The sequence below is a fragment of the Aedes aegypti genome, chromosome 2 (assembly GCF_002204515.2).
Source record: "Aedes aegypti strain LVP_AGWG chromosome 2, AaegL5.0 Primary Assembly, whole genome shotgun sequence".
NCBI lineage: Eukaryota > Metazoa > Arthropoda > Insecta > Diptera > Culicidae > Aedes > Aedes aegypti.
Genome location: NC_035108.1, coordinates 299,188,034 through 299,332,212, shown reverse-complemented (window position 1 = coordinate 299,332,212; position 144,179 = coordinate 299,188,034). Strand labels below are relative to the sequence as shown.

Below are 144,179 nucleotides of genomic sequence, written 5' to 3'. Positions count from 1 at the left end.
GCGACATCTTATTCTGCGCTGCAGGAAATTTGAACACGAAAGAAGAAGATACGGCATCGATACGCTAAGCCTGAAAGAAGCCCTCGATCTAGAGCAGGCCTGTTCAACCTTTTTGGCTCTTTTTCGACATAAATGATCGAGGCGTTCGCAAGAATATACCGATATGAGCAAAATTAGTCTCAAATGAAATATCTGTCTAATCCACACTGAAAATTTTAAATTTCTATCATACTCTTTGCTACCGATGCAATTAAGTCGAAAAAATGATCCGGCCCGCGGCCGAACTGATTTTTACCTTTGCTTGCATTGCTAGCGACGAGTTTGATATGAATTTAAAATGTCCGGTATTGATTAGCCATATATGCTACAAAGCTTTCATTTAAGACTAATTTTGTTCATCTTGGTATATTCTTGCCCCCGCCAACCATTTATGTCGAAAAAGTGCCAATAAGGTTGGGCAGGCCTGATCTAGAGAGAACAACGAGACTGTTGAAGTACTTACATGAAACAGGATTGCACAAGACATTGTGAAAATCAAAAAATGAATTGCGTAATGTAAATTAGATTGCACATTTTTCACCGACACGAATGCACCATTCTGGTATAAAGTGTCATTAATAAACACAAAATACATATCATTAATTAAAATAGACACATCTAGAAGTGCAAGTTTTTGTTTAATATATAAATAAACCTGTATGTTGAAAATAGAGGAAACTTACATTATTAAAATTCTCCTGTACAAAGTATCACGCACGTACATGTACTGTTATATTACAGTCGACTCTCCACATCTCGATGTTCTACATCTCGATATCTCTCCCTATGTCGATGATTTCATAGGTCCCTTCAGTCTGCATACATTTTCTCTCCGCATATCTCGATATCCTCCTTATCTCGATATCTCCATATCTCGATGTGTTTCTGTTGATTGTTTGTTCTCAATTTTCTCTCCGTATGTCGATATGAACAATATCGAAGGTTACTAGACCAAACTTTTAGGATTTAAAACAAATTAGGAGCGCAAAATGACGTCTGTTTGTGTATTACTTTCTTGGCAACGGAGTGTTTTTCAATCTAGTATTCTTCAAAAATTTATTCTTTGTCTCGATCTCTCCCTATCTCGATGGTCCCTTCGAAATCGAGATGTGGAGAGGCGACTGTAGTAGAAGGTTAAAAGTCTTTCCAATACACTGCACTCATATTTTCCGGAATCCATTCGATGTTTAAAAAGAAAATCAATATTTTCGGTACGGTGTCTTAATCAACCCTCTAATACCCAATCCCGCCTTTAGACGGGGTACACTTTAGAATTTTGCGTATTTTTTTTTTGTAGCTCGGAAATCAAAATGATTTTATTTTTGGCTTAAACCTTGACTCAAAACACGCATATAAGGAAAGTTTTTTTTGTGACTTTTGAAACTTTTTTTGTATATTTGAAAATGTTTGAAAAATTGTATTCTTATATAACCTACAAATGCCTGGAGTTCATTTAACGTGTAATATAAAAAACCACCATCGAATAGAATATCGAATTCTAGGATATACCGACTCAAAGGAACAAGTTTTTGTTTTTCCAACAGTTTCATAATTATGCATATGAGAAAAAAAATTGTTGATAGCAACTTGAAAAAAAAAATCAAAATTTCAAAATGCTTGAAAAGTTATATTATGAATTAAATAACATTTTTATTTTTATTTTATATTTTGTCTGCTTTCCTAACAACTAGCAAGTATTTAGTACCTACGAACAATAGTAAGCACAAATTTCCATGAATAAGAAGGTTTTTTTTTCTAGATATCGAGTTATGGAGAAGAGAAATTCACCTCTTACGCGACATCGACTAGTGAAAATATCGAGTTATGGAAATATCGACTTATGGAGAGCAAGTTGTATGGAAATTTGAAGGAATAAAAAAATCCATAGGTTTGTAGAACATATCGAGTTATAGAATATCGAGTTGTAGTGAGTCGACTGTAGTTTTCTTGTATCCTTGAAGTATTCCTTAGTAAACTCATAGGATGTTTTTTTTGAGGTGAGGTACATCGGGGAAAGTGTACTTTTAAAGTAAGTGGATCATTTATCCATTATAAATATTTAAATTATTTTGCTTCGTTTTAAGTAATATTTCCACGTTCGCACTAATATTTACTACAAAAAAGTTTGTATTATGCGTCTACTATCACAATCAAACATGTAAACAGTTAAAATAAATTTGTTTCAAATTTCAGTCAAAGATTTTAGTTTGTCGAACAAAATTACATGTAATAAATATTGTTAACTACGAAATTAACACTTTTGAAATGATTTTCAGAAATGGTCGGCGTTAAGTCAGAGTAGACAAAGCTAAATTTTCCATATTCTGAGAATAATGGGCTTTAAGTCTAACTTTGCAATTTTGTAACTCGTGAAATTTTCGGTTCAATACGTCCACACATCTTTGTGTTACTTTCAAACAATATATGTAATGTTGAGTGATGATCATGGCAAACCATAATCCAAAGAAAGAAAGATTTTTTGATGGACAAAGTACACTTGGTACACTCTGACTGAACCAAAGAACATCATTTAGTGGTTTGGTTCACTATGACTGAACAATTTCTTGCTGAATATCAATTATTTAATGTTTGCATGGTCAAACTGGGTTCATATCTCCAAGATAAAGAGATTATGAACATCAGTATCGTAAATTCTTAAAAATACATTCCTCTAATTCTAGAAACCAGTGCCATTACGATAGTATGAAAACTAAGGATTCGATGGGTAGGGCATTAAAGACTAGAAATATTCAAATATGGCTTCAATCAGAGTGGATCAAGTGAAAATCGTGAGTACCGTAAAAATATACTGGTCAAAATAGCGCGTTCTAGGATATTCCATTAAGACACCAAACTACTATCGGACTCTGGAATTGATATAAAAAATGCAATAATCAATCAATTGGTTTGCACACAATTTTTTGTATTTTCTGACCACCTATCAAAATATGGTAAATGAACAGAAATCAAAATTCAATGCATCTAATTATGCATCTTTTTTTTTGGAATTTCTATTGATGGAAGAGAAGAAGAATCATTCCATGCCGAAAAATTTGAGAAATCACTTGAAATGTCTTGTATTTTCTTGAATTTCTCAGGGCGCTGATCATTTTCGTTGTTATGGCAAAAAGCACTTGGTCCACTTTGGCTGCATACTTTTACTGATTTTCATTGATCATCCAAAGTAAATTTGTTGCATATCTCTCGCAGTTTACAACATTCGACAAATCTGATCAAAGTTAAATGGAGGTAATTTTTCATCCAACTTTCCCAAGATTTGTTGATTTTTGTTGAACTTGTGTGTAAAAATTATGATTTTTTCCCAAAATATTCCAGTTAAAATGTTTTGTTTTTCGTTCCTATCAATGTACATTAACACTTGAAGTAATATTTTTGAAAATCTAAGATTTATTATTTAAAAACCAGCTCCAACAACAAGGAAAAGAGAGTTATCAGTCCTGATATACATTATTTCAATACATTTGTTTTGATCCAGTGATCCACTCCACCATGGTAGAGCAAGTGGACTATTTGGAGCACTTTTTCTTGTTCAAGTTTAAGTATGTTGGTATCTCATTTGTCATCCATCGATAAAAGCTTCATTTACATTATTAACATGAGTTGAACAGTAAAATGAAGTTATGTATCGATTTTTCCGTATCCACTTACTCCGTCGTACCTTAATGATATTTTGAGAGAAAATCGTGAAAAGAATAATAAAAGATAATAAAATCTTGTACTAGGAAAGTAAAAAGAAATATTTAATTTATTTTTGTTGAACTTATCAAATTTCAGGTCTGAATTTTTTTGAGTAATCAACTGGAAAGTCAAAGAATCATTTTTTGAAAGTTTAGACGACAGAGTTTTTTTTGCCTACCCCACGTGGTTAGAGGATCGATGGTGTTTCAAATCAGCTTTTTTGAGATCCACATCGAATTATTTAATAACTTTGTTTTCAGTTTGTAATTATACGAGAGGGCAATTTAGAAGTAGAGAAAAAAATTGTTTTCCGTAACATTTTATCCATAAAAAAATATCAAAATGAAGGCACATGTTATCATCTTGTTACGATGTCAAAGTTTACACGTAGGTAAGCCATGTTTCTCTTAATTATACAACAGTGGTTGAAAATCTCATAAATTTCTGATCTGTCATAATGTTACACATATATTCACTAAAAATACAAGTTGTTTTCACTTACCCTATTAACCAAGTTGCCCCGCGGTAACTTACCTAAGATTTATTAAAAAAATGGCTGGGTGGTTTGCTGGCTAACCACCAATTTGAGTAAATCAAAACGCTACTTTTCTAGTTATAAAATAAGAACAACATAAATATTGAATTCTGGCTCCAGCACGAGTTACACATATCTTATCTCATATCTATCTTCAATAGATTCATGTGTTGTAAGATAGAAAATTTTAATTACATAAAATCTAACAAATAAAAAATCGTAATCCGGGGAAACATTGATCAGCGGGGTAACATCGATCGGAACGACCCGCCTCGTATAAAGTTTGAATGTACCTACATTTTTCGTTGAAACATTTTCAATGCACCTTCAGCTTACGTTGATACGCCTTGTAAAAATGAAGTTTTAGTGAAAATATGATTATGTTCTTTCGCAAATTTTTCAACTTTTTGAAAAATTGATTTATATGAAAATTGATTTATATGATTTTGGATGACACTACCAAAGATTCGTGTATCACATGAGTTCTACAAGAAAAATGCTTTTGGTACTAAAAACGGCATCGCCGAAACGACTCAAAACTTTCATAAGTATGTTCAATTAAGCAAAACTAACAAATTACTTAATATAAAGCAGAACTTCCTTAAAAAATTGCCTACATTAGGCATACCGCGGTTCGAGATGTTTTTAATTTCAAAATATCTCAAAAAGTAGATGACTTGTAAGAATTTGGCCTTCTTTTTCGGCTTCAGAGATCATGATTTTAGTAAGGAACGACATTTCCTATATTACCGAACGTTTTTTACATAGGTGATCAATGTTACCCCAAATCAGCTAAATAAAAAATATTAAAACTTAAACATATTTTTAAACATGGTTAAATATTTCAGAAAACAAAATCTAGTACAGTTAAACCTCCATGAGTCGATGTTCCATTACTCGATATCGACTTATGGAACCATTGGTCCATGCATGATTTCACTATCTGACGTTTGAGCGGTGCCGTGTTATTTATGTGGCCATGGTAACAAGTGAATTTGGCACCGCTCAAACTTCAAATTCATGAACTCGTGCATCGGTCCATACTAAAAACCTAATTTCATGGTTACTATGATGGTCCCCTCAAACAGCTTTCCATAGCAATGCTGTTCCATGGCTCGATATTTCCATGAGTCGATGGTCCCTTCAATATCGACTCATGGAGGGATGACTATATAGTCACGAGGGATGGGTGCCAGTACTTTTTTTTTAAATGTAAAGCTTGCCAACATTCAATGACAGATTCAGCATATCACACAACATTCACGCAATGATCGATCGTTATGGTGAAACAACGGTCAGTACAAAATCATGCTTATGCGTATGACCGTTGACTATTCGCGTATTGAAAAGAAAACCCAACTCATCACTCACTACTATCCGTCACCACCAGCGGTACACACATAGAAGCCAGGGATGTAACGGCCCTATGCGGTTTCCTAGTGCCACTCTGTTCACCTTTAACAAGGTCGTAGCGGCTTTTAAGTGTGTCGTCGGTCGACCAACGCAACCTCGCTTCGGCTTCTGGTGCTGTGCAGCGAACAAACCGCTAGGGTAAACGCTCCATAGTAGAGGTAGCTCCAAAAGTGGAGGTAGTGTGTTTTGACATGTTTCGCACTGTGATATTATTCTATGATGTACGATGCAAAAATGATAAAATCAATCGAAAAATATCCGGAAAATTTAATAGTATGGCTATATTAAACAAATATTTTCCTTAAAAAAATGGCTCTGCACCTCAAGTGGTGCATCAGTACCAAGAGTGAAGGTCCCATAAGAAATCAATGGTTTGCGCCATTAAATGGACCATGCTAAAACGAACTTCCACTAAAGGAAGCTAAACTTCTTATTGGTGCAAGGATTTTTGTAGAGGAAGTTTAAATGAATCGAGATACTCATACATTTGAATGATAGAAAAGATTTGAAATCTGTCACATTAAAATCACATATTTGTGATTTTATCATCACATTTAAGCTGTTTTCCCTAAGGTGCACCACTAATGGTACATCTGTCTATCATACAAACCAAAGGGGATTCCGCGCATCTACAAACGCAAACGAAGCGACCAAGCGACCGCTATTCGGCATCGGGCAGAAAAATTCACCCATCAGTTTATCCAGAGAGCTTGTACTGTACAGTGTGGTGCATTCGGTCTAAGTCAGTGATATTCCAAAGTGTAAGTTTTTTTTCTTGGTTCATTCATTCTATGTATCACTTCTGCGTTAATCTTGAAGTAAAAGTTTCTTATCAGTAACGATCGGCTGTGAAAAGTGATTGTAGACAGATTTTTTACTAACCGGCGCGTGATAAGCACGTCCTGTAGAATATAGGTGAAATTGCACCCAAGGTGCATGCGGTGTGTCATTTCGGTCAGGCAAAGTGGTCAATGTCAAGGATTTCAAAAGAATTGAAAGTGAAAAATTGGTGCGAGCCAGACAGAACAAATATGTCGTGATTTGAAGAGGAAAATATTTTTTCGTTCAAATGCATGCGCCTATCTCGTGATAAAATAGGACACCCCCCGCAAGAGAGAGGAATTTTCCATTGCATTTGGGCCCTCGCGGTGAACGGAAAAGATGGAGGATCCCTTCTGGAAATGGCTGACTGTACTCGTTATACTAAGATGTCCCTTGTCCAATTGATTTCCACCGATTTGACAAGAATTCATTTTTAGAAGTGTTTCAATAGTTTAGTATCATCCATTACGATGGTGTGATAACTGCAGCAATTGACTCGTTTCACTGAGGTGACTGTTCCATCGTGGATGTGACCTTTCGGTGTGGATAGAGGTCGAATGAAAAATCGTTTTTGTAGAAGCTACGATATACCGGCTTTAATGAGCGACATCTTCAAAATTGACTTAAAGATTGACCTTGAATTCGGAGTAATTCAAGTGAGATTTAACATATGTCAAACGAATTCTATTGCTAGTATACTTATTAAAAGGGAAATAATCAATACATACCGAATTTTACAATTAATTTGCTCCATTCTAATAAGTAGAGACAATGATGAACAGCTTGGATTGATTTGAGATGAAGTTACAGTTAATATTTAATGGCATTATTAAAATTGAAGTGATAGATTTAATTTTATGCATACTGAACACTTCATTATACTCTCGAATCTGAAAAGAAAACGAGTCAACATGTAATTTCTGAAGATTACTGAATATTTAAGTATGCTGAAACCTGAAGGAAAAATATAACAGTTGTTGATTGTAACCATAGAGATAGAAGTATTATCATTACAAGTCATTATTAGATCAAGGTGAAAATGAATCGTAGCCACACCTCAAATTTTCAAGGGCATAAATCTGAAGAAAAAACAAGAGTTCAGCTGAAAATTTTATTTGACCAAATTTTTGGCTCAGATTGTTATCTGGTTCTCTATATTCGTGATCAAGAAATATTTCAGGTTTGGCTTCAATTCCATCTTCACCTTATATTTAGATATCACATCACTTTGAGTTATTGCTGTGATCATTTATCAGATCTTTGAACTTCCTCCTCATTATTAGAGTGATACATAAAACCAAAATTTGTTCGATTCGTGATATGATTTCGATATTTCTCATTTGGTTCTGCGTTATAAATGAACAATCGCATTACAACAATATATTTTCCAGCCCAGTTTAAGATTGACTGCACATATCTATGATTGCTACTCCGTGATGGACCGGAGTCAGTGGAAAATGCAAGAGAAACAATAAGAAAGTTCGTCTGGGAATGGACATAATCTTCCTTCAGTATGCATGGTTTAACCTTCTTAGGACATTGAGGTCAGTCCCGAAAATTATACATGGGAAAGCATTACAATAATTTTTAAAGCATTGGGAATGCTAAGAAGGTTTAACAACGCTACCCGGCCACGTCCTTATAATTAAGTTGGCAGTGATCTTTGCTGTTTGAAGACCGTGTTTACCCCTGCATCTTGCAGTCCTTTTTAAAAAAACATGTCAATGTTACAGCTATTCTCGACTATTCTATAAAAACAATTCCTTCGTTAGTTGTTTTTAAAAAGCTTAAGTTGAAAAAGATATAATTTGCACAGACTGAACGATCGCTAACATTATACAGTCAACCCTCCATGAGTCGATATTGAAGGACCATCGACTCATGGAAATATCGAGTCAAGGAACAGCAATGCTATGGAAAGCCGTTTGAGGATCATAGTAATCATGAAATTTGATTTTTAATATGGTTCCATGAGTCGATATCGAGTAATGGAACATCGATTCATGGAGGTTTAACTGTACAACGGATAACACAGATATATAGTAGCCCAGTGATGAATTTTTTGTTCGAACACACGCTTCATGCTACTCACTAAAAATACGCCTAAAACGACTGACGCCGCGAACCTCATGGCCACGAAGCCCAAATTATGTTACTCGAAATACTCGACTGAACCCATGTTAAAACGGCGTTTTAGGATGACCTACCCTGGTATTGGAAAAAGCCAAATTTAAAGTTCAAACTGTGTATGATCAAAAAGTGCCAAATTACACTACCCATCAAAAAATGAAATTGCTTCACCGAGTTGTGCTCCATCCGTTTTAAATATTGCAACGGTTCTATCCCGTAAGGCGCGAATGCAGTTCGGCTGAATGTCCTTCAGGCGAAAAAGTTGACCTGTTGGAGTTGGAGTCTTAAGGGACGAATTTTTCTAGGCCGAATGGGTTGTAAGGGGTCGTCCATATACCATATGCATTACCTAGAAGCCCACAGTTTCCGATGTGAAATAAAAAAAAAAACACTATTTGTTTAACCCTCTAATACCCAAATTTTTATTTTCGATCTAAATATCATTTTTAGTTATCTAAAATCGTTCTAAACACGTTTTGGGCAATGATTTATTTTTATTCGCAAATCTATGAATTTTGGTTTTTTTTTATATAATTTTTATTTTTGAACATCCCTATTCTTTTTCATTTTTTTCTTGAAGCTTCTTCTAGCTACTGATTTTTGGCAATAATAAAAATTCTAGTTTTTATTGTACTTTTAAAAATATTAAATTTTTCATATTTTTCTGGAAATATTTTTGTTTTCCGTGTAAATAACGGAAAAACAGGTATGGAATTATTTCAATACCACCAAGCTGTTCTTCTGTGACAGGTTGATAGTTGAAAAATATAAAAAGTACGATTTTTATATTACACGTTAAATGAACCCCATGCATTTTTAGGTTATATAAGAATACATTTTTTCAAACAATTTTCAAAAATACAAAAAAGTTCCAAAGGTCATAAAAAACTTTTCTTATATGCGTGTTATGAGTGAAGGTTTAAGCCAATAATAAATTCATTTTGTTTTCCGAGCTACGAAAAAATACACAAAATTCCAAAGTGTACCCCGTCTAAAGGCGGGGTTGGGTATTAGAGGGTTAAAAGAAGGAAAATCCACTGATAAATGTGTTGGCTAGTTTGTATTATTCTCCTTAAAAGATCAAATGTTATTTCGGCCCAACGATCCTTACGTCCTAACAACCTTTTCGACCTTAATGGGTTCCGGCATAACGGCCGCTAGAGTATAATGAATTCATGATATTTTCAAGATGTGCTCATTTAGCCCTATTGGCGGAACCATCCTGAATATTCCTACATTGGTCCTAATCGACATTTTAACCAGAAAAAAAGTGTATGCTCCGTTCTCGTAGATCTTAGACGTATGATGTCTTCAGGGAAGTTGTTCATAATTGAGTTTTGCATCTTCTAAGAAAAAAATGGAATAGGATGGCCCTTATTTACGATTTGATTTTGATTTAAAGTTCTTTAATTGGGGAAATTTGTAGTTACGCTCTTCTGCGAGTTCTTAGAAAACGTTTTTTTTAACATCTTTGTTGAAGATACTTTTGATCCAACTCTTTGAGCGAATGTGTATGAAAAGTTGCAGCAAAATGTGTATGAAAAGTGGGTACATATATTTAGAATTAGCTTTGTATAAAAAATACCAAAAATCACTTTCGTACTCATGCTGCGTGCACTAGAACGAGCTCGATTTAGCACACGGGGTCATCAATGCCTAATACAATCAGGGCCGTTGGGGGACCACTTAGCGTCCACGTACGGACTTTTTTACCTGATTTTTTCTTACCAAAATGAGCACTATAACATTTTGCATTTTCGAAAAATAAAGGATGGCCTATTGAGCATTGGATAAAGTTGCTTGGTATAACAACTTCTTATCAAGTTCTAAATGCTTTAAACATTTTCTATTGCATAAAATAGGAAGAAAAATGCTGCATAAATTTGTCCATTTTTTATACAAGTGGATATCGATAAAAAATTTCCGAGTCACTTCTGGTGACCAAACCAATAAATCCAGGGATGAAATTCTGATTTTTTGGTTTTGGCATTTTTCATACAAAGGTGAACCATTTTATGCATCATATATTGGAATTTTGTTCGTTTATAAGATTTTTATACAAAATAGCGAATTGAAAGTTAAAAATATGATGCTGGTTATACATTTTAAAGGTATGACTAAGGAATTTTTAATAAGTTGCATACGTAAAATGGTTTGTTTTTGTACCTAAAAAGATGAAAACTTTTTTTGCAAGTTGAATGAGTACATATCCCTGACCCGTTTCTGCCGACAGGACAAAATTTTGAATTACATATCTCACAAATATTCGTATAAAATCGAAAAACCAGCGGCATTATTCCTACCGTCATCTGGAATCTTTTTAAAGACTGGACTCGGAAAAAAATGAGACACACAAAAATGATCAGCCAAAAAATCATTTTAAATCGGATACTTCTAAAATGTTCAGGGATTAAATAACTATATTAGCTATGTTTTGGCATAATTTAATTATTGAATTTCCTTCCTTAAACCGAATGCTAGTGCATTTCTCTTAACACTGCTCATGAGATCTTGGGCGAGGCTTTGCCCATCTTTCTTACACATTTTCTCCCAGTTTTTCTTCAATGCTTCATCGGTTTTGAATGTTTTTCCGCTTTTCTTCAATTTCTTTTTCATTATCGCCTAACACTTTTCGATCGGACGAAGTTCTGGTGTAATTGGCGGGTTCGCCTCCTTCGCTATCCATTACAGGCTTGGCGTAATGGCACGAAGCGAGATCCGGCCAGAACAGCGTGAAACCACGGTGAGAGCGGAGGAAGGGCAGCAAGCGCTTCTGCAAGCATTGATCTCGATAAATGTGCCTCTTTATAGTGCCAATTGTAACGAACGGCTTGCTGTACCACCCGCACTCGCAGATCGCCTGCCACAACAGGTACATCTTCGCAAATTTGTTCTTCTTTCTCTTCCGGAACTTTACCGAAACCTCAATGCGAACCGTACCGAAAAATAAACTCGAGGCTGGGGATTTGTTTGGTGCCCGCCTTGATGTATGTCTCGTCGTCCATGACGAGACAGCCAGGCTTGACCAGCCACTCACGGTACAGCTTCCGTGCACGCAATTTGGCCATTGTGTTTTGCTTAACTGTCCGGGTTGACGCCTTCTTGACCTTAAAAACACGTAGCCCAGCCCGCTTCATGGTCTGCTGGACGAACAACTTCGATGAATTAACCCTTTGACCATGTTTCGGGTGGAAAAGGTTCGGATTATTCTCAGTACTGCCTTATCGAGCGCCGTCTCTGGATATTCCGTTTTCGGTTTCGTCCGCTTCCGGTGCGCCGCTCGATGGTCTTCGTCTCCTGGAACATCTTAACAACGCGAGACACGGTGGAATGGTGGATTCCAAGCCTTTTGCCGATCCATCTGTGCGACTGACCAGGATTATCGATCACCGCGCCCAAGATTTGCTGACGTAGCTCTTTTTGTTTCAAATGCATCTTGAAAACTTTGTCTTGGTTTAATGGAAACAATATAAGAACTACGAATACTCATATTTTTGTATTTAATATCGCTTGTACCACTATATGATCACATGTGCCTATAGTAGCACTAGATTCACGGCGTACGCAAAACACAAATCAAAATCGTATTTTTGCCAAACTTTGATAATTTTCATTTAAAACATGCATTTCAAATGATGTAAAAAAGTTCTTAATTCATTCTTTATTTTGTTTTATGAAAATAGTTTCTCTTGGTAGTGCTTATAGGTGCAAGGAAGCTTAAAATTTAATCGGAACTATTTATTCCGATCACTATTGAGCTGTAAATCAATGGTAATTAGATAAATAGCTCCGGATTTCATGCCGATTTTTAGCAAATCAACCGTAAAAAGTGTCGAAGAGCTAGTCCGCTAAGATCACGCAGATCCTAGCGAGGCTAACCCGTCCATATCCGATTGCAAATCATAAAGAAATACAATACAGTAGATTTTTCCTTCAACTGGGCAGCTACTGACTGATACCTCAATCAGCAGCTGCAACTCTCTTTATTGTTTAGTGATGTTGAATTACTTATCCAAATATCATACCTCTCGACAAATCTTCCACACTTTTACCTACGACGAGGCATGCTTCTCAACCGACGATTCTTCTACCTGAGGTGCGACACTACCTCTACACTCAAAATAATCCAAACGTCATTGTTACGTGAAAACATACGTGGTTTTTTTCCATCGCACTTTTCACGTAGCTCTTACGTTAATCATAGGTAGCCCAGAATGAACGCATGAACTTTTGAACTTCGTTCATTCCACCGGCGCTACATGTAAGAGCTACGTGGATTTTCCGGTAGCCTTTACGAAGCGTTTCAATAAGACCTAGATGGTTTTGCATTAAATTAACTAGAATAAAGACCAACCTTATCTCTAATAGGCTTTGGAAGAAAACTAATTCCCAATTGGAAAATGTAAATAAAACTAAAAGATTGTGATATTTTCGATATTTTTATATTCAATCTGAGCATTGTCAATCTTGTTTCCCGAATGTAGTGAGTTTGTTCTGTTTTGTTGCAGCCTTCGCGTGCTATAATTGATAGAGGTTATAAATCAGGTGTAAAATATGAAGTAATGCAGGGGTTCTTCGGTATTCAAAGCATATTTACCTTACAATCAATCTTACACAGGATTTAAAGTTCAGCAGCTTCTGAAGTTCTGCAAAAATCAAGCGGGCGCCATCTTAGGATTTGCGCTCAACACCGAATGTACGTACAATATGCAGATGTCAAAATGAACTTAGGCACCTACGTGAATTTCACGTAAGTGCGATAGGTAACCTCAGTAACAATAACCGATTCATTATTTGATGGTTATGAACGGCTTAGTGATCTTTATGTTAGTCAGGTGAAGTGGAGGCAAAATGAATTTGGAATGATCTACGTGATTTTTCACGTAGCCATGACGTATGGATTTTTTTGAGTGTATGCGAACAAAAAGCCACTAATGCGACTATATGGGACTGTCTACTGAAGGTACACTGGCCCTGAACAGTTTAAAACACAGATGGTGGTAAGCTCCATCGGAGTTAATACGCCAATCGCGTATTATCCTCGATTTTACTATAGTAAAATCGAAGATAATACGCGATTGGCGTATTAACTTCGATGGAGCTTACCACCAAGAGAGTTATAAACAGGGCAGGCAAACGTCAGATTCGTCACAGTGCGATGACGAAACAAAAAAAGACATCGTCATCCAGTATAATAACTCTAGCAGGTCGTCGTCTCGTCATCGACGAAAGAATGCAGAACTAACTTCAATCCAAAATCGTCAACGAGCAAATTTTTCTTCATTCCGCTTGCTACCCTTACAGACAAGAAGTAGGCGTTTACTGTTTATTCGCTTGCTTCTCACCAACCAACGAATTCCATTACATGATTGATTGTATTTGCAAATGAACTCGCTCTACTCATGACTCTAGAATAGCTCTGTTGGTAAGCGCGTGGAGTTGACGATACAGAGGTCGCTTGTTCGATTCCAGTCGTGTTTTGTTTTTTGTACTTGTTTTATTTTTTCAAAGATTAAAAGCGTAATCTGTCGAAGACACGATTCATATTTTTAGTCGGCTCAGTGCTCCCGAACAAAGATTCGCCCGTAACGAAGTAATCGTATTTGTTCGTCATGACGCCGAGTCATGTAATCGGATCTCTGCGGCAAATCGTCATCCGACGCTGGTTCAGTGACGATGACGATGCTTCTTTTAGTTTCGTCGCCGACTTTTTCCATTTGACGGTGACGATTGTCTGCCCTGGTTATAAATATCAATATTTTTTTGAATTAAAATGGTCATACTTGAGACATTTAATCACTGGCAAGTGAATAAATTGATCATCTTTTTCAATTCAATACTTCGTTTAAATATTAACTTGACGCCCTATTATACGCAATAATACATCACGAATTCTTTCTAAAACCACTTAAAAGGATTGATTAAAAATAGTGAGTAAAATTTCAATGTCCTACAACTCCAGCTAGAAACGGTAGTGATTGAATTTGACCACGAAATAGTCCACCCTAGAAGTGAGAGTAGCCCGTTATGATACGAGGAATTATGTAAGCAACGTTCAATTTCTTTTTACGTAGTTTAGAGGCGGTTAACAATAACAATATACAGCTCGAAAACAACCTATCGTCACTGATAAGAGAAAATTATGACGGTTGCTGCTGGAACGGTCATCTTGCGATCACCTTTCATTCAGTCGCAATCCATCCAATTGGGGCGGTAGACTTGTTCTCACAAGCGCTCTTTCCTATTCCATCAATTCCAGATCCAAAATGCCATTCAAGAGTATTAAGGCCCGTCAGATCTTCGACTCTCGCGGTAACCCAACCGTCGAGGTCGATCTGGTGACCGACCTGGGACTGTTCCGTGCCGCCGTTCCATCTGGTGCGTCGACCGGTGTCCATGAGGCCCTGGAACTGCGCGACAACGTCAAGGCCGACTGGCACGGCAAGGGCGTCCTGAAGGCCGTCGAAAACATCAACAAGACCATCGCTCCGGCTGTGCTGAACTCGGGACTGTGCGTCACTCAACAGAAGGAGGTATGTATCTATCGTAATATGGAACATGTAATTGGATGCTCTGATGAAGTGCTTCTTTTCAATTGATTGGCTTCTGTTCCGTCGAATAAGACATCTAATAATAGTCTATCTATTTGTCGCCACGTTGGCTGGCGGCTCCCTAACTGAACAGACGCTATTTTTATTTCAACTTTGAATTCTACCGCTACTCGGAAACAAGACTTAGCGCTTGATTACGCAATATGGGGATTCGTTGACTTCTTCTGATTCATGCTATTTAGAGATTTTATAATATGTATGATGCGATTTTCATCAAAATGAACTTCCTTAAATATCGACTGCTATTGGTTATCTTTTCTAACCCTCTACCCCGTGTGCCCCCTCATTCCAGCTCGATGAACTGATGCTGAAGTTGGACGGTACCGAGAACAAGTCGAAGCTGGGAGCCAACGCCATCCTCGGAGTTTCGCTGGCCGTCTGCAAGGCCGGTGCCGCCAAGAAGGGAATTCCTCTGTACAAGCACATCGCCGAGTTGTCCGGAAACGGAAACATCATCCTGCCAGTGCCGGCATTCAACGTCATCAACGGTGGTAGCCTGCCGGTAACGTCAAAACTGGCCATGCAGGAGTTCATGATCCTGCAACTGGTGCTTCGTCCTTCACTGAGGCCATGAAGATCGGTTCGGAGGTGTACCACCACTGAAGAACGTCATCGAAGGCCAAGTTCGGTCTGGACGCTACAGCCGTCGGTGATGAGGGTGGTTTCGCTCCCAACATTCTGGAAAACAAGGAAGCCCTGAACCTGATCCAGGATGCTATTGCCAAGGCTGGCTATCCGGCAAGGTCGAAATCGGTATGGATGTTGCTGCCTCCAGAATTCCACAAGGATGGCAAGTCACGATCTGGACTTCAAGAACCCCAACTCGGACAAGAGCGCCTGGTTGACCCTGATGCGCTGGAAGGCATGTACCAGGGCTTCATCAAGGACTTCCCAATTGTCCAGTATTGAGGATCCTTCGACCAGGATCACTGGGATGCCTGGGCAAAGATGACGCCAACACTAGCATTCGAGATCGTCGGTGACGATTTGACTGTGACCAACCCGAAGCGTATTGCCACTGCGTCGGAGAAGAAGGCTTGTAACTGCTTGTTGCTGAAGGTCAACCAGATCGGTACCGTAACCGAGTCGATCAACGCCCACTCTGCTGGGCCAAGAAGAACGGATGGGGCACCATGGTGTCGCATCGCTCTGGTGAAACCGAGGATACCTTCATTGCCGATTTGGTCGTTGGTCTGAGCACTGGACAGATCAAGACTGGTGCCCCATGCCGATCGGAACGTTTGGCCAAGTACAACCAATCCTCCGTATCGAGGAGGACTCGGCTCAGACGCCAAGTTTGCTGGCAAGAACTTCCGCCACCCGCAGTAAATGTTCCAAACTTGTGTCGATTAAACTTAGCACATACCATTTGAGCGCGTAGTTCATAGTCTGTCCACTCTCTAACCCTCATAAAAGCAACAAAAACACTAACCTGTGGAATACTACCTGTAATAATCACCTAAGTAGTGTGTGTGGTACACGCTCCGCACGTTATCAGGAGCTTTTGCAATTGGCTTTCATGTTTATTGGAAATCAGGTTTTTATTCATAGTTGAGAGGATCGAAAATCCCATCACAATCCGAATACCTCCATATTTAGTCAGAACCGTGTAGGAGGATTTATCAAAATTTACTATGATTGTTACTGTTAAATTAACAAAATGATACTGAGTAAGAAGTAAGAATGAAATACATGATTAATTGAATAAATACACAACAGACAAAAACCAATTGTGTTCATTTTATCACAATCCATGATGCGTGTAGGGAAAGTGTATCAGTTTATGGCTATAGTGATTTCCTATGATTCATGTGACGCTGCCAAATGCAATGTTCTTGTTTACCGCCGAGTATGGTTCACAGCACTTTACGCCCAAAAACTTCAAACGCTTTCCGGTCGACTTTTAGTTTGATGTTCATACAGTCAAACCTCTACGAGTCGATATCTGAAGGGACCATCGACTCATGGAAATATCGAGTATTGGAACAGAAATGACTTGGAATGCTGCTTGAGGGGACCATCATAGTATCCATGAAATTTTGAATTTAGTATGGTTCCACGAGTCGATATCGAGTAATGGAACATCGACTCATGCAGGTTTAACTGTATTAACTTTTGGAGTAGACCAGCAAACAAAAAAAATGGAAATTATCAAATTTAGAACTTCCTAGAGAGTATAGTAGAATGGTTCAAAAAATCGTTTTTGCTCCACACCGCTCCGCACAGATCAAATTCTGAGTGTCCTCTCAAAATTTGAGCTTATTTGGATGAAAACTGAGACTGTACAAGCCCTTCAAAGTTTATATGGGAATTACTATGTGAAAAGCACCTATTCATTCAATCGGTCACAGTGTTGTCCATGTGCTCTTGGGGCTACGTTGATACTGTGAGATACATTTCTCAGCTACAGCTTTGCCGAAGACCGTTTTCAATTCGGACGCCTCAGTAATTAGTTATTGATTTATATCCAGTCACAAATTCTTCAGCAGTGCTCATTTAACATCTGAACAGGCAACATTGTTGCACCTGGCGTGAAAGATAGCACGCACAAATCATGCTACTATGTTTTACTGCATATATCCAGTGATGCTGCAGAACAGTTCAATAATTACAGCCAAAGTTTTACACTCATTCAAAATCCATAACTAATTACTGGGGCGTCTGATTTAAAAACGGTCTTCGGCAAAGTTGTAGCTGCTTATTGTATCTTATAACAGTATCAACGTAGTTCTTATCCCTTTTATATCCTGCAAATAAAGATAAAATAATATGTTAATCTGTCCACAGTTCAGGAGGTCCCTTCTGCGCCTACGTAGCCAGTATTTATAGCTCAGAAATCCCGTAGGTACTAACAAGTAAAAGGTACCAGAGTCATAAGAATATCACTTGAGATAGGTAGACATGACAATCCCCAAGAGCACATGGGCAAACACTATGACCGATTGAATGAATTGCTTGCGTTTCCATAGTAACTCCCATATAAACTTTAAAGGGCTTGTGCAGTCTCAGTTTTCATCCAAATGAGCTCAAGCTTTGGGAGGACACACAAAATTCGATCTAGAATCGAATGAGCGGTGTGGAGCAAAAACGATTTTTTGAACCACTCTAGAGTATAGTGATGGTTAAACGACTCGCAGTTAATTAGTTTGAAGTGCTCATAAGAACAATAAGCTGAAGAGCACTCTCTAACGCAGTGGAGACGTAACGCCAAAAAAGAAGAGTTCGCAGAATTATTTACGACTTTTTTATGTGTTGCTGGTTGAACTTCATCGATAATTTCACCAAAAAACTCATATAATGGATTTTCAAAGAAATATTGAGTTGCTCATTAACTACTTATTTTGTAATTGTTTTTGTTCTTCAGAAATAAAATCTGATTTCCTAGAGCAATTAATGGAATGACTTTACAAAGAAAACAGTAGATGAACTTAAAGAACTTTTCAAGAGGTCTTGAGGATATAAGAAATCTCAAGAAAAATCATATTAAATCACTTCGAAGACGCGCACAAAGCGAACTCGATTGCTTGGAAAAATGCTATGCTCAGCAAAACGGGTGAAAAAAAAACAAAAACTACTCCACCGACTCTAAAGCGAATAACTGCGCATATATAGCTATATTACCTAGGGAGCCGGATCCTATTCTTGGCACTTCTGATTCACTTCGGCAGTGTTTTTTTTTTAAAGCTACTGAGCTTATATTTAGCCACCATATGCGTCGTATTGTAAAGCTTCTTATTGTAAAGTTTCAGTCAATTCGGCCGAGAAAAACCCCATGCTAAAGTGAATCATGGAAGTGTCCAAGTAGCTGTGCACCCTACATACAATCGGGTGCGCCTTTTATAGGTGCACAGTACGAATACACAAGTAAATTCATTTAAAGCGCGTTGCATTCAACCGTTTGCACAGTGGTTTAAAACTCAAAAACACCGATCATCAGCTTTTTCAGTATCAAAGAGTGAAAATATTGCCATACTATATTCGGCAAAGTTAATGCATATGTTAAGCAGCAACTTTTGACATTTACAAATTTTTGACTAATTTACTCATAAGTCATATAAAATTTTTATTTACTCTGTTTGTCGTTAAAAACATTTGGTGTCGTCGACAAAGTTGTTGGAATTGTTAAATGAAGAAAAGTTGTCGAAGACACTTTAACTCTATCTATTAAAATAAACGATGTATAGCGATTTTCATATAAAAACCACTTCAAAAGTACAAATACTCACTTAACTTTTTTCGTAGCGATATTCATGGCTCACAATGTTTTAGGACTATGTTTATATTTCAAATACAAAAATTTGCTGATTATACCAAGACAATATCTTTATTTTTTCTATGAGTTATAAGCATTTTATTGTGGGAAATTCACCTTTTTTACACTAATATATCTCGAAAAGTTGCAAAAAGTTGCAAACAAAATTACATGCGTTAGAAAGGCCAACATCTGTACTATGTTTTCCAAGTGGACTCATCCGTGTCTTCGCGTGTCTTTTCCACTTTTCTACAGTTGAAAATTTGAATATTTGTATTTATAAGTATTGATTATGTGTATCTGAGCACTATTTATAACTAGCGCTTAATTACGCATAATTGAGATAACCATCATTCAAAGCTTTAACTCGTCATACAGTTCGAGGGTTCCGAACAAAAAGTTATTATTTTGTTCATCTTTGGTAGTTTATTTGTTACATATGTACACGGGAAAAAAATGTTTGGTAAATATTACTATTATAGCTGACTATGCCCATTCTTTAAACGACCATGGTATTTCAGAACAATATACTACGTAAATAGTAAATGGTATATTTGACAGGAATAAATTTCATCAATCTGATTTCGACTACAGACATGGTAAAATCAAGCGCTTTTCTAGTCTGGAAAATTGCTGGTGCGAGAGCTCAAGTGATCCCCCTCTAATGGTAGTTCTTACCGCACAATTTCTTTACGTGTCGATGTGTACTATGCAATCGCCGAAACAAATTCATATTATTCAATTAATTATTCTTACTCAAGTGTACTAAATATAAACATCCAAATTTGGTTCACTCAGCTCCCTCCTCACCTGAATAATCAAGTTTCTTCATGTACACTTTATTCGATACTAAATGCTAAGAAAACTTCAATGTCACTTTTCTTAAGCTCGTCACCATCACCAGATCCGACGACTCTAGCATGCGATTGAGAAGATAAACTCTTGCATTTCCTACTATTTGTCTGTTTTTTTTTAATATAAAATAGGGTTTTAGAACTTCCCAACGACCATGTACGCTATGCCAATTCTTACAAACTTCTAAATTGAAGGAAGTATGGAGTCAACGGGGTATGTGTTTTGCAGAATTAGTAAGCATTGTTGTAGCACACGTCACCAGAAGTTTTTGTGGTTGGTTTTACTGAAGTTATGTGGTTGGTTCTGATCGATGTCTTATATGAGCATTAAAAGACAGTTCAATGCACTGAAATACGTCATTTTTCAATATCTGAAACCTGATCAAAGGATATTAATTGTGTCCGTTTAAAGCTTGCTGAAGTTTAATTTATACATTTTTAAAAAGTAGATGCAAATAAGCGGACTTGTTTAATTGAAAAAGATGTAGTGAACAACTCCAAATACTAAATGGTGAGATAATTTCAAATCGTAACGAAATATAATAGACAATAGATAACTTTTTGGAATTTTATGGTATATTTCAGTAATGACATCATGTGCCAGCAGAAATATGTCCTTTAGATAGCATTTTATTGCTTTTCAAGATTGTCGAAATCACCTTGTCAAATAGCTCCTGAGCAATCAAAGCAGGCTGTAGTTCATTAATTACAATGATAAACAGCGGTTCAGATTGCAGCAAATATAAAGCAATACAACCCACTTTAGTTGACTCATAGGTGACAAAGACACGCGAAGACACGGGTGAGTCCACCTGGAAAACAAAGTACAGATGTTGGCCTTTCTAATGCATGTAATTTTGTTTGCAACTTTTTGCAACTTTTCGAGATATATTAGTATAAAAAAGGTGAATTTTCCCCAATAAAATGCTTATAATTCAAAAAAAAATAAAGATATTGTCTTGGTATGTTCAGCAAAGTTTTGTATTTTGAAAATATAAACATAGTCCTAGAACATTGTGAGCCATGAAAATCGCTACGAAAAAAGTTAAGTGAGTATTTGTACTTTTGAAGTGGTTTTTATATGAAAATTGCTATACATCGTTTATTTTAATAGATAGAGTTAAAATGTCTTCGACAACTTTTCTTCATTTAACAATTCCAACAACTTTGTCGACGACACCAAATGCTTTTAATGACAAACAGCGAAAATATAAATTTTATATAACTTATGAGTAAATAAGTCAAAAATTTGTAAATGTCAAAAGTTGCTGCTTAACATATGCAGTAACTTTGCCGAATATAGTATGGCAATATTTTCACTCTTTGATACTGAAAAAGCTGATGATCGTGTTTTTTGGGTTTTAAACCACTGTGGTTTGGCGCGCTCTCCTGTTGGCGCCAAAGCAGTAGTATCACGCTGGGAGAACGAACAATAGATAGCATGTGAATGGTGATATTCATACACGCTTGGCGGTAAAGCAGCCGGTGTTGTGTGAGCGCAAACAAGCGCTTATATATTACTCTATACATCTTCAATTAAGCGTGAATATATCGTGAAACGTATCAACAGGTATTTATTTATTTATTTATATTTATTGTATATGGTCTTCGATAAAATCGTACAGACTAACCTAATCTGAAAAATTGAAGTCAAAGTTCTCACTTTCAGTATTAAAAGCTTAATGCATGATCTAAGTGGACTGTTGAACCCGTAGTTTGTTCTATGCCCAGGAATTATAATAAATGCGTGATTTCTTAACGAGCGCTGAGGTACATTGAATGAAATCTGCTGCAATAATTCAGCACAGTCAATGTTTTGGCATAGGATGTCGAATATTGTCAACTGTTGCAACTTCTTCCTTCTTTCCGAGAGTAGCTCTAAATTTATAAGGCGACAGCGTGCTTGGTCATGTGGAAGATGCAAAGGATCATTCCAAGGATGATTTCTAAGCGCAAAACGAATAAACTGTTTTTGTACACGTTCTATGCGAATAACCTCCGATGCGTAATATGGCGACCAAACAGGGGATGCGTACTTCAGGATGCTTCGCACCAGGGCACAATATAGTGATTTTAGTGCATATATATATCTGTTAGTTGTGCAGCATTACGTCGGACGAAGCCGAGTACGGAAAAAGCCTTGGCAGTCATTGTGGCAACATGCTCATTAAAGCGAAGTTTGTTATCTATAGTCACACCGAGGTCCACTATAGATTCAACTCGTTCTAACTGAACGGAGTTGATACGGTAGTTATGCACAATAGGATTTCTGCATCGACTTAAAGAGATCGATTTGCATTTTTTAATGTTGATACGCATGCCATTCTCATTGCTCCACCGCAAAAGCTCATCGATGTCGTTCTGGAGAACGTTGCAATCAAGAGCCGACGCGATCACTCTGAATATTTTTAGATCATCAGCAAAAAGTAACTTTCCGGAGGAAATTCGAGAACAGAGATCGTTTACGAACATTACGAAGATGAGAGGACCTAACACACTGCCTTGTGGTACTCCAGACGGTATTTCGAATTCATCGGAGCGTGCTGAGTTGACCCGGACAAATGCTTTTCGCTCAGACAAGTATGAAAAAATCCAGTCCATAATCCAATCCGGTAGTCCTATGTGATTCAGCTTTTCTACTGCATACGCATGCGGAACGGTGTCGAACGCTTTTGAAAAGTCAATATATATTGAATCGACTTGATTTCGGACTGCTTCAATCATCTCGGAAACAGTAACGGTCGTGTAACATAGCAAGGTTAGATGTGTCGAACGATTGTGGAACGAAACCAGTGTTTGGTTATCGGAGACGAGCGGTTTCACAAGCGTTAAGCAAAAACTTTCGCTGCACTAGCGTCTCAAAGACTTTTGGCCTATACAACAGAGAACTTGATACACCCCGATTAGTTCTCCACGTGGTTATAATGCTGGCCTGATTATGTGCACTGGGGTCCATGCAAGCAGTTTTCCACAAACTTGGGAATTTTTTTTTCCTTCAAGGAACGGTTGAAGAGCAGCGTAAGAAGGTGTGCCAAAGATTATGGCGCCAGTTTTTCACAAAGGCGGGTTGGCCAAACCGAATCCAACTCCAGCTCCTTTCGAAGGCATCGGATACCTTCGGCTAGTGCTCTTAGTATATCATCGTTGGTAAATGTTGAGACGTGGAGGTGCACCTTGTGGGACGGCCAGCATTTCTGAAAGCATCCCAGGATGTGTTGCGGGGACGTTGAGCTGTAAACACTTTTGAAAAAACTATCAACAACCAAAGGTGACTCCCAGATGTTTATTTTATCCCACTACCCTAAAAAATTGTTATTGGGGAAGAAAAAAAAACTAAATTTTGAGTTAACTTCACCCCAAAACTAAGTACATATATATGTACAGTAGACTCTCCACATCGCGATGGTCTACATCTCGATATCTCTCCCTATGTTGATGATTTCATAAGTCCCTTCAGTCTGCATACATTTTCACTCTCCATATCTCGATATCCTCCTTATCTCGATATCACCTAACCTCAATGTGTTTCTGTTGATTTTTCCTTCTCAATTTTCTCTCCGTATGTCGATATGACCATTATCGAAGGTTACTAGATAAAAGTTTTGGGATTCAAAACAAATTAGGAGCGCAAAATGATGTTTGTTTGTGTACTACTTTCTTGGCAACGGAGTGTTTTTCAATCTAGTATTTATCAAAAATTTGTTCTTTTTCTCGATTTTTCCCTATCTCGATGGCCTCTTCGATATCGAGATGTGGAGAGGCGACTGTATATCGATTATACTTTCAACCCAAAATCTCTCGGGATTCTCTTTCTCCCACACGAATGTTGTCAAAAATAGAGAGTGCTGCATCTACCCAATAGAGGTACTTTGGCTCAATAAGCCATATTTGGGTAAATGCAAAATTTTGCGTTAAATCAACCCAAAATTGAGTATACTTTTCTAATGGAAATAAAGACAAAGTACCTAATGGAGACATTCAAAATTTAGCCAGAATCCAGTAATTGGGTTCAACTACAGATTAGCGCTGAAACAACCCAAAGTTGAGTTGAATCCCGTCTCCGTGTAGTATTAATTCCGACCAGTGGATTACAGGGTGTCCAGAAAGTATGGACACGACTTTACCATACTGCCATTTCAAGACTACCCGACCAGTGGATTACAACAAAGTTGTAGCACAATTATATCAAGATTAAAAAAAAAAAAAACATTTTTTTTGTTGGAAGCACTTTGAGTTGATGGAGGAAATTATAACATAATTTAAAAAATCAGTTATAATAGAAAAGGCTGTTTCAAATTTGTTTCGGTTTAAAACATAATTATAACACAATTTGCTTTAAAAACTTTGAGAGCAAGTGCTTATAATAAATTATGTTATAATTCAGTTATATCACATAATAAAAATAGTCATATTTTTTTTGATTTTAAAATTGCTGCCACAACTCTGTTGTAATCCACTGGTCCAGTAGTGCAGATAAAATCTGATTTTCACACACTTATCAACCCAGATTTTTCATTTTGAGCGTTTTTTTGCGCTACATATTTATTGATGGTGATGTATTTCTGGAAGCTCCTCTCTAAAGTTTTGCTCAAATCGCGTTGAAACTGAGCAACTTTGTTGTACCGTCAAACGGGGTGACTTGCAACACCAAGGATGGAAAAAAATCACCTCTAGCGACTAACAATATAGTATTTGAATGATCTAAGACCCAGTAAACACAAACTCGCATACGATAGCGCATAAGAGGACACAAGTGGAGGCGATATACGTACATACGCCATTAGGCTGCATGCAATATGTACGTATATCGCCTCCACATTTGTACTCTTATACCCTATTCTATACGATCGTGTGTTTACTGGGGAGGGCCGTCGCTCTTGCAGAAGCATGATCTGAACAGCTCACTACGCGCGCATAGTAAGGATATATGGAGCATCAGATGCACTGTTTGTCGGATGCTGTAACAAGTTGCGATTAGCATGAATCAGAACGCGTTCACGGCATAATTTTTCGCCAAAACCATGCCCGATTGACTTTCGGATCATAAATGGCATACCCGAAGGCAGATCGCGGAATAAAAGTTAAAAAATCCTCCAAAAGTTATGACTTTGGTTTGCAAACAATTGATCGTTAGCACACATGCTGAGCGATTCATTTTTCGCGGAGCGAGTTTGTTGTTAGGACTTGACGACTAATTGTTTATCGTTGTTACTATGATCGCACGATAAAGAACAACCGCGATTCATCATTTATTTTGCCATGATTACTAGATTTCCATCCCTGTGCAACACATTGCAATTATAAACAAAATTTCACTATAAATACAAATATTGAAAGAAAATTGGCTATAAATCGGTTTTACAATACGTGTGACTTACAATTCAAATAGTGGCAACAATGAAAGCAGTTCTTAGACTTATGTTTACAAATTATATATTATTGGTTTAAATGTCTTGAAAACTGATACTTGCTGGAGGTTCAAAATCGTGAAAAATGAGGTAGATTTAATTTACAAAACTAATAAGGTACCGTGGGGCAAGTTGGTAATGGAATTCGCATAGTTGATATTCTTCAAATTCTAGAGTTTAAATTGAAACAAATGAGGTCGTGTATATTTTTTAGCTTGACTCCCACCAATATAAGCAGTATGCTAAAATTGATTTTTATGAAAAATTGAAGAAAAAATACAGAAAAAGTTTTTGAAAAATGTCTCCTTACTTTTCACTTGCCCCACTTTCAGTTTATCAGTTTATCGTTGTGAACAATAAATTCAAAAACAAACAGTTATTTTCACGATTTCTATTAGCTTTAACATTTGTTAAGGCGTCCTAATGAACAATAATATAAGTAACATGTAAAGGAAGAAAATTTTATCCCTTTCACTTGAATTTTCTTCTGTTTTGAAATGATTCGATAACATTATAACTGCAACATTTCCAATGTTAGTTCTTACATTATAGGACAGCAATTACATTTCTGCTCTGTAGAATTTCGACCGCTCGTTATTTGTTTTCAAGAAAGTCGGATATGACGTCGGATAACTCTTCGGGAGAAATCAAACGGAATCCTTCAATAACGTATTTATAATCTTTTTTATGTGGACCTAGACCTATACCTCATTTTTATGTTTTTAACCTAACATTACATAGACATTCCACGAGATTTCGTGCGTTCTCTAATATTGCAACTTTTCAGTCAACGTATTCCTTTTAATCGGCTGCCCGAAGTAGACAATATCAACGTAATGTATGGCAAACTCTTTTGGAGAAGTTCCATGATTTCCAATAACTTTTAACGCTTTGAGTATGTGTTTCTTGAATTATCAGCACGTTGTGTTTTTCTATGATAATTGCGAACCATGTTTACTTATAGCTACTTAAAGAGAAAACACAAATTCAATCTCTAATGATCAACTTTTCACTTGCCCCACCTGATAATAAAATTAACTGTGTTTCAATTTAGTTATTATTAGGTCTATGTCGAATTAATTATAAAACTTTTTTCATTGCAGTTTGAAACTGTCAGAGGGGACAACTAAGAAGTGCTTCATAAAATAGTTTTCCGCAACTTTTTTCCACTGAATGTATTAAAATAAGATTGCAAGCTGCCAACTTGTTACGGAGTGATAGTTGACAGGTTAACAATCTTTCGCTCTTTTATTCAATAATAGTTAAAAAATCTCAGGAATCTTTTACCTTTCGTAATGTTCTGAATGGCCTCGAAGATTTACGCATGAGTTTAAAACTTTAATTCACATATTTAGTAAAATATACCAATTATTTTCACTTACCCCATTTACCCACTTGCCCCGCGGTACCTTACTCTACACAGTGTTCCTATAACAAATAAGTGATAATACAACGCATTTAATTTTTCAAAATTGCAGCAACAACTTTTTAATTTCAAAATATTTAAAAGTGCGGGGTGACTTGCAACACTTAATTTGCAAGCAATTTAGAGTTTTATAAAAGTGGAAAAGTTTTGTTTTAGACTAATAATTCATCAATCAACTACAAACACTCGTTTAAAATATTGTTTGGCTAAAATATTGGACCTTGATTAACACCTCATTTTCTAATACAAAAATATTTCAATTATTTTCTTACAAATAAGTGATTCAAATGTTCTTTACTGGTTTGAATGCTTTAAATACATGAAGAAAAAAAGGGTCAAAACCAAGTCCTTCTTCATCCGTTAAAACATTTAAAAATCTAAAATATTTGTTGCCCATTCAACAGTATAGGTATTTGATATAAGTAAGTTTTGAAATGAATAATTTTTATTTATATTTAAAATATCTGGTTTCGAGAAGTTATTTTATATAGATAGAGAGAAAAACTTGCGAGTTTTTAGAATTTTACCATATTGTCAAATATTTCCTAGCAAAGCCAATGTGGAACACCTTAGATACAATGTACTTGAAATCTCCACATCGAAGGATTTTGACAATATGTAGAATATCGTTTTTCATAATTGTGACATGGTTTTCGATGCCCCACAGTTGTGAAACAATGCTTAGTGTGGGCTTCGTGGCCTGCGGTTAGTGTTACCAAGCATTTAGCCGCATCGAGTCAAGGGGTGTGGGGTTCGATTCCCGCTCAGCCCGGAAAACTTTTCGTCCGAAATGTATTTATACTGTGCCACTGGGCGTTGCATGCTAGTCCGTTGTGTGTTGCTTCCTTGAAAGGGCATATCGTCCACTGGAAGCAATAACGTGTCGGTGTCTTTTAACGCTTCCAGGAATATGGTTTACATTTTAACTACAGAAAAAATGTGCTTGATAATATAACTCAATGCGATGCTCTAAAGTTTTATGGTTCACTTTGGTAATTTTTTTTCTGCGTAATTGTGATTCAATTTCATGAGATGTTTTCCAATTGATCCAACTCTAAAATAATTCTCTGATGTTTTGTGACAAGTTTGATAATAATTTTTGTCTTTTGGAATCAGCTGATTCATAAATTGTGGGTGATTCAACTGCGTGGGGTCACTGTAACTAATTATTGTGAAAGACCGTAAAACGTGCAGCCTAATGCCACGGTCCCACGGGCCAGGGGTGTGGTCCTGAATAATAAAAAATTTGAAACAATCTAGGGCCCTTCTACATCGCCGATCTAGCTGAATCGAATTTTTATGATTGTGGGAAATTTTCACCACGAGTTTGGACCCCCCTCAGCGGACCGCACCCATCGTTTCCCCTTAGCAACGCTACTGTGTGCAATTTTTATCACAGTCGCCTCTCCACATCTCGATATCGAAGGGACCATCGAGATAGGGATTAGATCGGAGAACATAATAACAAATTTTTATGAATTAAAGGTACCGCGGGGCAAGTGGGAACTAAAAAACGAAGGTCCGTAGTTCAATCAAATGGTTCAATTAAATTTTCAAATGTTAATATTTTTCAAATCCAACAGCACAATCACATTTTGGCAACATATTTGCTTGGTGTGTGCATGAAACCGATCGATAAATTTCGAAATTGTGGAAACCTTGGAGGAATGTTTTAGAATGAGCCATTTGACGCAGTTACCTCGCTAAACGGGGCAAGTGGGACACATCCCGTTTCATGCGTCATCCACATCAGTAAGTCAACCATTACAATAAAAGGATTATAAATCATATTTTATTTTTTAATTTCGAGTACATTTGATTACATAAGGGATCAACATAAAATACGTAAAGCTTTTAGGAAGAAAACGTTATTTAATAGTATGTCACCTCGCATTAATATTAACTTCAAATACCTCAATAAAAGCGTAAAGAGGAATTAAACATGTTAAAAATATATCATTCATAAGTTATTAACTACAAATTAGCACATAAACCTTCAATAATTGCCGAAATTATAAATATGTTTTGTTATAACTTATATGCATAGTAGAAAACCGCTTAATAGGGTGGAATTGTTTTCCTTGTCACTCTCTCTCGTAGAAATAAACAAATAAAGTTCAAATAGATAGAAAAATGATTCTTTCTCATGATGCATTTCAAATTTCATCTCTGTGTTTGTTCAATTTTAAAGTCGTATTCCAAAAATAAAAAATCAATAAAAAAAATATTTAGAAGAATTATACATTTTCTTCCTCCCTCTTATGCAATTAAGTAATTTTAGATTTATCTTTTTTGATAAAAATCATTTGTTTGAATGTTTTAGTGCTACTCTCTAGGAACATGTATGAAACGTCTACGAAAAGTTTTGATTCTGGTTTTTGTTTTGATAGTTCCCATTTACCCGGGTACAAAGATATTTTGGGGTATGTTAGACCATCGAAAATTTCATATGAAATGAAAAACAAAATACTGATTTATCGTAAGCAGCTTGTAATAATTAATTGAAGATGTATCATTGCTGATGGAAATTCGATTTTATAACACATTTATTTTTTGTGAGACAATGCAAGACGTGAAACGTGTCAAAATTATCATGCAAGTTGAAAATGGCGCTGAATTGACAACTGTTACATGAACCCTATGGTAATAAAATAACCAATATGTTTTATACTTAACACATTCCTTGTCATTGTATCTTCAACTTTCTAGAAGAATACCCCCATGAAAAACTTTTCTATCTTCTAAGTGAGCTATGACGAAACGTCCCACTTACCCCAGATTCTCACTTGCCCCGGGTACCTTACTAGAATTGAAAATCACTCCGTTACCAGGTAAATTAAAAAGTAAACAGACGTCATTTCGTCTTACAAATTGTTTTGAGTCCCCAAAATCTAGTCTATGACCCTTTGAAAATGAGCATATCGGCCATACGAAGAGGTATGCATCCGGGAATGAAAATCAACTATCAGTATGGGGAGATTATCGAGATAAGTCATGTTCTCTGGTCATGATCAACAAATATTTTTAAATTTCAGAAACCCAAACGTCAATTTGATTTGATCGAAGTTCCACTTGGTAAATGAATGGTGGTGTCTTGGAAATGTGCTGATTTGAAAATTAATCAATATGTTTACTTCACAGTACCAATAAAAAAATCGATAAAACTTTTTTCTTCAACTTTGCAATAACTTAGTCAATTTTAAAACTAAATTTTTGATTCCATTACGGTTAGATCAAGAATAAACTTATAAACTTATATATGAATTATTTTGTAACACTGACGTTACAGCTATTATTTTTTAACCTGAGATCCGAGCACAGCCGAGTAGTTGGCAACATGATATCTCAGTTAATTAAAGCCGAGTATCAGTTAAAATTGTGCTTCGTTGCTAAGCAACCGGACAATTTTGTTAGCTGGTCTCAGTTAAATAGGAAAACTGAGATTCGCACAGCCGAGCTCGTGAAAAAAAATCTAAGTGTGTAGTTTTAAAAGAGGGCCAAAGCAAAGACAAATTAAAGACTCCATGTCCCTTGCAGTTGCCCAAAATTTTATGGCTCATATGGTAATCTAGAGATGCCGTTCAAAGTGTACTGCGATCTGTCAAACTTGGGTACCTTTTGCACTACCGAGGGACCAAATGCAGTACTAGAAGTGGTACCCAATCTGAGCCCGAGTGGGACGGACCTGGCCAAAGTTTAAGTAGAGGGGTACCTACGGATACTCAATAATAAATACATTGCATCACTCTAAAACATCGGTTAAATCATTATATGATGCACACTTAGATATAAACACGAAGAACAAAATATAATGTTCGTGATCATATTGCCGGTCAAGTTAACTATATTTTAAGGTTAATTTAGAGATAACAAAAAATATAGTTGATTTGACATTATATTGTTTAAAATAACTATGTCACTATCATTGCTTAAATTTATATTTTAAATTGTTTTTCAAACATCAAACGTCAAAATTCAGCTATATTTTAGTTGATTCAAAGTAAATTTGATTGAGTTTACAATATATTGCAATGTTTACTCAACATTTTGTTCTGCTTTATCATCACATCTGAAGAGATTCGTTGCTGCTTTATCTATCTAAAAAACCATTGCAAAAATCAAAGTGCGCGTCGGTAAACTTGAAACGTGGTCTCCTGCGTGCAAGGTGGTCATCTTAGCACTTACAATGTTCCTTGCAAGTTGAAAGTAAGTAGATTTGTGAGCATGACTTGGAGTCTAGGGATGTGAATGTTTTCGGATAGTAATATTTATCCAAACTATAATTTATATAAGTGCAAGTGGATAGCTGAATCGATGAAGTGTGTGTATTTGATTTGATGTTAATTTAGTGTTGGCGTAAGTTAATTTTACTTCGAAAGAAATATTTGTGCGCAAGCAAAAGTAATTAACAGTATTGTAAGCTCAACATCAAGAAATTCTTCTGCGTGAAGCTACTATCCTGAGCAGCTTGGGATAATGTTGGACTATTGTGGCCACATGGTCATCTGGTACAGGTTCCGATAGGGAACCCAAGGAGACACTTAGGGAATTTTACATATTGGTAGCGTTTGACGCCAGAGTTGATTATTTTTCATTTGTTAGTAAATAGACATGGTGCTATCAATAATCAAGACATGACCCTATCTGGATGTTCAGATATCGCACCCGGTAGGCCTCAAATGGGACACTTATTAGCTTTTCGGTTCTGTATATTGGCTGCTTCTCAGCTTAGTATTCTTGTGAGCTTCTCCACATTTATAAACTCAAAGCTTTTTTTACCATTTCGCCTCTTTTTGCGTATGTATACCGTGCGGCAAGCAATTTTTGGGCAAATACATAAATATGATATCATATTTATTTAAAACATGCCTTAAAATAAATATGATATCATATTTAAAGACCCTGTAATATTCCTTCTGCAGAATGTGGCCCGGATAATTTATTTTCCAAAGAGAAAACCCTATATTAGATTCCTGAATTCATAATCGTTGGGGGATACAATTACCAATACATAAAAGGGGAAGGCACAAAATAACTTTTTCGGGGCTATTTGATAAACGCTCACCAAAAACTCATGTGCTTTCCTGTGGAGCATTCCAATTTGTCCAGCTAGTATACCTTTGTAAGGTTTCCAGTCAACTTGGCTTAGGCCTTATTTTACAGTATGGGCCCAATAAAAAAAATATACGATCAAATTGTTCGATTTGAACGATGAATATAGCATTCCACAATGCGTTCATTTCGAGTTGTTTTGCCAGTGAAGGGTTATTTCTGACTTATTTGTAGTAATGTTCTGACATAACTTCGCTATTCCAAGAACGAATTTTCGCCATATTTTTGCCTTCACCTGTTCTCTAAATAATGTAATAAAGTAAAGAAGTTCAAAGGTTTATGTCCGCCCAAAGCTCAGAATCAGCGTCTGACTTGTCCGGTACACTCTGGTTGATAACACTATCCACTCCTTTACAAAGAAATCACACTTTATTGTTGAAAATTTTAGTTTGTTCGGTATCGAGTGATGGAGGAGATTCTTAGAGAACGTGTTTATTCATAGTCACAATAAAATATATGCCAGGCGGTCATAGTTTTGAGGGCATTTGCGTCTTATAGGTTTGATATTGCCTTTATGTTTTTGTTAAAGTTGAATAAAACATAAAAAATACGGAGGCATATTACAGATTTTTTGAGGATGAAATTTGTTCTTTTGGTTAGAGACAACTTGATAGCAATTACTAAGTCATAGGTTTTGAGCAAACTGAGCCGCTTATCACACTTATATGAAGGTTCAATCGAAGCTCTTCAAAGTGAGCCGTTTTTTCGAAATTATGTTTAAGTCTCCAATTACCCAGGTTATGGACCAATTCTATCATTTGATATGGGCGTATGCTGGAGACAAGGCCTGTGAAGAATCTCACGCCATCGTTGATGTTTTAAGAAGCTTTCATCACACAGATATTAAACTTGACGTTCGCATGATACAATTTGAAGGTAATGCTTAAAATTCCTCTCTGGTAAGGTGTAAAGTAACAGATGAAAATCATGTCCAAAGCAAAAAACTGAGTCTAAATAGATTAAACATACAAGTAATGAGTAATATATATGTTTCATTCACATTTTCTATGTAAAAACTACCATTAAACATGATATGACGATTTTTCGCATTTTTTATGGGCCATACTGTTACACATGATTTAGTGATTTAACGCAAATGGACCAAGATTCAATAATTAACATTTATTGTAACAAAAAAATTGTAACACCTTCAGATTTTTATATTTACACCTTTATATTTTAGATTTTAGATAAACATCTACTACATATTATGTTATGTTTTTGGTCAGATTTGGGTGTATATATTTCGTGTAACTTTCAAAAGGACTTATCTAACATTGTGAGGCTCTCTTTGTTTATTTTTTATTTAATCAATAACCGAGCCACATTGACCTCTACTGTTGCGTTTTTTTGTATGAAACACTATTCAAGGACATTGTCTTTTGATCTGCTCCTTTAGTATTGCACTTTTATAATCGAAAGAGAGTGATAGAGGAGAGAATATCTCATTGTTACATAGGTCCATATAGTAAAGTTCAGTGAGATATACGCCGTGTAAAAATAAAACCGTATGTGAATTGGTACAATTATCAATCCGCACATTGCATTACCACTATGGTTTTACCGGTCGTTTTGAATTTAATATGTCCACCTAATGCTCATATCTGCTCATATTGTTGAGCATACCTTATAGAATGACGTTCTCACCATAGCGCCGTGCTCAGATGTATTAGACGGTGTCTTTTCCATCTCCATCGTCTATATCAGTACGCCTGAGTTTGTACGCGTGGACGCTTTACGATTGCAACAGCTGCACGCTGCACCCTGCTCAATAATAAACTCTCATTGACATTTAGCACCATCTATATACTTGTATAGGATAGTCGGGTGGGTTCCAAGTGATTGAATGGTTTGTTTATACATTTCTTGGATGTAGATATCAAATAGTTGCCGAAAAGAGATAATTTGTGCATGTTTGTACATCGGGCAGCTATCAAAAGTCTTAATTGATGACGAACCTCGCTGTGTAAAGTATGTCGTTCTATTTTTGGGACACAAGGGCAAAATGGCTAGGATATCACTTTCCAGAATGAGAAAGAAATTTATTGCGGTGAGTTTGCATGAATGTGGCAAAGTAAGATGTCCTATGAGCTAAAGCTTCGATTTATTTCAGGCTTCATCCTATTTGGCGTGTGTACAGTATTTTGATAGTGCTACTTACTTTGTACAATGAAGTTTTTATTTATGTTCTACAGAAGTTTAAATGGTCCAACATAAGTGCCAAGAAGGTAGAATTACATCATATCATCACATTAACATACAATACTAAGGCCTTTACTGTTTTGTAGACCATTGCTTGCGAATGCTACTGGTGGGAGACCCGCAGATTTTGGGCAAACATACGACTCCAGCTATTACTCTCCGCTGGCTAATTTCGACTCGGATCGATATCTGGCGTGGTATTACGAGAAGGCCGTGGAACACGTGAGGCCCGACGTGATATGTTTCCTTGGGGACTTGATGGATGAGGGAACCACTGCCAATGAGCAACATTTTGAAGAATACTATGAACGATTCGGGCAAATTTTCCCAACTCATCCGACTGCGAAGGTATTATTAAACATTAAATTGGTTGTTTACTGGGGTTTCCTCCGACAGTCGGTTCCCAAGTGGCAGTTCTTCAAATACCCCGTTTCCCTGAAAGCTCAATCTCCTGAAAAGTTTTTTTTGCACTCATAATTGTCTTAATTACTGTCATAATAACATCTGTATATTCTGTATTAGATTCGGTGATTCGGTTGAGGAGAATGATCAATAATATCTTTTTCCAAAATTCCTTTATAGTTCGCCATCGCCGCGTTATCGCTGGAGACTTCTTGTACCTTATGAATTTCATAATGTGTCAATTGGGGACATGGCATTTGGGGGAAAAACGGTCATTCATGAAACTGACGTGCGCGGAGATAACATTTTGAAAAAAGTAGGACAATCGTCTATTGAATATTGATCATTAAAATTACTTTCTAGATAGTTTACATACCCGGTGATAACGACATTGGGGGTGACGATGGCGAAGAGCTCAAACCTTCTAAGGTTCGCCGATTTCGTCAGTATTTCAGCGAAAAACCAGCGTGGATCATAAACGACAATGTAACCATCTACAACATCAATAAAATTACCTTGGAAAGGCCCTTGAACGATCCCCGTTTGGATATCAAAGACGGTGAAGACAGTTCCGATCGCTACATCCGCATCTTCCTGAGTCACTTGCCATTCTTGAGCAATCCGGGAAGCTTTACTTACGAGGCAATAGACAAACTTAAACCCAATGTGATATTTTCCGGGCATTTGCATGCATCGCGTTACGTTAGAATCCATAGGAAACATTTGAGGGCGGCAACCTACAAACCACTTAGCGGCGATAAGAAGACGGCGTACAAAGTGCACACTTTCGATTTGAGCTACCACAAGGACACCGAGGAATTGCTGGAGATTGTGATTCCCACCTGTTCATACCGGATGGGGGTTCCGGAGATCGGCTATGGATTTGCTGTTATAGGTAAAAAAAATCCGTCTAATTCATCTGAACATATTCGATTAACTTTTTTCCTGTACAGATGGCACCAACCTCAAGTACACGGTACTGTGGACTACCAAACGCTTCCATCAGCTGATCTCGTACGTGATTGTAGTGGCCATACCGTTGGCATTCCTGCTGCTGACAGTACTGTTCAAAATCTTGAGAAACATTTGCGTGTGCAAACGGAACCCGCGGACGAAACTTCCCCTCTACAATCAGATGTTGTGAGGTGTGTTTTCAAGCTGTGGGTGTATGCAAACCAGATGAGCAGTCTCCATCGAACACATGTGGACAGGATAAACAATTTACTCAAATTAGTGATTTTAAAGGTTTTGAAAAAAGTCTGCAATTATTTGAAGCGATGGCAATTTGTTGTTTATATCAAAATGTGATTTTAGAGTTCGATTCTTATGTAATAAAATGTGTAAGCTACAGCACTTTGTAGAGAATAGATGTAATAGAGTAAAAAAAAAAATTAAAATAAAAAAAAGCTTTTTGGAATTACGAGGTTTTAAATGCGCACAAGGCCCGAAAAGGGTTCGAATGCACACAAGGCTTGTGAAGGGTTTGAGCACGCTTGAATTCTCGTAAACAAATCAGTTTTTAAAACGGATTTATGCGACATCGGACGTAAAGTCACGACAATGACACAGTTGGTAGGGAACTAAAGCTCCCAATCGGCTCGGCCACTGTTGTTTTGTTCTTCGACGCGAGTTTTCATTTTTTGCAGTGCAGTGTAGTGTTTTACTGTTTTCGTCGGACAGGGAAGAAACAGGATAAGGCGATTATGCAGACGGCTGGATTTTTTGTGATTGGACGTGAGGTGAGTGATTGTTTGCGTGGGTTCATCGAGAAACTTGCGACGATCGACACGCCTCCATCCTTCATATAACGGTGGGTATTAGAAATACATAAGTTGATTTCGCACCCCCAAACATATGCGATTTTGCGGTGGAATGATGACGTTCGGAGGCACAGCAAGAGCTTCTCAATTAAATCATATTATTAGTTAGTTTAGCCTTCCGGAACAAAGTGCATCTGAAAGAGGACATTTATTATTTCAGATTATGGGTCGTTCAGTCCTGCACAAAACACTTATTTAGATCCAAAGTAAAAAAATGTGTGCGCATCCTATTTTGCGCTATGCAGTTTCGGCTCGGAATTCTCCGCGATTTTGAACACTTTTTTTGTTCTCATACTCGCCACCAGATGTCTAAGTTTTAGTCATATAAGCCTAATGCAGTGAGGGTGGTATTGACTGTTTAACGATAAACTTGCGACGATCGACGCGCCACCATATTTCATGTAACGGAGGTTATTAGAACTAACTTGGAGGTGATGTTTTGGAGGTTATTTGGCAATTTGGAGGTTAAAATCACCTCCAAACACTAGCGATTTTGCGGTGGGATGTTGACGTTTGATCACGAATGGCGAAGAAGAAATTCGCATTACAGTCTGGTCTTTTTTTACGTGTTCCTGGCTGTACTAGAGGTATGATTTGTTTGCATAGAGTACCTACTGCCTGTTAGTAATGGCATAGTGTATTGCTGTGTGCGTTTGAAATGCAAATATCAAATGCGGGAACACCAAACGCCGGTAAGATTTTTAACAAGGAAGGCGATGTCAAAGATTTATTTTCTTTGCTAGGTTGGCGGTGATATGTATCATGGTTGCTAAGTATCCTTTGGTTACTTTGTGTTACCGCATTTGAAGCTTAGTTAGACTGGATTTGCACGTCAAATGCAAACAGCAATATTTATCGTCTTATTATTTTTAAGAGTTCGGTCGTGTTCGTACGCTCGCAGCCGTTATTAAGAGAACTGACTTCCGCAGAGTGATACGAATGAAATTTTTTTCTGCTAACTTAACGAGATAATAATTATTTCATTAATAGAGTCGAACTCGAATAGAGGAATGAGTAAAATGATTAATAGTTTAATATCCATCCTAAGGACTTGAAGTTATTTATGATATGCCTGAAAAATTTGTCAAGTTGTCAACAATGACGTAGACCAGGTTGTTTTTTCGCGGAACTTTGTAATAAAGTAGACTACGGTTGTTGAAAAATTGTTAACAATTACGAATGTTTTATTCCAATGGGAACGTGACCTGGTTGGTTCAGACAAGGTTCAATTTTATAGTGAGTTGTTCGGTGAAGTGGAGAGGCCATCGAATCTAATTGAGTCTGCGGAATGTCGAAATCCATCTCTGGAGTGAGTTGGTCGATGGGTCGGAGAAGCCATCGGACCTAGTTGGGTCAAAGGAATTTCGAAATCCAACTCTGGAGTGGGTTGGTCGATGGGTCGGAGAAGCCATCGGGCCTAGTTGGGTCAAAGGAATTTCGAAATCCAACTCTGGAGTGGATTGGTCGATGGGTCGGAGAAGCCATCGGACCTAGTTGGGTCAAAGGAATTTCGAAATCCAACTCTGGAGTGAGTTGGTCGATGGGTCGGAGAAGCCATCGGACCTAGTTGGGTCAAAGGAATTTCGAAATCCAACTCTGGAGTGGGTTGGTCGATGGGTCGGAGAAGCCATCGGGCCTAGTTGGGTCAAAGGAATTTCGAAATCCAACTCTGGAGTGAGTTGGTCGATGGGTCGGAGAAGCCATCGGGCCTAGTTGGGTCAAAGGAATTTCGAAATCCAACTCTGGAGTGAGTTGGTCGATGGGTCGGAGAAGCCATCGGACCTAGTTTGGTCAAAGGAATTTCGAAATCCAACTCTGGAGTGAGTTGGTCGATGGGTCCGAGAAGCCATCGGGCCTAGTTGGGTCAAAGAAATTGCGAAATCTAACTCTGGAGTGAGTTGGTCGATGGGTCGGAGAAGCCATCGGACCTAGTTAGGTCAAAGGAATTTCGAAATCCAACTCTGGAGTGAGTTGGTCGATGGGTCGGAGAAGCCATCGGGCCTAGTTGGGTCAAAGGAATTTCGAAATCCAACTCTGGAGTGAGTTGGTCGATGGGTCGGAGAAGCCATCGGACCTAGTTGGGTCAAAGGGATTTCGAAATCCAACTCTGGAATGGGTTGGTCGATGGGTCGAAGAAGCCATCGGACCTAGTTGGGTCAAAAGAATTTCGAAATCCAACTCTGGAGTGGGTTGGTCGATGGGTCGGAGATGCCATCGGACCCAAATAGAATTAATATGTATTAGATTATATGAATTGAGTTTGGTAAGCTTGATCCAGAATAGGGATATAACGATAAGATAGATTGTGCATGAAATACGTAATCAATGGAAACAAAATCGTTGACATTTCCTGATTTTGCTGCTAAAGGGATGCTTCGAGCCTGGTAAGCTCAATCCGAAATAGCATGATTGAAATCAGAGTGAGCTAATTGTAGTGCGTTAAAACATGTAGGATGAGATGATTTTTGGATATCATGAAACATTTTCTGATTTTGCTGCTAAAGAGATGCTTCGAGCCTGATAAGCTCAATCCGAAATAGCATGATTGAAATCAGAGTGAGCTATTTGTAGTGCGTTAGAACATGTCAAATGAGATTATTTTAGGAAATTGATGAACATTTTCTGATTTTACTGCTAAAGCGATGCTTCGAGCCTGATAAGCTCAATCCGAAATAGCATGATTGAAATCAGAGTGAGCTATTTGTAGTGCGTTAGAACATGTCAAATGAGATTATTTTAGGAAATTGATGAACATTTTCTGATTTCACTGCTAAAAGGATGCTTCGAGCCTGGTAAGCTTAATCCGAAATAGCATGATTGAAATCAGAGTGAGCTATTTGTAGTGCGTTAGAACATGTCAAATGAGATAATTTAAGGATATTGATGAACATTTTTTGATTTTGCTGCTTAAGGGATGCTTCGAACCTGATAAGCTCAATCCGAAATAGCATGATTTAAATCAGAGTGAGCTATTTGTAGTGCGTTAGAACATGTCAAATGAGATTATTTTAGGAAATTGATGAACATTTTCTGATTTTACTGCTAAAGCGATGCTTCGAGCCTGATAAGCTCAATCCGAAATAGCATGATTGAAATCAGAGTGAGTTAATTGCAGTGCGTTAGAACATGTCAAATGAGATGATTTAAGGATATTGATGAACATTTTCTGATTTTGCTGCTAAAGGGATGCTTCGAGCCTGATAAGCTCAATCCGAAATAGCATGATTGAAATCAGAGTGAGCTATTTGTAGTGCGTTAGAACATGTCAAATGAGATTATTTTAGGAAATTGATGAACATTTTCTGATTTTACTGCTAAAGCGATGCTTCGAGCCTGATAAGCTCAATCCGAAATAGCATGATTGAAATCAGAGTGAGTTAATTGCAGTGCGTTAGAACATGTCAAATGAGATGATTTAAGGATATTGATGAACATTTTCTGATTTTGCTGCGAGCCTGATAAGCTCAATCCGAAATAGCATGATTGAAATCAGAGTGAGCTATTTGTAGTGCGTTAGAACATGTCAAATGAGATTATTTTAGGAAATTGATGAACATTTTCTGATTTTACTGCTAAAGCGATGCTTCGAGCCTGATAAGCTCAATCCGAAATAGCATGATTGAAATCAGAGTGAGTTAATTGCAGTGCGTTAGAACATGTCAAATGAGATGATTTAAGGATATTGATGAAAATTTTCTGATTTTGCTGCTAAAGGGATGCTTCGAGCCTGGTAAGCTCAATCCGAAATAGCATGATTGAAATCAGAGTGAGTTAATTGTAGTGCGTTAGAACATGTCAAATGAGATGATTTAAGGATATTGATGAACATTTTCTGATTTCGCTGCTAAAGGGATGCTTCGAGCCTGATAAGCTCAATCCGAAATAGCATGATTGAAATCAGAGGGAGCTAATTGTAGTGCGTTTAAACATGTAGGATGAGATGATTTTTGGATATCATGAAACATTTTCTGATTTTGCTGCTAAAGGGATGCTTCGAGCCTGATAAGCTCAATTCGAATTAGCATGATTGAAATCAGAGTGAGTTAATTGCAGTGCGTTAGAACCAGAGGCGTCGCGTCCACATGTGCAACATGTGCACTGCACAGGTGGCTACTCCTTCATCATAACCACCTACAATATGTACTACTTTTGAAGTACAATTCATTAGTTCTCTTAATAACATTAAATTTAGTCCATTTCGTTGTCTCTATTATTGATAGCTTGCAACGCAATTTTCATCTAGCAAAATATATGTCGATAAATTTTTGCTTGCATTTAATTGCAAAAGCTATTTGGTGCGACGCGCGATCTTTGACCAAATTATCTCTTTGCGGCCAGCGCGATGCATGCTACGCAACCTTTGTTCCACGCTACACTCCGCTGCTGTGACGATGAAGACCAACGCGTGCACTCTCATCGGAAAACGCGTTGTCTTGTATCGTACACGCAATTCTGTATATGTGGTAGAAAGCTTTTTGAACTATAAATGCGAGTGTGTAAGTAGCCAAAGCGCCAACTCTGCCTGGTGCACAGTTTTGCTACATTATCAATTGGACCAGTGCGAGCGTGCGGATGGGAGAATTAAGAGCGAAATCAATCTACGGGAGATATTTTGCTTGCTCTCTTTTGACTTGGCGCCTTCAGCATCACCACGCTTGTGGTGTGAAGGCATAGGAAGGTGGATTTTTCAGGCGGCTGACGGTAGGAAGTTTCTTCAAGTTTGGCACTGGCGCTGCTGTTTTTGTACAATACTGGTTAAAAATCTCGCTTTTAACATACAGCGTGGGGGTACTTGCAATAGTCAGTTAGATGAAAATCAGAAAATAAATTCAAGAGCGGTCGTTTTCTCCGTCATCGTCAGCATCTTGACGCTTGTGGTGTGTTTTAATGCTCAACGCTCCGTAATCGTAATCATCGTCATTATCGAAACTTCAAAAGCAGTTTTTCTGTTCAAAACTAAAAATTATTCGATTAAAATGAGTTCACGAAAAAACTGCTTTTGAAAATTCCGAAATCAATTACGGATTTTGCCCCCTTAAGGCGCAAGAGAAAATGGCACAAAAGTAAAAACTGAAAAAGCAGTTTTCTCCTTTTTAAACAACAATTTGATGAAAATAAAAAAAAACCGATCTTGATTTAATTCTATGTACAGATATGTAAGCAATGATTGTAGTACAGGTCGGACTTGATTATCCGAAGTATCGATTTTTTTCACTCCGGATAATCGAATCACTAAAAGAAAAATTAAAATCTGCAATAAAATAACTTAAATATTAAATTTTGTTGTTGTTTTATTTATATGATGCAGTGGCGTAGCCAGAAATTATTTCTAGAAACATTAGGGGAAGAAAAAAAAAATTACCAGCATACACAAACAACCTTTTTTACACCCCCCTTTTCTTCCCTACCTTTAAAACTGTTAAACCATTCATTGTATATTGCAATACTGTTTATTATCTCAAATGTATGTATAAAAACTGAAAAACAAGAGCATCAAAAAACATACTTCGGATAATCGAGTCTAAAATTCCGGATAATCGATCCCGGAGTCCGACCTGTATTGCAATATTAGCTAGAATCCAGTACTTTATAAATTGTCACTGATAACCCGCATAGTTAGAATTATTTTCATATTCAATTTTACAATTTACTTATAATGATGACTAATAATTAAAATTGAGAAAGTGTTGGTTGAGCTGATAAATCAAACTAAGCAACCCGATTAGCTCATGAAATTTAAAAAAAATTTGAATCAATTGAAAGATCAGAAGAAAATTATATTTGAAAACGAAGGCTAGTAGCCACTGGTTAAACATTTTCATTTACTTTAAAAAATGGTTTGAACGTAATAATGAGAAAAATAAAATGACACAAAATTTGAAGTGCTTCTTTTTCTTCTTAGCAATACAACCTTACTGGGACAGAGCTTACTTCTCAGCTTAGTGTTCTTATGAGCACTTCCACAGTTATTAACTGAGAGCTTTCTTTGAAGTGCACAGGTTGATAATTAGATCACGCGACGCCTCTGGTTAGAACATGTCAAATGAGATGATTTAAGGATATTGATGAAAATTTTCTGATTTTGCTGCTAAAGGGATGCTTCGAGCCTGGTAAGCTCAATCCGAAATAGCATGATTGAAATCAGAGTGAGTTAATTGTAGTGCGTTAGAACATGTCAAATGAGATGATTTAAGGATATTGATGAACATTTTCTGATTTCGCTGCTAAAGGGATGCTTCGAGCCTGGTAAGCTCAATCCGAAATAGCATGATTGAAATCAGAGTGAGCTAATTGTAGTGCGTTTAAACATGTAGGATGAGATGATTTTTGGATATCATGAAACATTTTCTGATTTTGCTGCTAAAGGGATGCTTCGAGCCTGATAAGCTCAATTCGAATTAGCATGATTGAAATCAGAGTGAGTTAATTGCAGTGCGTTAGAACATGTCGAATGAGATGATTTAAGGATATTGATGAAAATTTTCTGATTTTGCTGCTAAAGGGATGCTTCGAGCCTGGTAAGCTCAATCCGAAATAGCATGATTGAAATCAGAGTGAGTTAATTGTAGTGCGTTAGAACATGTCAAATGAGATGATTTAAGGATATTGATGAAAATTTTCTGATTTTGCTGCTAAAGGGATGCTTCGAGCCTGGTAAGCTCAATCCGAAATAGCATGATTGAAATCAGAGTGAGTTAATTGTAGTGCGTTAGAACATGTCAAATGAGATGATTTAAGGATATTGATGAACATTTTCTGATTTTGCTGCTAAAGGGATGCTTCGAGCCTGGTAAGCTCAATCCGAAATAGCATGATTGAAATCAGAATGAGTTAATTGTAGTGCGTTAGAACATGTCAAATGAGATGATTTAAGGATATTGATGAACATTTTCTGATTTTGCTGCTAAAGGGATGCTTCGAGCCTGATATGCTCAATCCGAAATAGCATGATTGAAATCAGAGTGAGCTATTTGTAGTGCGTTAGAACATGTCAAATGAGATTATTTCAGGAAATTGATGAACATTTTCTGATTTTACTGCTTAAGGGATGCTTCGAGCCTGATAAGCTCAATTCGAATTAGCATGATTGAAATCAGAGTGAGTTAATTGCAGTGCGTTAGAACATGTCAAATGAGATGATTTAAGGATATTGATGAAAATTTTCTGATTTTGCTGCTAAAGGGATGCTTCGAGCCTGGTAAGCTCAATCCGAAATAGCATGATTGAAATCAGAGTGAGTTAATTGTAGTGCGTTAGAACATGTCAAATGAGATGATTTAAGGATATTGATGAACATTTTCTGATTTCGCTGCTAAAGGGATGCTTCGAGCCTGATAAGCTCAATCCGAAATAGCATGATTGAAATCAGAGTGAGCTATTTGTAGTGCGTTAGAACATGTCAAATGATATTATTTCAGGAAATTGATGAACATTTTCTGATTTTACTGCTTAAGGGATGCTTCGAGCCTGATAAGCTCAATCCGAATTAGCATGATTGAAATCAGAGTGAGTTAATTGTAGTGCGTTAGAACATGTCAAATGAGATGATTTAAGGATATTGATGAACATTTTCTGATTTTGCTGCTAAAGGGATGCTTCGAGCCTGATATGCTCAATCCGAAATAGCATGATTGAAATCAGAGTGAGCTAATTGTAGTGCGTTAGAACATGTAGGATGAGATGATTTTTGGATATCATGAAACATTTTCTGATTTTGCTGCTAAAGGGATGCTTCGAGCCTGATAAGCTCAATCCGAAATAGCATGATTGAAATCAGAGTGAGCTATTTGTAGTGCGTTAGAACATGTCAAATGAGATTATTTCAGGAAATTGATGAACATTTTCTGATTTTACTGCTTAAGGGATGCTTCGAGCCTGATAAGCTCAATCCGAAATAGCATGATTGAAATCAGAGTGAGCTATTTGTAGTGCGTTAGAACATGTCAAATGAGATGATTTAAGGATATTGATGAAAATTTTCTGATTTTGCTGCTAAAGGGATGCTTCGAGCCTGGTAAGCTCAATCCGAAATAGCATGATTGAAATCAGAGTGAGTTAATTGTAGTGCGTTAGAACATGTCAAATGAGATGATTTAAGGATATTGATGAACATTTTCTGATTTCGCTGCTAAAGGGATGCTTCGAGCCTGGTAAGCTCAATCCGAAATAGCATGATTGAAATCAGAGTGAGCTAATTGTAGTGCGTTTAAACATGTAGGATGAGATGATTTTTGGATATCATGAAACATTTTCTGATTTTGCTGCTAAAGGGATGCTTCGAGCCTGATAAGCTCAATTCGAATTAGCATGATTGAAATCAGAGTGAGTTAATTGCAGTGCGTTAGAACATGTCAAATGAGATGATTTAAGGATATTGATGAAAATTTTCTGATTTTGCTGCTAAAGGGATGCTTCGAGCCTGGTAAGCTCAATCCGAAATAGCATGATTGAAATCAGAGTGAGTTAATTGTAGTGCGTTAGAACATGTCAAATGAGATGATTTAAGGATATTGATGAAAATTTTCTGATTTTGCTGCTAAAGGGATGCTTCGAGCCTGGTAAGCTCAATCCGAAATAGCATGATTGAAATCAGAGTGAGTTAATTGTAGTGCGTTAGAACATGTCAAATGAGATGATTTAAGGATATTGATGAACATTTTCTGATTTTGCTGCTAAAGGGATGCTTCGAGCCTGGTAAGCTCAATCCGAAATAGCATGATTGAAATCAGAATGAGTTAATTGTAGTGCGTTAGAACATGTCAAATGAGATGATTTAAGGATATTGATGAACATTTTCTGATTTTGCTGCTAAAGGGATGCTTCGAGCCTGATATGCTCAATCCGAAATAGCATGATTGAAATCAGAGTGAGCTATTTGTAGTGCGTTAGAACATGTCAAATGAGATTATTTCAGGAAATTGATGAACATTTTCTGATTTTACTGCTTAAGGGATGCTTCGAGCCTGATAAGCTCAATTCGAATTAGCATGATTGAAATCAGAGTGAGTTAATTGCAGTGCGTTAGAACATGTCAAATGAGATGATTTAAGGATATTGATGAAAATTTTCTGATTTTGCTGCTAAAGGGATGCTTCGAGCCTGGTAAGCTCAATCCGAAATAGCATGATTGAAATCAGAGTGAGTTAATTGTAGTGCGTTAGAACATGTCAAATGAGATGATTTAAGGATATTGATGAACATTTTCTGATTTCGCTGCTAAAGGGATGCTTCGAGCCTGATAAGCTCAATCCGAAATAGCATGATTGAAATCAGAGTGAGCTATTTGTAGTGCGTTAGAACATGTCAAATGATATTATTTCAGGAAATTGATGAACATTTTCTGATTTTACTGCTTAAGGGATGCTTCGAGCCTGATAAGCTCAATCCGAATTAGCATGATTGAAATCAGAGTGAGTTAATTGTAGTGCGTTAGAACATGTCAAATGAGATGATTTAAGGATATTGATGAACATTTTCTGATTTTGCTGCTAAAGGGATGCTTCGAGCCTGATATGCTCAATCCGAAATAGCATGATTGAAATCAGAGTGAGCTAATTGTAGTGCGTTAGAACATGTAGGATGAGATGATTTTTGGATATCATGAAACATTTTCTGATTTTGCTGCTAAAGGGATGCTTCGAGCCTGATAAGCTCAATCCGAAATAGCATGATTGAAATCAGAGTGAGCTATTTGTAGTGCGTTAGAACATGTCAAATGAGATTATTTCAGGAAATTGATGAACATTTTCTGATTTTACTGCTTAAGGGATGCTTCGAGCCTGATAAGCTCAATCCGAATTAGCATGATTGAAATCAGAGTGAGTTAATTGCAGTGCGTTAGAACATGTCAAATGAGATGATTTAAGGATATTGATGAACATTTTCTGATTTTGCTGCTAAAGGGATGCTTCGAGCCTGGTAAGCTCAATCTGAAATAGCATGATTGAAATCAGAGTGAGCTAATTGTAGTGCGTTAAAACATGTAGGATGTGATGATTTTTGGATATCATGAAACATTTTCTGATTTTGCTGCTAAAGGGATGCTTCGAGCCTGATAAGCTCAATCCGAAATAGCATGATTGAAATCAGAGTGAGCTATTTGTAGTGCGTTAGAACATGTTAAATGAGATTATTTTAAGAAATTGATGAACATTTTCTGATTTTACTGCTAAAGGGATGCTTCGAGCCTGATAAGCTCAATCCGAAATAGCATGATTGAAATCAGAGTGAGTTAATTGCAGTGCGTTAGAACATGTCAAATGAGATGATTTAAGGATATTGATGAACATTTTCTGATTTTGCTGCTAAAGGGATGCTTCGAGCCTGGTAAGCTCAATCCGAAATAGCATGATTGAAATCAGAGTGAGCTATTTGTAGTGCGTTAAAACATGTAGGATGAGATGATTTTTGGATATCATGAAACATTTTCTGATTTTGCTGCTAAAGGGATGCTTCGAGCCTGATAAGCTCAATCCGAAATAGCATGATTGAAATCAGAGTGAGTTAATTGTAGTGCGTTAGAACATGTCAAATGAGATGATTTAAGGATATTGATGAACATTTTCTGATTTTGCTGCTAAAGGGATGCTTCGAGCCTGATATGCTCAATCCGAAATAGCATGATTGAAATCAGAGTGAGCTAATTGTAGTGCGTTAGAACATGTAGGATGAGATGATTTTTGGATATCATGAATCATTTTCTGATTTTGCTGCTAAAGGGATGCTTCGAGCCTGGTAAGCTCAATCTGAAATAGCATGATTGAAATCAGAGTGAGCTAATTGTAGTGCGTTAAAACATGTAGGATGTGATGATTTTTGGATATCATGAAACATTTTCTGATTTTGCTGCTAAAGGGATGCTTCGAGCCTGATAAGCTCAATCCGAAATAGCATGATTGAAATCAGAGTGAGCTATTTGTAGTGCGTTAGAACATGTCAAATGAGATTATTTTAGGAAATTGATGAACATTTTCTGATTTTACTGCTTAAGGGATGCTTCGAGCCTGATAAGCTCAATCCGAAATAGCATGATTGAAATCAGAGTGAGTTAATTGCAGTGCGTTAGAACATGTCAAATGAGATGATTTAAGGATATTGATGAACATTTTCTGATTTTGCTGCTAAAGGGATGCTTCGAGCCTGGTAAGCTCAATCCGAAATAGCATGATTGAAATCAGAGTGAGCTAATTGTAGTGCGTTAAAACATGTAGGATGAGATGATTTTTGGATATCATGAAACATTTTCTGATTTTGCTGCTAAAGGGATGCTTCGAGCCTGATAAGCTCAATCCGAAATAGCATGATTGAAATCAGAGTAAGCTATTTATAGTGCGTTAGAACATGTCAAATGAGATTATTTTAGGAAATTGATGAACATTTTCTGATTTTACTGCTTAAGGGATGCTTCGAGCCTGATAAGCTCAATCCGAAATAGCATGATTGAAATCAGAGTGAGTTAATTGCAGTGCGTTAGAACATGTCAAATGAGATGATTTAAGGATATTGATGAACATTTTCTGATTTTGCTGCTAAAGGGATGCTTCGAGCCTGGTAAGCTCAATCCGAAATAGCATGATTGAAATCAGAGTGAGTTAATTGTAGTGCGTTAGAACATGTCAAATGAGATGATTTATTGATGAACATTTTCTGATTTTACTGCTAAAGCGATGCTTCGAGCCTGATAAGCTCAATCCGAAATAGCATGATTGAAATCAGAGTGAGCTATTTGTAGTGCGTTAGAACATGTCAAATGAGATTATTTTAGGAAATTGATGAACATTTTCTGATTTCACTGCTAAAAGGATGCTTCGAGCCTGGTAAGCTCAATCCGAAATAGCATGATTGAAATCAGAGTGAGCTATTTGTAGTGCGTTAGAACATGTCAAATGAGATAATTTAAGGATATTGATGAACATTTTTGATTTTGCTGCTAAAGGGATGCTTCGAACCTGATAAGCTCAATCCGAAATAGCATGATTTAAATCAGAGTGAGCTATTTGTAGTGCGTTAGAACATGTCAAATGAGATTATTTTAGGAAATTGATGAACATTTTCTGATTTTACTGCTAAAGCGATGCTTCGAGCCTGGTAAGCTCAATCTGAAATAGCATGATTGAAATCAGAGTGAGTTAATTGTAGTGCGTTAGAACATGTCAAATGAGATGGTTTTAAGAAATTGATAAATATTTTCTGATGATGTTGCTAAAGGGATGCTTCGAGCCTGGCAAGCTCAATCCGAAATAGCATGATTGAAATCAGAGTGAGCTATTTGTAGTGCGCTAGAACATGTTAAATGAGATGATCTGAGGATATCATAGAACATTTTCTAATTTTTCTGCTAAAGGGATGCTTCGAGCCTGGTAAGCTCAAACAATCAATAACATGTAAAATTAGATTATATGAGTAATTGAAGATATCATGAAAAAAATAAACAATATATTTTAAATACATAAACTTTTTTTTGTCATTTTTGAAGTGAGCTTTCCATTCATGTGGAAATATTATTTACATTATCAAAGAGGGTAGAGGAGAAGGTGAATGTAGAGAATAGATGTAATAGAGTAAAAAAAAATTAAAATAAAAAAAAGCTTTTGGAATTACGAGGTTTTAAATGCGCACAAGGCCCGAAAAGGGTTCGAATGCACACAAGGCTTGTGAAGGGTTTGAGCACGCTTGAATTCTCGTAAACAAATCAGTTTTAAAACGGATTTATGCGACATCGGACGTAAAGTCACGACACACTTCGTTTTTGTTTATTAAATTATGGTACTATTCCAACATTACATTAATTTCTTATAAGGTACCGCGGGGCAAGTGGGAACGAAAAAAAACGATAGTTCAAACAAACTGTTCAATAACATTTTCAAATGTCAATATTTTTCAAATCCAACAACACAATCACGTTTTGGCAACATATTTGCTGGTGTGTGCATGAAACTAATCGAATAATTTCGAAATTGTGAAAACCTTGGAAGAAAGTTTTAGCATGAGCCATTGGACGCAGTTGCCTCGCTAAACGGGGCAAGTGGGACACATCCAGTTTCATGCGTCAATCCTAGCGATGGGCGATTTTGAATCGATGTTCTGAAAATCGATTATCTCGTTCCGATTAATCGATTTTTTTAATCGATGTTAGGAGCCCTCAAAATCGAGTTAATCGATTTTCTTCATTCGATTTTTTGTTTCGATTCGAAAGGATTAAATTGATAAGATTTTTGAATGAGTTGATGAGCCATAAGCCTAGCTTTGCAGCAGACTTGAGGTGATTGATATATAATTTTCAATTATAAACGTTATTCATTTAAGGAATATTAAAAATTGTATGCAAATTCATTTAGTCTTATTTGCAGAGCATATTTTTTAAATTTTTCATATGAGCTTGAAAATTGAATCGATTCAGAAACATCGATTCAAATGATTCGATTAAATTGGTGAATCGATTTGACGTACCGTAATCCGGGGTAACATTGATCAGCGGAGTAAAATTGATCGGAATGTCTCATCTCGTTAAAAGTTCAAATAAAGATTTATTGAAGAAACATGTTCGAATCATGAATGGTGGCTCTCTTTCTTATATTCATAAGCTAATGAAAATTAAGGTTTTTGCCAAAATTGCGTTTACTTCACGCGTAAATTCGTCAACTTCTTGAAACAATGATTTCAATCATTTTCACTGACACTACCGAAAATTCATGTCTCACATGAGTTATGCGGACGATGTGATCGAGAAAAATGCAGTTGTTACTAAATATGGCATCGCCGAAAACGATTCCGTTGCCAAATCTTTTATAAGTTTATACAATTACAATTAAGAATGTAGAATTTCCTTAGGAAATTGCCTACCTTTAGGCGTATTCCGCGATTTAAGGTATTTTTAATTTTGAAATAACTAAAGAAGTAAATGACTTGTAAGAGTATGGTCTTCATATTCGGCTTCAGGGGCCATGATTTTATTAAGTAACGATATTTCCAATATTACCGAACGTTGTTTACTTGGGTGATCAATGTTACCCCATATCAGCTAAATCAAAAAATCACTTGAAACATTTTTTTAAACATGTTTAAATCTTTCGAAAAATAAAATAAAGTATAAAGTTAGAAGCGGTGAGCCATTACTTGTTTAAAAAATATAAAACTTGTAACATTAGTATTGCGAAATGAAAAATTTAAGAAAAACTCAAAAAACTGATCAATGTTACCCCGGATTACGGTATCGAATTTGAATCGATTCAGTAACATCGATGTTCTGGCCAAATTTGCCCAACGCTTGTCAATCCACATCAGTAAGTCAAGCATTACAATAATAGGATTAATAAGTCATAGATTTTTAATTTTAAGTACATATTTGATGTACATAAGGGAGCAACCATAAAATACGTTACGTTTTAGAAAGAAACCCTTTATTTAATAGTATATTGCCTCACATTTAATATTAACAGAAAATTCCTCAATAAAAGCGTAAAGAGGATTTAAACATGGTCAAAATATATCATTTATAAGTTGTTAATTAAAATGTAGCGCATAAACAATCAATAATTGACGAAATTATAAATATGTTTTGTTATTATTTATATGCATGGCAGAAAACCACCTTATGGGATGGAATTGTTTTCCATCACTACTTAACTTGGTAGAAATGACAAATAAAGTTCGAATAAAATATAAAATTAACCGTTATCATGATGCATTTCAAATTTCAGCTGTGTGTTTGTTCAATTTTGAAGTCGTATTTCAAAAATAAAAAATATAGAATAATAACCCTTTTCTTCTCCCTCTTATGCAATTACGTAGGTTGATCTTTTTTTTTATAAAAATCATTTGTTTGAATGTTTTAGTGCTACTCTCTAGGAATGAAACGTGTACGAAAAGTTTTGATTCTGGTTTTTGTTTTGATAGGTCCCACTTACCCCAAGTACAAATATATTTTGGGGTAAGATAGACCATCGAAAATTTCATATGAAATGAAAACAAAATACTGGTTTATCGTTAGCAGCTTGTAATAATACTTAAAAATATAGCTTACTGATGGAAATTCGATTTAAAACACATTTATTTTTTGCGAGTCAATGCAAGACGTGAAACGTGTCACAACTTATCATGCAAGTTGAAAATGGCGCTGAACTGACAACTGTTACATGAACCACATGGTAACATTCCTTGTCATTGTATCTTCAACTTTCTAGAAGAATACCCCCATGAAAAACTTTTCCTAGTTGAGCTATGACGAAACGCCCCACTTACCCCGGATTCTCACTTGCCCCGGGGTAGCTTACCTAAGTGTTCTGTGTTAGACAACACTATCATCCTAATTTGGTATAAAAAATTAAGCTTTTACCGTGGTGAATCAAAATCCAGACGGTACCAATATCCGGACACTCTGGTAAAATACATCAATTATTGGTGAATTAAATATTGTAGTGGTAAATTTTATTCATAATATCTACTTCCATTTTTGCTGATCATTTTACAATCATTCGTAATCTAGCTACCATTGCCTAATAATTAATAATAATCAAAACAAAAAAGTCTTTCGTGTTGGACGTGTTTTTTTGTTGCATTGTGAATCATTCCGGTAGAAGTAGCGAAGAACGTGCGTTTATGTTCAGCTGACAGATATGTGTTTAATTTACATTATGCACAACGTATTTTGAATATAACAGTAAAATAAACATTAATTCATGTATTCGGAAGCACTACACTCGTGAAGCTCGTGTAAATACGCATATAATGGTGTAAAAGAGACTGTCTGGGATTGTCAGCAGGTGGTTTTAAATCCGGACACCATTCTAAAGTATTGTGTTTTACTTCTGTGAGTGAATATTTAAGGATATATCTGAAAGAAATCTTACAAATATTTTCAATCAGGTGTTATTAGTGAATAAAATGCAGTTTTATGCTCTGAAAAGCAGTGTGACTCAAATATTTCGGAGGTTCTAACGACAAGCGCCCAGCCCCATATGTACGGATGCAGTTGAGGTAATCGAACCAAAAATTTATAACCATTTCGTTAACAAAAGCATTATAGATCACATTCCTGCATGTAATGTTTATAAATGAGACATAAAATTAAATGATTATACACTTTTTATGAATTCTGATGCAGTATTCCATTGTGCAAGAGCACTGTCCGGATTATGATTCACAAGTATCTGGATTTATAAACAAGTAATGCTTCTGGTGTCCGGATTTAAGGACAAGACAAGCTTGATTGTTTCAATGATTTTCATGGTATTATCATAAATTTTATCATAAAATTTTATTTTCTTATCAAGTTCAGGTATAAAATTATATGTAGCAATAATGAACTCAAATCTTATTCGATAAAAAATGGTTTAAAACGGGGGTTGAACATATGTCTCAGCTTAAGCGTCCGGGTATTGATGCATCACGGTATTTACATTTTGTTAACAACATATTACATTTCATTGGCCATAGCAGTTACGAATTTTTACACGAATTTTTACTGGTGAGTTGATTTCACCTGCTTATAAGAGAAAAAAAACGAAGTCAAACCGAATTTTCAAGAGTACAAATCTAGAGAACCAGACAACCGTTTGTGCTGAACATTTAACTCACTAGTCACTCGTTGGTGGTGACCAATCGATCAAATTTTCAGTGCGAACGGTTGTCAGGTTCTCTAGCTTTTTGCTCTTGAAAATTTGAGGTTTGGCTTCGTTGCATCTTCACCTTAACCTAAATATGTAACGCATTAATCGTAGCAATAGAAGATTGCCACGATTTTTGTCTAAAATTATTAATTACTAGTGGTCCCGGCAAACTTTGTCTTGCCATCAAGTAGGCTGTTGAAAAATGCCATGGAATCTCTCACACAAAATGACATATTAGTACTCCCCCGTTTTACCAAATTTTCCGACAACTGCCCTAAACTTTTCCGTCACACGAACACGTCGGAACCCTTCAAGAAGACAACAGTGAAAGAATTGTGCAAATCGGGTGTCCCGTTCTGAAGTTATTTCGTGACATACAAACACCACTCCATTTTTATTTATATAGATTTTATTTGACATTTGTTCCAATGTTTCAACATTGGATATTCTGTGTAACTCATTAGTACTATACTGCCCATAAACGCATAATTGTCCCATGTGAATAGGAAATCCAGCAAACATGGGACTGACATGCGTTTATAGGCAGTATACCAGGGAGGAAGTTTCAGAATCATTTTCAAAATTTTATATTGAATCCTCTGCAGAGTTTTCCTCCTGGTATTACAACAGCTATTTCATATTGGTACATTACACAACATGGCTGGCCTGAAAATTTGTGTGAAGATCAAAAGCCTAAATTTCTCCACCACTGTTCCATGTACTTTCCAAGTGCCGACGACAGTTCCTTATCTTCAACCTCGGGAGGGACATCGAAAATTCTCACATAATGTAAGTCGATTCCTGCTATCAACATACACAGCTCCACCAATTTGCCACTGGTGTTGAGGGATTTGACGCCATCCTTATTCCGTTGAAATGCGTGCTGCATTGCAGTTTCTGATTTGTACTTAATGCACAAGCTCCTATCTGTTGCCATCTTGTAAACAGTTTCCATGGTCATCAAATCGGAGTCCAGTGTTTTAAGGAAACCAGCAAATTCTGTCCAGTCCGGCCGTGGTGAGCCGGGTGGGAAGGCAAATTTCACCGCGATGGAGATTACACTTTTAATTATCATGCAACCAAAGCGAAATCATACGATAGTCCAAACAATACGAGTCTACAGCAGCAAAGACTACCTGAGTGTATATTCACTGGCTTTCAAGCACGTTCAACTTTGGCGAGTGCACAAGAACAACTGAATCTGACACATTTGATATTAGCCGATGGGTCCATCTACCCTTAGAGGAGTTATCCCATTCGTGCTGCCAACTTCTGAGCGTTTCCTCTTTACTTTGTCGTGGACTCCTCTGGTACCCCTTTGGTTGAAACATTGAACATCTTCCTTGATGCTGAGCCCGATAGGCGTCATCCCGGCTATTATGCACACGACCTCTTTAGATACCGTCCGCTATGCACTTGTTACTCTTAAGCACATTATCCTGTACGTGCTTTCCAACCGCTTTAGGTTTCTGCTGTTTCTAAGCGCTTTTGACCAGATTGGTCCTCCATACCTTTAGTATTGATAGCGCCAGCCTTGCCAGTAGCTTGCATTTGCTGGCAAATACAGCAGAGCTGTTACACATCATCCTCGAGAGCACCGCTATAGCCGTAGATGCCCTTTTACAGGCATATTCAACGTGGCTAGCGAAGCTGAGCTTGTCATCGATCACTACAAAAAGATGCCTAAGGGATCGCTTGGACTCTATGGTGCAATCACCTACCGAGATAAGCGCCCGTTGCTCGGACTTTCGGTTGTTGACCACCATCACCTCAGTGTTGTGACCAGGGTTGTTAACGTTGATCAACGATCAACGGCGTTAACGTTAATGTAGATCCTGATTAACGTCAACGCCGTTGCGTTGATTTCCATGGTTGTTAGCGTCAACGTCAACGGGTTGCGTTGAATCAACGATAACGTATAGCGTTAACCTAATCGTTGATTGTCTGTGCGGTTCGTGTAGCTGCAAATTTTCAATTTACATCTATAAACAAATGGTTGCTATACAGATATCGTATCCAAGGTATCCAAGAATGAAGAAACTTCATGAGGTACCTAATATTTTTCATCATTCTGTTCTCGATTGCCGATCTGTTAAGAGCTTACGTGCCCATACACTTAATTTTCTGAAAATACTTGAATCTAGTAAAGTTGAGCAAAATGGGTTTCGCCCGAGAATTCGCGATCTAGTCAAACAACTCCGAGCAACCTCAGCATGATGTCATTGACCGATGGATTCCAATTAAAGAATTCTGACACGACAAACTTAGTTGCATTGATAAGCCAACTAACCAAGCAAGAAGGGATTATACAAATCTTCAAGATTGTGTGCTCAAAATTAACTTGCCTCGATGCAGATTTTCTTGACGTTCTATCAAAGTGTAGGTACCGTTTTGATTCATATTACGGACAGCTTCAAATTCCGGACACTCTCGTTTGTATGGGAAACATTTCATACGAAATGTTTCAATTTTCGCCGTCCAAAAGTTCTCATTTTCGAGGCTCGTTTTATTAGGTTTTTTCCATAAATATCATTGCAAATTTATAAAGCCCAACTACCTTAGACGTCTCTTAAGTGGTTGAACAATTTCAATTGATGATTTGACTGTTCCATTAATGATTATCATGAGCTGTCCGTAATTCGAATCATAGCGTCCGGAATATGAGGCAAAAGTGAGGGAGCGTCCGGAATAAGAATCATGAAAAGGCCACACGTTTTGATTTATTTAAAATTATTCAAGTTGCGGACGCGTATTCTTTACCCACCATCCGAAAGTTAAGGGCTTCCGACGCTCGATAACGCTAAAAAATCATACAGAATAATTTATTTTGTATGGTCCAAGCTGGGTTATACTTCACTGAGGCCTTAAGTGTCCGTAATATGAATCAAAACGGTATACCCGTACAATTACAATTGTGTCAACTCAATTAAATACTGCTTCTTCATGAACAACAGGGCCGAATCTAAGTGTAGCCGAAGCGAGTACGAGGGCTACATCAGTGTCTGCTGAAAACATCAAGAATTATTTGAGATCTGGGTGAAAACTGACAGCATGGAATCAACATGAACTACCCCGATGACATAGGAGCATTTCTCGTGGCTTTGTTACCAGGTTTTATCTAGCTCAGATCGATACTGATCAATCTTACAATGCTACAGCCCCACTAGTCTTGTCCTTTCATTGTAATCCTTCGCCACATGATTGATAATGGATGATGGAGACTGTTTCCTAATGCATGTGATTTTGGAATTCACGAAAAACCTTTTAGAAATAAATACATATAGACATATGAACGTCCAAAACATACATTTGTTGTTATTTTATTGATAATGTGACTTAATAAACATGTATTTTACATGCTTCATGAACTGTTGTATTTTTGTCTTTTCCTATTTATGTAATTTTAAATCCAGAGTCAAAAAAGTTTTGTATCATTCAAAACTAGAAATCACAAATTCGGGGTTATTAACGTAAGAAACAACGTTATCGTTAACGTTAAATCAACGCCATACGTTGACGTTATCGTTGATCAACGACTCGGGAGAAATTAACGAAAGTTTCGTTAATCGTTACAATCAACGTCAACGAATCAACGAAACGGCGTTAATCGTTGATTAACGTTAACAACCCTGGTTGTGACTGGCCAGTCCCAGTTTCCTAGACTTCATCCATTCCTCAACTATGGAAATAGAGTGCGCTGCTGTCGACTCTACTTCCTCCATCGATTCACCATAGATCACTAGGGTGATGTCGTCGGCGAAGCCATCAAACTTACATCGCATTCAATAACATCGGGCCCTGGATTGAGGATCAACCTCTCCAAGTTATTGGCCCGTCGTTTCTAGCAGACAGATAGGTCTATACTCCGACGGGTCACCTAGTGGTTTCCCAAGTAGCACGCGAAACATCTTTCCAAAAATGGTTCCAAGCACGTATCAATAAAAGCATTTGTAACTTACCCACCCTCATTTTTCAACCAACTTTTCTACATGATTTTAAACCGTAACCAAACTCAAATTTGGGAAATGTTTTTAGAGTGATAGCTAGCAAATATTGTAAAGTTACTGTTAGGACTTCGAATGGCGTTAAAATGTAGATCTTATTAAGAGAAAACCACACAAATCCTTAAAGTGGCATTGTAGACCATTTTGTCCTACCGTTTTGATTCATATTACGGACACTTAAGGCCTCAGTAAAGTATAACTTACAAAAAAGCATGTAAAATAAACCATTCCGTATGATTTCTTCACGTTATCGAACTTACAAACCCATTAACTTTCGAATGGTGAGAGAAGATTTCGATTCCGAAACATGAATAATTTTAAATAAATAGAAATGTGTGAACTTTACATGATTCTGATTCCGGACGCTTCCTTACTTTTGTCTCATATTCCGGACACTTCGATTCGAATTGCGGACAGGTCAAACAAATCATAAATAGAAAAGTCAAATCATCAAATGAAATCGTTAAACCACTATAGAGACGCCTAAGGAAGTTGGGCATTATCCAGGTTTTTACGCTAGCCATAAAACAACCAGGGGTGATTTGATTTGGCATTTCTTGCGTACAGATTTTATAGTTAAATCAAAGTAGGCAGTAATTCTAGTTTGTTGATTGAAATGTCAAAAATTTTCACAACATTCGGAACGTACTCAGGAGCTTCATTTGAAATCTCTCATTTGTTTCATATTTGCTTTTATAACTAATATCTTTCAAATAACTTTAGGTTTTTCAAGAGGATTCTAAAGAATGCATCGTTTTTGGTCCAATGCTGTAAAAGTGGCCTCCATAGAAAAAATCTTTTGTCGTCGTTGCCAACAGTAAACACAATGCTTCTGCTGTAGATTCCCGACGTTCCAGATATAGCACAAATTCACATTTTGTTGAGCACGTAAAGAAGCTACCGCCCTGCATTGCAAATTCTATTATTCAATAGTCACACATATTTTTTCATAATTGGATCTAATAACAAAAGTTGCGATTAACCCAGATCAAAATTTGTTCATGGAATCTTGACGAAACTATTTAGGTTTACGATTTGGGTTCTTATCTTCATAAATATCCAATAAATGATCGGAAAATGTAAAAGATTGCTATTGAGAACATGTGGTTAACCTTCGCCACAAAATAGGGCTGTTTGAATGCTTTGTAGTTAGGGTTCTTCACAATATCATGCTACAATAATGGATGGCTAAGGGAGCGAGAACCTCCAAAATCGTACAAACAGAACAGATTAATGTAGAAAAATATTATTCGCACACTACACATTGGATGTTTTCATGTTTTTCCCAACTACTTTTCAAACCAGATTATCAAAAAGTAATCAAAGATGTTTCTTGCAGTGAAAGCCCGCACGTATTTGAAGATGTTCAATCCTTATAAACTTCAATTTGGAGCTTCTTCAACACGAGTGTGAACCAAAGTCAAAAATTCCTGATGGCTTTCCTTTGTGCATCGACCTAAAATAGTAAAACGATCAGAATTATATAATCAATTTCAAAAGGATCGATTTCCATTTCCAAAAACATAACATTGCAGGATTGACTTTTCTATGTCATCATAACAATTTTCTCAATGCCTTGCTTGCTTTGATCAAACCATAAAAATTATAGTGTGTGCAACAAATTTCAAATGGGGGTGATTCAAACATTTATGGCATGCTAGCGTAAAAAGCTGGATACATTTTCATAGATATCTATTGAAAAAGCTTATTAAAACGAGCCTTGAAAGTGAGAACTTTTGAACGGCAAAAGTTGAAACATTTCGTGTGAAATGTTTCCCATACAAAGTAGAGTGTCCGGATTTTGAAGCTGTCCGTAATATGAATCAAAACGGTACATCGATTATCGATCGCAGCAACTCGGGCGACTTCCCTTGGGGCGCCACCTTTGGTCTTAGCCATTACCACTCTGTAGGCGTCACCCCACGGACTCGAATTGACACTCTGGCACCCGTTTTCTACTCTTGATTTCCTTTTTGAGAGCTAACTTTGCCTCTCTGAATGCTGCACCGCGTTCTTTTGTTTGTGCTTCTGTGCGTGCGCGTCATATTGTTCGTCTAGCCCGAAGGCAGATTGCTCGATGATTTGAAATTGATTCGCATCACCTATACACAGGCAGTCTGTTATCTCTAGGTGGGGTTCACGCTCGTGATATCACAGCAACTAGGTCTTCACCGTTTAGGTCCAGAGTGTTCCGTTTGCGCCGTTGAAGCGCGCTGTTTTCCAACCTTGGCTTGGGTTGAGTTACATCGCACTACCATCTGCCTGCCTGGTATTATACTACATATAGCGAATCGATTGATGATCGCTATGAGTAGCTCGTTTATTGTTTTCTGTTGAGCTCGTTTACTCTCCTCTGACACTAGAGATATTAGCGGAGGTTGCACACCAGTACACGCTATGCCTGGACCAGATGATTATAAAAATCGAATGTACATCGGATTTTTTCTCGCTAGAGTTTAGTACTTGGGTTATATTTTCATAATCGGAAAGTTTTAAAATATTCCATCGGTGAAATTTTGATTTTTTCCACTTTTTAGTCATTTTTCATACTATATCCCATGAAAATCACGTTTTCGACGCATTTCCGCCCAAACAAAATGTATGGAAAAAATTTCACCGATAGAATATTTTAAAACCATCCGATAATGAAAATATAGACCAAATACTGATCTCTAGCGAGAAAAAATCCTATGTACATTCGATTTTTATAATCGTCTGGTTCAGACATAGCGTGCAGTATTATCCAGCGTTTTGTAATCACGGACGTGCTGGTTCAACTTATCCTCCAACGTGAAACCTACAAGTTTATGATTCCTTGGATAAACGTGAGCAACCATAGATGCTCCAACCTAGACGGCATTTGGCTGCCATCGGTTGGCCCCAACCTTCTTTCCCAGTCCCCCTATCTACCAGTCATTCGGAGCCACTAACTGCTGGAAGTCCGATTTTCCGAATTATTCCTGTAACACTGCATGTGAAAGAACGCCGAATGAAGCTGTACGCATTTGTAGATGAAGGTTTAGAAAATTCATCTTCGCTGTTACAGTAGCTAAGCAGTTAGGAATCACTGGACCGTCTAGCACGTTGACAGGGAATTTTACGCTGGAAGAGACAAACTCTCGTGTCATCTAGAAAGAGATCTCTGGTGTGGCGTCGAATGACCAGTTCAAAATTGTTGATGCACGAATGGTAAAAGGTCTTCAATTGCCGTCACAATCACGGTGGTATCAGAACTTGGCTAGAAAGTATCCACACCTGCGAGGTTTGCTGATCGCCGACTATGAAAATGTTCAACCTTCAACCTTCAGATCAATGGAAGAAGTTTCGGTGTAACATTTTCATAGTCGGCGATCGGCAAACCTCGCAGGTGTGGATACTTTCTAGCCAAGTTCTGATACCACCGTGATTGTGACGGCAATTGAAGACCTTTTACCATTCGTGCATCAACAATTTTGAACTGGTCATTCGACGCCACACCAGAGATCTCTTTCTAGATGACACGAGAGTTTGTCTCTTCCAGCGTAAAATTCCCTGTCAACGTGCTAGACGGTCCAGTGATTCCTAACTGCTTAGCTACTGTAACAGCGAAGATGAATTTTCTAAACCTTCATCTACAAATGCGTACACCTTCATTCGGCGTTCTTTCACATGCAGTGTTACAGGAATAATTCGGAAAATCGGACTTCCAGCAGTTAGTGGCTCCGAATGACTGGTAGATAGGGGGACTGGGGGTAGTTTTCCCACGTTAAGGAACACAGCGATTTTAGATGTGAAAAACATTATTGTATGCTCTTTTTTGATTATGGTCAGATAAACAAACATGTTTTCTTTCAAATAGTAGAAGTAGCTATCCATTTTAGCTTTTCTGGAATTAATAAATTAATTTAAAAAAAATGCTTGCTCAACTGCATATGTATTGTTTTGTGGGGTAAAATGCCCCGCTTCAGTCCAGCGTTAGCCGTACTGTAAACGTACGCACACAATCATGCTTGTTTATAGGTTGCATACATCCGGGCGTTTGTTCAGATGTTATTGTTCAATAATAGTATACATGCTGATGCGAAAAATGTACATTTGTAAGGTTCCAATTTGTGCGTAACTTCAACGCGGCATTACATTTGGTAGAATTTGAATTCAAACGGCTGTTTTGGTGTTATGAAATAGGGGTGGGCGTTTTGCCCCCAGAGTTGATTAAAGTTTAGGTCCTTCAATAAGCTTTTTTAGGACAAATTTAACATATTTTTTGCATGTAATACAAACTACAACAGTGCACAAGTTGGCTTTCGGCGATAGTTTCAAAAATTTGGTTATATATCGACCTAAAAAATCGCACAAAATTGCAACGAAAACAGCGAAAAACGTTTTTATATGTTTTTAACGATTTTTTTTGAGAAAAGCACATAAAATATATTAGTAGAAGCATTTTTATCCATCTTCTATGATCTAGGGTAAAAAAAGCATTCTAAAACACATGGTTCGTCCAAATCGAGGGTGGCGCGTTTTGCCCCCAAGTTCCCCTACTACCAATAGAACCGCTGGCGTGGCGGTATGCAGCATCGTATGGTGACGAAGACGGCAGCCTTCTATCCCACATCCTTTCCATGTCTTGCAAGGCCATTTGCCATGGTAGTTCAAGCAGGTTCTACAAAGCATATGCTGATCAACGATTTTAAGACGATCATCGATGTCCATCGCCTGAAATGTGTATAACATTCTGCCACTTTGTGTTCTTCCTTCTTACATACAACGCAGACTATCTTCGCTGGATTGGGTGGTGTATTCGAATTGCTCTGGAACGAAGCAAAATCAGCCGAAGTATTTTCTTCCACGTGTGTGTGTGAACAAAGGTTCGGTTTTTGGGCTTTTGCTGAACAGTTTTTGTAGCTGTCACAATTGATTGGTGATGAATCAGGTTCTCATCCAAAAAGAATCCACACATAACTGTGGAGCGTTTTCCAGGTAGGCTACTCCTCTGGACTCCTGGAAAACGTTGGCCATCCACGTGTGTCACGCTCGGAATTTTAAACAAGCAGTTGGTTTTTCCAGTCAGCCTGGGTGCCGGTAGACGAACTTCGTTGAAAAATGTGTCTTTGGGATTTTTTAAAATTTTGCCGGTGTCCTTTGCTGCTGACGTAGAGTATATGTTTCCCTCGGTCTGTTCACTGGATTTCTGCAGCCAACTTCGTACTTTGTCCTCGGAATTCGTCACCGCACTTCCACTAACACTGTAAACTTCACTACCGCGTTGAAAAAATTGCCTTACGATGCTTTTCTTCGTCTCGAGCGACAGCCGTTTCATTTCTAAAAGCGCTATACGGTTTTTCTCCTCTTCTTCTAATTGCTCTTCTTGAAAGGCCTTCTCTTCATCTAACCTACTGGCTTCTAAACAAAGCCTGCTTTGTTCGTCTAATAATAACTTTTTATTTTTAGCTCAAGCACAACCTGAAGTTCCTGCGGAGATCGAAGCATGCTGTGCTCAACGATGGACGTGAAAAAAATGTCGTCCGTCAAATTCAAGAATTTACAGTTATTTTATATTTGGTGATTGCTGCATCCATTACGTTATAAAGTGTATGCATCCGGTAGTAGTGTTAAAACTGAGAAGAGTTGCTGCTATTTCCAAAAACTATAAACTTTCGTGTGTGCCGTTCAGTTTGTGAACCCGAGTTCAGTCGGAGGAAGTGACTATGACTTATGGAAGAAGAAGTGTCGGTCTTGGCGTCCGCATACATACAATACACAAGGCTACAAGAAACGAAAAATGCTGTATTGGCTGACCACCGAGAAGCTACCGTTGATTGTGAATACGCAACATGCAAGCATTGCTGGGAACAGCGGATGCAAATCTGGGAGTGTAAAAACAACAAAAGTTGGTACACTACATCTGGTGAGATCGTTTTAAATACTCAATATTATAGTTTTTGGTCAAATTGCGCACATAATGAATTCATGGGAAACATTTCGTGTACAGCGGGTTTCTATATAGCGGGTTTGGGGCAGAATAAATTTTTTTCCCGTTTCAGAGAGCGAGCAAAGGCGCTTAAACCAAGGCTCTAGAGCCAGGACATGAGGAAGAAATGCCTATGTCCCATCCCAGAACAACAACAATGGAGTGTGCATTAACTTTCTTAGCAACGCAACTCCCAACGATTTTACCTCTAACCCTGAATTGAAACGGTTGGTACGGTTGTCCCCGTTTCTTCTTTCTTGAATTGAAATTTTTTTGTCTGTCAGTTTATTCATGCGTGAATAACCTAATCGTCATGATTTTTTCAATTGCCTTTGACCCCAAAGTCTGCACAGTGGGCCTGGCCATTTTAATATTTGTATCATATCGCCGATATTCTGCAAATATTAATACTGACAAGAAAATATCTTAAATAATAAAGGTATTTCCAGGATGCTTTTCAATATTGGCTGTGCAAGCGCTTAGATTAGATGGAAGGTTTACGAGCAGATATCTTTCGATAATGTTTTCCACCAGCTTATGAGAGATCCCTGAATCTGACTCCACTTCCGTGTATGCCCATCCATTTCTCTCTGTCGTTTATTCTATTGATCTCTGTTTTACAAATATTGAGCAGAGGCTTTTGAAGTCCCGCAGATTGTTGGTTCGCTTTCGCTTAGCATCTTCTGGTAATTGGTTAAACAAGCTATAGCCCTTATAGAACAGCGAATTTTGCGTGCATGTTTTCCTGCAGTTCAACAATATGAGGTCCCCTGCATGCCTTGTTTCATATCGATGCACATCTGTTCCATATCTTACAGTACACGTCAAATATTGTAGAGCCATCCCCTTGACTACACGGAATATGAAAACTAAGGTGTTAAATTCTATTCGTTGCCGAACGGACATCCATTGAAGGCAGTTCAACATTGCAGCTCGGGGTGTCAGACGATTGCATTTCAGAATTGAACGCAGAACTTTGTTTTGTAGAATCTGCATTCGCCTCAATTGTGTTTTAGAAGCCAGGAAGAGTATCGATGCACAGTAGTCGAAATGGGGCGCGATTATCGATTTGTACAATGTGACCTTTGAATCCATCGGAAGATAACGGCTCACTCTACACAAAATTCCAAATTTTTGAGCAGCCTTCCTAATCGAGTAGTTGATATGATCACAAAAATTCAATTTTTCATCCAGTATTACTCCTAGATATTTCATTGATTTCACTCGTTCCACAATTTCGCCATCAATGCGCACTTCGCCAGCACAATTTATTTGAGACCGCGTCGTAATCACCATATATTTGGTTCTGGTAATATTTAGTTTTAACTTCTTCCATTTCAACCATTCCGAGAAGTACTTTAATTCTTCGTTCATTATTTGAAAACACTCGTTGTAGTTACTTCCTTCGACAAACAAAACTGTGTCATCAGCGAAAAGGTTCACCTCCGCTTTTCGAAGCACTCGTTTTATATCGTTTATGTACAGAATAAACAAAAGAGGCCCTAGAACACTGCCTTGTGGCACACCAAGTTCTACGACTGTGGTGTCCGCAAATTATCCGAACAGCAAAATATTGGAAAGATGATCTCACATTGAAAACAATGAAAAATCAATGTACATGTACCTTTTATAATACATCTATATGTTAACACAAAATACAACTTTAAAAATTTTTGAAATGATTGCTTGTTACTGAGATAGGCAAATTTAAATTTTTCGGAGACGTTTTTCCTGAGGGCCGCTAGTTATACTGGGGATGTGTTATCCCTAAAACCTAACAGAGATGAATCCAAATATCCTATTATTATTTGAAGTAATCTACAGGTTAGTGGCTTCAAGTTAGACTGGAAATAGAAAATTGTACGGTTCAAATCCAGTGAGTTCTATGGACATTTCTCTTCCGTCATAAACCTCGAAAAACAGCTCCCTTTAAGACACCTCAATACATTTGGGTTGGTTTTGCAATTATTTGAAATCGGAAATGTGTCAAACTTATTTCTTATGAATATAATAAGCCAATGTTTAAAACCATGTAAGAATATTGAACTTATTATGCTTGATTGTATAGAGCCAGGTCTTCAAAGTTTGTACGGATAATTTGCGGACACCCTGTACATACTCCATTACCTGCTCCTTCGCCAATATTTCCAATATCTTTTCATATAATGGTAGCATATTTATCGGTCTGTAGTCTTCAGGACTCATTGATTTGGGTACTTTTGGAATTGGAATCACCAATGACCTTTTCCACGTCTTAGGAAAAAACCACTTTGTAGAGATCTATTAATAACTTCTAGCAAATGGATATCAATCACATCAAAAGCATCCAGCAATACACGTTTTGTCACGTTTTCCACTCCTGCACAATCCTTCAGTGCGATCACTGTTTCCTGCAGTTTAGCCATTGTAACCGGCCTAAACGAACAAAATCTTGTATCAGAGTCAAAATTCCCTTCAACTAATTCGTTTGCTGGAGCTGCGATACTATTATGTATTTCTTGAACACTTGCCACAAAGTACTCGTTAAGGCTCCTTGCGGTCTCTTCTTCTGATTGTGATCCATTCATTTTTATTTGAGTCGACGATCGTCCACCTGGCGAGATGAGAGATTTCAAGCATTTCCACTTCTTCTTTCTGGCGTTACGTCCCCACTGGGACAGAGCCTGCTTCTCAGATTAGTGTTCTTATGAGCACTTCCACAGTTATTAACTGAGAGCTTTCTTTGCCGATTGACCATTTTTGCATGTGTATATCGTGTGGCAGGTACGAAGATACTCTATGCCCTGGGAATCGAGAAAATATCCTTTACGAAAAGATCCTCGACCAGCGGGATTCGAACCCACGACCCTCAGCATGGTCTTGCTGAATAGCTGCGCGTTTACCGCTACGGCTATCTGGGCCCCTAAAGCATTTCCACATTCTCTTTGAATCTCCTTGACAATCTCTTATTTCTCGGGCTACCGAATTATTTTTCGCCATCCGCAGCTCATGCACATAGCAGTTTCTCAGCAATTTGTACCTCTACCAGTCATCTCCGCTTCTGTTTTCTTTAAATTTTCGGTAAGCACGATCTCTGTCATATTTAAGATTTCTTAATCACGGACCATACCAGGATTGGGTTCTAGTTTGGCACTTATTACAAACGTCTATCAACTGGTTCACCGCAGACACAAGCGCCGTGCTAAGGTGTTCGGCGGCTTCGTCAATGGATCCGCTGGTTTCTCTCAGCGTGGGATCATTTCTCAGGATGTTTTGCAACCGATGTTCAGAATATCGTCTCCATGAGATTCTTGCCGTTATAATGTCTGGCACAGAGATTCGAATTGACTCACCAATGCTAATGCAAATAGTTTCATGGTCCGAAATTTTCATCTCCCCTACAACGGTCGCTACACAAGACTTTGAGTTAGTAAACACCAAATCGATCAACGTACTACTACTAGGGCCAGTACGCGTAGCTTCCTCGACTTTCTGAACTAATCCAGCTGCGTCAGTCACATTCTTTAACTCCGCTGCACAACCACTTTCATTCCACTTAATGTTAAAGTCGCTCACTATTACATTTGTCTTTTCATCTATTAACACACTATTCAGCCAGGTCTCAAAATAACTAACGAACTGAACGTCACTGGTACTGGGAGAATGATACACGCCTCCATAAAGTCCAGATAATGCTCCACTTTTCACCTCGACAGCCAAGAACCAGTTGTCTCCCATTACAGTGTTCGAATTAACAGAGTACTCTAATTGTCGATCTACGTATATCCAAATTCCGTCAGTATGGGCCGATCGCGATAGGCATACTTCATTTGAGTAATTCCGAATATTAAATTCTTCCACACAATGATAGGGCGTCACGTGAGTTTCACTCAAAATTACAATTTTCGGTTTCACTTCTTCTATTAGCAGTTTCAATTCGTCAAAATGAGATCGCATTCCAGCTATATTCAAATACACTACATCACACTGTTCTTCATGATTAGGCCGTAATTGCTACTTCGAATAGTCGACTAAGCTTTTCCGTTGCTCGAAATGTCTCTGATACACTGGGCATATTTCACTCCTTGCAGCATGATTCATGTCACATTATCGAAAGATATCTGCTCGTAAACCTTCCATTAGATTAGATTAGATTAGCACAACCTGAAGTTCCTGCTCTCAAATCTGGTCCTGTTCGTCTACCATCTTCGCGAGCTGAAGCGCGAGCCATGTCCTAGCACTATAAGTGGAACTTACGTTGCTACGATTTTCTTACTCTTCCGCGAAGTTCCTATGCTGACAACGGACGCTTTTGATGACTTCTCCGTATTGCCAGGAACTGTGAACCACCTACTCTCTTTTTTCCGTCAGCCTTCCGGATACCCGATGGATTCGGTGTTTGGTTCAATATCTTGCACGATCCATGGAAGGTTGGCCACGCTTCCATCAACTTCCGCGCAGCTGTAGTGGTACCAGGACCCGCAACCGTCACACGTCATCATGTCCTCGGTGATGTACCCTTTTCTCCAGGAAGGCTCATCTCGCAGATGTGGATTTTGCGATAAAAATTTCTAAAGAAATTGTTGTCACCGAAACTCTTAGCAACCCTAGGCCTATCCAAACAAGTGTGGTTGTGGGATATACTTTAGCTGTAATTTTTTTTAATTAGATGATATTCGTATGTGCATGAATCAATTAGGACTTACAAATTTTCAGTAATCTTTTCTACAAAATTCTTCCCTTATCGTGGTTTCCATGTTAGGTTAATCAATTATTAATAATATATTTGCATGATTCTTAGTTATAATTAACAAATTCCCATAGTACTCACTCGTAATTCAATTTAGATAGAGTTAAGAAGGCTTCAGCAAATGATTTAGGATTAATTCAGCTATTTAACTATAATTATTTTAGGCAGATCAAATTTTACCAGGTTGGTGTATGACTTGCAAAGTTATGATGTTTTTACTTCAGTTTGGTCGTGCATTCATTGCTACTCGCAATACTTGTCAGCAGTGGACCCGATAGCAATAATACGGCACCGTCTGCATTAGGCCATCTTCATCGCGGGAAGGGTTTTGTCGTCACACTAGGGTTGACATAGTCCTTCATGGGGTACTATGTTTAAAGCCGGATCGGTGTAATTCAGATAATGGCATCTGAACCTACTCCCGCCGAGATGGAACAACCAATTGACGGATTAGGAACGTACTCTAAGGCCTGCCACGATTTGACGGGACGGGTCAGCCTGCACCATTAGCTCTCTCGCCGTTTCAAGCCAGTGTTACCGAACCATCCAAGAGAGTTGGTTGGCACTCCTGTTAGTTTAGTAAGCGGCACCGGTTACTTTGACAGAGTTGCTCTCGGATTTATGTGGTTTTTATGAGGTTCATCAGAGCCCATTGTGAACTCCATCACATCCTGGGCAATGCCCTCGCAGTGGTCCTAGGGATCCCTGCCAGAGTTGCTTAATATCAATCATATCAGCTGATGGCTGATGGTCTAAAACTATCAATATCACTTGCGAGCTATCAATATCACTTTGATTTGACAACCAACAGCAGTGATGCGACATCGCACTCTAGATCAAAATCACTGCAGAATGAGTGATCACGTGGTCATTATCCATGCTATTAATGTTTTTCAGTGACCAACACATAGTTTCAATCTATCCACAACACTGTCGAAAATATCGTACTGATAAATTGCCATTTTATCTGCTCAATTTAAAGTTAAACTTAACCCATCAGTGATATCCATAGTCTATCGCCATCAATGCACTGGTGATGGAGTAGACAGCATGATGTTGATGTGATATGGAATGATCCGATTTGTATCGCAGTCGGCCGGTACAAATCAGCAAATTTTAAGCATTGATGGTGACATCGAGCAACTCTGATCCCTGCTGCACCGGGAACCCTTGTGGTTTGGGGAAACTGCAATAGTATCGTGCAGGACCAATGTGACCAGCAATGGTGTGAAACTATGCTGTAGCTATCAATGTATCAAGGTAAGTCAGGAAGGGATTACTATAGTTACAAACAAGACAAGTTTGTTTCCATTTCATCGTTTGTTTGGACTTTATTTTTCATATCGATCGGAACGTGATGTCAGTCCACCGAGTCCGTACGTGTGCAAATGAAGATTTAAGAAATTGTACCATTCTTCCTGTCGGTGCTATGCATCGAAACGTGGTTTCTATTTGAGTGTGATGTAATAATTTCTCTTATACTGTACGTTATGTCTGTCTCATGCGGATAATACTTGAACTTCGAAGGAGATTTTCAGCTAAATTTAGCATTGATCTTACATAAATGAGTAATTTTGTACCAGAGTAAATTTCTCCCACACGCATCAATCAGCAACTAATTAGAATGATGAGCTCATTTCACAGTATTTCTAATTTGTTTTTAAATGGAGATTATTTTTCAGAGGGTTTGAACTTTCTTTATCCTTTTAGCAGTGTATCTGTTTTGAACAAATCATGTTTTTCGATTAGAACTTGCAATTCAATGTCAGACACTTTCATTTGATCTTTTTTTTCCACTGAAAAGCTTTTGCCTTCGCCTAAAAGCTACTATTTTGAGATAACTTCTCAATGATTCAGCTTCCATCGAGTAAAGCTGTTGAAGGCATTGCTTTGGCTTACAAACAGGCAAGCATCTACGTGCCTGCTGAATAAAGTTTATGAAAGAAAACGAACGATCGCCCACAACAGCCGAGCGTCCAACTCCGAGACTTCAGTTTACTTTTACCGCCCGATCGAGCAAGTCGTGCGCGTTGGTTGTTTCCGTCTCTCATCGTATTGGTAGTTTTTTTTAAGCCGGCATCGTCGTAGGCCGTGGGGGTTCGTCGCTTATGGTTCGTGTCTTTTTAAGTTTCTTCTGCGGTAGTGTTCTTTTTTTTGTGGTATAAGTTGTATTTCAGCTAGCAATCTTAACATTGTGGTCGTACTTTTGCTGAGAAGTCCGCGTGGTTTGAACTTTATATTTATTTATGTACATCTTTTATTACTCATCAAACCGTTCGTAGGTTGCAGATCTTTTGTTTTGCGGAATTATTGTCGGTGACTTTTGGTCCCCAAAAGAAGGGGAGTTTAAGGATAATTAGGCATTACCTTTGTACCTGGTTTTATATCCTGTTGTGTGTTTTTCCATATTTTTAACCATTAAGTTGCAAGCTGATTGGGTCGATACTTGAAAACCTTTTCTTTTTTGTTTTTGCAAAAATACTACGCGATCGCGAGTGAAGCGGGGGCTAATTAATCGAGACTTTCTACATGTTATTTACTCGCAACCAGCAGTGGCGATCAATATGCGAAAGGGTGGTTAAGGCGTTCGACAGCCATCATTTTTAGCGACTGTTGTGGTTCCGTCTTTGTCGACCCCGAAATCACCAAACTATTGAGCCACGTTGAGTATATGTAACAATTAAATGCATATGTTTGAAATACGTTCAATGTGATATTCACAATTTTGGCCGTTTTTCTTCCGTGGCAGACCTCGATTGTTCGGTTCGATGCGGTGTGTGAAGGAAGCCATTCATTAATAAGCAAAATAGGAGTGAAATCAAGCACGATTGTTATTTTTGGAAGCTGGTTCGGAAAGAAAGATGACCAATTCGGAGATCGATGGATAAGGAAGTGCGTGTGAAGTGAATTGGAAACATGATCTGATGTCGTCTGTAGTGGAATTGAATTATACCTGCACCACATTTAGCCTGTATAGTAGTAGCTAATCTGAAGTCAATGATCTAAAGGAGTGGAAACGAAAAGATGTGCCAAGGAAGAAAAGAATAAATTTGAGACGCACTACTGTTGTCATCATTTTATGGCCGTCGTCGTCATCGGATACTGTTAGCTATTGATCAGAAGGGGAAAAGTTTGGCAGGCGTGTTTGTACGCCCCGAAGGAACGATTCATATGTCACGGAATGTGGTACACGTTGGAGAAAAGGCGGCTCAACGAACAACTTCTGAATACTAATGTGGAAGGCGTGACAACCCGTATGACTGCGAAAGGTCTAGCTTGACGGTTTTCTCCATCGGAAAAGGTGAGAAGCATAAATTTAGTATATACAGGAAACGTTGCGTATTGTTTACATCCAATTGATATGATACATACATTCGCGATCAAAAGCTAGTGTCGGTCTAAAGGTCTCGAGGCAAACTACCACGTTTAATGTTCATTTAAAGCATTTCCAACGAATTCCATACGAAAGCCTTGACACTGCTTAGCTTCAAGTTTGAACTAAAGCCTTTTTTCTTACACTAAAAATTTGAAATTTTGTTGTTGTACAAAATTTCCAGGGGTTTGAATCGGTTTCTCAGGAATTCCCAAAGAGCTTAATTTGGTTTCAAAGGGTTCTGTGGGAAGGGTTTTAGTAATTCCCAAATATTTTGGGATCTTCACGGAATCCCTAAGAACGTTTTTAATGGGATTTCAGAGATTTCCAAGGAGAACCCATGTAATATTTTCAGAACTAATTGGGTTTATTTATATTTAATTGCTTAATTGTTATTTTTTTTATGACGTTGTCATCTATGATAGTTTCAATTATTGAGTACAACCGTAATAAATCTATCAGAAAACCAGTTAATCAATACTCCTACAAACAGCATCAAAGACATTGCCATCTCATATTTCTGTTGCAACCATGTAATACCGCACTAACATTTTATCGCAACTTGTACAGAATGTGACAATGATTGCGTAATTCACTGCTCAAAATCGGATGTCAAGATCACCATAAAACAAATTTTCAACACTATCATTAATCACTACAACGATTATCCAAGTTGCCTAGCCACTGTAAATCTAGTTAAACTACGCAATTCTTTATTCAATCCTTGAAGCATCATATAATCTAACCTCAATTCTGAGAAAACCATTTTCTAAAAAGAAAAAAAACACGGGCCATTTAGCTGCGCAGGCTGTAAATTAACACTAAAGAACGTACAAGCATGCTCCATAGTACAGCCGAGAAACATTCCCAACGAAAAGTTTTAGCGGGAATCGAACCCACAACTTATGACACGATGTCCTTAACTGCCTAACGGCAATAACTGAACGACTACGAATCCCACTATAAACACCGAATGAAGTTTTCAAACTGTTACCCAGACATCACATATAGGTATTTATGCTTAAACATCAAGTTTTCTAAGATTATCATTAACAGTATTTTGATTATTTTTGCCAATTTGGGTTTCATTTATATATTTTTGCAATTTCTCATCTAATAGGCTGTTTTTCATCCCGTCAATCTGTCATGAAACGGCCTACTTTCCAGCACTGCATTATACAGTGCGGTAATAGTCATTGCGCAACTGAAACCAGTGCTGTAATGATCCATTACGCAACGCTTTCTCATTACGCAACTGTTTTTTTTAAATGCAATGATAGATTTTTATTAGAATTGCTTTAATTTTGAGCACAAAAACTTATTTTGAAAATTTGTAATACGATGATGGTTATTTTCCTCTTGAAGAAATATATAAAAATCTATAAAATTTTACCACTTCTTTTGGACTGCAACATACCGTAAAAAAGTGATATTTTTTTCTAAAATTTAGGAGAACTCAGAAACGACCAATTGAAAATTGGTTGAGCTGTTCAAAAGTTATATTTTTTTTAAAATAAAAAAATCTATTCCGCTGATTCCTACAGTGTGTGCCGATGAAAAATGACTGATTTTTTATTTTCAGAAAAATATATCTCAAAAATAAAAAACATACATGACAGTAAACGTAAAATTTGCTGAACTTTCAAGAACAACAATAGCTTCTTTGGTCTCGAGGCCTTCAAAACACGAAAAAACGGAAATTATTTTTTTTTTATGTAAAAAACCTTTTTTGTTATTTTTTTTGAAAACTCGAATTACGTCCAAGAAAATTGAAAATCGATCAAGCGGTACCTTTTGATATAATTTTAAAATAATAAAAATTTTGCAAAATCGCGATTTTTCTGGTCACCCTATTTCGGAAATGGTCACCCTAATCAAAAAATCGAAAAACACGTGTATCCTTTTTTCGAAAAAGGAAAAAAATAGCAAATTTTCACGGAATTCGGTGACCCACTAGATCGTTTTTTCATGGAATGGCTGTACTTCAATGATGCTCTCATGGTGGTAAGCTCCATCGAAGATAATACTCGATTGGGGTATTAACTTCGATGGAGCTTACCACTATCATAGAATTAATTGTGAGTTTTAAAGATTTGAGATTTTTAATGCTAACTGTACTATTATCTTTGTTTTCATTATAAATGAATTTCGCCGTATTTCGTATTTCGAGTAGACAGCACTCTCTCAGATTGTAATTGAATTTTCTGAATGTGTGGAACTTGACAAAATTTGCTTTGCATACTTAGTTTTTTCAAAATTTATCTAGACTATCATTTGAAAAGGGCCAAACTTGTTTACCCGATTTAATGTAGTCGAAAAATGGCAACTTCTACATACAAGTGTTATATGTATGACTTATCGATAAGTGTCTAAATCAGCGGTCTTCATAACGTGCTCCGCGGGCACGGTTTGGCAGGTGCTCCGCGATAGTTTTGAAAATGTGTGAAAATGCCTTGAAATAGCCCAACATTTAGCTTTAAAACCCGTTTTTAATTATACCCAACCAAGCCGTATTTAGAATTTTAAAGTGTACAAAATAAGAGAACAAAACAAACGACCACGCTGAAAATTTAATCGAATATTAATTCGTAGGTAGCGATCAACCGATAGAATTATTATTTAAGACCACTGTTTTGCACTCTAGATGAGTGCTTCTGAAAATTTAGAGCTTTTGATTCATGTTCACCTTACGTTGTTTTCCACCATAACGTCGGTAGATGACATAACACAGCTTTTACAAGTCTTATACACACTCCATGTCCATATTTCGATCATTTTTGAACTTTCGTGTACCCAGGATAGTTTTACGAAATTTTCAACATTTACTTTAAGTTTCTCATACTATTGTATGGGGCAGTTTTAGCTGCAACATTGGGGTTTCCTGAAGTTAGTATGAAAAAGAAATATGAAAGTTGTAGGAATCCGATTTTCAATGACAGAATGTTGTGAAACTATCCTCGTCAAAAAATGTCTGAAGAACATGCAACTTAATAATGCAATTATAATCGACATTTTGATACCGTGATAATAAACTAAAAAAAATATGTTGAACTTCTGGTTAATCCCTCCAAACACATTAATATAGGCTTAAACAAAATTCGCTCTAGAAACTCGTTTTTCGAACTAAAAATTAAAATCGAAATTTTTTAACCAAAGCAATTCTGTTGTCATCAAACCACGGATTTTTGAATATTTTGAATAGCTTAGATCGAAAAAATTTTTCTCAAGCACAAATCTGGAGAATCAAAAGGACATTTGAGCTGTCAGATTGATCGATTATTTACCAACAGTAAGTAATAATTAAATAATAAAAATTTAATAATTAATAATTAAAAATTATGCTGCCATACGGGTAATGAACTATCCGGAATCGATTATATAGACGCGTATTTAGTGTGCTTCGTGCAAAAATAACAACTTCCCGAAGTGGAATGTAAAAAAGTCAAGCTGGTTCGAATGAAAATAATTTTTTTTCCGATAATCGCAAAGCGGTTGAGTATCAGCAGGTTAAAAGGAAACTGATAATCTTGCAGCAAGTGCTTTGCCAATCTTTGTTGTGTTGTCAAGGTGAGGATAAAAACAAATAAAAATCAACAAATCTTTGCCCAGCAAGTGTCAATATAGACAAGGGTAGATTGAGTATTTTCGTCCCTGACATATGGTCCTAAAGCCGTGTCTAAATTTTAGTACTAAACGTTTAAGTTTATGCCAGAAATACATGTTTTTGAAATGTTTTCTGCTGTTCAAAGACCGAAAACATTTTTTTCTGGTTTTTGAGATATTGTCCTACCCCTTTAATTAAACTCAAATTTTGGGTGCATTTTGTTTTCCGTATCCCTTTCCGAAATATCAGATAGGAATAACCCCAGCGTTAAAAAGTTGAACCCCTGTGGCGTTTTTGTCGACTTAGTGGACGTCAAACATGATCAAAAGTGTCAAGGTTCAAATTTGGACTCATTTTTTAAATGAAAGTTCAAATATGATTTAGCTATTGTTTGAGCAGGAGTGTATAGTGCCTACCCGAGCAAAGTCCAACATCAAAAAGGAAGTAAGTCTATTTTCAGCATCAAGTTGATATCATAATTTGATGTCAATTTGTCATTGAAATATTCGATATCATATTATGTTTTAGTTCTGCTATCATTTAAAATTTTTGTTTATATAATTATAAATTTATAATACGAATAAATTTATAATTATATTAAATTATATTATATGATATTGAATATTTCAATGACAAATTGTATAAATGTATAAACATTAAGATAATATAAACATGAAGCATTTATTTTGTCACAGACTCGTTCCAATATCAATCGAAAATATGTACAGTCAGTGACATAAGTTAGCAACCAACTGCTGTTTTTCCATACAAAATGCCCAAGTTTGGGGTACTGTATCTCAGCTTGTGGTAGTCCGAATTGGCTGAAATTTGGATGACGAACTTCAAATAACTTGAAGTTTTGCCTTGGTGCGTTCTGCAAATTTGTGTGACTTCTGAAATTGAACAACTTTGTGGAACAGACCAATTTTACACAACTTACCGTTTTCGAATTAAATCACAAAGTCTCTCGATTACTTACTTTTGTCTTTGAACAACCCTCTGAAACTCTATGTAAAATGACTACAATGTAATAATTCCCTTACAGGCAAAACTTCAGCTTATTTGTAGTTCGTTATCCAAATTTCAGCCAATTCGGACTGCCAAAAGATGACCATGCAACAGAACTCTACTCCCTTAATCGTTTCGCTTTAAGTTTAGTCTTAAAAAATACTAGACTACTTGCAGCAAAACTGAATCAAGCTACAAAATTTGTTTAGTAATCACCATTCACGTGAGCCCTTGAATTACCAGCACTTAAAAGTCCTTGAGTTGATCATGATTGTTGTCTTGGCTTCAAGTGTAGACTCGGGACTGACAAACCTCGAGTCTTTTATCATCTGCTAGGTAAAATAGATTCAATTTCAGAAACTGTTGCCAGTAACAAGGACTTTGTACCGCGAATTCTTGAACTGGGGTTCAAGTTGTTGGTTGTATTAATTTCTCTCAGAAGTCTATAATATTAATTCTTGCACTGAAGCCATTACTCTACACACAAGGTTACGAGACACAATCAATTTGTCGAATCAGCGAATTCACGCAGACACCAGTCCCTAACTAATCGTTCTCTCACCTAATTCAAATGCGTGATCGATTTTGGTTTCATCGAGCTAATATATACCCGGTCTAACATAAAAACATTCGTGACTAATTCACCGCCAATTTTGCATTAGTTGTACGTGTTTGCTGCTCCCTCTAAGTGTTACAGCACACACAAATTTCACATGAAAATTAATTCAATTCCATTCACTGCTTTTGCTAAATTATTGTTACGAGTTTAGTGCACCTTTCTCGTGCCCATGCGATTTATGGTCTTTGGAAATGGTCATTACTTACGAAATTTAGCACCATGGGGAACTGCTCAAACGCCAAATTTTAATGAGTTGGTTTGCATGTGGGGAGAAGTTTGCTTCCTGGTGGAAACGGCGCTAAAACCCATCATCATCACCGCGCTGCCTGTCGTCATCGAAAGCATGCGCACGTGATTTATGGCTTTAAAACTATCCAAAAAGCGAAAGTGTACCATAAATCGTAAGTTCCGAGTTAATCCCACAAAACCAAAGTGCACATTTTGGCAACGGAGTTGGTAGTAAAATCCAATGGATTTCTGGTTTAAATTTTACCGAGACATTGTTAATGAATTAAGCCCAACAGTGATCATCTGAGTTTCACCTTTTCATCATATTTTCACAGAATCGCTTCAATTTTAGATGACATAGCTCAGAGTCGGACTCGATTTGTTTCGTTGACGTGACGACTAACCTAAATTGAGCTCAATAATTACAAAAAATGATTGGCTAGTCGTTTACGTGAGCAGAAGCCGAAATCAATCGCAATATCGAGGGCTACTTGCAGAAGTACTATTAGCTCCTCAACAGTCAACCATAACGCAAACGAACAAAAGACAGCCCCTAAGTGCCACATATACAGTTTGCTCCAATGGAGTCATCACAGCGATCAACGCAACTAGAATCGGTTATGCGAGTTGACGTCGTGTGCAACCGGCACGAAAATCAATCCTCGTCACCGTCACCGGCTTCGATTTGGGCTTATGAACAGTTATGCCAAAGAGGGGGACTCCTGGGTATTTTTCCGCATTGTGGCTTCTTCCATCACCAACCATTGATCGACCGATTAGCAATTCATTTATTTATATCCCCGCACTGGCCAGTGTTGAAGTTTCGAATTCACAACTCAATGTTGAAATCGACGCTGATGATCTCAACAATATTCAAATATTTTGCACGCCATACGCAGAGCTCTTGTAGACAGTTGACCCACCCCGTACTCCACGCCTACATGCCTTGAGTGGAGCTAAGCACTCAAATTTACCACCGTGTTGTAATATGATCACACTAATGAGCGACCCCAAGAATCGCTATGAGCCGGTCGGTTGGTACGTTTAATGACCGCACCTTTCGAACGCAGTTCTTCACGGTAATTATAGCTGTTCATTGTCATTGCCACTACCGATTGTTGGAAAGCCGAATATATGGCCGGATCGTGAGTTTGCCTGTTGACTGAGCATGGTCTTGACCATTAAACAAACTAAAATTTGGAATTTAGAACCTGGAACTGACATCGAATTTCCAGGTGGATGCTGAGAAGTTGTCTCTGTTAACAAATTAAAATATTCTCAAAGCAGGAAAGAACAATCAATTTTAAGGTGGGTGATGACATCACTGCTTTTCTAGTAGTTCTAAATTTGTTGGTATTAAAAAATAAGTATTTTTCGTTGGTTGAAGGAAGAATAGATATCTCTTAAAACAAAGCCACATAAAATAATGCCCTTGTGGGCTTATACATCGTTTGTATAATATTAACTACTCTTTAAAATTGCTCATGTGCTAAGTTTATCTTATAAGTGATGCCAATCATATTTTTGAATTTTGTATATCTTAGTTAGCCAACATGTATGCAAGTCTCCCAATAATTCCATGGAGTTCCTCTTTGGAACTCTACCTGAGAAAATGGATATCTATTGAATATTTTTAAGCATCAGAACAACTTAACTCTGGTCACTTAAATTATTTCTTTTTCGGCACAACCAATTGTTTCATCAAAGTCCCCGTTTGGATAACTTAAGACACGGACACCATCTTCTGCACAGACTGCACCATAACACTAGACAACGGACAAGCATGCACCAATGGCACGGCAGAGAAACATTCCTGACAAGAAGTTTCAATGGCTGCAATGGGAATCAATATCACGTGTTTATTGTCTGAAGTCACGACAACGCAGCACTCAAATCTTAGATATCTTGATGAGTACAATAGGTGTTATAGTTTATCCAACAAACTACCTGGAATATATACTTGCAATATACTGACGTATTCAATTCGTCTTGTCCATGATGATGACCGCGTTGCCTTTATCCGCCTTGATGTAGAACACCGGTTTATCGTTCAGTTCTTTGATGATTTTATCCATTGTAGACATTAATTTTTCATTTATTTAGTTAATATCTAACCAGATAACACTGAATCAACAATTTCACGCCTCGGTTCGTGGCCGTGTCTCTCCATCCTCGGTTCTGCCCCACGCTCGCCAAATCGATGCGCACTTGATCCGCCCACCTAGCTCGCTGCGCTCCACGCCTTTTGTACCGAACCAATCCGAAGCTAACACCATCTTTGCAGGGTTGCTGTCCGGCATTCTTGCAGTATGCCCTGCCCATCGTATCCTTCCAGCTTTGGCCACCGTTATTGTTAGCCGTCAGCAAGGATCCAAGGTAGACGAACTCGTCGACACCTCGAACGTATCCCCGTCTATCGTAACACTGCTACCTAGGTGAGCCCTGTCGCGCTCGACCCCACCAGATAGCATGTACTTTGTCTTGGCCGCATATACCAGTGTCTCGCGTTTCAGGCGGGTGTACAGGTCTGCAACCTTCTCAAATGTTCGGCCGACAATGTCCATATCATCCACTAAGCAAACAAATTGACTGGGTCTCGTAAATATCGTACCCCGGCTGTTGAGACTGGCTCTCCGCATAACACCTTCTAGCGCAATATTGAACAACAGGCCCGAAAGTCCATCACCTTGTCGTTGTCCCCGGCGGATCCAAACGAACTGGAGTGTTCGCCTGAAACCTCCACACAATTTTGCACACCTTCCATCGTCGCTTTTATCAGTCTCGTGAGCTTCCCGGGAAAGCTATTCTCGTCCAAGATTTTCCATAGCTCTACGCGGTCGATACTATCGTATGCCGCCTTGAAATCGATAAAAAAAGTTGATGCGTTGGGACCTGGTATACACGACATTTTTGGAGGATTTGCCGTACAATAAAGATCTGCTCCATTGTCAATCGGCCGTCAACGAAGCCGGCTTGATAACTTCCCTTGAACTCGTTTACTACAGGTGACAGACGACGGAAGATGATCTGGGATAATACTTTGTAGACCGCATTTAGAATGATGATCACTCGAAAGTTTTCACAAACTAATTTGTCGCCTTTCTTGTAGGTGGGGCATATTACACCTTCCTTCCACTCCTCCGATAGCTGTTCTGTTACCCAAATTGTGCCTATCAGCCGGTGCAGACAAATGGCCAGCCTCTCCGGGCCTATATTGTTCTTAAGCTGGTGAATGGCATCATTATCCTCCCTCAAAGTGGGGGCTGGTTGGTTTCCATCGCCCGCAGTACTGACGAAAGCATTTCCTCCTTTGTCCTGTCCTTTATTGTCTGTGCTCTCAGCGCCATTCAGGTGTACGTCGAAGCGCTGCTTTCACCTTTCCATTAGCTCACGTTGGTCCGTCACAATGCTCTCATCCTTATCCCTGCACATCTCGGCTCGCGGCACGAAGGCGTTGCGGGATGCGTTGAGCTTCTGATAGAACTTACGTGTTTCTTGAGATCGACACAGCTGTTCCATTTCCTTGCACTCCGTCTCCTCCAGGCAGCGTTTTTTCTCCCAAAAGCGGCGGGTCTGCTGTTGCCGTTTCCGTCTTTAACGTTCGACGTTCTGTCGCGTCCCTTGCAGCATCATAACCACCGGCGCTGCATTCTTCTCCTCCAGAATCTGCCTACATTCCTCGTCAAACCAATCGTTCCGTCGACTCCGTCTCACGTACCCGACGTTGCTCTCAGCTGTATTGTTGATGGCTGCTTTTACTGTTCTCCAGCAGTCCTCAAGAAGGGCTTCATCCATCTCACCCTCTTCCGGTAATGCAGCCTCGAGGTGCTGCGCGTACGCAGTTGCGAAATCTGGTTGCTTAAGCTGCTCTAGGTCATACCGAGGCGGCCGTCGGTACCGTACGTTGTTAACGACGGAGAGTTTTGGGCGCAGTTTGACCATCACCAGATAGTGGTCAGAGTCGATGGGTCCTGACATCGATAATGTCGGAGAAGTGCCGTCCTTCAATCAGAACGTGGTCGATTTGTGATTCTGTCTGCTGTGGTGATCTCCAGGTGTATCGGTATGGAAGGCTGTGCTACGAATGGCCATATTCTTGAAGGCAGCGAAATCGATTAGTTGTAAGACGTTTTCGTTCGTCAGCCGGTGGGCGCTGAACTTTCTAATAGTCGGTCTGAATTCCTCTTCCTGGCCAACCTGAGCGTTAGGTCTCCTATGACGATTTTGACGTCATGGCTTGGGAAGCTGTCGTACTCACGTTCAAGCTGCGCGTAAAAAGCGTCTTTATCATCATCAGTGCTTCCGGAGTGAGGGCTGTGCACGTTTATTATGCTGAAGTTGAAGAACCGGCCTTTGAGCCTCAACTTGCACATTCTCTCATTGATCGGGTACCACTCGATCACGCGCTTCTACATATCAACCATCACTATAAAAGCTGTTCCCAGCTTGTGCGTGTTGCCGCAGCTCTGCTAGATGGTATGGTTACCTCTAAACGTTCGCACCATTGATCCCTTGCAACATACATACGCTAAAACGCCGATTCCGCGGTCCTTCAGCATGTCGGCGAGTATGCGTGTGCTCCCGATGAAGTTGAGAGATTTACAGTTCCACGTACCGAGCTTCCAATCGCTAGTCCCTTTGCTTGATTTTTTACGGCAGGCTTGCATGGCCTGACACCAACCCCCTATATTTCCAGAGGATCATAGTGCGCAGTTTAGCTTTGAGTCCTTCTCTGGCACTCGGACGATGATCAGCCGCCCTGACATGGGGAACAGCTGTGAGCCACTCCTAACATGTAGTACACACGCTCCAGGTTTGCAAAAGCATAAGCACCCCCCCTTCCCTGCCAGCATACCAATAGAGTTCCTACCGGGGTTGATTACCCAATCTTCCCTAAGGTTTCTCGTACCCGGCCAGTACCGCGAGGAGGTAGGGATAGGAGTTGCTGCGCAAGAGGCTGCGCAAGGACCACACAAAGGAATCTATTTTATTCCTGTAGGTACGCGAGGTACCAATGACACGCCATGCCCAGCCATTTACCGTTTCAACATACATTGTTTGAATAATTCAAAGTTATCTGTTAATTCGTCAATTTGGACAAATTGAGATGTAAAATTGTAAAAAAAATATGGAATCGTTCAGGTGGGCTTCGATTCCGCGGCTCCCAATTCGCTAGACTGTGCGCGTCCACCAACTACGCCACAGAACGGGTAACGATTCTGCAGCGCAATTGGCCAACCCAAAACCAAAGTCCGTAACGACCCCATATTTTCCTTCACAACCCTACATGGGGTCGTGACGGACTGCAGAATCGTTACCCGTTCTGTGGCGTAGTTGGTTAACGCGCACAGTCTAGCGTATTGGGAGTCGTGGGATCCATGCCCACTAGTGTGGGACAAAATTTAGATTCTCGCTCCAGTCTACTTTTTGGATTGCATTAGGGTCCCATACCACCTGTGCAAAATTTCAGTTCGATCGGAGAAACTACATTTTAGTGCCAGCCGTTCAAAGTTTGCATGGGATTTACTATGGGAAACCTTACTTATGCAAAGAAAAATTGTCAGAGGTCGCCCATTGACCTCTATAAAAATTCTGAACACAGATCTCGATAGGTATTTTTACGATGAAGAATATTGCCCAAGACTGCGAAACAATCCGACACTAGTGAAAAAAGTTATTCAATGAAAACCAATTGGCAAGGCGACGTTGATCAACATGTAAAGAAATAACAATAATAATTAAATCGAGCAAAATTTCCGAATAGTCTATGCTTAATAACTTTTTTCACAAGCATCGAATTGCTTTGCGGTCTTCGGCAATGTTGTTCATCGTAGAAATAGCTATCGAGATCTGTGTTCAGAATTTTTATAGAGGTCAATGGGCGACCTCAGGCGATTTTTTTTTGCAAAAGTAAATTTTCCCATAGTAAATCCCATACAAACTTTGAACGGCTGGCGCTAAAATGTAGTTCCTCCGATCGAGCTGAAATTTTGCACAGCTGTTATGGGACCTAAATGCAATCCAAAAAGTGTACTGGAGCGAGAATCTAAAATTTTCATATAACCGTGTCCCAGGCTAATGCCCACCAGAACGATTCCATTGTTTTCACAATTTTACATCTCAATTTGTCCAAATTGACTTTTGTGTCTACTTCAGTTTTTTTTTCGCAAAAAACCGTCGGTTGGTTTAAGTTGTAATAGGCATGACAACCCTAGTTGCATAAATCTTTGTTTGCAGCAAATCCAGGGTTTTTCGCCAATGGATTTGAAACATTTTTTTCTTCATATTTAAAGAAATGAATTTCTCTTAATGCTTCAACAACTCAACTGGACATAAACCAAAAGCTTTCTATTTGAAACCTTCAAGTAGACATGTTGTCACAGTGAGAGGGTTTCCAATAAATTTGAAAGATTTTATAAGTATTTAGGAATTTAGGTTTCTGATCTTATGTTAGATACATATTTATCTTTCAAAAATCACATTGAGGGCATTCAAGTTAAATGTAACGAATAGTATCCCGACTAGAGGTACATAACTAAAATATAATAAAATTTTATCAAAATATGATATGCATAAAAGATATACATATCTTATTATGATATAATTTTGTTAGACACCGTTATCCACAGAAAATATTGAAACAAAAATATATCATATTGTGTTATATTTATATGTCTACATAAAAATGGAGTGGTGTTTGTATGTCACGAAAGGATTTGAGAACGGGACATCCGATTTGCACAGTTCTTTCACTTTTGTCTTCTCTAATGGTTCGTGTTCGTGCGAGGAAAGGTCGAGGAAATTTTTTAGAAAATTTGGTTAGATGAAGAAAATCCAATACCGGGTACCCTCGTTGGTTTGACACATTTAATCTGAATACTTTTTAATTTGTACCCCGCTAATTTGCACATCGTTCAGATTAAAAATGGTTCAAACGTCATTGAGCTCATGGAACAGAGTAATGTGGAATGGAACACTGTGGAACGGAACGCAGAATCAAAACAAAACAGTGAAAGAGGTAATCATAAACACGTTTCTAGGGTGACTAGATGTTCAAATTAAAAATGAACCCCGATGGATTGCATGAGGTATCGTTAACGGGGGTGTACGGTATGTCATTTTGTATGGGAGGTTTCATGGCATTTTTCAATAGCCTACTTGATGGCAAGACGAAGTTTGCCGGGACCACTCGTTTTGAATATATTTCTTTTTGTTTATTTTTAACAATTTTATATCTAGGTAATAGAATAAAATACACATCTGGGCATTTTGATCGACTTGAGTTTTTGAATCAAGCGAAATATATATTTTTTATTTGAGAAGAATGAAAAAAAAATCTCTTGGGTTTGTAAAAACAGCCAAGCGGTAATAAAATGTTATGATCTTAATTTAATTTATTGACTAATTGCTAGTGATTAAAAAGTGACTTGTTACGACTTTGAATTCCTTGTTTTATATTAAAACATAATATGTATGTTAATGCACCGTATATGAAGTTTTATTAGAATTTTTATATATGTAATTGATAAAAAAAACTGGTTATTACCATATATGTTTCTGTCTGTTGCACGCAATATCCTGTTTTGTTAGAATTTCCATATAATTGATCAAAAAGCTCGTAACTTAATGAGTTACCCCGTATATTATGCAGTATTATAATTTTGATACTTTGTATCAAAAATTATAACTGGACTTGAAATGTTTTTGATTGATTAAAAACGCATTTTGTTATATTTATGTTACAATTCATAGAATTTTTTGTAATAAAGTTAGTTATTTTAACAACATCCTGCATTAAAATTGTAACAACCTATGCTCGATTAAATCTTCATATCATAATAACATAAGCTGATATAATTTTGTTATGTACCCATAGTCGGGGTATGACATATCTGCATTCACTTATTAACAAAAAATTTAAATTTTTATTGAGAACAAACTTTTGATTAACAAACATGTTTTCATGTTGTATGCTGTATCAATATGGATTGGATGTCATAATAATTAGAAGAAGACTCTACAGAGGATTCAAAATTATTTTTTTTTAAGATTACTTAAGAGCTTCGTGCCTGGCATAGAACTAATAAATTACACAAACCATCCAGTTTTGAAACATTTGTACAAATATCGAAAAAAATAACAGTAATTGGAGACAAAAACCCTGATTATTTTCTGTTGCTACGATAAGTGCTCTATATTTTTTGGTTGATTTAGGTTAAGTTTATGAAACGACGTTTTTATGGCACACATGTTATAATTTTTCTTCACATTGAACATTTTTTGGGGCAATTACTATAAAATTTACGTAATTTCGAGTCATTTCGTTATTACGAGTATTGTGCTTAATTCAAAAACGATGTCATTTGTATTTTTTTTTTCGTAGTGTGCGCTGTTCAGCGAGTGAATTCAATTCACCTATGAAAATTCTGAGGACACAGAACATCTAGATGTTGGAAATTAATGTAATGCTTTAAATGATACTCAAAAATAAATTAAAACAAGAACGGGATTAAAAAATAGTGTTGAAAAAATTATGTGAAGCAAAACTTATACATGTAATAAGTTAATTTGTGATAAATGTGGCAATTCTTTTAATTTTTTAATAACATTTTAAATTAATTAATTAATGAATAATAGATTATTATTTATTACACTTTTGCATTGATTCTAAAAATCTGCGTTCAACAAGCTTATGATACAAGGGTATCTTAATTTGAAATATGTTTGCAAATATTTGATAAAATGATGTACAGTTTTAATGATGAATTCTTTACAGATGTCAAAAACTCCCAACAAAAAAAAAATAGATCTCTGGGACATGTGGTTCATTTTCAAAAAATCATCGAAAACATCTTGAAAATAACGCCTTTTTAAATTGCTCATTTTAGAATGCCATAGAACATCTAATTTTAGGTCCACAAGACCCCGTTTTTGTGTGTATCGTATTTAATTCTGTGATTTTTTTTACCGTGTTTGCATTTTTGACTAGAGTTTTAAAATTTCCTGGGATTTGACTTCCCGGGAAACGGAAAATAAATTTGCCATTTCCCGGGAAATCCCGGTAAATTTGGTGGAACTTTTTAATTATTCTTATTTTTGTGTATATTTTTTATACCAGTAAACTTGTATGTTTTTTTCTTTTTTTTGAGAGTAATTTATTCATGTTCCTCAAAAAAATCTGTGGATTTCGCTTTGAACGCTAGGCTTCAGAACAACAAAACATATTACATTAAGTCCATGTGGAGACTATTCTTGACAAATCGGATGGAGTTCAAATAATATGTACCAACATTGAATCAATCCTTTCAAGCACTAGAATAAAAACCAACGAGAGTCTAACGATGAAAATTGAGACGGTCGAATCCATGAATACTTCATATGCGTACTCCATTCATGGAAGGTCCCTCGAAAAATCCATTATTTTGTATAGCATATAATCTTTTTTTTTAACATATCGTCGAAGAGATATCCATTTTATCAACAACTATTTGATTACAAAAAAAAAACAATTAAATCAACATCGAAATATAACTAGTGATCTAGTGAGGTTAATGGTTAGAATGATATGAAAAGTAAATTATGTGACGGTTTTTGTTTGAAAATGTATGGTCAATGCTTTTCTTAATAGAACTACCAGGGAAATACAGAAATCCCGGGGAATACGGGGATCCCGAGGAACAGAAAATCATTTCCCAGGAAACGGGAATCCCGGGAAATCTCATTTCCCGGGAAATGTTCCCGGGATTGGAAACACTATTTTTGACTTATTCTCACCCCGGACGATGGTACAAGAAGAAATTTTCTTCCAAAAATCACATTTGAACTAAAAATCAATACAGTCAACTGTCCATAACTCGATGTTGAAGAAAATATCGATGTTGAAGGAGGTATGAAGTTACGGAACAAAAACCAGTGCAACTGCGATTCAAGGGGCCATCGAGTTAGCCATGAAACCCAACTTTTATTGTAGTACTCTAACTCGATATCGAGATACGGAATATCGAGCAAGGGAGAGTGGACTGTACTTGTCAAACATGTTCTAAGAGCTATACTTGTGTATGAAACGGTATTAAACAATATTTGTAGGGTTTTTACGCAGAATTGTTATTTGTCACTGGCCGGTTGGTTGTATAAATAACGTGAAATGTATTATAATTACTGAGTTCATGAGGTGCAATTCGTATTCGTCTCATCAAAACAAAAGTACTGATTGGCACAATACAAAACCCTTTCAAGGATCTTCATTGTTCCTGAAATAATTAAAAGATTCTCATTGCGCACATCACGTTAAATACCCTAGAGGGAGGCTATAAAAATAGAAAATTATCGAACCTAGAGCTCGGAAACCTTGACGAACTCGACTACCGCCGGAGGTTATTGTCCAATAGTCAGACGGGCACGAACCAGTCAAATCATAAGAAAAAAAAACTTTTCTCTACCAGCAGACAGCCATTCCGCGGATCAAGGCACCCAGTAGAGCCCGAAATCGATCGGAATTCTGTTCCAATTAATGTTTGAAAGCGAAGGCTTTCGGTTTTGTGTCGAATCATTGCCTTTTTGGACAACTACCTAGGTGCACGACGTCAACAACGCCACGCCATAACGAAGAGTGCGATCGATTCTGCGCAAAGACCGCCACCTGAAGGTCCCGGGCGCGGATTCTAACGCTACGCGGTTCAAGTTGATCTCAGACATGGCGTAGCCGAACCGGTATGAGCATTACCACCTTCAAGAAAAACAATACGAGTACGCAGAAACATACTATACTATACTATACTAAACAATAAACCGACACAGTGTTTTATATTCAGGACAGCGGAATTCATGTGCCATATAATGTTTTCAACTTTAAATACAATATGAAGAGTTGTAATAAGATTTGCAGGGAGCTCTCAGCCTTTTTTGTACCCACCCCATTTTTAAAGTATCGCAAATGATGGAATATTTGATATACAGGGGGTTGTCAAAATAACAAACACACAGGCAAACACACAGGGACAGGCAAAAATTGGGCCAACTTTGGAATGCTGTAACTTTGGCAAAAATTGACCGATTTCAATTCTTCAAGAAGTAATGGACGGGTCAACTAATCTAGTTTTGAGATGCATCCATGGAGATTCACATTCAGTGAGATTGAGGTTTTCTTATTGAGCCAAGTACTACGTCTTGATTCAATACCCATCTTCGTATATACTTATGTAGATGATATTTGACAAGAGATGCATATTCTTGTTTGAAATGATACTTACAAAAGAATTTAAAAAACTAGAAATTTTTAATTTGCATATCGCACAGTGGGTTGTTTAAATTATTTGTTGCAGTTCTACTTTTCCTACCAAAACAACTGTTCTAAAAGGGTGCTGAAAATTTCAGTTCTGTTTTGGAGTTGCCAGATTGGCATCTGAGTTGCAAAAATCGATTTTTTAAGCACTCGTCGTATTTATTCGTATTTCAGTCGTACAATGTGAGATTTGTACTGAAAATTCAATATTTTGCAACTTGTCGCATAAAAAACTTTTTCAAGATATTTTCACGGCCTATATACTTTATATAGGATAACATCACCCTTCCGTGCCATGAAAACCATATAAAGTGCGTAAAATCAATCATCAAGGTCCGATTGGGTGTAAAACACTGAACCTAACCCAAAAATGCGAGCATTTTTTTTCCAACCCCTGTTTCAGTTGAAGTATCTATTCAAAGGTAGCGGTTTAGCAACTCAAACTGATTTCATGCAGCTGTGCGCGAATGGACGGTGAGTAAATCCAAAACAACCACCATTTACGATGGGAGCCGCAGATCCAAAGGTACGCGTGCTGCACTTGGCACATTTTAAACGTATTTTCTGACTAAGCTGCTAGACTAATTTGTTTTGCGTTAGAGAGTGAAATCGATGGATTGTGCTGCTTTCCTCCTGTGTTAGGAAAAAAATGACTGGAGAGGCTTTTCAATCCGATTGAAGAGGACGGGATCAATTTTAACCTGATTTTTGAAGAGGATATTGTACACAATGTGCAAGCTTGTGCTAATTGTCTTTGTTTCTTATGGAGTGATTGTTTAAGTGAGGTTTCTGTATCAGCAAATCGTCCAATGGTACTAAACATCCACATAATATCTTTCAAAAGTGTCTAAGAAAATTGAAATTATACAAATAAAATACATAAATATTTAATGATGATAAATCTTCGAGCTGTTTAGTGGAATACCTATAAGAAGATGAACAACTGAATTCAGTATTATACCATTTATTATGGATCCGGTAGAAATAAGCACAAACATTTTTTTTAAATTATTTTTTCTCAATCTCCAAGCGTTGGGACTAATATTTCAATAGTGCGCATCGTAAGAATACAGCGCCACACTCAAAAACTGATTTCAAAATCACGCGAGTTGAGGCGCGTCGCGAGTCCCACTGGCGCGATCCGGTTTGGTTGTGGTGCGACAATAATTCCACTAGAGTTTGTATTACACTGTTCGACAAAAAAGTCGATCTGAGTGCACAGAGACCGGACACCCCGGGCTTGAAAGTATAAAAATAAACAAAAATAATGGCGTTTTCAGAATGTTCGTGTCTGCCCCCGGTCATTTTTAAAATATACTTGAACTTTTTGCATTTTTTATTTAAAAATCTAATCACAGTGCAAAAATTGACCGATTTCAATTCTTCAAGAAGTAATGGACGGGTCAACTAATCTAGTTTTGAGATGCATCCATGGAGATGAACTATGACCACCGGAAATCGGCGATAATCCGGATTTCCGGAAGCATGTCTTATGCAGTAAACTTATGACGTGTTTTTAGCAAAGGTATCGGCTAAAATATCAAAGAAGATAGAAATGTGGCCACAATAGTTAAATATACACATTGAGTCAACAACGTCAACGAACATTCTGAAAACGCCATTATTTTTGTTTATTTTTATACTTTCAAGCCCGGGGTGTCCGGTCTCTGTGCATTCAGATCGACTTTTTTTGTCGAACAGTGTTATTTGACAAATATACGTATTTCGACCTCAACTGTAAGGCCGTCTTCAATGCCGTGTACTGGACTTGACTTAATACTTTTGTCGAATTGTATGATTTATGATGCTGCTCCTAAAATTTGTGTATGAACGAAAACCACGAGCAAGGTCAACCACGTGGTTTTTTATCGAATTTAGGAGAGTGTTCTTATGGCGAAGAATAGTGTTTTGGATTGAGTATTCCTGGACTGTGACCAGCCACCAGTCCATTTTATACAAATATTCTTCAAGACTCTATTTTCAATCCCAATTATTAGATAAATTATATTCAAAGAATATCCTATATTCTTCAACCATCTTACTTTGATCAGAACGAATCTATTACAAAAGGTCGAAAGACAAAAGGTTGAAGGGACAAAAGGTCGAAAGACAAAAGGTTTAAAGGACAAAAGGTCGAAGAACAAAAAAGAAGGGACAAAAGGTCGAAAATGTATTTTCAAAGAAGGAAAAATTTCCCACCAAGCAAATCATTGTCGACCTTTTGTCCTTTCGACCTTTTGTATTTCGACCTTTTGTCCCTTCGACCTTTTGTCTTTCGACCTTTTGTCCATAAACCACTTCCCACTATCCCATTTGGCCTAACTGTTCTTTTTCTATATTGGCTAACATATATTTTTATTTAAATGTTTTACATTTTCACCTATTCACTTACAATTCTGAACAGCCCAATTTTGAACGATAATCTTCTTAAAATCATAAGCTTTCACCAACAATTCAGAAATAATATAAGATTTTCATCTTATGGTAGTCCCAATTCGCCAAAATATTTTGCTAGAAGTTACCAATAATTCAAAAAGGAATTCCGAATTTTATATTATTCCACCTGTAAGTCCCGATCAACGCTATGGCAACCTAACTTCAAACAACTTGGGTAAATCTTCAAATAATTCCTGAAAATGTTCTAGAAGAACTGCTTGAAGTATTCCAGGAAGAATTTCGAAAAAGTATCTTCGAGGAAATGGGTAGATGGAACATGATACATGAGAACATTTGAGGAATTTAATCTGGTGGTGGTGGAAATTTGAACTACAATTTTTGTTTTCGAATTTTATATTTTGTTCATAGAAAACCACGTGCTCATTGGATAAGGGGGAGGGGGTTTGTTTGGCTAAAACCACGCAGAGCCGCGAAGGAGAAACGGGGGGTCTGAAAAGCCAAAAAAAAAAAAAATGACCGCGTGGTTTATGACCGACCCTTTAAATCGGATTCATTCCGTATTTGAGGATATAGCAATTTAATACTGGTAGTTGAGCTCAATAAGTCTATACAATAGCTCTTATGTTTGTTTCTGTCATACACTATAAGGGTATATGTATTTATACGTAGCAAAAGAAGAAGTTTTGAAACGGTTTTAAGGAATAGCCTTAACAATCTCCTTCAATACCTGTACACCCTCAGAGAGTCGGAAGCGCAACTTTGACCATGCATATCTTTGTAGTTTTCAAAGCGATTTCAAAAAAAAACAGCAATGGAACAGGAAACTGTTTAAGATTCAGGTTCATTTTTTTGGTTTTGAAATAGATGCGTCTACCCAATGTTATTCAAAATGCACTTCCAATTTTTTTTTTTGTCTGTATTAACGAGATTTTTAGCCCTGGGCTAGTTCATCTCGGGACCAACGGCTTTACTTCTCTTCCGAAGGAAGTCGTCACTGAAATTTTTTTTTAGTGACTATCTCGGGGATGGGATTCGATCCCAGGTCCTCGGCGTGAGAGGCGAAAATTCCAAGTTTTTTTGAAGAACGCATTTTTCACAAATTCAACAACAAAACATAATTTGAAGCGATGACTTGTAGTTTTTTCGATCTTAATTGGCTTGTTTGAGTGTAGTGAACATGTTTGAGCAGATATTGGAATTTTTTATTACACTCAAAATTTTTTTTTACTTAAAATATAACGAAAAACACTACTTTTTGGTTTCGTTTGCCTGTAACTCCAAATTCAAAACGATGACATATAGTTCGACATAAAATTGATTATGAAAGTCAAGTGAACATGTTTGAGTAAAAAAATGACTTTCCGATAACACTCAAAATATATTTTATCCAGAAAACCACACAAAATAAGTATTTCCTGAGCTTTATTTGTCTGTAAGTCATAATTGAAATCTATGACATGTAGTTTTTTCGGCATGAATTTACTTGCAGAGGTCAAGTGAATATTGTACAGTAGAAAAATGAATTATTGACAACACTCAAAATTGTTTTTACCAACAAAACAACATAAACAAGTTATTTCCCGAGTTTGTTCGTCTGTAAATATAAACTCAAGTCTTTAACATGTAGTTTTTTCGGCATAAATTTATTTGTAGAAGTTAAGAAAACAGTTTTGATCAGAAATTGAAAATTTTGATTACACTCAAAATTTCTTTTACTTAAAATATTACGAAAACCCCTATTTTTTGGACCCGTTTCCCTGTAACTCAAAATTCAATGCAATGACATATAGTTTTTTTCGACAAGAAATTGATTGTAACAGTCAAGTGAACATGTTTGAGTAAACAATTGAATTTCCGAGAACCCTCAAAACTGATTTTACCCAGAAAACCACACAAAAAAAACGTATTTCCTGAGCTATTTTGTCTGTACCAGGTACTCCCGGTTTGACCACATTTAAACTGAATACTTTTCAATCTGTACCCCGCTAATTTGCACATCGTTCAGATTAAAAATGGTTCAGTCGTCATTTAGCTCAAGGAACGGAGTGATGTGAGATGAAACGCTGTGGAACGGAACGCAGAATCAAAACAAAACAGTAAAAGAGGTAACCAGAAACACGTTTCTAGGGTGACTAGATGTTCAAATTGGAAATGAACCCCGATGGTTTGCATTAGGTACCGTTCAAATTAGCGGGGGTGCACGGTAAATCAAAATTGAAGGCTATGATGTATAATTTTTTTGGGATGAATTTACTTGCAAAGGTCAAGAGAATATTGAAGAGTCGAAAAATAAAATAGCCTTCAATTTTGATTTACAGACAAAAAAACTCGGGAAGACGTTTCTTGTGTGGTTTTCTGGGTAAAATATATTCTGAGTGTTATCGGATATTCATTTTTTTTGCTCAAACATGTTCACTTGATTTTCACAATTAATTTCATATCGAAGAAACTATAAGTCATCGCTATAAATTTGAAGTTACGGGCAAACGGGTCCAAAATATATGATTTTTCGTAATATTTTAAGTAAAAGAAATTTTGAGTGTAAAAAGAAAAATAATTTCTGCTAAGAGATGTTCATCACACTCAAACAAGCAAATAAAGGTCGAAAAAACTACATGTCATCGCTTTGAATTTCGTTTTATTGTTGAATATGTGAAAAAAATGCGATTTTTTTTCAAAAAAAATAAAAATGGAAGTGAATTTTGCCTAATAACTTTGGGTAGACGCATCTATTTCAAAACCTTAAAATGAACATCAATCTTGAACAGTGTCCAGTTACATTGCTGAAAATTCTTTGAAAATTGCTTCGAAAACGACAGAGATATACATGTTCAAAGTTGCACTTCCAATTTTTTTGGACCCTGGGTAGTTGGCACCCTCTTGGTAGAAGAAGAGTTACTGTGGGTCTTTTTGGATTTAACATTTCTATTAGCAGCATCCCTTTCAATTAAAAACATATATTAATCACAATTACTTTTTTGGTTTTACGATTTTTTGTACCATTTTTTCTGTAGTTATCAGAAAACTCTCCTATTTTCAATATCTGTGTCGATTTTGATCATTCGTCATTTGGATCCAAAGATATTCCGATTTTTCTGGGGAACCGACGCATAGCCTTAATCTACGAAAATATCTCAGGCTACAGAGTTTTGCTCATGTTTGATTATTCGCTTAGCAAAAAACTACTCCGAAAGAGTCTGTTTTCAAAAATGGAACAAATTGGTGCAACCGTTTTTGAGTAATGAACATTTACGTTTTTACTGTTTTGGCCGTAAAGAGATCTTGATATCTTCAGAAATACCATTTTGTAATTTTTGTTTTCTCGGAGACAACACAACTGATTTGTATCATTCTTTCCTTAATGCCTGACATTGTACAGTATGGCCAATAAAAAATGCGAATATCGTCATATCATATTTAATGGTAGTTTTTACATAGAAAATGTGAATGAAACATAAATATTATTCATTACTTGTATTGTTTAATCTATTAAGACTCAGTTTTTCGCTTTGGACATGATTTTTATTAGTTACTTTCATCTTACCAGAAAGGAATTGGAAGCAAACCTTCAAATTTTATCATACGGACGTCGAGTTCAATATCTGTGTGATGAAAGCTTCTAAAACATCAACGATGGCGTGAGATTCTTCACAGGCCTTGTCTCCAGTATACGCCCATATCAAATGATAGAATTGGTTCATACCTGGGTGATTGGAGACTTAAACATATTTTCGAAAATACGGCTCATTTTGGAGAGCTTTGATTGAACCTTCATATAAGTGTGATAAGCGGCTCCGTTTTGCTCAAAACCTTTGAGCTAGTATTGATATAAGTTGTATTTAATCGAAGGAACAAAATTATTCAACTTTAACAAAACATAAAGGCATATCAAACCTATAAGATGTAAATGCCCTCAAAACTATGACACTGGCAAAATATTTTATTGTGATCATAAAAACACGTTTTCAAAGAACTCCTCCATCCTCTGAAACTAAACAAACTAAAATTTTCAACAATAAAGTGTGATTTTTGAAGGTGGAAAGTTCTTCACCAGAGTATGCGACTATCAGACGCTGTTTCTAGCTTTTGGCAGACAAAACCTTTGAACTTATTTGCTTTATTACATTATTTAGGACAGTAAGAAAAATATGACAAAAATTGTCCTAGCTAGCGAAGTTGTGTCAGAATATACTACAATAATCAGATATTACATTTACTATCAAAAACAATGAAAATAACGCCTGTGGATGCTATATTCACGTTCAAACAATTTTCGCATTTTTTATGGGCCGTACTGTATAAGCCCACATTTTACTTATTTTGATCAAAAATATCTACAAACAAAAAGTTTTAGCCATTTTCGAGGCGAAAACTGAAGCTGCTGGTAAACGGAGTTTTGTCAAGGATTTATTAAAGTTGTTAAGACTTATATGTTCCAAAATGAGCTTTCACGATATGATGGTAACAACAGTTTGTAGTAAATAAAAATACTAAAAATATTTGTGATCGAATGTCCATGTCGGAATCCGAAAAGTACATTGGCAACTATTGAATTTTCGTTGAAAAGAACCATTATTCTGGTTAATATGATTTTTAACGACTGAACTAATTGAACGATAGCTATAAGCTTCAACAGGATTTTGTCCGGTTTCAAAATTGTAAAATTGGTACATCCTTGGCATTTTAACATTTTTTTTATGGGATACATGTCAACTGAAAACCAACCAAAACGATAAGCTACTCTCTGGAAGTTTTTTGATGAGGATGTAAAATTTCATTAACGCCAAGAGCTTTTATTTTTGAATTATTCAATAATGATTCTCACTTTTTCCAAATCAGTCCCTCAAGAATTGTAGAAACCGTTCTCTTGATTGAGCAGGCATTGCATATTGTTGGACTTTTTCGCAGTAAGTTAAAATAATATCTTGTTTTTCTCTCTTGCCAGAAATCACCAGAATAGACTTTTGTGGCTTTTTCAAAATATTGGATGTTTTTTAAAGGTTCAGAGTCAGGGTTCAATAGGGCGATATTCAAAACTTAAAGGCAATAGATAACTCTTTTTCAGTGGTAGTAAAAACGAAATCCTGAAGCAAAAAAAGCACCACGGCAGATGAGCTAAACACAAAAAGTTATATATTTACATTACGCTTAATTTCTAATCACTATTTTTCCGATCCATTTTCCTAATTGCTAGTAACTTCCGTTTTTCATTATTTTCCATACGTTTTGACAGTTCTCGGCTACCATTCTTCCATGCACTTGTGTTGGAAGTTTGAGAAATTTGAGAATCCTGCGTAGCGCGATCAGTGAGTGGAATGCAAACATCAGTGTCGCCGCTTGGCGGCTAGTGAGATAAACTGAATGCGAAAGGTTGTTGTTTGTACTTTTTGCCGCTGGCTCCAACTGTTTGCGTTTAAGGCGAAGTAGGCCGTCATTGAAATTTGTACGCACCGTTGCTAATTCATCTCACGATTTCGAATCAAAGAATATCAGTTGGTTTTGCACGGATACAACTGAAAAAGTATCAGCATCCTTTATGTGCGTTGGCGCGTACAGTGATACAAGTCAATATAAACTATCAAGAATGAGTTTTATCACTTTGAAAGTGCACGCAGCAAAGTCATCATTGCTGCCAAAACGAATGACTGGCTACTTCGCTTTAAGAACGATGTAAACAATCGTTACCTTATTGAGTATTTTTTTTCTCAATTCAGAACAACTTGTTTGTAATTTTTCTTTGAGGGTCCTATTATAAAATTTACAAAATTATTACACATGTTATTCACAAATTCAAAGCTTTATCAAGAATGCACAAAATGTAGGACTTGGTTTTTAAATGAATGGCTGAATACTGTCAAAATAGAATATAGGGGTGATACTGCCTATGAGTGGGCAGCTATTGATGACGACTTGTTTTTGATGTTGATTCCTACAAATTTCGTTAAGGAATAGTTTTTATTTTTTCACTTTTTAGCTTCCCGTTAATTTACCTTCGACTCAAATTTAACTCATTTCACTACTGCGTAACGCAGTAGTGGGAATACAAGTTTACATCTAAAATCATAAATGCCAATTTTCTTCAAGCTGCAATATTGCAATATTTTCTTTGCTAATAGTCTGTATTGACAAATGTCTGCATATACTTGTTCAATTATTAAAAATCTGTTAACATTTATATAATTTATGCCCTGAAAACAAATCCCGGTCATCATTACTTTACCTTTCCATGCATCTTCTCAAATATAAAGGGGGAGCTTCTCGAAACTTGGGAGGTACTTGAGGGAACGATAGTGGCGATTTAAGTCTTCCAAACAGCACGCAATCAGCGGTGGAAGATTTAACCAAAGCAGACCAGCGCGCTGTGAAGAGCTTCTTTAAGTAGTGAATTCAAGAAGCCAATTTCGATCCGATGGAATCAGCCTTCAATGCGATCTATCCAAAGCGGTTTTGTAGGTTATTGGAGCGGAGTTGTTTGCGTGTATAATTTGGATTCACTCTCGCTTTCGGGAATAGTTTATGGAACTGCTGGGAGAGCAATAATTGGGCGCACCTCAAGATTATATGTTCTTTTGATTTGGAATCAGACTTCGAGGTGCCTGAAAATGATTTATTTGTAGCTTCAAAAATTTAAAAAAAAATATTTGTTTAGCCAGGAGATTCAGAAAATTTTCTACACACCCATCAGATAAAAACTCATGCTTACGTATTGTGCAACCAAATGTAAAAACTAGGTTTCATCACAGGTCATGTGTTATGATTTTAGACCTGCACAGCTTTTTCCGGCCACCGTTATCTACGGAGCATGTCTTTCTCTATGACTTTAAACTCCACTTCTTCGACACGTCCGTAAGCATCTACCGCTTCTTTTTTTCTTTTAAATTTAATTCACACAACAGTACAAGTTCACTGGAACATGATGATTCCGTCATTACGATATGTTTTATTTTTACTTGCTGGCAATACGTTGTTTATATCAACTTCAATATGAAATCACACGATTTTGGTTGGTGTTTGTACGAATGTCCGTTCCACAGTCACAATCGTCATCCGCGTTTTTTTGTTGTTGCGGTAATATTTTCCCTTCAAATATTTGCATGGCCCCGACCACCGCTGATTGAGGTAAAGGTCAAGTTTCGAAACCAGTGCAAAAAAAGAGCTTGGACTGAAATCTGAGCAAGGCTGAGATTTCTGCCACACTTTTCAATTGTGGGAAAATTATCTCAAGTGTTAAATTGTAATTGTGGTGCAGCGTGTGGTTGTTGATGTTGTTGCTATTGTTGAACGTTGTTACAACAAGCAATGAAGGGAAGTGTCTGGAAAAAAATGCCAATGTTTCTGCCCTCGCGCTCTCCAGCACTCCGGTTAATAGTTTGACGAATGCAGACTGGTCGCTTGGGTGAACGATCGTGTTTTTTCGCTCTTGTGTGGCTAAACTCATTTCTTGCTCCGGGCTGCATATTTTACCGCTATGGAACCAAAACAAAAGCTATTGTAAAGCTGGCTGGAAAGAGGAAAAAATGTATTTCAATTGAACGCTTATTCACGATTAATTAGCATAAATTATAGCGCTAGCCCGAGTAAATTGATCATCGACACGTTTCCTGAACCTCTTTGGTTGATGTTTTGGGTTTCAGACTTGGAGGAGTGTTGGGGCCATTATAATTATATCTTACACTATTATAACCGTTTTAACGATCAAAATGTTTAAATTTAATTTTCATTTATATGTAAATAAGTGTGCTAACTAGCGGTACCAGAGCACATTTTGCATGCTTATTGTCAACACTTCGTTATTTGGATTTAGGGCAAGAATGAATTGAAACTGAACCTCAAATTATCAAGAACATCAATCTAGAAAACCAGACAGCGGTTGAAGCTGAAAACTTGATCGATTGATGGCCACAAGCGAATGATTAATCGATCAAATTTTTAGGTAAAATGGTTTTTTGGTACACTCATGGGTACTCGAGATTTGTGCTCTTGAAAATTTGAGGTTTATCTTATATTCATTTTCACTTTAAGTAATGCGTACCAAAGGTCCAGACGATGCTTGGAGCGATTATTTTTCATCAGTACGGAGTAAAACTAACATTACAAGAAAAAATCAGTTAATGTTGTTTTAAACTTAAACCTGACACAGCACATCTGATATGTAAAATGAACAGCCAGACAATAAATTTTGATAAAAAATAAATTGCAATTACATTATGATACCCGTCCACATTCCCAGTGTGAGTATTATTATGACAATCGAATGTACCGTAAAACAGAGTAGCTTTGATGAGGCCTTCAAGTTATATGAAATCATACAAAATTATTATATGAAATCATACAAAGTTATAGTATCAGATACATTTCAGACGATTTTAAGAGTTTCTTCAGAATTCTTTCAATGCATACTCCAGGGATTACTCCAGAAATTTCACAAGGGAATGTCTCGTTGGTTGAGATGTAAAAAATCCTTTCTATAATTTTAAATTTTTAATTTCTTAACTCTTTCTTTGAGATATTTTTCAATTAATTAGTTAAAAAAGTGTGAGGTATCATTGGGGAAGTTTTTGAAGTAATTATCTTAAAAAATCTAGTTTAAGTGAAAATTGGGAATTTTCTCGTTAAACTCGGTTTTTAATATGAGTTCAAAAATATCAAGGAGTGTATCGAAAAGTAGTCGCAAAACGGTATATCTTAGAGCATAGTTCATCTTTTTAAAAGCTTTCTCACGCAAATCTTTATCATGTCATCAAATATTAAAGCAACTAAAAATATTGAATAATATGCAGTCTTAATATAAATACAACAAAGTTTATAAAGCATAGAAAATAAAATCTTGCACAAAATTACATTTTTGAAGTGTATTCCGAAGATTCGATGATTTGTATTGAATAAATATATCTGTATATCAAACAAAATAGGATGCAAAGCTTATTCTTTCGGAAAATATGTTTACTTCACACAGCACGTAAAACGGATTTCAGAAAACTAAATTATTGCTCTAAGAAGGCTTAATTATTGGAATAGGGTCGGTTTCAGAAAACCACTTTTGTATAACCAACTTTTGAAGCTCCGTCATTTACAGCGGTAATTATATAGAGTGCCATTTTTTGCTTACGTTACTTCATAAATATGTAAAGAAACTTTCCCAATCAAAAAACATTTTATTATTCGTTACAATCGTTTGATATTACTTTTAACGTGTAGAAATAAAACATAAAAAAACGAGGTCCTTAAAAATCGACTTACTTCGATTTTCGTATTTGCTCTCATATGCTTGGTCAAGTATTTTACAAAATATTTTTTACACTATGTCATGAGAGTTGTGGCATAGAATATATTAGCATAAACAAAAACCATTTTTTCTTAAAATTTAACACATTTATTAACAAATCAATTTTTTCAGAGGTGTGCAAGATTTTCATCGACATCTGTTAGTAATTTGCAAAATTTTCATACAAAATACCACTTTATTGAACCAATATCACCGCACCAGAATTTTTAAATACATTGTAAAACATTTCTGATCAAAAAATTATTTGTAGATTCAACCCTATATTTTTGAGACTGTTTTGAATGTTTGCGACTACTTTTCGATACACTCCTTATTCACTATGAAATTTCTGGAGAAATTTTGGGAAAAACTCTATAATTGTTTCTGAAAAAAATGTACAAAAATATTTTTGAAATGATTCCTTGCATTCATTTTAAATGGAAGCCAGAGGATTATGAGTGTTTGTACAGTCATTTTTTGTTTAGAGCCTGTGTGTATGAATAATTTATAAATGTTCAAATGTGTAACTTTTAGTCGGATAAAGTGGCATGTTGAAAAGAATTTTTGTTAGAATTTAAGATACATGCCACGAAAAATATCAGATGAAAAATATCGACAAAATATTCAAATAATTCGTGACAAAATAACACAAAAAATTTCATGTGGTAATCCGGGTAAGCTGGGACGCAATTTAAATATAATACTTGTAAAACATCATGTAGAATACCCATCATGATTGTAGAAGTGTACTAAAAGGAATTTATGGTTAAAACCATTTAAACAACATTTCCGAAACAAAAATTTTTAAAATTTCAAAAATTTTCTGTGAATTATTTTGAAACTCTTTGAAAAAAATCGAGAATTTGAGAGGGGACTCAATTCAAAGATTCTCACACTGTTTTCCACTGGAAAATTCTCTGAGTATTCCTCAAAGAGGCCATCGAGGAATTTTTACAGGGATCTGTTTTTTATAACTGTTGATGACTTCCTTCAGGAATTTCTCCAGGAATTACAACGAGAATTATTTCAATGTTTACTTCAGGAATTTCTTCAATGAATCTTTCGAGAATTTCTTCAAGGATTCTCACAAGAATTTGTACTCGTAGATTCCTCCGGGAAGTCATTAAGCAATTCTTGCAGGAATTCATTCGGAAATTCCTCTGGAGATTCCTCCTAGAATTCGTCTAGGGATTAATCCGTGAATTCCACCTAGGATTCCTCTGATAATTACTCCTGGGGTTTCTCCGGGTATTCCTCCAGGGATTCCTAGAATGCCTCCAAAGAATCCCTTTATGGATTCTTCTATGAATCCTTTCAAGGATCCTTCAAATGATTCCCTTTAGGGATTCTTCCAGGAGTCCATTCAGGACTTCTTACAAAAGTCTCTTCAGGCATTCCTCCAGGAGTTCCTCTAGGGATTCCTTCAGGACTTCCTCTAAGAATTTCTTAACGATATCTTCTGGATAATCCTTCAGAATGTTCTTCATGAAATCCTTCAGGAATTCTTATCAGAATTGCGTCGGTGATACCTCCAGGAATATCTCCAATGATTCCTTCAAGGATTCGCTATTTATTCCTTCAAGGGTTCCTTCCTGAGTTCCTACTTGCATTTAAGGATTTCCTGAAGGTATTCCTCCCGGAATCAATCCAAGAATTCATCCAGGAATTCCTCTATGGTGCTTTCATGCATTTCCTCCAAAGATTTTTCCAGTGATTCCTAGATAAACACCTAAAAAGACTTTTTCAGGCATGGAAGTTTCCCAGGAATTATTCCAGCGATTAAAAAAAAGAATCAGTGATTCCTCCAGATTGTCTTGACGGGATTCCTCCAAAGACACCTCCAGGATATTCTTCAGAGATTTCCTCCTCCAAAAAATCCTACAGAAACTCTTACAGGTTGTTTTTTGGGGATTTCTTTCTCCAGGGATTTCTCCAGGATCTCTTCCAGAAATTCTTCCAAGATATTCCAGGATTAAGGAATTCCTACAAGCATTCATCCACGGATTCATACAGAAATTTTTCCAGTAAATAATCCAGAGATTTTTCTATTAATATATCCAGGAGATGTTTTCCGACTCCCTTCCAGGAAATCCTTGATAAATTCTTCCAAGGATTCCTTCAGGATTCCTGCAGCAATTGCTTTATGGGGTTTAATGTAATTCATATAGAGATTTTTCCACTCGTTCCTTCAGGATATCCTCCAACTATTCCTCCAGGGATTGTTCCTGAAATTTCTAAAGGAAATCCTCCAGATTTTCCTCCAAGCATGCAAGAGTTTTCGTTAAAGAGTCCTTCATGATTTGAACTCCTGGAGGAATTACTGTAAGAAGTCCTGGAAGAAAATTCCTGAAGGAACTACTGGAAGAACATCTAGAGAAACTCCTGGGGAAACCATAGAGGAATTCATGGAGGGATCTATTATAGAACTCCTGAGAAAATCCGTGGAGCAACTCGTGGAAGAATCCTGGTATCCCAGAAGGTACTCCTGGAAGAACTCCTAAGGAATCTCTAGCGGAAATCCTGGGGAAATCTATCCAGTACTTTTGAAGGAATCCCTGGAGAAACTCTTGGAGGAATCCCTAGAGGAACTCTTAGAAGAAGCCTTGTAGAAACTTCTGGAGGAATAACTGGAAAAACTCCTGGAGCAATTCCTGGAAGAATATTTGAAGAAATTCCCAGAGTAATTTCTGGAAGATTCCTGGAGGAATCCCAAAAGAAACTCCTGGAGTAATTCCTTAAGGACCTCATGAACGAATACCTGGAAGAACCCCTGGAGCACTAAAAGAATTCTTGAAGGAACTTTTGGTTGAATTCCAGAAGAAACTCCTGGAGAATTCCTGAAGAAAATCCTGGAGGAATAAATGAAGGAATTCCTGGAGTAATCCTTGGAGAAACTCCTGAAGTAATTCCTCAAGAAACCACTGGAGAAATATTTGGAGGAATTCCTGGAAAAATATTTGGATGAATATCCAGAGTAATCCCTGGAGAAACTCCTGGAGCAATCCCTCAAAAAGTCCTGAAGTATTTTCTTAAGAAACTACTGGAGGAATAATTGGAGGAATATTTGAAGAAATACCTGGAGTAATCCCTGGAGATACTCCTGGAGTAATCCCTAAAAACTCCTGAAGGAATTCATTAAGGAACTTGTGGAGGAATATTTGAATTAATCCCCGGAGAAACACCTGAAATAATTCCTTAAGGATTTCTTGGAGGAATATTTAGAGGAATTCCTGGAAGAATGTTTAAAGCAATACCCAGAGTAATCCCTGGAGAAATCCCTAGAAAACTCCTGGAGGAATCTCATGAGGATTCCTGGAGGAATCTTTGGATAAACTCCTGGAGTAATTCCTTAAGGACCTCTTGGAGGAAAACCTGGAAGAACTCTTGGAGTATTCCTTTAATTCCTGTAAGAATTTCTGAAAAAACTTATGGTTGAATTCCAGAAGAAACTCTTAGTGGAATTCCTGAATAAAATCCTGGAGGAATAAATGAATAAATTCCTGGGGTAATCCCTGGAGAAACTTTTGGAATAATTCCTTAAAGAACTCCTGGGGGAGTATTTGGAGGAATTCCTGGAGAAATATTTGACGGCAGCGTCGTTAATGGCTGCTTTGACTGTCCTCCAACAGTCCTCAAGTTGGGCCCTATGAAGCTTGCCCTCATCCGGCAACGCTGCTTCGAGATGATGCGCGTACGCATTGGCGACATCCGGTTGTTTCAGTCGTGATAGATTGTACCGAGGCTGGCGTCGGTACCGTACATTGTTGATGACGGATAGTTTTGTGCACAGTTTCACTATCACTAGGTGGTGGTTCGAGTCAATGTTAGCGCCACAATAGCTTCTGACGTCGGTTATATCAGAGAAGTGCCGTCCATCGATCAAAACGTGGTCGATTTGCGATTCTGTTTGCTGAGGTGATCTCCGGGTGTACCGATACGGTGTTACTGGAAATAGGTATTACGAATGGCAATATTCTTGGAGACCACAAAATCTATCAGTCGTAGACCGTTCTCGTTCTCGTCAGCCGGTGGACGCTGAACTATCCAATCGTTGGTCTGAGCTCCTTCTTCTGGCCAACCTGATGCTTGTCATCAAAGTGCTTAAAGGGCCCTACGATTTTTTAGTTTTGCCCAGACATGCAGCTTAGTTAAAGAAAACGACTGATGAGCACAGATTTAATAGATATTTTTTTCTAATAATGGCGGTCAGGGGAGCACCGTGTCCAACATAAGAACCTTTTTGCTGCTCAACGAAAGAATTTTTCGTTTTTGACATACGATTTTCGCAAATTCTCTTGTTTATAAGCAAGTGGGAATTTTGACGATGACTGAAATTCAGGCTCCATTAATGTCATAGCCAAATTTCGCAGGCATTTTCCCACAGTTATTAGTCGAAAAAAGTTACAACATCATTAGATGAATCGTTTGAGAAACTGCGATTGAACCAATAGCTACGCACAAATGTATTTTCGGTTTTGAAATTGGTTTCTACACGCGTAGCAAGCTGTTCAGGCGATTTTCTATGTAATTCATTGCTTATTAGCTACATCGTTGAAGTGTTTAACTGCCACGCAATGTGTTTTTTTTTCGTATAGTTTTCCTTCCTTGCTAATGGATATGCGTTAGCCAACTACTTACTAATAAATGAGAGCCAGCAGGGGAAAGTGTTGGAAAAAGTATACCCCAAGTGTCGCAAGTTAGGTTTATTAGTATCCAAACTGAAAGGCCAAAAGGACCAAAGGTCGACTTGAAAAAAAATAAGGGAGAAAAGATCGGCCTTCTTTCTATCGACCTTTTATCCTTTAAGCGCACGGTAAAAAGAAGCAAGGTATTATACTCCGAAAAATGACATTTGGCAGTGACGTCATTCCTATCGCAAACACGAACGAGTGCAAAAGAAAGCAAGGCCTGCTCTCCTTTACTATCTTCAAGGCCTCATGCTTGACGATAGGAATCACGACACATGTTTTGATGGAAAATCGTTGTTCACACGTGGTAATAGCCTACCTTGTTGTGTCTACCGTGCATTAAGTGATTTGTCTTTCGGTTGATATCAACCAAAATTTTACAATGTTCTTCAGTCGTTCAAAAGCTTGGAATCATTTTTTCTTGCCAATTAAATTGTGTACTGAGGGCACCAAACCTTTTGGGAACTAGGATACTAGATAATTCCCATTTTTTCATATGGCCTAGGACCAACTCGACCCTGTTCGCTTTATAATCCTTCACCCTACTGCATCTTTAAGAAGAAAAAAAATCGTCTATTGGAGGAGGTGGTGTATCACTAACGCAACTACATCCGTGCCGCTAAAAGAATATGACGATGAGAATGATTATGAAGCCGGCTCGCATCGCTACTGTACCTATTAGTTATAATTTCTATGATCGTACCATCAGCGTTTAGCTATGCAGTACAGTGATGTGAAGAAAAAACTAAAATGGTTTCGTAAAACTACGTAACATGGTCTGCGGAATGCATCATCGTTCGAGCTCATTCTGAACGCACCGAAGATACTTGCATCGTGGTGGTTATGGGCCGTGGCAAATCTAGCAAAAAGTATTGTTTTGAGCATTGTGCATAAATCGTAATGACGATGCTTGGAGATGGAGGAAATAGCAAATCACATACGTAGGGTTGTTGATCTGAAAGTTGCGAGCGTTCCATTCAGTTTATTAGCATGTTAAGCATATCCACTCCATGCGACCAATAAGACGTATATCAGGATAAAATGTGGATACATAGCTAATATAACACTAATAAGCCGTCAGTAATAAAAAAAAAAATAATGAGCCGTAAAACACCTCTACGTAAGCCGTTTAAAAATATTGAACTAGATATAAGGTAGTCCTTCATTTATCTAACTTATGTCTACGATGTCCGTCGATGGCGATCTTATATTATCGAATCTGAATCCATTTTTTTTTAAATCTGCATCAATTAAAAAGCAAATAATATCAAAACTTTAATATCTAGCATTTGTTTTAAACATTTTTGAGTTAATTTTTAGAGCAACGCATTAGTAGAAAATGCGTATCGGACCTTCCGAACTGGAGCATTTACCCTACTCGAGCAAAAACCGCGGGCGCATACTAGCGGAGAAAGCAGTATACATACTTTGTGTTTTCCACGGTAGATTTGTGCTAATCATGCCGGGCTTGGTTATGAAACTGGGCTCGGAAAATTGATTATTTTTGCATCATTGTTATCGCAGCTGTAATTTGCTTGCGGAAGATCTAGTTTTCAGGAAGTCGTAGCGAAATGTTGCATTGTTTCGTCGAGCATCATTTAGCTTAACGACTGGCTGTATTGCGGACAATGCTTCCACCATTAGCAGACTATCAGGTCTATAATTAAGTTTTGCTCCGGAATCTAATCTAACGGCTGCCTAAACCCAGCAACGCATCTGCAATTACGCAATTCAATGACAAACAACGTTTCCGACTTTTGATTTCTCACAAATGACCACTAAATCTACAACGATAGTGTAGCCAAGATGGCTGGTCGTGTCTTAATCGTCATTGCGAAATATCGTAATAAGAAAGAGCGTGATGTTTACCAAATTCAACGAAAACAACCGCCCGGGTATGCTAAACTATTGATGCCCGTTACCGGTTTTGTTCGCCAATTCACAGACACGAATGCCAAGCCAGATGTCTGTCGGGGTACGTCAGGATTTCTCAAATCAAGTTTAGTGCTGTACCAAGATCGGTACAATAGCGAAATTTATTTTGACGTAGGAATCCTGGAACCAGGAGTGGCAGCCGGTGGTGCCGAAAATAGTTCGGGAAGCATCTCCTTTGAAAATCTTGGAGTTTGATGCCCATATTGATAAGGTTCCAGATATATTCCTAATTGGCCACTTCCCTCAGGGCACCTGTAACCTATAGAGTGGCCAGTGCATCTAATGGTTCTGAATATGCTGCTGGAAGCATCATTTTGAAGTTTGATACCTATTTGAATATAGCAGTGTTGCCAATTTTGATGATTTCAATTGTGCCTTTGGAGATTTTTTTTTAACTTATTTTTGTCTATTGAGTTTTAACTTTGACATGTAGACTAAATAAGCAACTCTATGAAAGCGTAGGTTATTTTTCATATAAAGACTACATTAGAACTTCCTTCAGGCGATACTTTGAACCATCAAATTCTACTCGTTTCAGTTCCCTTTAAGGTGAACATGAATGAAAGCCAACCCTAAAAGTTGCAAGAGCATAAATCTGGAGCATCAGACATCCGTTTCAGCTAAGAACTGAACATCGGATTGAGCTATCGATTGGTCACCACCAGCAAGTGACCAATCGATAGCTCAAACCAATGTTCAGCTTTCCAGATTTGCGCTCTTGATAATTTGAGTTTTGGCTTCGATTCATCTATACCTTAAATTTAAAAAACATTTTTCGCTCAAAAAATCGATAAAAATTGTTTTTATGATTTCTGGGAAATTTTGCTCCAATAATTATTTTTATCAGTATGCTTCTTATTCACGATGCTTCGATACACTTTTGACTTGTGCTTGTAGATTGAATTTGATCAGGCCGAACTATATTAGGTGGAATGAATCATTAGGTTGAACGTGTCAAAACGATTCAAAACAAATTCTTCGTTTTAAGAAAATATAGCCATTAAAAATTAGAAAGAAAAATGTTTAGTTACTAATAAGTTTTGAAAGTTTCGGCTCAATGGTCTTCTTCCCAATGATGCATTCGGTCTAATAAATTTCATCTTGACGAACCTCGTTGGCTTCGTGGCCGTGTGGTATATGTTACCAAGCATTAAGCATTGAGAAACACTAAAACGAGTTATCTCATAGACAATGATTGAGTTTAGATCCATAGTGGGATTTCCCTTGCTGTCTGAAACTTATCCTCATCGGTTATCTGTATCAGCATGTCTATTTTTTTACAAACTTGAACAAATTTGAATCAATTTCCTAAAACTGTGTATTTTCTTATTATTTTTCCAGCTTTCGAATCAAACCGAAAACGACTGACAACGATTGCTACTTCATCCGATTGAAACTAGTCAACGCATCGGAAATCATCGACCGAAATCTGATTGTAGATTCCGTGCACTTTGAAAATAAAAGCCTCTCTTTTTTGAGTGGATCCTAACAGGTTTAACGAGCCTTGAGTGATTCAGCTAGGTGTGAAGAGAAATTAAAAGCCGTGCTGTTGTGGTTTTCGCCTGCCGTGTCCTATCATTTGAATTATGAGCTAATCGGTTTTGAGAGTGCCGTGTGTCTTAAATATCGGGTCTGGATGTAGGGGAAAAAGTGTGGCGATAAAATTGGATACAAACAGCAAAACCGGCACGTTGTGGCAGAAGCCTACAGAACACGCCTGAGGTGACTTGAACGATTGGCTTAACGGGGAACTCCTCATCCGATGAACGAAGCACAGGAAACATCTCGAGCGAACAACGATGGGATATTTCTCGAAACGGAACGTTTTCATTTACTGCTGCATTTCGGCGTGTTTATCACTGGTAAGTAGATGATGTTGTTTTGAGATTTGATTAATTCAAGGTTCATAAGCTGAATTTAGGAACCAAGATTCCTAAGAAGCTTGCTCGATCAATTTCATAGAAGATGAGTGCAAAATTTAAGTTCATTTGAAAGAATGTTCAGACTGAGTTTTTTTGTTTAAATTTTTTATTAGTATCATTTTAAACATGACATTCATTTCTTATATCTAGGTGTACAGTGTTAGAAAACACTATCATCCAAATTTAAGCATTTATTTACATTTTGTTAACAACATATTACATTTCATATGCCGTAGCAGTTAAGAATTTTAACAAATTAATTGATGTCACCCTTTTATAAGAGAGAAAACCCCTTTCAATTAAATTAACCTAATATAACCTAGATATATTGCAAGGTTGCAACAATTTTTGCCCAAAATCATTGATAATTTTATTCAACATTTGATCCAATGTTAAGACAAAGTTTTGATTGTCTTCAAATAAGGGAATATACATTTGTACATGTATTTGTGACATTTGGCTTGAATGCCCTCAATGTGATTTTCGAAAGTTAAATTCTTATCTAGCATTAGTGCTTAACTTCATCTGACCTATTTATTGGAACCCCTCTTATCGTGACAACATGTCCACTTGAGAGTTTAAATCATTCATTTATTTAGTTAAAATCTAGAAAAATAACACTGAATCGACAATTTCACGCCACAATACTCGGTTCATGGCCGCATCTTTCCATCCTCGTACTTGATACGCCCACCTAGCTTCCTGCGCTCCACGCCTTCTTGTACTAACCGGATCTGACGCGAACACCATCTTTGCAGGGTTGCTGTCCGGCATTCTTGCAACATGCCCTGCCCATCGTATCCTTTCAGCTTTGGTCACCTTCTGGATACTGTGTTCGTAGAGTTGGGTGAGCTTGTGATTCAGCCTTCGCCGCCACACACCGTTTTCCTGCACACCGCCAAAGATCGTCCTAAGCACCCGACGTTCAAAGACTCCAAGTCCTCCTCGAGCATCGTCCACGTTTCATGCCCGTAGAGTACTACCGGCTTCATAAGCGTTTTGTACATGGTACATTTGGTGCGGGTGTGAATTTTTGTTGACCGCAGCTTCTTGTGGAGGCCCGACTTCCACCTTGTAGGCCGCATTTAGAATGATGATCGCTCGAAAGTTCTCACAATCTAGCTTGTTGCCATTCTTGTAAATGGGGTATATTACCCCTTCCTTCCACTCTTTTGGTAGCTGTTCAGTATCCCAGATTGTGCCAATCAGCCGGTGCAGAAAAATGGCCAGCCAATTACGAGTTCAGCTCCGATAATATCCTTACTAGTAGCTTTATTGTTCTTGAGCTGGTGAATGGCATCCTCAACCTCTCTCAAAGAGGGGGCTGGTTGGTTCCCATCGCCCACAGTACTGACGAAGGCATTTCCTCCGTTGTCCCGTTCTTCATTGCCTGTGCTCTCAGCGCCATTTAGGTGTTCGTCGAAGTGCTGCTTACACCTTTTGATCATCTCACGCTCGTCCATCAAAATGCTCCCATACTTATCCCTACACATCTCGGCTCGCGGCACGAGACGAACTTGCGTGTTTCTTGAGACCGGCATAGCTGTTCCATTTCCTCGCACTCCGTCTACTCCAGTCGGCGTTTTTTCTCTCGAAAGAGGCGGGTCTGCTGTTGCCATTTCCGTCTGTAACGTTCCACGTTCTGTTGGGTCCCTTGCTGCAGTTGGGGCTTCATCCAGCTCACCCTCTTCCGGTAATGCAGGCTCGAGTTGCTGCGCGTACGCAGTTGCGACATCCGGTTGTTTAAGCCGCTCTAGGTCATACCGACCATAGGTCATAGGTTGTTGACGACGGAGAGTTTTGAGCGCAGTTCAACCATCACCAGATGGTGGTCGGAGTCGATGTTAGCGCCACGATAGGTCCTGATGTCGATAATGTCGGAGAAGTGCCGTCCATCAATCAGCACATGGTCGATTTGTTATTGCTGAGGTGATCTCCAGGTGTATCGGTATGGAAGGCTGTGCTGGAACTAGGTGCTACGAATGACCATATTCTTGGAGGCGGCGAAATCTATCAGTCGTAGGCAGTGAAGCGTATAGTACACTTTTTATGTTATTGTCGCTTCGCTGTTAAATTCACATGCAGGAGGTTTCAAAACATTCATTTGCGACATTCGGGTGGCTACTGATACATTCTTGCTGCAGCCATATATGTATTACCTGACATGGATAAGAGTGGCGTGCTATTCTTTTCAGCCTACCATGAACGTTATGCTGTCGTGCATGACGGGAGTGCAAAATGAATGTAAAAACAATCAAGACGCAGCTTTAATCGTAGCAAGTGCTTTTTTCGAGTTTGTTTCTGATCCAAGTTGCCACTTGATCACAGCTTTGATCTCACATACGCCATCTAGGGTTTGTTCAAATAATACGTGACGCATCAGGGGAGAGCGGGAGTGAATGAGCCCTTATGACATTATCTTACAGTATTCTAAACAGCATGCCTTTTTACTGTTGCGCTGTTGGAATTGTAGAGGGCGTTTATTGAAAGCAGCAAAAAAGAGGCACAAATAGAACACTAGGGTTTTTTTTTAGGATTTCATCTACTCTCTTTATTCGTAAATTTCTGCTTCGTATCGATCTCGCGCAAGGTGCTGTCCATTAACCACGTGGTCATCTATGGGAGAGGAATGGAAAGGAGTTTGGCTGGCCAAAGATCACGATCAACAAAATTTTTGGTTTGGACAAAAGACTACGAGAGAGAGGGGTCCTACAGTAAAAAATAGCTAGTGCGGCTGGTCTATACAAGGATAACAAATGATTTATTTATAGCTGAGCAAAAAAAAGGTCACAGTCGCGTGTGATTTATATTTTCAGTATCGCATGAATGTGTTTGTTGCATGAATGTAGTGGTAGTCACTGCGTGATTGTCACACTCACTACGGTTTTCGACGGTACATTTTCGTTCACTAGTCGTAGACCACTCTCGTTCGTCAGCCGGTGGGTGCTGAACTTTCCAATAGTCGGCCTGAACTCCTCCTCCCGGCCAATCTGAGCGTTTAGATCTCCTATGATGATTTTGACGTCATGGCTCAAATAATGTTAGCCCTTGTGATACTGAGCAACTTTGCCGAAGACGGCATCTTCCTAAGTAGTCAAGCTATTGAGCTATCCGCAAAACAAAAATTCCATGTTCACTAGCGCTGCAGAGTGGCAAAATTTTAAAACTTTTGGCTCAAATAATGTCTGCCCTTGAACTACTGAACAACTCTTCCGTAGATATCAGCCTTCCAAAACTTCTGGATCTAGAGATATCATTTGTTACAAAATTTTGCATTATTATCCCTCATAATTCTAATAGTGTAAAACAGAAAAAAACGCCCCAATCGGCCAATTTCTCAACTAAAAGGATGATCTTCAACTCCTAAAGGTAGAACGTACTTAGCACTGAAACTTTGCCGAAGACAGTACTCTGCTATCTCTTTTGACATACGAGATATTCAATAACACCCCCGAAGTGATGAAATCTCTCCTATAATGCTCTAAAGTGTCTTATAGGAATGCGCGTAATCGGAGTGCGCGTTATAGGAATGCGTTTAATAGGAGACCCGATTGTAGATGTTTTATTCGGGTTATCCGAAAGGCCATATTGGTGATACCAACTCTCGACAACCTGAATAGCACTTTGCATCAGGTCGAAGAGGGGGCTTATGTACCTACCGACTACTAAAGCTGGATAGTCGTCGTCAAATCCATAAGTTGGAAACCGCTATTATTGAGTTGCCTCAATAGCATATCTGCTAAGAGATTCCACAAAAGTTGGGGGCATCCGCAAACATTCCATTTTCGAATCGCTGCTTGACGCAATGTCGATTTTTGAGCTTTTAATGAATCCAATTGGTAACCATTGTAGGTAGCCCATGGTTTCGTGCGGCTTCCAATATGGCATCGAAAGACACGTTATCAAAAGCACCCTCAATATCCAAGAAAAAACCCAGGCAGGATTGCTTCTGAGCGAATGCTTTCTCGATATCGTATACAACTTTGTGTAAAAGAGTCACAGTGGACTTTCCAGATTGGTAAGCATGTTGATTTACATGAAGAGGCGTGTTTGCCAAATCAACATAACGGATGTGATGATCGATAATGCGTTCTAGACATTTCAGAAGAAAAGGGGTCAGACTGATTGGTCTAGAACTCTGCGCTTCTTCATACGACGCACGTCCTCCTTTTGGGATAAACTTCACAGTAATATCATGCAAGGATCTGGGAATATGCCCGGTAGCAAAACTGCTTACAAGTAGCTTTTCCAAAACATGTTTGATAAACTCAAATCCCTTTTGGAGCAGAACAGGATAAATCCCATCTGCTCCTGGAGATTTGAATGGAGCGAAACTATTGACTGCCCATTGAATTGATTCAATAGTCAGGATATTCCAGATTAAATAGTCAGTATTTCAGCCGTAGCCAGAAACTCATAATTACATGAAAAGACATTTGATTCATCCATAGATGCTATGTCTACACATCCGGGGAAATGTGTATTGAATAAACAGTCTAAAACTTCTTCATCAGAAGAAGTTAAGTCATCATTAGATAAGCGAATTTTGTTCACTTGAAAATCCTTAGATTTTTCAAGGATTTTGTTCAGCCGACTAACTTCACTCAAACTGGAAACATTTGTACAAAGGTTTTTCCAGCCGGATCGTTCAGCAGAACGAAGAACCTTCTTGTAAGCCTTGCGAGCCGACTTGAACGACTCTGATTCAGCTAAACGGCGCCTGTTCCAACTTCTTCTACATTGTTTTCTGAGCCTAGTCAGATCGGAATTCCACCAAGGGGTACCTCTTGTAGTCTTCACAGACCGCAGAGGACATGCTTCTTCAAAAGCTTCCATAATGTAGGATGTAGTAGTATCAACGGCATCATTCAAATCACTTGGATTTTCAATGGACGGAGAATATCCATGAAATTTGGTCGCAACCACTTCAATATAGAGTTCCCAATTTGTTAACCGGGTATTCCTGAAACGCGAATTCTGCGAAGTTACATTAGAATGTTCAAAGAAGACGTAGCGATGATCAGATAATGATTCCTCATCTGATACATGCGAATTCGTCAATTCGTGACTGATTCTATTCGAGCAGAGCATTATGTCTAACACTTCTTCTCTAGTAGATACCATGAAGGTTGGGTGATTGCATATATTAACACTTCAGTAGTCGCGCTGTTGTATTTTGTACAACACTGCTGAAAAACCTCGCTTTTCGTTCACAACAGCAGCGTGGTGGTTCTGACGGTGGCAAACCGCGCGACGACTGGAAGGTTAAGTAATGCAAGACTTGTACTACTTAAGTATTCCATCTTCCATCAGACTAGAGCCTCTCAAATTAATATCCGAGCTGCCCCAGATGATGTGACGAGCATTTGCATCACTGCTCATAGCGGAAGGCCTTTTGATAACCAGTGGTCAACAACTTGTTCGAAATCATCCATCGGGGATGATTCATCATGCGGTAAATAAACCAATAGACAATAGTGCATCAAGTTAAGTTGAAATCGCAATAACTTAGCAAGAATTGTCACCCAAACGTGGTATCTGCTGACGATGGGTCCTAAAAACAACAAAGTAAAGGTCACTGTACATGAAATATGCATTGATATTGGAAAATAATCGGATGTTTGTTAAGTAACACTTGATGGTACAGTGGTAAGATGTCCGATTCCTGATCTAGAGGTCCCGCGTTCGTGGCTTGTTGGACACTTTTTTTTTTAAATTTTCATCCAAATTTTGTGGCATCGTATTTCTGATCGCAGAAAGTCTGGAAAAGTCGTGCCAAGTACGTATATAGCCTCCACTTTGGTAGGTATATAGCCTTTTCATGCGTTCTATACGATTGAATTGATTCTTATAGAATGATGTATAACAAAAGTTATACCAACCAAAATGTTGACTGGGATAGATTCCGAATCAGAAGTTGGTATGTGCGAAGCTGATGAGCTGCTTCCAAACGAAAAGCAGTTTTATTTTCTGAGTGTTCGGTGCAAGGTAAGGAATTGATTATCGGCAGTAGATTGTTATTTGTTAGGATAATAGACACCGAGTGAATTCATTAAGGTTCCAAAAACCTTGGAACTCAATCACAGCACCAATATGTTGAAGTTAGGTAAGAAACTAGAATGTTCTCAACTCTGCACAACCACATACAATTTGTTGCCGATTTTAAATTCCTTTTAGAAGTAACAACTCACTCCAGCTCGACAGCTCAAGAATCTTGTCGATTTATGGAGTTTTCAGTTCTTATGCAAATTACCGAGAAAACTCAAAAACCCTGTAAAATTTCACTGACTTTGGTAATACAATCTTCGTGTGTAGAAGCGTGTGCTTTGCTGGTTTTGTTCGAAATTTAACTCAAAATTCCGTTTTATTCCGTTTGTTTCCATTTTTCCGTGGATATATTTTTACAATTTTGCGAAACGAAACGAAATTGTTAAATAAAAATTTCCCTTGTATGAGTTCCGTGGAATTCGCGAAATTTCGTGTAGAAGCGTGTTTGACGGAATCATTTGGTATTTCGCATACTTTTACCGGCCATTACTGGCAATAAGAGCACAACAGTACAAAAATCGTTATCTCTTCGCAAACAAAATTTTATTTATTCAGTAGTTCCAAGCCCCACTAGCTTGAAGAAAACTTCAGCACTTTCCAACTTGAATTAGGTGCAGTTTGATTATATAGTTGTTGTCCGTCAACCAAGGTCAGCACTGTCAACTCAACGAACCGACAGGACGTTTCACTTTCCATAGCATATATTTACGTCGTTCCAATGATTAGACTTTTCTTTCGCATGATTAACTGTCTCACTATTCGCTATTAATAAAACATATCAATTTACTGAATCAACACTGTGTAAATCACCGGTTTCATATAGCGCATATCGTGATACTCTGCTAACTACTTGTGATCTGCGGAAACCCTTTCAGCTGTCAGTGTGTTTCATCAAGATAAATGGCATGCAAATGAACTATCATAGCATGTATCAACTAACCTGTTCAAGCATATCAGAGCCACTGCTTCAGCTCTGCTACTCTCTGATTTGCGAAAGAGACCATACCGGCGGCCATCGCTGTTTCACTATTCATGACTCGTGCTGCACTCCAACACGAGCCATCCCTTGATACGAATGCGATTGGGAAAGACCATCAACCGTCCGTCAGGCGTTACAGAAATGAAGACTCAATTTTCCGCCACACTTGATTACACAGTTGGGCAAATTGAATCAGTCTCCCTTGGTGAGTTCGTGAAATCGATCTCCAACGCCGAATTGTGGATTACGGAACACGCTCTTGGCGGATTCCCTCAACCAATAAGCGGACCTGCACCCACCTTGAAAACCTATCAAAGTTCAACTCGGAGAAACCCCCTTGGAGGGAAACAAAACGGAATGAAGAGCCATCGACACTGATAAGCACCTTGTTTGTGGGGAGGTAGAGTAAAGTGGGGTAAAAGTTTTTTTTTAAAGATTTCTGGCTCAGTTCAAAAACCCCACTAGCGGTGAAAAAGATCGTTTAAGTAGATGAAAAAACCGGATTTAGTACTATACCATTTAATTCCACTAGAGTTTGTATCCTTTGACAGATACGCGTATTTCGACCTCAACTGTAAGGCCGTCTTCAGTGTCGTGTAGGGGAATTCGGGGTAAAACCGACACCCTAAGCTTATTGATAAAATTTGTGTACTTTCGCTTGTTAAACGAACCTAAAATTGTTGTAGAATCACATATTGGTTATAAATCTATCAATCCTTGCAATCGTTGGATGATATTTTAAGATTATATAGTGATTTAAATCAAATTGATATTTCATCATTTTTAGGTGAGACAATTGCGAGTGCGGGTAAGATCGACACCCTGTTGAGGTAAAACCGACACATGCACTTTGAGTAGAATTTATACGTTGTAAACATCACCATCACATGGCATATTAAAAAGAATGCTTCAAACATGACTTTAGACTTTTATGACCCCTTCCTTCAAAGGATTATACACATATAACGTAAATTATTGAGGAGAGGCCGAAGATCCACTAAATGTATGTGAAAATTTCAAATGTCTCATGCTAGGGGGATAATACACATGGATATGATTAATTTGTGTTCATGGAATGTTTACGAAGATGAAGTTGTGGCAAATGATTGGTTGTGAAAATAAGTACTGTTTTATTTTAACACGACAGAAAAGTGTAATTATTTTCAGTTATTGAAAACTGTCGAACGTCATGGTTTGTAAATAAATAATAAGATTAATTCATTTGAATACATTTCAAATTCTATTAATTCTTCAATTTCCAATGAGAAAAAATTCTTCAAGCTTTATCAAATAACTTTAAACGTGAAACATAGAAATATTTCCTTTTAATGCTACCTGTTAACAAGTTCGCCATCCATGAACTTTACTGGAATTCGAAAACAAAGACTCACATAAACTACAGAGGAAGTCTTCCGACGAGAAAAATTCCCTGAAGTTAGATTATGAAGCAAAAAAAGGTGTCGATTTTACCCTAAATGAAAGTGTCGATCTTACCCCGAGTGGACATTTATTTTTCAATAGCGTTTTCAGCTGTCGAAAACCCAAAAATTAAATGCTCCTTCGTGTTGTATGAACGTAACAATAGTAAATGATGATGTAGGCGCAGAACAAATAATGACATTTTAAAAATTGCACATGCGAAATAGTTAAAGAATAACAGCGAAATATTGCAACTGCTGTTGCTTCTATGTTATCCAATATGATTTTGTTGTTTGTTTTGGCAGTTTATTGGTAGCGTCAGTTGTAATGTCATCCGAAACACAACATTTCACAAGTAAAGATAGAGCGTGGTGGAAACTGCATGAAAATCCGCTCAAAACATGAAAAATCAAAGGGTGTCGAGCTTACCCACAGTGTCGGTTTTACTCTGATTTTCCCTACTAAACTCGACTTCTAGTCTAGTACACGACACTGAAGACGGCCTTACAGTTGAGGTTGAAATACGCGTATCTGTCAAAGGATACAAACTCTAGGGGAATTAAGTGGTATAGTACTAAATTCGGTTTTTTTTATCTACTTATAGGTATTCTACTAAACAGTCCGAAGATTTATTAAGATCGTTTAAGACAAACAATTTTAAAACAGGTATAACTAAAAAATGGGTAAATGATTCGAAAGGCGTGGTATTCATTTCTCTTCATCTGTTATAGTTATTCTAAAAACATTGATTATTCCACTAATGTCGAACTTTTGCCCCATCTTACTCTATACCCACCTCGCTTCTGATGCCGGCTATTAGGGTCACTGTGCGCAGTGCATATCGACATAAACCGGCAATTATTGGTGTGGTTTGTTTTTAACAATGCACCCGCGGGTTCACCTTCAGCCACTGGCACCGTGTCTTGTCGTCCACTTGCTGGTATGGAGTTCCTATCTATCAGTGATGCTGGCCGGAGAGAAATTTCGGTCAAAAGTGAAATTTACACTTGCTTAAAAAATGTTAAATGGATTCAACTCGGGGTAAGCTTGCCCGCGAATCACTGAGGTGTGATAATGTTAAAGAGCACAGTGAGAAAAACGGTGTCACGGTTTCGGGTGAGCTTCGGTACAGTTGTGGGCACTCTGGAAACACTGAATGAATAGTATGAGCTCACTCATGGCAATTGTCCATTTATGGGAACAATTAAAAATAATTTGACTAGATAATTCGGTCATCAAATTGTTATTCAATTTTTGTTTCATTAGATCGCAAAATTTTCCTTTATTCATGATCAAATGAGAGCTTTTGAAATCGTCTTTCAGTACGTGGTTTGATTATTTGAATCTGTGCAGAATAATCTAAAAATAACTAATATTACAAACAAAAACACAAAAGAGGTGACTTCTTCAAAATTTGAGCCAATGGCAGATATGAAATAACAGTTGGAACATATGCTGAACATCGTTTACCTGCGATTTTTGTCACTTTTAGACATAAATAACTAGAGCAATATCTTTAGAAAGTATGTGCTGAAAGGATCTTGTAATATATTTACAAATTTAATATTCCAAAGATAAAATCTCGGAGTTACCAAAAAAAAGTTCATTGCAAATTTTCCAAAGCACTTTGGCAGCAAAATTTAAAACTCACTTTTTTGGGTTCGAATAACCCTTGTTTTACACATAAAATTAAGTTATTAGGATTACGATCAATTGACAATTAACCCTTTAATGCTCAGTTTCATCATTTTTTGACGAATTCTGCCTTCATTTATTCAGTTATTGTAAACTGGTTATTGGAATGATGTTAAGAGCCCATTCGATTACTTATGTAGTATAATTGTTGGATGAATAGTGCAATAGTAAATATGAGGGTAATGTCTAACAATCTTTGTTCCCAAACTTTTTATTTGAAGTATTAATTGCTATTCAAAATATTGAAAAATTGTCGATGGAATAAGGAACAAAATAATACATTTAAACTCTAGAATACAAAACCTTCAAAATCATCGGGAAAATGTACGCAGAATAATGGGCAGGATTCTAACATAATTCTGAACAGGATTCTTGTAAAGTCTTCTGTAGAATATGTACATAGACCGGAATATAGTTTACACACAATTTTTCTGTTATTCTAACCAAATCCAGGATGGACAAATATCTTGACAGACATTTCCACAGAGTCATGGGCACGATTCTCAAAGAATTCAAAAGTTCAAATAGAGATACTTACAGAATGTTAGGACCAAGTTTTTCCGGTTCCTGAGTTGAGTTTACAGAAGAATTCATAATAGTGCACAGTGGTCCAGCAAACAGATGCATGCAAGTAAAAAAATGAATTTTTTAACCTTCCTGATGCATTAAGAAAAAGTGATATATTATGCATTGAAGGTCAAAAATGACTCATGACTTTGAAATGCTCCCAAAAATCAATTTTTGATCCGATTTTTGTTCTCTTAGCTTTAAATGAAAGATATGAAACCGGAGAATAGAACCCTCGTTTTTGCTCCGGGAAAATTTCCAACTCTAACAGGTCTTCGACCTCAGCTTGGTCTTGCTGAATAGCTGCGTGTTTACTGCTACGGCTATATTGGCCTCACAAACAAAACATTATTATATCCGAATGCCCGTAATTATTTCCGTTTAGCCAAATTAGGAAAAATACAAAAAAACGATTATTCGTGTTTTGTACCTCTAAGTAACAATATACTTAGTCGTTAAGTACGCTTAGTAGATGAATAAGAACATTTGGCATCAAATACAATTTTGGGGACCATTTCAAATATGGCTCCAGTAAATTCCTCAGTTCCTTCAGGAACTCGATACATCTCCAGAAATTTCTTCAGACACACTTCCTGAGGTTTCTCCAGGAATTCTTTCGAAGATTTCTCAAGAGGTTTACTAGAAATTGCTCCGAGATAATCTACAGTAACCTCTACAGCGAATTATGCGGGTATTCTGCTAGAGATAACACCACTGATTCCTCCAGGGATTCCTCAGGGAAGAACTTTCAATCAGTTTCCACAAGAATGCCTCCAATAAATCCTTCATAGATTTCTCCAAGGACTTTTCCAGGAATCCTTCCAGGTATTCCTCCAGGAAATTTTCAAGCATTTATCCTAATATTCTTTCAGAGATTCATCCAGAAACTGCTTCAAGGATTCATCCTGGAAAATCTCTATAGGGATCCATGCACAGATGTCTCTAATTCTTTCTCCAGAGGAGGTACAATCATCTCGTGTATTATTCTAATTATTTCATCGGAAATTTCTCCATGAATTCCACCAAAAATACATGCAGGGATATCCCCAGGTAGTCCTTTTAAGGGCTTCATGGATTCCTCCTGGGATTCCATCAGCAAATTCTCCAGGGATTCCACCAGAAATTCTTCCAGGCATTCTACAAGAAATTACTTCACGACTTTTTTGAGGGATTCCTCCAGGATTTCCTTGAGCAATTACTGGAAAAAATTGGAGAGATCCCTGGAGGCACTTTTAGGGCCGCCTTTTTTTATTGTTTTTTTGGGTATTAACCAGATATATCTAGGGATTATTCTAAGGGTTTCTATCTTTTTAGAGGTTCCTCCAGGAATGGCTCGAAAAAAGTTCTTGAGGAATCCCTGGAGTCGCTCTAGGAGTAATTTCTGATTAAATTCTGTGATTTTCCTTGAGATATCTCTAGTAGAATTCATGAAAGAAAATCTTATACAATCCCCGGAAAAATTCCTGGTGGAAACTCTGAAGAATTCTCCGGAATAAAATCTGGAGGAATCTCGAGAGGTCTACCTGGAGGAATTTCTGCATTTCATGCTTTTAGGTTTTTTTTTTACAGAAATCACTGGAGAAATAACAGGAGTCATTCTTTAAGATCCCTGGAGGAATTCCGATTAGAGCCAAGAATTTTTGTAGAGTTTTTCCTAGTGGAATCCTTGGAGGAGTCTCTGGAAAGATTTCTGGAGAAACCTCTATAGCAATTTCAGGATAAAACGTGTAAAGAAATATTTTAAGGAACCTCTAGAGCGTGAAAAGTTCCTGGAAAAAAAAAATTGGAGATATTCCTGGAGGAATACCAGTAAAATTACACTAGAAAAACCTATGAAGAACTCACTGGAGAAACTCCTTGCAAAATCTCTAGAAGAATCCTTGTAGAGATTTTCCTGCAGAAATCCCTGGAATAATCTGTGGAGACATTTCTAGAGGATCACCTGACAGAGTTGCTGAAAGTATTCCAGGAGCCCTGTCGGAACCAGTTCAAAAAGTGTAGTAACGATCAAAAAGTTCTTCCAGGAGCAATTCCTAGAGGAATTCTCGGAGAAATCTCTGGCAAAATCCCTAGTGGAGTTCCTAGAGAAATAGCTGTAGGGATTACGGTAGAGATTATCTTAGAGGAATTTCTGGTACAATCCCTGGAGGAATCTTTGGATTCCTCCATTACCCCATTACCCCGTGTAATTTTCCCGAATGCCATTTCCCCGAATTCAATTTTCCTGAATGCAAATCATTACCCCGAATTCCATCACCCCGAATGCTATTTCCCCTAATTTACACTTATCTTGACATAATGACATTGTGCGGTGGAACACGAGTGGAACATGTTTGTGTCATTTTACTTTACTACATCTCTCGAACATACTACAAACAACGCGTTGCACAGCGATTTATTTCGTCGATTTCATGCGCTTTTTGAATAGCGCCCAAACCGTTGATTTTAGCGATATAGATTGTTCGGAGAAGTTTCTTAGTATATTAAAGCGCATCTACGGATGAAAAAAGTTTTGTGATCAATCCACCTAGCAGTCAGTGAGATAGAAAAACTATTTTTTCAAAACATTTAGATATTCGTATGGTGTCTTCGGCAAAGTTGTAGAATTGACAATTTGAAACAACTTTGTCGAAGACATGATTTTTCTATCTCTTATACTTTTTGAGATATATGCCTTTGTATGTGAATGGCCCCTAAAACTCATATTTTTAATCATAACTTTTTTCCAAGAATTTTGACATATTTTGTGATTTCTACAAAGTTTTTTGTCACGAAAAAACCCGTGTTTTTGCTGAACATTTTTTATGTCTTCTATGGATTTGGATTTTACATCATTTTAGAATCTAAAAAAGTCTAGTAATTTCATTATTTTATGTTGCTGTAATCTCAAGGTCTCTTCATAGAATACAGATGTTTAGCTAAAATTCAAAAATTCTCAGAAAAATCTTTGTTGTGAAATCATCATAAAATTTACATGCGCATGAAGGGAATGCCAGATTCATCGCAAAATTTTACTTCAAATCGTGTAAAATTACATAACTTACACAAATGTGTGTCCATTCTTGATAACGCGGTGTTTAGCGGGAATGTAGTAATATTCATATTTTCACATGATTTGTTGTGTGAAAAAGCGACAAATTTGACATCCCCGTATATGATGATTTTATTGATTTTAAGCGTCACTCTGAATGGGTTTTTCTTAACGTGCAGCATCACTCTGCATTCAGAATTGAATTATCTTACCGTGCAGCATCAGTCACTATCCATGTTAGAAAGTAGTAGGTACTACATGTTGGAAAGGTTTTTTATTCATACCAAAAGTGTAGTAAACTAAGTGGATTTTGTTTTTGAGTAGATGCTACATATAGTAACGTTCAACGCTTTTTATTCATACCACCCATTGATGACATTTCCCCATGATATTGGAATTCGGGGTAATGTCATTCGGAGTTATGAGTCGTTTGGGGATTTGAAATTCGGGGTAAAGGACAAGCCTTACGAAATTTTCGGAGGACTCATACAAAAAGTGTGCCAAAGGGGGGAGGGGGTCGAAAAAGTTGAAATTTTGCGTGACAATTTTAATGACATTAATGGGGTAGAATTTTCGGAAGTAACTCTAGGTGGAATCTCTGGAATTCCTAGAGCTGTATTTGAACTTGTCTCAAAATTGCGTTTACGGTTCTTATTCGTCAGCGATAAAACTTCATTTTACTTTGAGGTCCAAAACATGAATAATGACTTGTAGAATGATACCGAATTGTTATATTATATTTTTTTTTCATAATTTGTATAATCCGTAGCGGAAAACACACAGCTTTCCAGCAAGACCAAACTAAGGGACATAGATTCGAAAGCTCCATCCCATAACCCCAAACACCACTACCCCGAATGGGTCACTACCCCGAATGTCATTACCCCGAATGTCATTACCCCGAATGTCATTACCCCGAATGAGCCATTACCCCAAATATTATGTGATACAGTGCAGTATCTTGTTTTGCGGGAAAAAATGCGTCTCTATCGACAACTGGTAATTATTGGCGAGTAAAATGCATCGTTTCTTACCGTGTTCATCATATAATTTCCTTCTTTTATATGTCAGCTATTCTTTCGAAATATTTTGTTGGAAACTATCTTCTTCTCATTCTTTCTGAGACAGTGCTTGTTTTTGTATGGAAATTCTACATATGTATGGGCTGTAACATTCTGAGGACAATATAAGCCTTTTATTGACTGAGAGCTTTCCTTGTCAATTTACCATTCTTGTACATGTGCCTCTATGCCCAGGAACGTCAAGGAAATGTTCAATGCATAAAATTCGCCACCGGAAGAATTCGAACCCATAACCCTCAATATGGTCTTGCTGAACAGCTGCATGATCACCGGTATTTGGACTTCTTTGTCGTGTTTATATTTAAATTTTGTTTTTAAACAAATATTTTCCTTTCTTATGAATACAGGTTGTGCCAAAGCATCACGTTGTTACAGTGATCATTCACGTCATAGCTGCAAACATGTCAACAGAAATTTACCCTTCTTTCTTAAATAGGCTGTTCTTTCAAGTTTGCGTTAAATAAGCTAATCACTAAAATTTCCATATAGAACAGCTTTTTTTTTTAAAGAAATAAGTATAGAAATATATGATTTTCTATTACCATCGTTTACGAAATAAATTCTTTAAGAAGATCTTAATGCTAGATATGCCCCACAACTTAAGGATGTGCCCCAGGACTGCCAGTTGCTTATGCACGCTAAAAAACTTCAAAATATTCATAGTGAGAAAGTCTCATAAGTCTCAAGAGCAATTTTCAATTTTATAGTGTATCTGGTTTGTAAGATATCGAAGTGGGGCGTATTGCCCTGGTGGGGCGTATAACACTGAGTTACCCTACTCTCCTTTCTTATTATAACTAAAAGGCTGTGCGTAGGAGACACCTCCATATGATCTATACCATCATAGTAGTCAATCCTCAGTCCGTTAAATTTCTAACATTTCCAATGATTCCATGCTATTTCCGTATCAGAATCAGTTCCGCATTTCTCGCGAGGTAAACGACCTTCACGAATTAGTAAACACGAACGATTCCCATTTCGGTTCCAATTAACCACCGAAATAACTAGGCGCCTCTCTATGTTGTTTTGCCGCACCAAAACAACCGATGTGTAACAGAGAAGTATAGCGGTGGAAAATAAAAGTGAACGTTGAATGGAATTCCGACCACTAACGGGGTTTGATTTGAGCCACGGCTGGTGGCGCCCCAACGGAGGCTTTTTGATGGTTTTGACGACTCCACATTATTGCGTAATTGACAGTAATTTACCAGAGTGTAATATCATCAGACAGTAGCCCGAAAACAGATCGCACGTAGTTGATAACGGCGCGCGCAAATTTTCTTGCTGATGGTTTCTTTTGCCTTCAAGATTCAAAAAATGCTCCGAACGTTGTCAGTTTGGTATCCGAACAGGAAAAAATAAGCGCATTCTTAAGTTTAAAATTAACTCTTTTTTGTTGTTATATTGAACAATCTTATACTTTCAAAAACATATACCCATATTTACCGATCTGCAGCAATTTGAAAAGGTTTTACTATAAATATTTCGATCGGGAATCTTATAAAAACATATGAAAATTATACACGAAACATAAATTCGATTATGAAGTTAAAATCAACTTTTGCGTAGAAATTATTGAATACAATATTATTGATATGGCAATATGAAGCTGATTAAAAGATAAAATAAAATTTCAAAGCACAATTGTGGCTAAAATAAATGTTTCACCGGTTCATATGTAATACAGATTTCATACATTTTATAACACATTGATAATATGTGTATATTCTCAGAGCATAAGGGTCTATCCATTTCGCTCCGTTTTGCCCATTATGCTCCTAATCTTCCTACCAAATAACAAAATATTGATCTCTCAATCAAGGTTTCCAATGTTATGTAAATTTGGTGTTGGAATATTTCAAATATTTTTATAACTTTATATTCAAACATCAAGATATGTTATCCAATTGCTGTTTTCTTCTCCTCGGGTATCACCATAAACGTTTCGTACTTTGCTCTGATTCGGGCTATTGTTTGCTTATCGTCACCCATTACCAGCTGCCCCGCCCTGAGACCATGTCAGCTCAATGAAACTAATAATTTTTCAACATCTATAATACACATTGTTCTATGCACTGAGGGGCGGAAAAATTCCCAGGCTTTGGACTCAGTGGTGCGCCGAACCAATCCAAGCGCAAGCTCTAGAGCACGTGGTGGAGGTGTCTACTACTTGTTATAGTAGACTATTCCGTCCAAAACGGGCGTGCAATAAAAATTCTTTTGTTTCACGATAATATGCTCCCATTCATTTACTTGTTTGGTCTTGTTTGGGTCTTGGAAAAGAACCTCCACGGTTTAGCCGTTGCACAACAAATAAAACAATCACTCTCGTTCTCATATTTTCCCAATCGCAACCGAGGTGAGTTGAGTGCAATCAATTTGCAATGGCGGTAACGATTGCAACGTCGGGGACATGCAAGGTAGTTTTGATAAGATCTGACAGTGGCACTGGCCAGATATTTTCTGCGATAGTTTTTTTTTTTCTAGACTGTATTGGAGTTATCCCCTCTAACGGCAGCTTCATTTTATGTCCACAAAAAGACCATAACTTTTCAATAATTCTCCACAAATCTTGCATAACTTTTGATCTCTTCCTGAAAGCTATTGGTAAGAAAAATTCCTCAGAAGACCGAACTCCTCGTTAAAAATGTCTCGAACCACCTTATTGTTTTCAGTTAATTGATCAGCAAAATATGGGCCAGATTATGTTAGGTATTAACGAGCTTCTCTTAAAAAATCATCAAAATCGATCAAGTTATCTCTAGAAAATTTGAAAATTTCAAAATGATCTTTTTTGAAGTGTTAATTTTCACTAATGTCCTTATTTGGCCATAGTGGTACCGTAAAACGGGGTATCTCTAATAATGCGGGTAACTTTGATAGTGGATTACCCACCACATACTAAACGAAATATCATAATTTCTGAGATTCTGTTGAGCAAAACGATTGCAAAACAAAAGAATATTAGTATGCCACTTCATGTAAGAGCTGTTTTCATATGAATGGAGAATATTTGAGGCTTTATATACGAATATTAAAAATTGATACGATTTTAGCACTTTCGAAACGCTTATAAACAATCTGCTTTACGATTTGATTGGATGTAGTTTTCAATAGTTGGTTTCTTATATGTGACGGCCTAGTTATCATAGAACTTGAATAGGGTCTCAAATCTCTTAGCGAAAGGCATTTTCACAAACTGGGACACCTACGGGTATGCAATGCCCTTTAAATTTTACGTGATTCATTAAGTTTTGTTCGATTTATACTCCATTATCAAAGTAACCCCAAAACAGAAAACCGACTTCCGATTATATGAAAAATTATATATCTATTTAAAATAAATCTTTCGACAATCTATTAACTGCAATCGATAGCTAGGATGTCAGTACTTGTTTTAGAAATATGTTTAAATTATAATTCTTTGAAATAGCATGCATAAATATTCAAATTTTCTTCGAAAAAAAAAACTATCAAAGTTACCCCGTTTTACGGTACCTGAAGCATAAAAACTCATAACTTTGAAAAGGTTGGGCCAAGTTGCTTATTTTTTCCACAACAGACTCTCATTAAAGTATTTCCTAAAAAGAGAATTACTTATTATGAGGAGGTTGGAGTAGGGCACCATCTTTACCATAAAAATAGTGTTCTATGAAATTTTCAGCTTTCTAGGTGGTGATTTAAGGGTGGCCCAAAGACAATGTAGTTTTGTATGGAAATTAATATGGAGAAATTTTGAGAAATATTCCAAACACGCTAGTAATGTAATGTAAGTAGAAACTTATCATCCCATATTGAAAACTCATTCTTCAAACTTTAATGAAGCATGTTGCCGAAGAAACAAATCCCTTTCAAACTTATATTGTTTGGGATTTTTGTACATGTTTACAGGACTATAATCCTATATTAAGCTAAATAATAGCAAACAAACTCATGAATATCTCTTCTGCCATCCATCGGAATGAATTTCTCTCTTCAGCAAATTTCTTATGGTTTGAAGAATGAGTTTTTACTATGGGATAATAAGTTTGTACTTACATTACAGTACTAGAGTGTTTGGAACATATCTTAAAATTTCTCCATAGTAATTTCCAAATAAACCTTTGCATTATCGAACATTTTTAAATTTTGAACCACCCTAATGTTGGGGCATATGAGGGTAATGCAATCATCATTTATAAGCGTATAAAACATCAATTTGTTTCGTCATTTGAAATGTTCGTGGGGTGCGCCAAAGATTTGAAATACCCGGTAGCGCTCGAACACGGAGTTCTTTTCGACCAACAAAACAACACGCGATGCCCGGAACGATAGAAGGGGATATGGAGTTTTACTCTCCTGTTGTAAAGCGACGAAAACGTGCGAAACGTGTATTCTTTCGAAGAGCTGTGTATATTCGAACTAATCTGCGCAGAGATCAACTATCCTAACGCGTAGTTATAAAGAAGCAAAATTAGCGTATATCTAGCATGCAGGGTGGGTTATTATGGGATCTTATTAATACACATTTTATAATTTGAATAATTCGATTATGCCTTAGCATGTGCCGGCCGCCGTTAAAGGGTCAACCTTCAATGGAATATGACGAACAGTACTGTCGATGCCTTTTGCTGATTCGGGAATCTACAATGCAGGTGGCTTACCGTTGAAGGATTGGTGATCGTCAGGATTGCATTAGGTATCACAAATTTATTTTATTAATTTATTCTTCTTTGCCTTCAACTTAATGGTTGCACAGACTGTAGCTTAAATTAATTATCTTATCCTACTTTTAAATGTTGTCTTTGTTATATTAAAATCGAACTTGTCATGCACTTCATTGAAATATCTACAGCAGCTATGGAGAGGATTATTATGACCGTAAAGAGTACGATGCGTTGGTAGATAAAATAACGTATTTTGTCGTAGACGACGAACCGGAGCATGGAAATTCATCTGTCGAAGAAGATTTGCGCAGTCCATGATTCCTGTCAGTAAGTCAAAGCAGAAGATTCGTTGTTCCATAACCAATGTTGCTGAACAACGATCGGAAACGCGAGGCACGATGAATTTTCGTAGGCATCAAAACAGAATCTGCGAATAAACACAAACAACCGTTCGGGCGCTTCATTCGTTCGTGTTTCATTTTCGGATCGCTGTTTCTCCCGAAGCTTTCATCGGGTGATTTTCCATCGCTCAGTAATGTGAACGGTACGATCCACGCGGCCTGCTCTTCGCGAAGAGCAGGAAAATATTCATTTCGATCATCTTCATGCGGGCTCGCAACAATCACGCTAAACTTGCTCCTCTCAACAATGAACGCTGAGCGCATAAAATTGACCTCTTTTCGTGCAGCAAAGATTCTGTGCAAAGGGGCTGTACACAGTTTTGTGCAAACGGTAGTAAACAAAACTGAATGACTGAAATGCGCACAGAGGAGGAACGCTTGGAACGCAGAATTCGTTTCCATTTTTGTTTTGCTTCTGAAAACATAAAAAAAAAACAATTCCAATTTTAAAGTTTTCAGAGATTTTTTCATTTGAATAGCTGAAGCGGAAGCAAATGGGAAAAAAACTTTCGCATTTGCGACCATCTTCCGGATTTTCGCTGGAAAACATCTCAGAAAACTCCCCATCTTACCAACGGCCTACTGTTCGTGCCGCGCGGGAGATCATTGACAGTTCCGTTTCCACCAATCCCCGCGCATCCGAAGGCCAACACGTCGGCATCTCACAGAATTAGTGCGACCTACACAGAATTTTCACTCAGTCAGCCAGTTCTGCATTGGTTGCCTCATTCTGTGTAGTTTTAACACATGCGCTGCGTGGAGCTGGCTTAGCGTGGGGTGTTTGCTTGACTTTACGAGAAGAAGCAACCTTGCAATGAATCACGAGAAAGAACAGCGCGTGGATAAATGAATCCTACGAGTGGAAAGGCTTTGCGAACCAATGTGATGGATTTTAGTAAGGTGGCGCAGATGATTGATGCGTGCCACTAGTCCTCTCTTTTATTCTCCCGCTGTTCTTATGCAGCGCAAATAGTGACGTCACTATTTGCGCTGCATAAGAACAGCGGGAGAATGAAAGAGAGGACTAGTGGCACGCATCGACCTTAGTAAAATCCATCACATTGTTCGCGAACCACTTATCGGTGTGTTCATTTTGCTTCTTCGGCGTTGCATCCGTTCGCTTTTTGCGATGCTCTTCGTGACGCAAAAATGAAAAATGAATTTTGGCGAATGTTGGATCGCGAAAATGCGTCGATCATTGTTCACGAAGAAGATCCTTCGCAACACTGGCCATAACTTTTCTCGACGCTAACGTGTCCAATCCTATTAGCCTGCAACGGTGATCATAGGGAGGTAATCTGATGGGATCATTCCACGGTAATTGACGCAAAACATAACGCACAAAAGATCGCTGCACCCGTTTTTTTTTTTTTTTTTTTTTTTTTTTTTTAATGTTTATTTCATTAAAGTTAAGAATATACAGAGATTTTTATCCATAACATAGTGTAACTTATACATAATTATGTTAACACATTTATTTCAACTAGCACACATTACAAAACTTTCCGAAATGTTGCTTAAAAGCAAGTCTATGGTTCCAACGCATCTCTCGTAGTTGCTTTTTAAAACTGTACAAACCCCCTTCCTTATACAGATTAAAACTAATTGCCCTACACACAATAAACAAGGCCATTTTTTGTCTACTATTTTTGGGATTTATCTTCCACGATAAAATATTTTCCGCGTTTTTGAATTTGATTTTGAGATGATTTCTCAGAACTTCTTTTGTCCATTCCCAGACTTGCTGTGCACCAGTAGAGCATTCCATGATGCGATGTGTGTTATTATCGACTCTTAAACACGTTTCGCAGTTCGGATTTTGAAGACGGCCAATACCGTAATTGAATAATTTTTCCTTATTGGGAATTAAGTCGTTTACAAAATAGTAAAGCCTGGATTTATCCTCTAATGATATGTAACACGAATTAATGTTTTCCCAAACATTTTCCCATTCTATTTGGGGAAATTTTTCTTCAACTTTTGGAACAAAGTTCCTCTTATCAATAAAATACCAATAAAGCAATTTTACAGATGTCAAATCAAAGCTTTCTTTTAAATGTTTGGCTTCCATTATCCACTCTTTTGCGTTTCTTGTGAGCCTGCTTAAACAATTTAGTGTCAATAAATAGTTTTCTTCAGGATTTGTAGCCCCATCACGATCGTAAAGAATGTTCTTAATGAACAAAGCTTTACATTTACTTTCCACATCGACAAGGCCAATTCCTCCGTCTTCGCCTCTTAAATATAGTTGGTTGCGATCTACTTTAAATATACTGCTACCCCACAGAAACTGCCCCACCATGGATTTGATTTTACCTAGATGGAGGTTACTGGGAGGAATTACCTGCGCTATGTACCAGAGCTTTGAAAGAACAAATGTGTTCAAAAATATTGCTTTTGCGTGGGTATTCATATTCCTAATTTTACTATTCTTCAATTGGAGTTGAATATTTTTAATTATATTATCATATGTGATTTTTGACATCTCAGTCCATTTGCATGACACATGTACTCCTAGTATTTTTTGGTGGTGAACCTCTTTAATAGAAAATGGTCCTCCTTTACAATTGTTAATTCTAACAAATGAACATTTATCTAGATTTAATTTAATCTTAGAATGAATACCGTAGGAATTAATAATATCAAGCATCAAATCAAACTCTTCTTCGTTTTTCACGAAGAGTGTAAGATCATCAGCATAAGCTGTAACGACCAAAAACCTATCATAAACAAGAACGCCGTTGATACTATTTTGTAATTTGCGTATGAGAGGCTCAATGTAAATTACGAAAAGTACCATACTCAAAGGACATCCTTGTCTAACGGATGCTTTAACTGGGAACTCTTTCGTAAGAAATCCATTAAATTGTACACATGATGTAGCAGACGCATATAATTGCTGTAAACAGGTGACAAGCTTATCGGGAAAACCATATTTCCGTAGTATTTTCCAAAGAAAAGCATGACTTACACTGTCAAATGCTTTTTGGAGATCAAGGCTAACCAAGAAACCTTTGACCCTTTTATTCTCAAGAGATCTTGTAATTAATCGGCGAATGTTTTTGATGTTATCAACACAAGACTTATTATCCACACATGCAACCTGACCAGGACCTACAATTTTCTTCAAAACTGTCTTGATTCGGTTCGCAAGAATTTTGCTGAATAATTTATAATCCGCATTAAGCAGACTTATAGGTCTAAGATTATTTAAATCATACGCATCCCCTTTTTTTGGTATCAGTGTTATAATACCAGAGGTAAACTCCTTCGGAGGAGTGATTGAATCAAGTAGATATGAATTGTAAATATAGCAGAGTTCTTCCTTGAGAGTGTCAAAATTTTTTAAATAAAATTCATACGTTAGGCCATCTGGACCCGGGGACTTTTTTGATGAACACATTTTCAGTGTCGTCTGTATTTCATCAATCGAAATTGGTGCAATTAGCATATTCTGATCATCTAAGTCTAGACAAACATCTACATCGCTTAATACATCTTCATTATTGACCTCATCTGAATGGTCTTCATCAAACAACTTTGAAAAATGTTCGAAAATACTATTACCAAGTAATGAAGGATCGGAAATCAAAACTCCATTATCTTTCAAACGAATATACGAAGAAGATCTTTTCAACTGTGCAGCAATTTGATAAACACTAATTTTTTCATCACATGATAGCGACTTAGGACCAAGCTTGTAAACACTTCCTGCCATACGCTCAATTTCTATTTCCATGATTTTTGATTTGGTTACTTGTAACTCATAATAAACGTCCTCTCCGAGAATCAAACGATCAGTTAAATTATTCATTTGGTGATGTAAACTTTGTTTACTCTGAAGAAGGGATTTATAAGCAATCCAACTTTCATTTTTGAAGAAACTTTGACATTTCCTCTTGAAAGCAAAATTCCACCAAGAACTGCGATCCGTTGAGTAAATATGCCTATTTTTTAAGTTTTCAAACTCCGTGGAAAACCTCGAACTAATTTCATCATTATCAACCATCTGTGCGTTAATTTTCCAATAACCCCTGCCATGCAGAGCCAAGTTTTGCTTTTGAACTTTTAATTTGAAGAAAACAGCTCGATGATCCGAAAAAGCTACGGTCACAGTTTGAGCTTGAATGATATTCTCAATCATAGACGAATGCGCGTAGAAACGATCAATTCGTGAAGCTGAATCACCTCTAAGGAATGTATATTCATTGGATTTCTTTTTTAATAAAACATCGCTCAGTTTGAGAGAATCAGTCAAACTCCTCAAAGCTGTTGAATAATTTTTAGTTGAATTTCTGGAATCACCTGTTTCTAAAATGCAATTAAAATCTCCTCCCAATATCATTGATGTGCTTGGATACTTACTGAGATGCACAGCAAGATCTGTTTGGAACATTTCATCACGTTCTTTTTTTCTATTCGTTCCCGAAAATGCGTAGACATTCACAAAATTTATGTCTGCAACTGTAGCTGACAATATTCTCCCATTAGGGTGGTAGAGAACATCTTTGTAATCCAACCCATTTCTGATTAACATTGCTGTACCTAATGATCTTGGTTGTCTGTTCACTATTGCTTTATGAGAATTTATGAAACGGAAATTTTCAAATACTACCTCTTGAAGAAAGATAACATCTAAGTTATAATCCCTTATAAAATCCTTTAACAAGTTCTGATTTAAATCTGAGTTTGAACTATTTAAATTGACAGTTCCAACAGATAAAATATAATTCATTATGTAGACCTGTTATTTCGGAACTTCTTTACAAATTGATGTCTCACCTTCATCTGTTTTCAGTTGCTTACTTTTAGATCTTGTTCTGGCACCTTGCAGCTCACTTATGACTGGCGTCATAGGAACCGTAGTTGCCTTTTCGCTGCAATTATGATCAGCTTCCGTGCTCGAAAGATCGGAATCTGTTTCCTTTTGTCCCGCTCGTTTTGGAGTGCGTCCCCGTTTGCGATTGACAACTACGAATTCGGATTCCATTTCGTTGGACTCCGACACTTGTTTGCTTCTCACCGTTTCATGTTGAATGTCAGTTGAGTTAGCCTGATCTGAATTCTTTGTTAAAACTACCATTCCACTTGAACCAGCACTTGGTTTCAATCCAATCAACCCAATGTCCCTTGGTTTAACTCCCAAGAGAGTATCTTTGTAGCTTGTGGCCGTCACAGTCTCACCAGGATCTGCATCACCAGCAGCACCACCAGCAACACCATCATGACCCTCAGCAACAGCAGCAACCACACCATCATCCCTCACCCCAGCAGCAACAGCACCAGCACGAATATCATCACCAACAACTTTCCTTAGGCGATCATTCACCGTTGAAGACCTTTTCGGGCAGTTTGCCTTCACATGATCCGTAGATCCACAAATAAAACATTTCACTTGTAGTCCATCATAGTAAATTCTAGCTTGCATGTGTCCAATGTGCATACTAGCTGGAATATCACGAAGTATTTCCATATGCACACCGCGGACGCCTGACCAGATGGGGTAGCCAGTATCGGCGCCATACTTTTCACGCACCATGTGATGAATGATACCGAACTTTTGAAGCTCTTTTGCTATTTCCCTATCTTCAACCTCAGGTGGAAGACCGAAGATACGAACGTATCGAAACTGTTTTCCAGCAATCGAAATTGCGATGGACACCTTGTCGCCATTGTCGTATTCAAAAGCAACTGTAGCTGGTAATCTTGTCAACGTTTCCTTCAAAACTCTTTCATCGCGGAACTTGGCAAAGACGGAGTATTCCTTGCCCTCCCGGTACATTGACAAAAGCATATCACTTTTAATGCCATTCTTTTTGAAGAAATTAAAAACTTCTTTATCTTTCGGATTGGTGAGCTCCCGTCCGAAGTACATACGCATGGTATTTTCACGATAGCCGTTGGTCGCCATTGTCCGTTTCTTTTGTTCACAATTTCTATTGGCCAAAAACCGCACAGAGGCACAAAGGCACTCAATATCGCACTGTAGGTAACAAACTCTCTTCTATTGAAATAGATCACCACTGTTTCGGATATACGTCCAACAAGGTTGACTACTCGAAGCGAACTGATACCCCGTTCGATTCTGTCAGCTTGAACTTGATGATACGGTGCCCAGACTTGTACGGCGTACTCCAACACACTGCAAACTACTGCACAGTAGATCGATTTCATCGCATAAACATCCCAAAACGATTTTGTGATCCTTCGTACGAATCCTAGTAAGGAGAACGCTTTCGCCGTAGTAGTAGCAATATGCTCATTAAAGTTCATCCTGCTATCGACAATCACTCCAAGATCCTTAATAGAACTGACACGTTCAAGTGTTAGAGATGCCATTTCGTAATTTTGTTGCATCGGGGAACGTGAGCGTGAAAATGAAATACATTTACATTTGTCTGCATTTACTTCCATTCCGTTGGCGTGACACCACTTCACGATCGTATCCAAATCTCGTTGTATAATACAACAGTCGATACGGGATAGTATCGCTCGGAAGATTTTCAGGTCATCGGCGAAAAACAATTTTTCTGATTGAATTAGACCACACAGATCGGCAGTGAACAAAATGAAAAGCAAAGCCAAGACATGCCGGAAGACAAAACAATCTTTGGGCGTTTTTGAAATTCAATATAAATTTAACTTACACGGTCGGAGGCCCAAAGGCCTCCACGTTGCGCGGTGCCATAACAATGCGATGTAAGAGATAAGTCCTCAAAGCTTGGAATGGTTGTATTGTCGTCATCTTCTACGAGCCTGCGTAATGGTAGAACACATATCTTCGGTATCGATCGGGTAAACTCTGGCAAACGCGAATGATCTCCATCTCCAATCTCCATTTCAGGGTTGGAAGGTTATCTTACTTGATCAGTACCAGGAAGCCGACCTCAACATTGTTCCCCTGCTGAGTCCATTTAGTTCACAAGTTTTAACAAGTTTGATTATTATGATTAAATCCTATTTATATCTCTTAGGTTCGGTTAAGACAGCAAGCAGCCCTCTGCGGCTTTGACAAATATCCTAAAGTGACAAGATAGGTTTTGACTGACATGATTATCACCGATGCTGTCTTTTAGAATCTTCCATAAGAAAAAATGTTGCGCAAAATTTGTGTAAATACATTAAGAAATATGTGAATATATGATTTTTTGTATACGTTTTCCACACATCAATTTAAACGTAAGTTATGTATTCGAATTGGGCGATATGCAAAACTGAAAAGGCAATAGATGGCTCTTTTTCAGTGGTAGAAAAAATGAAATCCTGAAGCAAAGAAAGCACCACGGAAGATGAACTAAACACAAAAAGTTATGTTTTCACTTTACACTTGATCTCGCGATCAGTGAGTGGAATACAAACAACAGTGTCGTCGCTCGGTGGTCAGTGAAAGAAACTGAATGTTCGAAAGGTTGTTGCCTGTACTTTTTGCCGCTGGCGCCAACTGTTAGCGTTTAAGAACGAAATAAACAGCCGTTACCCTATTGAATATGTAATGGTAACAAAGTGCATGTCATGTATAGCAATGACAATGACCCAATAATGTGGTATGATAATACTTCAAACAAAACAAATCCTTGAATAAAAGTCAGAGCAGATCTTGAATAATTCCTCAACAGTATTATGGTGATGACTCACATATCTTTTCTATATTTTTTGTAGATCACCTACCTGATCGCATTTTCCTGCGAAGTTTCGTGGATACTGGAAGCTAATGGAAAACTTCCCCTGCCGTCCTTCCTACTTTGTGCGGAGTTTTTCGTGCTGTTCATATCGTCTGCAATTCTAATCCATGGATTATCAACGGTAATGCTAACGGAATGTCAGTAGGTTCAAAACATTGCTTGATCCGTGTTTGTTTTCTCTTCTTTTTTCTAGGGCGTTTCGTGGGGCTTACTCAGCTGGTCGATCATCATAGGGGTGCTGTCCGTGCCGGAGTTGGCACTAGTCATGTACATGACAATTCAGCATTGGGTTAGTGGGACACTTGATTGATAAATTCAAAATGCGCAAAATGAATAATAAATGGCAATTGATGTTTACAGGGCCTGCAGTCAGCACATGGACTAACGGAATTAATAGGTTATTTAGTACGTTTAATAGTCAACTGCCTGGCACTGCTGTGTGTCATTCCGACTGCACTTCGGTAGGTTTTCTCGAAATGAAATAATTTCAAAATATCAAATGGAATAATCGTTAATTTGACATTGCAGATGGCGGCAGGAAAAGAAAGTCCTCTCTCAGCTGGAATCACTCGCGTCGCGTCTTCAGCTTACAACTCCAACTCCGGCTACTCCCTTCAACGCTACAAATGGCATGAACTCACTGCGGGCCAGTAAGAGAAGCCAAGCCAGCAGACGACCTTCAACCGGGTTCGACAATCCCGGATACGTACCGCACGAGACTAACTCCGCGGACATCGTACAACAGTACACCCAGTACAACAATCTCTACGGATCGCAGAGCGAATTCAATGCCAGTATATTTGGGCTAAATCCTTCACAGTACATAGGACCTCCACCTCCACCGATGGCTGCTGAACACAAAAAGACACAGTCCTTGCTAGACTTGCGGTTTATCTTCCCTCCGAAATTCCTTACAACAAACGACAAGAAAGCTGCCAAAGATAGAGGGACTGATGAAACGGATAGTGTTCTGAACAATAATCTTAAGAACAATCGAATCAACAACAAACTAAATGACGGGACAGGAAAATCCCTCAAAGATAACAACAGCGTAATAGAGATGAACACAGATCCAACGGCGGCAGCCAACGACCCGATCTATCACACGATCGAATCAACTAAGCCCAGCAAAATTCTCGGAAGAAATTGCGTCTCTTTGGAGAACTTAGGAAACATCACTCTCTCCGAATCCCCATTGCCATATAAGAAAAACGACTTTGCTCAGTACCGATACGGCAACAATCTACTCAAGAACTACGCACTGAATCCTTGGAATGTCATCGCATACAATCCAGCCTACAGTGCATATCCTCCTGCTTACATGCACTACCACATGCATCCATACCTCTACCAGATGCATCACAACAACTTCCCACCGGCTACAGCAGCTGGATACTTCGCCTCGCCTCACCATCATCACCAAATGCATCCCCAGCAGCATCACCCGGGAGGTCTTGGGGGACACTACAGTGCCAACCAGTCCACCATCAGCTACGGGTACAACAATGGCTATCTTAACAGTGCAAACAATAGTCGACAATCGCTGGGCAACGAGTCGGATGACTTTCGCAAGTACCGAGATGTGGCCTTGTGAAACGAGGTTTGACTCGTAGTCGGCCGGGATTGGAAGTGCATAAACGGAAGAACGGAAGAGCTGTCGGATACGAGCAAGTATTTATTTATCGATCGATTGCCCTAGTATTGATAGTGTAGTTAAGAAGTATCAGCGAATCGACGAACGACAAAGTGTACGTAAAGTTAGTGGTAGGAATTGTAGGAATACTCAAGATGAAACAAAAATGTGCAGTAATCGAAAACACCAATATTGTCACAGTTACCTTTCTAAGACCTAAGATCGAAGAAATTACGTAGAAACCCGATGTATAGGCGAAACGAAATAAAGTATTTTATATTATGTAATAATGCTGATTTTTATTGTTTTTTTTCTGACCTGAATCGAGCTGATAGTTCAATCGAAATAATAATATTACAGTGAAACCTCCATGAGTCAATATTGAAGGGACCATCGACTCATGGAAATATCGAGTCATGGTACAGCAATCCTTTGGAAGGCTGCTTCTAGGGGCTATCTTAGTATTTTGTTTTTAGTATGGTTACATGAGTCGATATCGAGTCATGGAACATCGACTCATGGAGTCATCATTGTAGCTATTAACTCGAAACACATCTATAAATTACTTCAAATAGTCTTAATATTTTTTCTTTCGAAGTTATTGCTTCAAAAAATCCCCGAAATTCTTATAAAGATTTCATAAAAACCTAATCAAAAGATATATTTGAAAACTTTGTAAAGAATCCTTTAGAGTTTTTAGTTAAGGATGCCAATAATGACACCTTTATCAATTTCTCTGGAGAATCTTCAGACAAGATTTTTTCGTCCTGATTTTTTTTTTGTAAAATTACATTTGGGATTTTTTTTAGAAATACTACCAAAGGTTCTTTCAAAAAAAAAAAAAATAAATAAATAAAACATTTTGGTAAATTTTGTATAAATTCTTCCTAAAAATGTACAGTTGACTCTCCCTTACTCGATATCGAGTTAGAGAACCATAGTAAAAGTTGGTTTTCATAGCTCGATGATCCCTTGGATAGCAGTTGCATTGGTTCTGTGCTCTGTAACTAACTCGATGGTCCCTTCAATATCGAATGAGGGAGAGTTGACTGTACTTCCTTTTTTTCTGTTTTCTTCAGTATTTCAAGATGTAATTTGAAACATTTTTGATAGATTTTATCAATGACCATACCGAACAGCATCTTTAGTAGAACCAGCATCTATCTGCCAGATTTCTGACAAGATTTGAAGACCTTGTACCTTACCTAGTACAGATTTTTTGTAAGGACTTCAGTCGGATTTCTCGTATGAATTAACTATGGACCTTAGGATCTTTTGTTACGCCCTTGTGAGGTCCATGTTGAGATGTCAATAAACTCTTGTGATGATTTAAAGTAGGTTCCTAATATCTGTGCAAATCTCTTGTATTGTAAACTTGATCCTTAGCAAATTCTAAGTAAGACCTCAGGTGAACTTTTTAAAAGGTTTCTGACGAAATTCTCAATTCAATCCCCGATTGATTCGTATCTTCTTCTTTTTCTTTTTGGTATTACTATTCCTCACTGGCACATCGCCTGCTTCTCAGCTTAATGTTCAATGAGCACTTCCACAGTTATTAACTGAGAGCTTTCTTTGCCGATTGACCATTTTTGCATGTGTATATAATATCGTGTGGCAGGTACGAAGATACTCTATGCCCTGGGAATCGAGAAAATTTCCTTTACGAAAAGATCCTCGACCAGCGGGATTCGAACCCACGACCCTCAGCATGGTCATACTGAATAGCTGCGCGTTTACCGCTACGGCTATCTGGGCCCCTTTTTTTCTATGCCTTTATAGTGAAAAAATCAAGATAGAACACTTAATCTATCTAACGGCAGTATTTTTTTTAGAACAAAATGCTATTCAAATCGCGATAATTCGTTTTTTTAATATATTTAATTGCATCATTATTTTGTCTCAAGTTATTAAAACTTTCTGTTTTGATAACCTTTGTCGATTTTGTTCATTGGGGGCCCAGATAATTGTAGCGGCAAACATGCAGCTATTCAGAAAGATGAAGTTGAGGGTCGTCAGTTCGAAGCCCACCGTTCGAAGATCTTTTCGTTGAATGAAATTTTCTCGAGTTCCAGGACATAAAGAGTGTACGGAATCAAATTGCGACACACGCAAATATTTGGCCAAATTTGTACGTTCAACCAATCATCTTCAAATTTTTAGTGAGTAAAATAAAACATGTTATAAATATTTTCCCATGTTTGTTTTAGTCAATTTCAATTCATTATCCAAATTCACGAACTTTTCTGTTCACACTACTCTTAAGGTCCTGTACAAAATATCTTTCAACGATTCCAGTTCCTTAGGATGCTTTCATAGTGCCTGCTTCATGTTGGCCCAGTACTTTTCAATTGGCCGCGGTTCCGGTGGTTCGAGGGTTTGAGATGCTTCGGCACGCAATTGACCTCCTTACCCTTGTACCACTCCAAAACCTCTTTCGAGTAATGGCACGAGGCCAAACCCGGCCAGAAAATCGCAGGACCATCGTATTACCTTGGCATTTGAAGGCATTCCTATAGGTACACCTGCCCATTGACCGTTTCAGTTGTCACGAATTAGGTGCCGTAATTTCGGGTGAAATTGATCATTTTTCATAGTTTTGCTTGTCTCTTTTCTCTAATGTTGACAATGCCAAATAACTGAATGCAGAAAAACAAGTACGAAGGTGAGCCTCATTGACTAATGTACCGAAATTTTCTAACAAATCTCATGGTGTCTCATTTCGGGGTGAAATTGATCTTTTGTCAATGCGATTGTAGTTAGTTATCAAACCAACTCTACATAATAAAAATGAGCTCCCTGACTCCGAATATGCTAGTCAAATTCTTTACTTCACAATATTTATAGAAATAAAGAATAGTTGAATTTCAAAAATTACGCGGAAAACGCCTAAATGTATGCAATGTCCTAAGGGAAGGGATTTCCTAATATCTAACAGAAATTCATTTATTTCTATCGAATGAGCAAATTGGAGCGAGTTTGGTTATGAACTATGGTTTGAGGATAAATCTCAAGCATCCTCACAAACTTTCAGGGCTATACCATGTTTAAATCCTTGTTTAGAGCTAGAAGTTTATGGATGTTTGTCAATACTGCACCTGACATGATTTTGTAATTTTACATTATTTTTATAGAAATAAACATTCTTTAACGCAAAAAACTTCATAACACACAATTCGACAACAGTTACGACAATCAACGTTCAATCATTGAAGGTTACATTGATATATGTGCTCCATTAGGAAGAGATAAAATCGAGTGACACGGTGATCAATTTCACCCTACTAATCAATTTCACCCGAATTTACGGTGCTCCGCTTTCCAGCAAATTGCTTGCCAAATCATAAATATTTTTGACATACTTTGACATCTTCTATTACTAACGTCCTCAAGGACATCGAATTTATGATGAACAGTGTTAAACTGGAGCCCTGGAAGCTGCGGAAGTCTGCTTTTACATACGTCTCATAATCCATAACGAGGTAATATGGTTTATAACTTAAGTGTACCGTAACCGGAGAAACATTGATATATTTTTTAATATTTCTTAAAAATTCCCTTCGAAAATGCATATGTTGCATGTTTTATATTTAAAAAAACAAGTACTGACACCTAATGCTCGTGTCTATATTTTGTTTTCTGAAAGTTTAAAAATTTTTTCAAGTGATTTTTTGATTTAACCGATAATATTGATCACTCATGAAAACAACATTCAGTATTATTGAGAATATCATTACTTACTAAAATCATGGTTGCTGAAGCCGAATATGAAGACCAAACTCTTACAAGTCATTTACTTTTTGAATTATTTCAAAATTAAAAACACCTTGAATTGTGAAATACGCCTAAATGTAGGCAATTTCCTTTAAAATTAATGCATTCTTTATAGTAATTTGTGAATAATTCACAAATTATTTTGCTTAACTTAACCTATTTGTAAAAGTTTTGACAACGGAATCGTTTCCAGCGATGTCATTTTTATTAACAACTGCTTTTCGGCAACTCATATCGCTTTCAGAACTCATCTGAGTTACAGCCATTTAAAAGTGCTGCAATTTGATTCCGTACCGTAATCCGGGGGCAAATTGATCACTATTTTACAACTTTTTGTCGTGTTATCCTTCGGAATTAAAATATTGTCAAATAAATTTCGACAAAATCAGTACTCCATTGATCTTTATCAGTTTATGGAATCGACTGTTCGTGAAATAATATTTAGCATGTCATAAAAATAGTTTTAATATTAAAAAAATAAAATGACACATTGGGGCGAAATTGATCACCGTATAACAAAGCAGGTTTAAGAATAAAAAAATTCCCTATCTACTAAATTTGGGTCTCCTGAATCTGAAAATGATGTTGAAATTCTTACAACTCGAGTATTTCATCATTTTATTGCAAAATTAAACATTCGAAATCTGCGTGATACGCCTAAATGTAGGCAATTTCCCTTGAAATATGCACATTTTTTTAGAATAAACGGTTTTATGGGTTAAAAACTATCCTTGCTATGCTGTATGATATTAAATATGAGTTCAGTAGTTCATACTTGAGCTTACACAACATTTTGAACACTCAAAGTTAACATGCAGGCATAGTACCAGTGGATTGTTTAGCATCGACATTTCCAACTGTGCTTACACCTTCAAAAAGTGTGAATATTTCAATGCAAAACTGACCTTAATAAAGATGAAATAGTTCAAAATCATCATTAGACATCTATAAACTAGAAAATATGGAATGTCTGTGGTGGAAACGAAACCGTCAGTATCCTTAGGAGAAAATGTTTTTTGGTACCGACCTGATCAAATTCACCCCAGTGATCAATTTGCCCCCGGATTACGGTACACCCTTTAGATTACCTTCGTACTTGTCACACGACATATGAATGCAAAAATGGTCAATTGGCAAAAGAAGCTCTTAGTTAATTACTATAGAACTGCTCATAAGATAAACTGAGAAGCAGGATCTGTCCCAGTTGAGACGTTCGCCAAAAAGAAGAAGAAAATTTAGATAATTGATTATCTGATCCCGAAGAAATTCCAACTTTCCTTGGGGGATCGACAACGTAGCAATAACACACATTAATATGTCAGGCAACAGAATTCACCAAATGTGTGGTAATTTGCTTTTCAAAACAATACTTTGATAAAAATTTGCTATGAAAAATGAGTCAAATGGGAGCGCAATCGACAAGCAACGCAACGAATAAGGCTGGACCACTCTAACGATCCATCAGCTCGGATGTAACTTGCGCCGAAATGTAGTCAACGCTCTGTAATTATAGTGTGAGTACGGTGTTATGAACATGCCGTGCGGTGTAAAAGCATCCTGGGCACAGACAAGAGATGCCAAAAATGTTATTTTAGTTTAAAGATTTGAGAAAAAAAGTTACTTATGGGTTTCAAAAAGTAACTAAAAATGACTTGGAAGCCAAATGTAATCAGTAAGTGTAATTTTAGGTAAGTAAAGTGTTATATAAATTACACTATGTTAGAAAACATAGTGATGAACTGCAGGTTGTAGGTCTAGTCATGTATTATTGAACATCGAATTGTGGAAGTTTTACAATATTGAACTACTAAAATTTCAAGATATTGCTTCTAAACTTTTTTTATTGTATAAGTGAACACTTTCATGAATAGTTTAGTCATTTTTTAACCGATTTACCGATTTTCAATGATTTGGATATTCGGAAAGAAACAAAACTGTTTAAGTTTGTAAGAGATAGTGAAGAACAGCTTTGAACGTTTAGTGAATACTTTTGAATTATGATTTCATCGTTGGTTTTAATGAAAATTAACAATCGTAACATTATCAGGATGATAAAGGAAATTATTATTATTATTCAAAGTAAAGTTTAGGACATTTCACATAGTCACGTCTCATAAAAAGGTCGGACAAAACATCTAAAGTGCTCAAAATCGTTTGAAAACAATAATTTCTCAACTTTTCTTTATGGAAATAATCATAAATCAAAATGTAGATGTTTTGGTGTATTTTGTACAACAGATTCTAACGCAATTGTGAAACAGTATGCAATTCTGTGTATTGATTTACTATGGACAAGCAAAACATGAATGTGAAATTTTCTCTTCTCCTCTCGAGTCAAAAATGGACTAATAAAACTATTGTCCATTTGAACGTATGGATTATTTGCTTGCTTAACATCTTTTCAGATAGGGGTGGTCAATTAATCACGTAAAAAAAAATTCGGGGTTTACTCGAACTTCTTTAAGATTTTAAGCAGTAATTAATCCATTTATTTCTTTGGGACATCCTGTAAGGTTTCCGGTCAAAACATCTTCTTCAATTGAATCAATAAATTCGTTACCAAAAGATTTTAGGGATTCACTATGAAACTGTCTTTTGGAATTTATATAAGATTGCAACTGGAGATTTATTTTCTAAAAATACCTTCGGCAATTGCTCCAGGGATTTCTTCTCAGGTTTTTGCAGAAATTCCTCCTGTAACACATTGAGATTTTCTCAAGTAAGCCTTGAAAGGTTTTTTTTCAAGAAATGTGTCATGGGAAAGGCCAAGAAAAATTTTCTGAAAAATAAATCCATGTGGCACTTTTAAAGAATCCTGAAGTAACCTCATATGAAACAAGTGGAAGCTTTAAAGTCACTCTGTATGAACAATGATCTCTGAAATAACGCC

General features: G+C 37.4%; 3 protein-coding genes across 7 annotated transcripts; all 3 read left to right on the top strand.

Moving 5' to 3' along the window:
- Positions 1-14,574: 14,574 nt before the first annotated feature.
- Positions 14,575-16,578, top strand: LOC5571664 (enolase). The gene is given in 11 exon segments (XM_021845496.1): positions 14,575-14,682; positions 14,898-15,171; positions 15,542-15,788; positions 15,791-15,982; positions 15,985-16,022; positions 16,024-16,044; positions 16,046-16,091; positions 16,094-16,350; positions 16,353-16,506; positions 16,509-16,523; positions 16,526-16,578. Coding segments are annotated over 11 exon segments (1,314 nt in total). The 5' UTR covers positions 14,575-14,665.
- A 17,425-nt stretch (positions 16,579-34,003) lies between these two features.
- On the top strand, positions 34,004-36,258 carry LOC5571665 (cell division control protein 1). Its single transcript, XM_001653701.2, has 5 exons — positions 34,004-34,351; positions 34,415-34,529; positions 34,590-34,851; positions 35,269-35,800; positions 35,859-36,258. Exons 3-5 carry the CDS (start codon positions 34,762-34,764, stop codon positions 36,047-36,049), a joined length of 813 nt encoding a protein of 270 aa, XP_001653751.2. The 5' UTR covers positions 34,004-34,351; positions 34,415-34,529; positions 34,590-34,761; the 3' UTR covers positions 36,050-36,258.
- A 33,760-nt stretch (positions 36,259-70,018) lies between these two features.
- LOC5571683 lies at positions 70,019-137,805 on the top strand. 5 transcript variants are annotated; one of them, XM_021845491.1, is made up of 7 exons: positions 70,019-70,126; positions 70,765-71,316; positions 107,755-108,275; positions 135,863-136,006; positions 136,079-136,174; positions 136,246-136,346; positions 136,414-137,805. In XM_021845491.1, the coding sequence occupies exons 3-7, from the start codon at positions 108,213-108,215 to the stop codon at positions 137,477-137,479; spliced, it is 1,470 nt and encodes a 489-aa protein (XP_021701183.1). In that variant the 5' UTR covers positions 70,019-70,126; positions 70,765-71,316; positions 107,755-108,212; the 3' UTR covers positions 137,480-137,805. The 5 variants fall into 5 exon arrangements, with proteins under 5 accessions (XP_021701183.1, XP_021701184.1, XP_021701185.1 ...); XM_021845492.1 differs by having other exon boundaries at positions 70,019-70,154; XM_021845493.1 differs by having other exon boundaries at positions 70,019-70,174.
- The last annotated feature ends 6,374 nt before the right edge of the window (positions 137,806-144,179 follow it).

What these genes read in the sequence shown, in the direction of transcription:
- LOC5571665 (XM_001653701.2), top strand. Translation starts at nt 34,762, where the DNA reads ATGGATGAGGGAACCACTGCCAATGAGCAACATTTTGAAGAATACTAT. An exon ending in CAACTCATCCGACTGCGAAG is followed by an intron (nt 34,852 to 35,268) that starts GTATTATTAAAC and finishes ATTACTTTCTAG; the next exon opens with ATAGTTTACATACCCGGTGA. An exon ending in CTATGGATTTGCTGTTATAG is followed by an intron (nt 35,801 to 35,858) that starts GTAAAAAAAATC and finishes TTTCCTGTACAG; the next exon opens with ATGGCACCAACCTCAAGTAC.
- LOC5571683 (XM_021845491.1), top strand. Translation starts at nt 108,213, where the DNA reads ATGGGATATTTCTCGAAACGGAACGTTTTCATTTACTGCTGCATTTCG. An exon ending in TAATCCATGGATTATCAACG is followed by an intron (nt 136,007 to 136,078) that starts GTAATGCTAACG and finishes TCTTTTTTCTAG; the next exon opens with GGCGTTTCGTGGGGCTTACT. An exon ending in ACATGACAATTCAGCATTGG is followed by an intron (nt 136,175 to 136,245) that starts GTTAGTGGGACA and finishes TGATGTTTACAG; the next exon opens with GGCCTGCAGTCAGCACATGG.